The sequence below is a fragment of the Pinus tabuliformis genome, chromosome 6 (assembly GCF_031772625.1).
Source record: "Pinus tabuliformis cultivar Carrire ecotype Pingquan chromosome 6, CPIR1, whole genome shotgun sequence".
Taxonomy (NCBI): domain Eukaryota; kingdom Viridiplantae; phylum Streptophyta; class Pinopsida; order Pinales; family Pinaceae; genus Pinus; species Pinus tabuliformis.
This window is the reverse complement of record NC_142292.1, coordinates 2,097,669,904-2,097,814,082: the sequence shown is the minus strand read 5'-3', so window position 1 is coordinate 2,097,814,082 and position 144,179 is coordinate 2,097,669,904.

Here is a 144,179-nt window from a genome sequence, read left to right as displayed (position 1 = left end):
ACTTAATAGTTTGTATGATGTGATAGAAATGATGACTAAGACTCGTGACAATGTCAATCAATGGTGCATGGCCAAGCCCGTTTCTAACTACATTTTTCTAGGGATAACGAGGATTAAAGGAATTTTCAATGGCTATGGTGCTCCGACGGTAGGATGGAACGCTCATTTGGGGTCCTGCATTCGACGACATGCTCTATTGTTTTGCCGAAAAGATTCCTTTGTCTCTTCTCCATCTGGATTAGCAAAAGATAGAGAAGAGCCCAAGGGATACAAGAAGGTGTAGGTTACCAGATCGGTTGCATTTTGTTTGAAGGCTGTAGAGACAAAGGTTCTTGGATCAAGCAATGCATATAAATCATGGACTGATCATTGCGAAGTGGTGGCAGTCATGAATTTGAAATGCAATAAGTTTTTTTTGTTTTTGTTTTGTTTTTTGTTTTTCTTAATTGTTGAAATTGGAGAAATCCAATGTTGTGAATGTGTCAACGTCCATTGATGGTCGGAGCACTGCTATATCCATCAAATAGACTCTAGATAAATAAAAAAAGAACTATGAACTCGATATACCTAAAAGCATTGTAATGTATTACAATGATGTAATATGATAGAATATATGTTTGCAATATTATAGGTTCTGAGGTGTTATCATTATTAAATTGAGGAGCCTTGTGACAGTGAAATCTAATAATCACAAGGGTTGTGAAGAGGTTTGGTAAGAGCATTTAGTTATAAGAGCAGACTTGAGATAGTGAGATAGCGGTCTCACAAGGTGAAATATAGTGTTTTGAAAGCAACGATTCAAGTTGTGTTAAAGAAATTTGTTAAGTGTGGAAAAATGAGAGAATAGTGATTTAAGGCTAGGATAGCAACAAAAGAAAAAAAATGTATTTTATTTTTTACATGTAAATGGGCATACGATTGTAAGCCCTGATAAGGCATGTGTACCTTTGTAAATAATCACTAGTAAAGACTGGATATAAGCCTACGTGATAGAGGGGAGCATATGGAAGCATGTTGAGCTAGGACAACATGTGAAATTCTTAAATATCCTGACGTTGAATTGGTAGGGCTAGAGGTGAGTGGTGGAGGTTGGTTCACTTGCCTAATTTGGCTAGGTTTGGCCAAGGAAAACCCAAAGTAAAGTTTAAAGGGGGGATTGTTAGATAAACTTGACCTGGTGGTGGAGTTGAGGTTGTGTCAACAGTTATGGTTAACAGTTGTGGTTTTGGGCACCTAGTATTGGTGAGTCATGGTATTGAGCTCATGGTATTTGATCCAGGTTCGGGTGTGAAAAATGACCCTTCCAAGACCTTTTACTTTCGTGATGTGTTAAAATTGCTTTTAAAAGAACATTAATGAATACATCTGCATGCGGAAAAGAAGAGGAACATAACAATCATCAACATATGAAAACAAAAGCCGTTGATAACGGAGTTCGTCCAGGAGGGACTACGTCTTCGGGCCCCGGTGTCAAGATGGTGTAGGCCGATGCATTAGGTGCTGTCAATAAAGATGATGTACAGAAGAGATGATGTCTTGATCATACAAGGAAAAATGCCCTCACATAGGAGTGGCTCTAAGAGATATTCCACAACCGGAATTCTCAATCAAAAGACTCCTATCAGTATGACACAGAAATATGCATGATGAACATCCCGCCAACATGGCACAAAAGGGATGTCAAAACAAACATGCATGATGACAACAAGAGCATCCCAACAACATACAACAAGGGATCTAAAAGCATAACATGATGAGTTAAGACAATAAGTACATCACATAAAATATTCCGCATAACATGAAGCAAGGAATCATGACAACATATAATAAACAAGATCTTGCATCAATATCAATCAAGGATCTGTGCAACATAATGCAAAAAGAAGAAGCACATGAACACATCATATACCTCACAACCAAGGGCCATCTAAAGAAGTGGATGTCACACTACTGAAGCTGCTTGGACCATTGCTCTCAAGGCATCGATCACATGAAGATGGCTGCTCGCACATGAATGTGGACATCTGCATTGGCACTTAGAAAAGTGACTAGAAGAAGAAATGAGAGAATAAGAAATCTGAAGACACCATCAGATTTGTGGCGTCGAGTAGTGCTGAATCAACTGTCCAAAATCCGAATTCTGAGAAGTTGAGAATTCTGGGCTCAAGGAATCTTCTAGATTCCCCCGAGATTCCTTAAAGATTCTGTTCCATGAATGGACTATAAATCTGCAACTCAAATGGTGAATCTAATCTCGCCCTTGCGATCCTTGCGGAAAACCATGAAAAACAAGTATAAACTTGACTATATTCTGAAATGTCAAAATTTTACCTCCTTGGGAAAATTTCATGGCTCATGGTTTCGCTTCCTATTTTTACTGAAATCATGGTTCCACGTGCATTTTGGAAATGACTAGAAAATGTAGACCTCTGATGAAGAAATGAACAACACCATTGTGTTCGTGGCGATGAGAGGTGTAAAAACCATATAAAACTTGTCAAATTCTGACAAAGTGAGAATTTTGCCCTCTTGCAAAATTCATGGTTCCTGCATTAAAATATTAATTAATCTGCCTTCAACCTCGAAATCTGTGCCTACAATCTCTCTCCTCCTCGAACTATGTGCAGAGGCAAAAATACTGAGTTTAAATAAAAACTCATCGGCAGATTTACCAATGTAAGTAGTTGGCGCATTGGCTAAAAGAGGCTTATGGTTAAGGAGAGGTCGGGGGATCAAATCCCGCCTTCTCTGCATATATAAGTTTTATAACCATAATATGCATTTGAAATAGGGTGACTTGCCCCTTAAACCCCACATTATGTCCTTATCAGCGCATATATCAATACATATATCGGCACGCATTAATTGCAATCAGCGGTCGGCAGGGATCGACTCGAATTAAATTAGTGCGATATCAGGGGTTCTGCTGATATCATTATCGGCGATGTATCAAAATCGGCAATCGGATTGGGCGGTGTATCTATCGCGATCATCGATTGGCAGTTGCGGAGGTATCAGCGCCTTTATCTAGGGTTACGTATATGTCGGTGATTTGTGATCGCGCATTAAAATAGGTCGGGGTGATAAGATGTGGGCCGGGTCCACTGCCGGTGGCCCGTGCCCACCCCAATAATACAATGTAATATGGTTATGGTTGACATATATGCGGGATATGTGGAGGAGGGTTTGGCGGGGGTTATTGCCGCTGATCCCAATCCCATATATATATATATATATATATATATATATCTGTGTGTGTGTGTGTGTGTGTTTATTGTTGCGCCTTTTATTGCAATAAGGTGGTTTTAAAGGTTCGGCAGGGGTTGTTGCCACTGATCCTGAAACCTTGTGTTTTGATGGTTTTGTTGTTTTATATAGTTATTTTAATAACTATATTGAAACATTTCGTTATATGGTTATTTATTAACCATTTAAAAATGATTTTGTCTCTTATGCAGGTTTAGGAGACAAATGAGAAAACGCCAAGTGTCAATGGCTGCCATGTGGGTCCCACCTGCTTATTGGGATGCCATGTGGCACATTGTGGGCCCCACTTTCTCTTGTCATGTCAAACTTTGAATAGCTCCATCTTTCGCATACAAGCTTGGTTTGACGAATCGTTCACACCACCACGATCAAGACGACGAGATCTCCGTTCTGGTCCTGGTTCGAGCACAATCCAAACACTTTGATTTTTGAGCCATCTTTGTCCTGTGTGTCTCTCTGGAGCCACCTAGATCAATCCTCCCCACTGAGGAGCTTTTGGTCCTCCAAAAGCATGAAAAATAATTTGCATCTCTATCTGTACCCTGTCTACATCACAAGTGTCCTAAAAAGGTCTCGCTTCCATCTCCTTCACCTTTGTTCTTTAGAGCCTTAAGCGACAAACCGACACCTGCTACTTCTGCAACCTATAGTACATTGTTTGCAAATTACATGTTTTGAATGACGTGACCAACTAAAGACCCAAACATCCCATACTTGCCACGAGTTTATAACACATACTCGGTGGTCAAGTTTACAACAAGATGGACGTAATACCCCAACTATGACAACAAGGCCAACCTATCATGGTTGCTTCAAAAAGTGATGGAAAGCACATCATCACTGCAACACATGATTTACACACGTAAGGCCAAACACTATTGTGTGGACAAGTGATGGAAACATAACATCACTTTCAGAGTTTCAATATGCGACTCAAAACATGACCAAACATCATTGTTGCTGACTACATGATGGAAACACATCATCACATTTACATTTTAAAATGCAGCAAGTGATTTACAAAAGAATGACCATGAAACGACAACATGTCTAGAAACCATTTCTCACTTATCTTTGTGAGTGGGTCACCTCCTTAAGGTGGTTTTTCTTGTCGAACAATTGCTTTACCTGGTTCACGTCCTGACGCTTTGTCTTTAAGGTGCTGCTCTGGATGGAGCTTCCAACAAGTGGCTCTTTGATGGCCATTTTTGTCACAATGACTGCAGTAGGTTTTCTTCCTCCATATCTGCTTAACATGTTCCTTTTCATGTTGTTGAGAGGGTTTTTCACACCTCATGAGTGCTGTCATTCTTTTCCAACACTTGAAAGAGGTATGGTTAGGTAAACCACAAAAGGTACATGTTTTCCAATGCATTGATCTTTGTTCAACATTAAAAACATGATCATAATCAAAATGAACATTCGAATATCGAAAATGGTTATACCTTCCTTTGTTGTTTTTGCTGTCAGTATAGCAATGAGAGCTTGCCTCAACTCTCTCCCTGAAATGGAAACTTCCATGGGATGATGGGGATGTTTTCCCATCATTCTCTTTCCTTGACGATGTCTCGGACGAATCTAACACCTTTGAGCACTCTCCTTTAGTGTATCTCGAGCCTGCACATGGATGTTCATGCACAACCTTCAAAGGTTGAGTGATGCCTTGGTTATTAGTACCAAGTTCTTCTTCCTCATGCCTTGTCTTTGTAAGGAGCCTCATGTCGTCCCTATAGTTGGGATCTCCAAATCTCCAATAGATATCATACTATGAGAGGATGAAATCGAAAGGAAATCAACATCTTTTACCTTCTCTTTCGATTTGGAAAGAACTGATGAGGGCTGCTCATCATCTGTTGTTGGTGGTTTTCTAACTGTCTCAATGCCTTCCCCAAATTATTTCCTGACATACCCAAGTCCTGCTCGACACGGTAATTCCTCTACTTGGATGGGATTGACAATGCCTTGCTCGTTAACGCCCAAGCCTTTTCCTTCATACCCCATTCTCTTCAACAGTTTTGAGCCAATTCCTGTGGTGTGATTTTCAAGCACAACGAAATCATCATCATGAAACATACATGAAGATGGAGAACTACTTTTTACCTCACATGGGTCTCGTTGCAGCTTTTCCAAGGCCTCGTCCTTTGCTTGCAGCTATCGTAGAAAACTTTGTTTTTCCTCTTTTTCTTCATGTAAGCGCATCTTCAATTCATCATTCTTTGTTTGAAGATCATGTTTGTTTTGCTTCAGTTCTTCCATGGCCTCTTCTGTGGCTTTCAACTAAAGTTGTAATTACTCCTTTTCCTCTGCCTCTTTCTATAGAGTTTCATACATAATTTCCACTTTCTTGGAAACATTAAGCATGGTCTTGTATATTGCTTTTTCATCCTCTTTCATTGTTCACGCTGCAATTCACATCAATGCAAAGATCGCTCTGATACCACTTGATCCAGGTCTGAGTGTGAAGAAGGACCCTTCCAAGACTTTTTACTTTCGTGATGTGTTAAAATTACTTTTAAAAGAACATTAATGAATACATCTACATGCGGAAAATAAGAGGAACATAACAATCATCAACATATGAAAACAAAAGCTGTTGATAACAGAGTTCGTCCAGGAGGGACTACATCTCTGGGCACCGACGTCAAGATGGTGTAGGCCACTGCATTAGGTGCTATCAATAAAGATGATTTATAGAAGAGATGATGTCTCGATCATACAAGGAAAAATTCCCTCACATAGGAGTGGCTCTAAGAGATATTCCACAACCGGAATTCTCAATCAAGAGACTCCTATCAGTGTAACACAAAAACATGCATGATGAACATCACGCCAACATGTCACAAAAGGGACGTCAAAACAAAAATTCATGATGACAACAAGAGTATCCCAACAACATACAACAAGGGATCTCAAAGCATAACATGATGAGTTATGACAATAAGTACATCACATAAAATATTCCGCATAACATGAAGCAAGGAATCATGACAACATATAATAAATAAGATCTTGCATCAACATCAATCAAGGATCTATGCAACATAATGCAGAAATAATAAGTACATGAACACATCATATACCTCACAACCAAGGGCCATCTGAAGAAGTGGATGTCACACTGCTGAAGTTGCTCGGACCACTGCTCTCAAGGCATCGATTGCATGAAGATGGTTGCTCGCACATGAATGTGGACATCTGCATTGGCACTTAGAAAAGTGACTAGAAGAAGAAATGAGAGAATAATAAACCTAAAGACACCATCAGATTTTTGGCATCGAGTAGTGTTGAATTAACTGTCCAAAATCCGAATTCTGAGAAGTTGAGAATTCTGGGCTCAAGGAATCTTCTAGATTCCCCCGGGATTCCTCAAAGATTCTATTCCATGGATGGACTGTAAATCTGCAACTCAAATGGCGAATCTGATATCACCATTGCAATCCCTACAAAAAAACATGAAAAACAAGTATAAAGTTGACTATATTCTGAAATGTCAAAATTTTACCTCCTTGGGAAAATTTCATGGCTCATGGTTTCGCTCCCTGTTTTTACTGAAATCATGGTTCCATGCGAATTCTGGAAATGACTGGAAAATGCAGACCTCTGATGAAGAAACGAACAACACCACTGTGTTCGTAGCGATGAGAGGTGTAAAAACCATATAAAACTTGTCAAACTATGACAAAGAGAGAATTCTTCCCTCTTGCAAAATTCATGGTCCCCGCATTAAAATATTAATTAATCTACCTTTTGCCTCGAAATTTGCGCCTGCAGTCTCTCTCCTCTCGAATTGTGTGCAAAGGCAAAAATATCGAGTTTAAATACAAACTCATCGACGGATTTACCAATGGAAGTAGTTGGTGCATTGGTTAAAAGAGGCTTATGGTTAAGGAGAGGTCGAGGGATCAAATCCTGCCTTCTCTGCATATATAAATTTTATAACCATAATATGCATTTGAAATAGGGTGGCCTGCCCCTTAAACCCTGCATTATTGCCTTATCGGCGCATATATTAATACATATATCGGCGCACATTAATCGCAATCGGCGGTCGGCAGGGATCGAACCATATAAAACTTGTCAAATTCTGACAAAGTGAGAATTTTGCCCTCCTGCGGGGGTTATTGCCACTGATCCCGATCCCATATATATATATATATGTTTATTTTTGCGCTTTTTATTGCGATAGGGTGGTTTTAAAGGGTTCGGCAGGGGTTGTTGCCGCCGATCTCGAAACCTTGTGTTTTGATGGTTTTGTTGTGTTATATAGTTGTTTTAATAACTATATTGAAACAGTTCATTATATGGTTATTTATTAACAATTTAAACATGATTTTGTCTCTTATGCAGATTTAGGAGAGAAATGAGAAAACGCCAAGTGTCAATGGTTGCCATGTGGGTCCCACCTGCTTACTGGGATGCCATGTGGCACACCATGGGCCCCACTTTCTCTTGTAATGTCAAACTTTGAAGAGCTCCATCTTTTGCATACGAGCTCGGTTTGACGAATCGTTCGCACCACCACGATTAAGATGACAAGGTCTTTGATCTGGTCCTAGTTCAAGCACAATCCAAACACTTTGATTTTTGAGCCATCCTTGTCCTGTGTGTCTCTCTGGAGCCACCTGGATCAGTGTTACATGCAGTTGGCGTTGTTAAAAGGCTTGAGGGTTCTCCATTGTATGAAAACTTGGTTGAGGAGAGAAAGATCAAGTTGTTGGCCGACTTGGCTATGTTTTAGCCAAGGTCAATAATAGATCTATTATTGGTTGGTTTTTCCATAGTGTGGTTTTCTAGATAAATCATGGTGTATATGATTTGAATGTGTTGTTGTTATGTGTAATATTTAATTCTCTTGAGCCCTGACAATTTTTGGAGGGAAACAACCCATAGTTTCCCTCAAAATCACTTCAAAACCAAAAAATCGTCTTTTGTGTTGTCTGCGACTGACCTAGAAATAACTGGCTGGTTTATGAAAGAATTGGTCGGTTTATGGCCGGTTAGAACCAAAAACCGCCTTTTAGCAGCAATAAAGGACCCATTTTTTTACCAGTTTGAAGGCTTGGGCTAATGAGCCAACCCGTTTGATTGGTCTATGGTTTGAACCAACGGATTATGAAGACTATGATGAAGACTAAACTGTGAACAAAGCAATTGATCTACACCTCATGTGCGATAAAAGTGATGGAATTAACTATAAATAAAGAATAATGGTCCAACAATGAATAATTAATTAATAATCATTTACATTATGTAAAGGATTATTGATAGACATCAATCCATAGTAAGCGTTGATACGCTTATTTCATATTATACATCTCACATTGATAGGATTAAAAAAAAATTTGTAAAAATTAAGTACATCATAAATTTATTTTAAATTATAGCTATAAAAATAATTAATATATGAGTTAAACATATATATATTTAAAAAAATAACAAAAAAATCACAGTAAAATAGCAATAAGCAATAAGCCCCCGTGGAAACTAAATTGGGGATTGTCTGGATTGTTGTGTTATGAAGTGTGATGTAAAATCATGGGATTCGATGTTTAATTCCCATATGGGTCAAGTCAACAAAAAAAAAAAATTATAATAAGCAATAAGAGTTCAATGACATTTGTAGACATATTATATTTTAATTAAATTGAAAAGCAAAAAATACATAACTTGATATGAATATAGACCCTCTATCTTCACTAATACTAAAACTATTCCATGGAGGTTAAATCCCTACCATCCACCTAATAATTATTGATATTTAAATTAAAATTTTGGAAGGAGAGGCGTCATAATTAATTAGAAAATGAGAAATGAAATAGCTATAAAATAGCAACAAAATTATTGATAAATTTAAAATGAAATGATGAGGAAAGGGTGTGAAGTGTTGAGAAATTTAAGAACAAAATTCAGGAACCCTTAAATATGAAATATTGATTTTTTTTTCAATGTTATTTATATTAACAAATATTACAATACGTGGATAATTGCATTGAGATGAGTGAAATGTATTTTGAAATTCAATAAAAGGGAGATGTGTAACATAGATAATATTTGTAAATAATGATGTTTATTTTTTTTTAGTAAGATAAGAAAAAAATGGACTTGAATTTCCACAATATAAAAAATATATAAATTAATAATAAAAACATTATAATACATATAATTGTATATATAAAAACAGAGAGGCTGTTATGAAACCAACTCACAAAAATATATAAAAGATAGATCAATGCCTTAGAATTCAACCTCTTTGAGGGGGAAACCTCCTTTACATTACACAAATGAACAATACTTGGATGATACAAATGACAAGGCCTCCTTTCTATATATAGGAGTCTAAGGGGTCATAATATAATCAGATCCGACATAACAATAATAATGTAAGGGCACAATAATAACAATAATGGGCTTCTATGGGGCACAATAATAAAAATATGGGGACTACATGGGCACACAAATATAATAAGGGGGTTGCACTAATAACAATAAGGGGTTACATTAGTCGTATAGGGACCTAACATGCCCCTCTCCTTCAAAAAGTGTTGTCCTCAATGCTTGAGTAGTTCTTGATGCTTCTGTATAAAATTCTTGTCCTCCCATGTGGAATATTCAGCGGGTAAGTTCTTCTACTTGATGAGATACACTGAAATTGATCGATTTTGTAGCTGTCAGGTTCTTGTTTCTGTGACTGCTCCAGGTTCCAATATGATTTTTCTTCCTCGTCAAGTTCTGGCAATATTGTTTGAATTGGAATCTTCTGCAACTTTTGAATGAGTGGCCACACTTCTTCATCCTTCTTCCATTCATCCCTTGCTTCGTTTATCCAATCTGGTTTGATAATAGAAATAGCTCAAAACAATGCTTCCACATCCTCATCCTTTCTTGAGAGTGCATATGCAACAACATTTTTCTTCCCTTTTTTGTAGATGATTTCAAAGTCATAACCCAACATATTTGTAACCCATTTTTTCTGTTCTTCTAAAAAGTATTTAAGACTATAATGATTCATTTTTACCTTGAAGTGTCTTCCCATTAGGTCAGGTCGCCCTTTCTTAAGTGCATGTAGTATTGCCAACATTTCCTTCTCATAAATAGCTTGCTTGAGATGTAGCCGTAAAAATACCCAATCGCCTACATCAAAAATTCTTTCATTGCGATGTTGATTTGCCTGTTGTTTCATTCGATTTTGCACCAAAGTGGTGTTATCCTTTAAAAGTCGGAGAACTTGTTGTTAATGCTCGATGTGATCTTTCACTTCTTGAATTTTTTTTTTCTTGATATGTCCTTCTATTTTGAGAGTTTGAGGAGTGGTAATTTCTTCCAATGCATTACAAGATATGATCGGATTCATTTCTTGATGCTCGATGTGATATTTCACTTCTTGAACATTTTTCTTCTTGATAAGTCCTTCTATCTTGATAGTTTGAGGAGTGGTAATTCTAACCAATGCATTACAAGATATGGTCAGATTCATTTCCTCTTTCTCAATGTGATCTTTCACTTCTTGAACCTTTTTCTTCTTGAAATGTCCTTCTATCTTGAGAGTTTGAGGAGTGGTAATTCTTGCCAATGCTTTACAAGATATGGTCAAATTCATTTCTTCTTTATCTCGGGTTGGTTCCTGGTGTATATCCCCTTCTTTTGATTTTTCTTGATCCTTTTCTTCCTCCTCTTCACAATCAATGTAAAATAATTTATTCTCGGCACACTTATGACCTTTAATGTATTTGTTATCAGAATTGTAACAAAGTCTTTTTTCTCTTTTTTCTTCCAATTGTTGTGGTGTCACCCCTGTAGCTTGTGGAAGGCTAGGAGAAAACACTTCCATCTTTATAGTTGTGAGGGGTAGAATTCCTTGCTGCCATAATTTTGCTTTCCACTTTTCTTGCCAACCTGAATGCCTTCTCCAATGAATCAGGTTCCCAAAGATGAACCTCATGTTGAATGTTATCCTTTAAAGTCCTTATGGAGACATCAATCCTCTGCTTCTCTGGAATATCATTTTCCCTTATATTCAATTTTTGAAAGTCCTCAATGTGCTCTTCCATTGAACACTTTTGTTTGAGATCTATCAATTTGCTAAAGAAGGTGTTTCTCTTTGTATCCTCATAATATGCTATCATTTCTTCTGTGAAAATTGACCAAGTAAAAAGTGGTTTACGAGAACAAAGCCTCTTATACCATAAAAATTGATCCAGTTCTAAATATGAAGATGCAATACGTACCTTTTGTAACAGTTGCACCTCATGTAGATCAAAATATTTCTCCATCTGTAGTATCCAATTTACCAGATCCTTGCCATCAAACTTCCTCATATTGCCTTTTCTTGATTTTAGGATCTCGATCTTGAAACACTTGTAACTATGTAATTTCGGATCTTCTAGTTCTAAAATCATGACCTGCCATAACCCTCTGTGTCCTCTTTCCAATGCCACTAGTCTGATCGTTGGATTCTCCAAGAAAGAGTTATGCACAATCTCCCAAGATGACTTGATTATATACCTTTTCAGAAGAGCGAACTTGTATGAAGTGCCACGTGTCACAATTTTTCCCTTCGGATCTGAAAAATATACACAGAAAACTACAATCCGTCCTCTTTCTATAACTTCTTACGAAATTTCAATCTGATTCTCAGAGAGAAAGTTATGATGATTTTCCCAAGGTCACCTGCTTAAGATGGAATCCAGGAGTCTGCAAAAACCCTAACTCCTCAGATTATATCCGAAAATGTAGTGAGAAAGGATCTGAAATTTGGAGCCAAGGTTCATACCAATTTCCTCTAAAATGAGTTTTTTTTAGCTTCTGAAACTTCGTAGTGAAAGAGTTATAGTGAAAATTCCACAATGATCTGTTTTAGATGAAATTCTGAAGCTTGCCAAAACCCTGACTTCCTCAGATCATATCTCCGAAAATATAGCGAGACAACATATGAAATTTGGACCCAAGGTTCAGCGAGATTTCTTCTCAAATAGGTTTTTTTTTTTTCGCTTCTGAAATGTCATAGAAAAAAGTTATAGCGAAAATGCCACAATGACCTGTTTAGAGCAGCGAAACCCTAGAATCCAAAGTTCTGATACCAAATGTTATGAAACCAGCTCACAAAAGATATAAAATATAGATCAAAGCCTTAGAATTCAACCTCTTCGAGAGGGCAACCTCCTTTACGTTACACAAATGAACAATTCTTGGATGATACAAATGACAAGACCTCCTTTCTATATATAGGAGTCTAAGGGGTCATAATATAATTAGAGCCGACATAAAAATAATAATGTAAGGGCACAATAATAACAATAGTGGGCTTTTATGGGGCACAGTAATAAAAATATGGGGACTACATGGGCAAAACAATATAATAAGGAGGTTGTACTAATAACAATAAGGGGTTACACTAGTAGTATATGCACCTAACAGAGTCCAGTGGGTTAGTTCAATTGGTTCAGAGAGATTATTTCAATTGAAAGTTCAACATGAAGTCTTCATCATTGTAAGGTTAAAAGTCCTAATGGATTAGTATGTTTCACACAATGTATGAAATGAAGAACTATTAAAATAAACTTCACGGAGAAGCTCCCACCAAGTAAAAAATCTACAAAAAAATATGATTCAATAAATTCAACATCACTTAACAGAAGGGCTTTCCAATAGATCTTTTAAAACAAAATATAACATTGAGTATTCCACTATTCCACAAAAAGTGCTAGTGTTCTTGAACATATTTGTACCACCACAATATGTAAAAAATAGAGCTAATGAAGTTTAAAGAAAAAAATAATAATAAGATAAGAAAAAAATGGATTTTCAATACCATATAAAAAATATATAGATTAATAATAAAAACATTATAATACGAAAGACTAAATTAGATAGAAAGAGCTTTGGAATCCTTTGTGGTGGCTAGAGTGGGTGAAACCATTCAATCTTCGCTCTGTTTGCATGGATCTTCTATAGGTCGTCCTATGGTGAATCTTTTTGATATGACGAATAAATCTATTTCTTTTGCAGGTATGGTTTCCGGTTAAGCTAACTCTTCTTTGATTTTGTACAACTCTATGTTGAAGTTTGGTTATGGTCTTCTGGTGGTACAATAAATTCCTTCCCTTAATTTTCTAATGGATGAGGAAGTTTTTTGCAGTGATTTTTTTTTCGGAGAATGGATTGGTTTGCGGGTTTAATGGGTATTTTTCGCGGCTGGTCAATCTACATAAATGGATCTCTGAGACATGAAATCCCCTTTTGACAGATAGGTTGAATATTTATCCTATAGAAAGAGGTTTCTTCATTGTGGTTTTTGACAAGATTGAGGATGAGAAGGTTATCAATGAAGCTGGATCGTGGTTTTGGGGGAGTGTTGGCCTCTTCATGTAGCCCTAGAATTCCAATTTTGACCCGGTAATGACATCAATCTCCAGTTTGGGTAAGGATTTTGAACCTTCCCTTTCATTTCTGGAATCACATATCGCTTTCCTCCATTTAGAATGCGCTCGGAAAATTCTATCGTAACTGCCCTAAAACATGAAAACAAAATAATTCAAGACTACTTATGTCTTCATTTGTGTGGAGATGGACTTCAACAAGGGTTTTCCCACAAATATTAATTTGATGGCTCCAAACTATGTTTGGATCTAGTATCTTGACTTTGAGAATATCTCATTTTGATGTAGAGCATGCTATGAAACGAGACATGTAGTTAAAAATTGCCCCAAGCGTTCTCAGAATAGAAAAGTCCGGAAAAAACCCCGAAGGCCCAAATGGTGGGAAGGTCCACAAGGTGCTCAATGTATGGTATTCAAAGAAGAAGAGATTTAGGAAAAGAAAGAAACAGAAGACAACAAGGAAGCAGATCAATCAAAGAAACCACAGTTGCTGCAACAAAATATAAACAAGAAGAATCGTTGGCCAATGTGGATCCTATGGTCATTAGTAAAGATTCCTCGGATGCATCATTAGTAGGAAAGCAACAAACCCTTGTGGAAAATAGTTTTCCTAAAAAGAAAACAGATTTCCTCCAAAAACCACAAGGAATGTCGTTGAATATGAAACTTCTTGGGTAGATCAGGGGGATGAGTCAGATTTCAAGAATAATATCGTGCAGTTGCTAAAGAATGATCCACTAGAATTTTCAGAAAATGCAGGTTAGGTTCAAGTTGGGAATAAAGGAAAAAGTTTTTATCTAGAAAAACAAGAAGTCAAACTAGATTAAAATAAAATTATAGTGAAAAATGGAATGTAAATGTGTTTGTATTTTAGGGATTTTTGGAAAATATTTAGGTGAAAAGAGAATGAAAATTTTGTGACATGGGGAACTTGTTTGAGAGTTTGGATTAAGCCTTTGTGTGCCTTGTAATCTAGATTTTTTTAATAATATAAAATTCTACCTGTTTTGTTAAAAATAAATAAATAAATAAAAATATTATAATATAATATATAATCACATATACAAAAGGAGAGAGTCCATTGGGTTAGATCAATTGGTTTAGAGGGGCTATTTCAAAATAAAATTCACCATGAAGTCTTTATTGCAGTAAGGTTTAAAAATCCTAAAGGGTTAGCATGCATCACAAAATGTATCAAATGAATAACCATTAAAATAAACTTTACCAAGAAGCTCCCATCGAGTAAACAAATCTACCAAAAAAATGGTCCAATAAATTCAACCTCACCTAAAGGAAGAAATTTTCAATAAATCGTTTAAAAGAAAATAGAACATTGAGTATTCCACAAAAAGTCCTAGCATTCTTGAACATATTTGTTCCATATTTGTTGCTTGACAAGTCCAGCAGAGAAAGATGCCTCAACATCATGGACAACCACTCAGGAATACTTCCCTTTATGCTGCGGCGAGCAAGAGACAGCACATGCAATCCAGGGATCTTCAATAGCACTGTGGGTATGCTCACCAACTTGAAATCATTGAATGAAATATCCAACATTTGCAATCCAGAATTCTCTAATAATTCCGGTAGAAGGCTCCTTGAGAGACTTTTTTGAGAGAGATAGAGAGCCAACAGATTAGAAATCTTTCCTACATACTTGGGAATCGAACCTAATAACATGTTATTGTTAATGTAGAGCTCTTGGAGGCTCGTCAGCTTACCCCAAGAAGCAGGAATGAGGCCAACGATCATGTTATTTCCTATGATGATGGCAGGACTCCACTCAATTCATTTTCATGAAGACGAAGAAAACCCAAAGAATTGATATTCCCTATGGAAGGCAGGAAGCTACTACTGAGTTTGTTTGTATTGAGGTAAAGGACGGAGAGATTCAATAAAATACCAGATGAATCTGGTAGCTTCCCCATGAGCCTATTGCTAGACATATCCAATGTCTATAGAGAATGTAATCCTCCTAGAGACATTTGGATGGAGCCACTGAGAAAGTTGCCATGAAGATCTAGAGTGGTGAGCTTGCGGAGATCGCCTATCATGGTAGGAAGAGGACCCGCCAACCTATTGGTGTAGAGATTCAAAACTTGCAAATTCATGATACCTCCAAAAGTAATGGCCTTGCCTCTTGTTAGTCCTTACAATTTCCTAGGCTGAAAAGGAAATCAAGAAGGGTAACCTCAAACCACTTCAGCTAAGTAACTAGCCCTATTGAGCATGAGAGGGATCTCTCTAAGTCTCTTATCAGTGATATGAATTTAAAGAAAATGAATTTTAGGCTAGATATGTGTATTTGTTTGTTTGTTTGTGAAAATTTGGGTTTTAGGGTTTGCTAAACTTAGGGTTTGGAGCCACAAGTAGGTCTAGGCTGTGGGAGTGCAGGAGAAAATATGAGAAGGAGCTAGATATCAGAAGCCATGGTGTATTTTGAGTATTGTTAGTGTAGTATAGAGGATATAGTGTGGAAGAAACTAATGAGCATAAATAAACATGATTTCATTAGCTTAGGAAGACATACACATAACTATGAAAACCAGATAACAGAGCTTGAAAAACAAGAATTCTGTGTATTTTATTGTAAGGCATTCATAGAAAGAAGAGATATAATGTAGATAAAGATGTTTAGACCATTAGAAAACAAAAATAATGAAGTACAAGCACCATGAACTCACTGGGCTAGAGTTTGTTGAAAATAGCTGCAACCTGTCTCCTTCACAAAAAGTTCAACCTTCTTCTCCTTAAGCAAACTGATACATATAGACTCTCCTAGACCATTTACCCACCTTCAGGAGTCGAATTCTTTAGTGGAGGAACTGACTCCAAGATTGTCTCAACCAACAGGTGAGAGTGAGAAGATGAAACTCAAACACTTCATGGAGAGTTTGTTTAGGAGTTTGCTTCTTTTATGAGGCCTAATAAACATCAAAAACAACCTATGATATACATTTATTCATGCCTACATCACCTAGCCTCGAAAATAGTGCCATTACATAGAGAATCTTGACTTTGACTAAGTCAAACTAGAAACTAGAAATTTACACAGTGTAATTTACAATTTGAAACACAGAAAAGTGCAGAAGCGCAGCGCCAATTTTGAGTTGATTTTCAGGTGCCTTCTAGGGGTCAAAATGCAAAACAGAGAGAACGATCAACTAGCCCGGCAAGTCTAGTTTCTAGAAAAGTTTGAATTTTGGAATTTGGACCATGGAAAGGCCTTCAAAAATCCATTATCCCAAGGTTGCTCCAGAAGCACAGCGCCTGTCAGAAAATGGTCCAGAATGCTAGTTTTTTGCCACTTTTTTTCCTTTTTCTTCAAAATTGAGCCACCTCTGCAAAATCTGAGCAAATGGGTTTTTATAGGATGGCAAGAGATTTCCAAAAATGTAGACCTTTCCTCAAATGGAGGCTTGAGGAAAAATCACAGCGCAGAGCAGCTGAATTTCTGAATTTGGACCAAAATTTCTCAAAAAACTCAAAATGATCAGAATTTTCTCAAAATTGGAGGGAAAGTGTAAAAACATGTTTTTATAGCTTCATTGATGCTTCAACAAGAATCTCTAAGTTCCCCTCATTCTTTGGGTCTTTTTTGGCCTCCCTGAGCTTATTTTCAAGTTGCTTTACTTTGACATTGGCGATCATGTTTTGAGCTTGGTAGTGGTGTGCCATGTGTCTGAGCCACTGATTATCCCTGATTTCCTTCTCAAGGAGCTTCTCCAAGTGTTCATTTACCGTATTTAGCCAATATTCCTTGTCTTGATGAACCTCTAGGGAAATCTTATCTTCTAGGTCAAGGTCCTCGTTCAACAGAATTTGTTCTTGCTCTTCTTGCAAAGCTTTCTTGAGGCCTCTTGTTCTAGGTCTTTTCCTTTTTCCTCTCCCCTTTGATGCTTCAGGCTCACTTGATTCCATGATCTCCTTACCTTTGCCAACTTGTTGCAATAACTTGGCTTTTTCCTTTTCTAGGATCAACTCCTTTGCTTTGAGTTGATTGTTTTCCTGTTCAAGGAATGATATGACATATTTTGCTCTTTCCAAATTGATTGCTAGCTCCTTGATTTGATAGTCCTTATCCCTGATTGTCTGTTGCATGTTTGAAGTCTGATCCTCAGTCTCTGGATCAATTAGTTCAAACTCATGCTCAACTGTGTCTTTCTCTTTTGATGTCAGTTCCTGCTTTGTTGATGAAGAAGGCTTGACCCCTTTCTCTTTGTCAGAAGAAAACACAAGCCTCTGCCCCTTATTATACACTTTAGGCACCTCAGGTTTGGGTAGCTGAGTCTTCTTCATTGTTTTTCTAGATGACCCCAACTTTGTTTGTTGTTTTGGTGCACCAGGAGACTGAGATGCTGCATTTTTCTCATGCCATTTCAAGGTTGCTTTCAAAAAGGCTTCCCAAGCCATACCTTTCTCCTTCAGTTGGTGAAGGACAATGGTTTTGACGAGACTATGATTGAACAAGCTTGGGGAGTGCTCTTTGTCTTTTAATTGTATTTTTTCAGACATTTTGGAAATGCTCATGAATAGATAATTACACATGTTGAGTGGCTTTTGAGAGGTGAAATGCATAAGGAGGCGAATATGATAGGCATACAACCTGGGGAATCTACCTTCACAAGTGAAGAACCTCATGACAGTTTTCATCAAAGGGGTGTATTTCTCCAATAAATATCTGAAAGGCATGAGGTAAGTGTGTGTTTCTCTATATGGCATCTTCAAGAAAGGCTTGTAGTATTCAAGATCTAGGCTCATTCCTTTTGAACAGATATTCGCCATTTTCTGGTAACCCAGTTGCAATTGAGACGGAGGCCACTGAAAAATTGAACACAACACCAGCAATGACAACAGTTTCTCCTTTTAGTTGAGTTGCCACCCAATCTGTTAGTTTCTCATGAAATCCCACCTTGCTCACCCTTTTGCAAAATTCTAGGCAGTGGACATCCTCAAAACATTGTTTGATGAAAGGGTATGAGTTGATTGTATTGCAGTCTGATGGTTCATATCGGAGGATCTTCCCTCCTTTATGTTGTCTTTTTCTTTCTAGCGAAGATTCTGCCTCCATGATGACATAAAGCCCTAGCAACAGGCAACGAAAATAAAATGTGAGGTGTGAATGGAAATGAAGTGATATGAAGGTGATTTTTTGACAAAATGATGGGAGGGGTCTTGGGAAAGGTGAAAGGACTTTGAAAGCTGATGAAAATGAGTGGAGAAACAGTGGAAAGATGATTTTCTTGTAGGTGGAAAAAACAGGGTTTATGATGAAACTTGCCCAAAAACCTCTAGGAATGAGTTAGGGTTTTGCTTTTTGAGTGTTTAAACTTTGTTTTGAGGTGGGTAAAATGGTTAAAATGGCTCATTAAACATGTATGCAGGTGTAGGATATCATTTTACATGTTTTAGAAATAAAAAATAATGATGGCCATTTTCACCCTATCATTTCCCATGCAAATTTTGCTACAGACCCTAACTTGAAGAATCATTGAAATGAGATGAAATTGGAAAAGCAAAAGAGGGATGATGACGGTGTACTTACTTGTTCCTTAGCTTAGAAGTAAATAAAATCAAGCTTGCAAGTGAAAAAATTAAGTTTGGGAGAGTTTTGAAGGATTTCGGGGCACTCTATCCTACACGCAACGCAGTGTTCCTAAGCATAGCACCAAAGCGCAGTGCAGTTATTTTGAGCATAGCGTCGGCCTCCTAAGTGCAGCGCAATGCTTCTAAGTGCAACACCTGATTTTTTTTTTTCCAATTTCACCTAGGAAAACGACTTTTTTGCTTTCTTGGATGGGATATCTTGATAACAAAGAGTGAATAGGATGTGAATGAAGGAGTTTGGGGACTTTTGAGTTAATATAGGGAAAGTTTCTTCACTTTTTCAAAAAGAAAAGGGATCCACCTTCCTTTAGAAATTGATTTTCACTTTATGAAAATAGAGTTACCTTTACCATTTCAAACCTGAGATGTCCTTTACTTTCCTGAGTGTTGGAGCTTCTTTTTCTGGAACTTTTTGAACATGAGAGTATGAGGAGTGTGTGAAAGATCAAAATCAACTCCCAAAATTTCGTTGTCATGTTTTACTCACTGCTAGTTTTATTCATGAAAATGATGGACCTTGGAAACCCTAGCGACCTAATGGATGACCTGAGACCAAATGGAATGATTATGATGACTGACCCATTTTTATAGTGACACCTTCATAAAATGTGATAGGTGACCAGAATGAGTGAATTTCTAAAGAATGACTTCATCTTTAGATTGACCAAACAATGACCGAATTTTGCTGTGTAAACCTAATAACAAAAAAAATTGATTTTGAAAGTTTGAAAAAAACATAGTAAAAGCATATTTGATCCAGGTGATAGGCTTACAACACTAACACTAACACCTCTGACTTGGAAATTTAATTTCTACTTGTCTCAGTTGTGATTCTTTCTATGTAAAGGATTCTGTTCCTATTCCTTAAGAGTTGTTAAGATCTAAATGTTTCCTAGATTGGTGTGTGGTTGAGATATTCTCTCAACCAACCGATTGTGTGTCCAAGTTAGTTTACCTATCTTGAAACAACACTTCATGTATATATGTAATATTATTTTATCAATGAATCATATGTGTGTATTATCAAATTTTGCCTTTGGCATCAAAGCCTGTAGAGCCCTGGGGCATTGGTCCCTTTGGGCAGAGGGAAATAAAAAATATATTTTGTTTTAAATTTTTAGTTTTTCCATCGAGCAGGGTTCTGAGATTCAAGGGAGTGTGATTTGTGCATGGAGCATTGATTCTTCCTATTGATTAGTTAGATTTTGGAGCGGCAGTGATGTTTGGATCTTGGAGCGACGGTGGTGTTTGATCTTGGATCTTCCCACCGCTACAGTGGTGCTTGTTTTTCCTTTGGGATCTGTACGTGGGTGGTGGTCTGGTGAGTTGCGTTTGGAGCAGTATGTGGAGCGGCTCTCTGCGCTTTTGGGCATTGGGAATTTCTATTTTGTGTGATTGGTTTTTCAATTTTGTGTGAGCGTCTGCACGATAGCTTGAGAGTCACCATAGAGTCCGACCTGAGAGTAGAGACCAGTGCTGGTGAGGTGGGCATTATGCAAATACTCATGGCTTGGATTTTTGACAACAATTTTGTTGTAAGCTACTGTGCTTGATCGGTTGTTGTACGACGAGGGGGTGGATGAGGCCACTGAGAAGGGTCAAGTCATCGAAGGCTGGCTGCGATTTTCTGTCAGCGGAGGTATTGGAGCGCCAGTAGTGCTGCGTTTGGAAAGCCACGGTGGCACCGTTATGTCACCAACCCCAAACCAATTTGATCCTACCATCTCCTGGTGAGAATCCGTATCGGATCAGACTGACCTGCCAAGTTGTTTCAATACAAAATGAAGACCCTTTGCAGACTTTGTTGTGTACGATCTATGTCATATGCCGAGCTGTCGATCTATCGTCGAGTGGAGTGAGTTAATCTGCTCTAATGGTGGAGTGAGTTGATCTGTCAAACAAATTCGGAGCTGCTGCATGGCTCGAGCCCTGAAGCTACGAAAATGTAAAAGATCCGTGCAATCGATTTGGAGTGATGGTGGCATGGTCTATTGTGAAGATCTGATCTCCGATTGATTAGCCGACCTGTACGTTGTTGTGTGCTACAAGAGAAGGTATATACATGCCCCACCTATATGAGGCCCAACAGAGATCGATGAATGATAGACTAAATTTATCTGAAATCAAGCTTAACGGCCGAATCATTTGCTGCCAAACCATGCCAGAACTAGAGTTAGAGTGGAGCCAGCGTGAAGCACAGTGTCTTGTGGGCTCTACCACTTCGCAGATTTTTTCGTTTGTTGCGTTAAATATGATTTGGACTTTGTGAACATTTATGATTTTAATATAGCGCAAGCTGTGTAAGTAGCTAGAGCATGCTAAATTAGAGTTGTTGAAGGGCTATTGTGCTAGTGTCCTTTGAATTCAAATTTGATTAATTGTCATGTCATTAATGTAAATATATTTAATTTTTTTTTTTTTTAAATGGATGTTTGTTCTTGTGACAATGTCTAGCCAACTATTGTCACGAGTTTGATTCTTTGTTGGAATTGGCCATTCCAACAATAGACAACTTTATTTGTAGGAATTATTGACTACCAAATGTATTAAAGATACGACAAAAGATGATGGACAAATTAGTTAAATTTTGTGTGAGTTTGTGGAATAGACTCATGATGATGGTGTATTATGTGTCACATACATTTATTAGTAAGCAAGTCTAGGATGTTTTGTAGTGGTCTTTGTAAAGTATGTACCTGGTAACTCCAAGAGTTGGAGTGTGTAATGTAAGCCTGATGAGGCATGTGTACCCCCATGAAGTTCGTGGTAATCTTAAAACCACTTTGTGATTGTAATTTTGTGGTCAACCAAAAACCACTTTGGAAGTGCAGGTTTGTGGTAAGCCAAAAACCACTTGTGATAGTGTATGTAAGTGCAAGTTTGTGTAAGCCATAAACCACTTTGCGATGTAGGTTTTTGGTTAGCCAGAAACCACATGTGAGAGTGAAGTAGACAGGGATTCCTGTAGGCATGGTTTAGGGTCAACCAACAAAACTCTGGGCATGGTTTAGAGTGAGCCGAGAAAACCCTAGGCATGGTTGAGGCTAAGCTGATAAAACCCAAAGCATGGTTATGGGTACTCTGAGAAAACCCACAATGATGATGATGGAGGGGATTTTTAGGTACAGGTACATGTATGCAGTTATAATCGTTGACAAAACCATGTATGCCAAGGGCATCATAGTAGACTAGCAGTTGCAGCGGTTGGGCTCCCATGCATTCCAGTGGATGGTTGTTCCTTTATATGGACGTTGACATATTCTTTTGTCATGTTTGACCGCAACTAGACTTTTCATATTGAGATTGAGACAAGTATTCATTAAGGGGGAAACTTGGAAATTTAATTCCTATTTATCTCAATTGTGACTCTTTCTATGTAAAGGACTCTGTTCCTATTTCTTAGGAGTTCTTAAGATCTAGATGTTTCCTAGATTTGTGTGTTGTTGAGATATTCTCTCAACCAAGTGATTACGTGTCCAATTTAGTTTACCTATCTTAAGACAACACTTCATGTATATATGTAATATTATTCGATCAATGAATTATTTGTGTGTATTATCAAAGTTTATCTCTCTGCTAAGCCCGTTCTTTGACAGATCCAACTCCTGAAGATCATGGAGGTTTCCTAGAGAGAGAGGATGTTAATTAATATTTCGGAATTATTATGGTACAATATGTAATTAGTTTCATATTTCGTTTTTACAGTTAATAAGTTACCGAGACACAACTGTCTCATACATGCACATGTATAAATAAGTGATTTAATCATTAATATGATGCTCTTTCATTGTGTAGTTTATTTAGGTTTGTACATTGGTATTAGAGGCCCAGTTAGGTTGCTTATAAACTCCATGTCTACTGAGTTTGTTTATTAAGGAGAAGTTGGTTTGAATTTTATGGAGAGAAGAATGTACAAGTTTCATAAAATGCATTTTGAGGAGCACATTGCTTGCAAAGGCATGAGATAAAGATTGTGGGAGCACTGGAAACAAAGTTTAAAGAAACCAAGGTAAAAGTGATTACCCACCAGTAACTCTTATTGTTGGCACAATCTACCATGAATAAATAACAGAGAAGCTTTGAAACATTTTTTTTAGAAGTGAATTATTAATTATTTTTAGTGGAATATTTTTTTTTCCATATTTGGCATTTGAATTTAATCCACATATTACTGGAAAGTAGAGAATGCTTCAAGGTTCATGAAAGTGAAAGTAAAAAAAGATTTACAAAATTTTTTGACAAGGATTTGTAAAAAATAAATGAATATGGAGATATTTTCTAGAATATGAGACCACAAGTAAGGTGAATACATTTCCTATATATTTTATATTACTTCCAGAAACAACATCTATGTGTGGAAGTAGGCAGAGCCGGAGAGGTCAAAATGATCAGAGAAAGAGGCATAGCCAGAAAGGTCAAAGTGAGCAAAGAAAGAAGCAACGCCGAAAGGGTGAAAGTGAACAGAGAAATAATTAGAGAAGCATGAAAGAAAATAAGAGAAAAATTTGGTGAGTATCAAGTGAATGGAAACTATATCAATTGAACTTAGTTATCTATTGGACTATTTTTGAAGCCTACCATCAAATCACTAAGCTAATTTTTATTTAAAACAAAAGGAGAAAGAGATTTTTATTTTCTTTTAGAGTACTACTTCAGATATTTGAAAATTTGAAAAGGATTTGTTTGAAGAATTTATTTGGATGCAAAAAATGATGACTTTAATAGTTTCCATAGTTGGAGTTGTCCTTAGTGGAAAGGAGAATTATCAAGAGTGGTTTAGAAAGCTTAAAAGTGCCCTTGTTTTTAACGATTTGTGGGAAGTTTGACAAGGCAGAACAAATAAAGATGGAAAGAAATTGCACCGGAGCCGCCTGATAATGAGAAGTAGTGTGCCATTTGGGAGACAAAATATAACAAGGCATATGCAGTAATAACTGCATCAGTGATAGAAGAGGTAGGACGATATATTGTTTCTTGTGATACTGCATTCGAAGTAATGAAAAAATTGAAAGAGTTGTACAATTCACACTCAGAACTTGAAATTATTCAATTGTTGTTGAAGTTGTTCAATTTGGAGATGAAAGATAATGATCCATTGAAGAGTGCCTTTGAAATAAAAGTCATTTTTCATGATATAAAAGCCACTGGAATTGAAGTCGATTTACAACTTACAACTTTTATAAAATTCCTTCAACCTATCTATTCACACTATTTCAAATCTCTCCAAGCTAGTGGGCAGTTAAAAGACATTACATTTGATAAAATTGTAAACAAAATAGCTGAGAGAAAAAAGGCCTTTGGGAAGAAAGAGGCTCCACCTATCTCTAATGTAGAAACATTGTTCCTTGCACAAAAGGATCAAAAGTCCCATGCTGAAACTTCTAGAGGTGATAAAAGTAGTTGAGGCCGTGGTAGGAGAAAGTATTCAGGCAGGGGGGCAAAAATAAACAGGGAGACAAACAACAAAATGATAGACAACAAAGGAATTTTAATGATAAACCAACTATAAAATGTTTTAGATGTGGTAAAATTGGTCATACTACTGCGAATTGTAAAATCCCTTGTGAAAAAGTCAATGAGAGGAGAGAATAGTTGAAAGATCAGCCACCCCCAAATAAAGGAAAATCATCACAGTGTGCACATTACATTGTTTCTCACTATAATTTTAATATTAATGATGTTTTCAATGCTGCATTTTGTTCATGGCGAGATAGTTGGATTTTGGATTCAGGAGCCACTTGTCATATGACATTTAGGCAAGATTTTTTTTGAAACTTTCAGTGATAATATTGATGGTGTTGTCTACTTTCCTAACAAGTCTCAGATTAAACCATCTAGCATTGGGTCTATTCATTTGAAGATACTGAATCTTGCAGATTATGTTTTACAGGATGTACTTTATATTCCACAATTTCAGCGAAATTTGATGTCTCTTATCCATATTCGGCAACAGGGGCAGTCTATTCATATATTTGATGGCATCATCAAGACACAAAGAGCATCCGATCATACAATTATTATGACTGGTGTAGAAGAAGGTAAGCTTTTAAAATTGAATGGTACTTCATCTACTAATTCTCATGAAAGTTATTCTCTTTTGGTGCAACAAAGTGATATCCTATCTCCTAGCTTGTTGTGGAATGCTTGATTTGGTCACATCATTTATGGCAACATTAGAATTATGAAAAAGCAAGGTATTAAAGGTATTCCTATAGTTCCAAGAAAGATTACACCTTATGATGCTTGAATTTTTGGAAAATATTGTAAACAACCTTTTCATAGTTCTTCTTTTAGAGCTTCACGAAATTAGGTCTTATACATTCAGATTTATGTGGACCTATGCCTATTGTAACTTCCAATGGAAATAAATAAGTGCTAACATTTATTGATGATTACACGAGAATGCGTTGGGTGTATTTGTTGAAGGATAAGTCACAAGTGTTTGAAGTTCTAAAACTTTTTATTTGATGATTAAAAATGAATCTCAAAAAAATATAGTCATTCTCAGAACTGATAATGGTGGCGAGTATACTTCTTATGCATTTGAACAATATTCGAAGGACAATGGAATCAAACATCAAACTATCATACCTTATAATCCACAACATAATGGCATTGCTTAATATGATTAATATGATTAGATATATGATGTTTTTTAAGAATGTGAAATTGATGTTTTGGGGCGAAGAAATTCTTTGTGCAACTTATATTAGAAATCGTTTTCCTTCTTCTATTATTAACAAGAAGACTCCTTATGAACTTTGGTATGATCGACAACCAATTGTTCAACATTTCAGAGTTTTTGCATCAAAATGCTATGCTTTGATTCCTAAGCAACAACGAAATAAATTAGGAGCAAGAAGTCGAAAATGTATATTTTTGGGTTATTCTAATACTTCCAAAGCATATAGGTTGTATGATGAAGAAAATAAGAATTTCATTCTTTCCAGAGATGTTATTTTTCTTGAATCAGATAAAGATAATTCCATTGTTGATAGGCAATTGGCTCATTTGGATAAATTTGCATCTCAAAAGTTATATTTTGAATATGATAATGATGTTCCACATACTAAAGGGGGGGTTCCCATTCTGGATCAGTCTGTGGCTTTTCCATCTTTGACTCATGAGAATGATGAGGATGTTACTGTTCAAGAAAATTTGGAGGATAGTGTCGTTTCTATAAGGTCATAAAGTGTTCCTGAAGAACTCGTACTTCAGGATGAGAAAACATCACAGCTACTTCAACAACCTCTACGAAGATCCACACATGATCGAGAAGTTCCAAGAAAATATGATGATTTTGAGATTGGAAGTTCTTCTAAAGATGATTTAGGTAATGTTTCTCATGACTGTGAGTTTAATCATTCTACAATTAGTGAACCCGGTTGTTTTGAAGAAGTTGTTAATTGTGATGAATGGAAGGATGCAATGAAAAAGGAATATGTTGCACTTATTAAGAATGAAACTTAGAGGTTTGTGGATCCTCCTATAGGTATCAAAGTTATTGGTTGAAAATGGATGTATAAGATCAAATACAAATCATATGGTTCACTTGATAAATACAAGGCAATGCTTGTAACAAAAGGCTACGGTCAGAAGGAAGGTGTTGACTACACAGAGACATTTGCTCCTACAACAAAATGGGGCACAATTAGAACTTTGTTTTCTCTTGCAGCTCAGAATAGTTGGAAGATACACCATATGGATGTTAAAACAACTTTTTTGAATGGCGATTTGAAGGAGGATGTTTATATGTTTCAGCCTGAAGGTTTTGCTATCAAAGGAAAAGAGAAAAATGTATGTAAATTGGTTAAGGCTTTGTATGGACTAAAACAAGAATCTCGTGCATGGTATGAAAATTAACTCAACACCTTCTCAAGTGTAGGTTTTAACCTTGTACATAAATTACTTGCAAACGAATTCTTAAAAAAATAGAAAATAAACAATGATGAGAATATAAAACAAATACATAGAGATTTCCCTTGGATCCCAAAACTGGGACTATTAGATTGATTTTTCATTATGTTCCTTTCAATGTTACAGTACACATATATACATGCTGAAGCATTCATAAACCCCAATCCATTAACCGTCGATTAGAACATAACCATAGTTCCCTTGACCGGATCTACAAAATAACATGGGCATAAAACCATCATACCCAAAACCATGTGTGAAACCCATGCACAAAACCATAGGTAGGTCTTCCCACCTAATATAGGGTCCAAAAAAAAAATTATTCCCAGGGGACCCCATGCAGGGGGGCTACCACCCCCTTGAAAACCCCCGACGAGGGGGGGGGGACTGCCCCTGACACAACAAACAAGGGGTGCTATCGCCCTCGCATGACCCCCCCACGCGTACGACTTGTTGTGGAAAGAATATAACATACACCCAACATCAAGTTGAATTATAAGTTATTTGATATGGATGATGCAACTCTTTTTGTTAAGAAGATTGGAAAGTCAGTTGTATATTTGGTCGTGTATGTAAATGATTTGATGATCACATGAAACAATGATGACTATATAACATCTATTAAAAGAGAATTATTGAAAGTTTTTAACGTGAAAAATTTGGGTTTATTGCATTATTATGTAGGAATTGAAGTTGATCAGAAACCTAAATATATTTTTATTTCTTATAAGAATTATATTTGACAGCTATTGGACAGATTTGGGATACATGAACGTAATCATGTCGCTACTCCAAAGGAGCAAAATTTGAAGCTTACTTCCACTGAAGGAAGTAGGTTTGATGATCTAACAAAGTACATGAAACTTGTTGGAAGTTTGAATTTTATAACTACTACTTGACCTATTATAGATTTTGTTGTAGGGATGCTTTCCAGGTTTATGCATCATCCATGTGAAGGTCATTGGAATGCAGAAAAGTGAGTGCTCAAGTATTTGAAAGTGATGCAGGAGCATCCAGACTTAGCCAGCAATGTGATTGTATGTTCACATGTTGTGGCTAACAAGAGATGAATTTCATTGACCTGAGTGGTCAAAATCAGTTTTAGTAGAGAGGGTTGGATCTCTCGAATTAATATTTATCTCAATTATTGTAATAATTAGATCATTGTATTATTTTTAGACTAAGAGATAAGTTGTTAGTATAGGTGTGTCTTAGAGCTTGGAAATAGGGATTTGATTGTTAGACTGATAAAAATAGGGATTGAGTTGTCAATGCAGTTAGGATAGGATTTGATTCATAAAAGGAAAAAGAATGTAATGATAGAGAGATTAGATGATAGAGATAGAGTGAGTAAGTGAGAGTTTTGAGTGAGAGATAGGGTTTGAGATTGAAACAGAGGTCAGACAAACTGTTGTAATCAAGCCGAGAGGGCCAAGACTCTGTAATTTCCATTTTGTTGAATAATTGATTGAAGTGTGGTGTGGATGCACTGTTCTGGTGCAGAAATTCATTTGTATCTGTGTATCAGCATTTCGGACCCTAATCGGGTATTTTTCTTTGTTTAAACACTTTATTCATAAAGCACAGTCAATTGGTGTTAAGGGTTAATATTGAGCTTAAGCACTAAACCTTTCCTTAAAAGCTTTTCCTTAAAATATGAATTAAAGCACGTGGGTTGTATTTGATAAGTGGGAAGCGGTATCTCACGCATCCAAAAGGAGGTTATTGGTATTTGGAAAATTCACGCAATCAACCTTAGTGGTCAACACGTAGCACGAGAAAACCACTTTTCTCACGTGCTTTCAACCTGATATCGTTCGTGCAAGAATCCGGACGAGATTACGCGATAGTCGTTCAATTGGACGGATCATATCGATGGTGGAGATCGTCCGAGTAAGTTGGTGAGCGGGCGACTCGATATTCGTTGGATCTGGAGAGGTGAGATCAATGGCGCGGATTGAAGTGCTTGATAAAAGGAGAAGTCAATGAGGGACCGACATTGATTGGTCAGAAAAGCAGGACCCTCAGGGGGAAAATACACGTACAAAACCTATTTGTGCACAATTGATTGGCTCTAAAGCTAAACAGTAGTCGAATTATAAACTACCACCTCATTTTCATCAACCTCCTGCGTCATTTTGGTATCAGAGCCCAAAGATTAAGTTTTGCTACAATAAACATGCCACCGAGGAGAGGAGCTGGCATAGGTCGGGGGAGACCTATAGCAAATGCAGTTCTGCTAGATGAGATCTAGAGTCTTCATACAAGGATGGAGACAATGGAGACTGCTCAAAGGAGAGCACCTGATGAAAGAGATGCCAGTGCTGCAGAAGAATCTTCTGAGGAAGAAGAAGAGGATGAAAGTGAAGCTGCTAAAGTTATCAAGATATTGGCCAAAGCAAGTGGAAGACCAAAGTTGGAAATACCTTTGTATGATGGGAATCTCAATGTAGAAGAGTTGATGCATTGGATAAGTATTTTGACTATGAGGAGGTTGATGATAAAAAGAAGGTGAAATTTGCAGTTACCATATTGAAGGGTCACACAGCTATCTGGTGGGATGAATTACAAACATCTAGAGCAAGAAAAGGGAAGTCCAAGATCAAAAAATGGGATAGAATGGTGAGTAGATTGAAATCCAAATTCATGCCAAAAGATTATTAGTTAAATCTTTTCAGGCAATTGCAAAATTTGAGACAAAAAGGTATGACTGTCAAAGAATACATAGAAGAGTTTTATAAGCTAAGCATTAGAGCAGGACATGCAGAAGATTATGTAGAAAAGGTAGCTAGGTACATCAATGGCTTGAGATAGGACATACAGGATGAAATCAACTTGTTGAGTCTGAAGACAATTGAAGATGCTTATCAAGCAGCTTTGAAGGTAGAAGAGAAGATGTTGAGGAAGAAAAATCAGAGGAATAGAGGAAAAAGTTCAACAAGAGGTAGAGGAACTACCAGATCAAGTTTCAGCACCCTAAGGGTGAAGCAGGAAGTTCAAGTAGTAGACCACCACAGAGAGGAAAATTTAGTAGAGGAAGATTTGCACCCAAAGGAAGAGGCCGAGGAAGAAAAATTCGATGTTATACATGTGGAGAATGGGACATGGATCATGGGAATTTCCTCATAATAAAGCAACAAATTTGAGGAATGCGAATGTGACTGAGGCAAGGGAAGAAAAACCTCAAATTGAAAACAAGGAAGAATCACCTGAAGAAGGAGAATCCTGTTGTTGAAAATGGTATTGCCTAAGGCAGAGAAAGAGACAGGAGAACTAGCTAAGAGAAAGAGTTTATTCAGAACTACATGCAAGTCCAAAGGAAAATGTTGTAAAGTGATAATTGACAATGGAAGCACTGATAACCTTGTTTCTACAGAAATGGTGGACAAGCTAGGACTAGTGAAAATAGTACACCCTACTCCTTACAAAGTGTCATGGCTGCAAAAAGGACATCAAGTTATTGTGATAGAACAATGCAAGGTAGAGATACAGATTGGTACTTATAAGGATGTGATATTGTGTGATGTAATGCCAATGGATGTATGCCATATATTGCTGGGAAGACCTTAGAAATTTTAGCAGAAAGCTATTCATGATGGGAGAAGAAATACTTACACTCTGGAGAAGGATGAAAATAAGCACAGACTACTGCCATTGAAGGATGAAGCAGGAAAAGAAGCGCCTGGAAACAATATTATGCTGATGAGTGGGAAAGAATTGTTGCAAGAAGTCAAGAAGGATGAACAGATGCATTTTGCTGTCATAGGGAGACCTAAGGTAATTTTAACTTCCACAAACTTAGTTGATTTATCTAAAGAAATCAAAACTCTGTTGAATGATTTTGTTGATATTATTGTGGATGAGATACCAAATGCATTACCACCCATCAGGAGTATTAGTCATCATATTGATCTAATACCTGGAGCAAGTTATCCAAACAAAGCAGCATGCAGGTTAACTCCTCAAGAAAATGAAGAAGTTGGAAGACAAGTACAGGAACTGATGGATAAGAGATTAATCAGAGAGGGTCTTAGTCCATGTCCTATACCAATAGTACTGAGTCCAAAGAAAGGTGGTGAATGGCATATGTGTACAGATTCCAGAGCCATAAACAAAATCACAATCAGGTATGGATTTCGTTTACCACACATGGATGATTTGATGGATTGTTTAAGCGGGTCAAAGTATTTTTCTAAAATAGATCTGAAGAGTTGATATCATCAAATAAGGATTAGGGAGGGAGATGAATGGAAGACTGCATTTAAAACAAATAGTGGGTTGTATGAGTGGTTAGTGATGCCTTTTGGACTCACTAATGCACCTAACACATTCATGAGATTGATGAATGAAGTATTGAAGGAATATGCAGGCAAGTTTGTCATTGTTTATCTTGATGATATTTTAGTTTTTAGTAAAAGCAAAGAAGAACATCTAGAGCATCTTAAGTTGGTTTTAAGAACTCTGCAGAAAGAGAAACTGCTGATAAATTTGAAGAAATGTAGTTTCATGAAAGAATAATTAGTCTATTTGGGATTTGTAGTTTCTAAGGAAGGTTTGAAAATGGATCCAGAGAAAGTCCAATCAATTTGGAACTGGCCTATTCCAAGAAACATATTTGAGGTAAGAAGCTTTCATGGTCTTGCAAATTTTTATAGAAAATTTATCAGAAGTTTTAGTCAGTTTTGTGCACCAATTATTGAAACAATCAAAGAGACTAATCAACCATTCAAGTGGATAGAAGTAGCAGACTGAAATTTTAGGTTGTTGAAGAATAAAATTACAGAGAAACAAGTTTTAGCTTTACTTGATTTTGGGAAAGGTTTCCAAGTTGAAATTGATGCTAGTGGAGTTGCAATTGGAGTAGTTTTGAGTCAGGAACAGAGACCAATAGCCTACTTTAGTGAGAAACTAAATGAAGCTAAGAAGAAGTATTCTTCTTATGATAAATAATTTTATGCGATTGTGCAAGCTTTAAAAAAATGGAGACATTATTTGCTACCAAAGGAGTTTGTATTGTATTCTGAAAATCATGCATTGCAGTTCATAAACAACCAACCAAAATTGAACCACAAACATGCCAAGTGGGTAGAGTTTTTACAGAATTTCACTTTTGTGATAAAACACACAAGTGGTAAGTTGAACAAATTTGTTGATGCTTTGAGCACGGTAAATTTCATTGTGCAAGAACTAAAAGTTGGTGTTGTAGGATTTGAAGAAATGGTTGATATGTATAAAGATGATGCATAATTCAAAGATATTTATGCAGTTGTACAAAATCCAGTAGTTCATAATAGAAGCCAGTGGTTGGATTATCTTATCCAAGGAGGTTTACTATTTAAAGGTAATAAACTGTGTATTCCCAAATGTTCTATGAGGGAAAACATAATCAAGGAGAAACACAGTGGAGGATTCTCTGGTCACTTTGGACAAGACAAAACCTTTACTCAGGTAAATGCTTTTAACTATTGGCCAAAGATGCAAACTGATGTTAAGAGATTTGTTGAGAAGCGCAGGATATGTCAGTATGCTAAAGGGAGAAGCCAAAATATAGGATTGTACCAGACATTTCCAATACCAGACCGACCATGGGATGTAATTAGTATCGATTTTGTTTTGGGGTTACCTAGAACTCAAAGAGGGAATGATTCTATTTATCTTGCTGTAGATAGATTTTCCAAAATGGCACATTTTATTGCATGTAAAAATACAAGTGATGCAACACATATTTCTAATCTGTTTTTTTAGAATTTGTAAGGTTACATGGATTGCTTATAAGTATTGTGTCTAATATTTGGGAATTTCTGGAGAATTATTTGGAAGAAACTAGGTGCCAACCTTAGTTTCAGTTCAGCATATCACCCTCAAACAGATGGACAGACCGAAGTGGTAAACAGAAGCTTGGGAAACATATTGAGAAGTTTAGTGTATAACAATCCTAAGCAGTGGGATTTAGCACTTGCTCAAGCTGAGTTTTCTTATAATGACACTCCAAACCGAAGTACTAGAATGAGTCCATTTTAGATTGTTTTTGGAATGAATCCAAGAGGTGTGTATGAACTCAGAAATTTGGGTAAACAGGAGACAAGAAGTGAAAAAGCTAAAGAGTTTGCAGAGCAGATGCAAAGACTACAAGAAGATGTCAAAGACAGATTGCAGGAAAGCAGTGGCAAATACAAACAAAGAGCTTATATGAGGAGGAGAGAAAAATAATTCCAAGTGGGAGATCTAGTGATGGTATACTTGAGAAAAGAAAGATTTCTTGTTGGGACTTACAATAAACTAAAGATGAAAAAGATAGGACCATGCAGAATTGTGAGGAAGTTTTCAACTAATGCTTATGAAATTGAATTGCCAGAAGGGATTGGAATATCACCTATCTTCAATGTTGTAGATTTGTATCCATACAAGGAGATAGAGTCAGAGTTATAGAAGGAACCTGCAGGAGATGAAGTTCAAAATTTAAATTGGGAAGAACAAATGCCAAAGACAGTCAAGAAAGAGGTGGAAGTTGTTTTGGAGAAAAGAGTATCCAAAAGAACCAGAGGACAGGTTTATTTTCAATATTTAGTCAAATGGAAGGGACAACCAGTGGAGGATGCTAGTTGGATAACAACAACATAATTACAAAAGTATGGAGTAAATCCTGAAAGTTTGATGAAGAATTCTTTTCTTCCCTAGGAGTCTGATGCAGGAGCATCTGGACTTAGCCAGCAATGTGATTGTATGTTCACATGTTGTGGCTAACAAGACATGAATTACATTGACTTGAGTCATCAAAATCAGTTTTAGTAGAGAGGGTTGGATCTCTCGAATTAATCTTTATCTCAATTATTGTAATAGTTAGATCACTGTATTATTTTTAGAATAAGAGATAAGTTGTTAGTATAGGTGTGTCTCAGAGCTTGGAAATAGGGATTTGATTGTTAAACTGATAAAAATAGGGATGAGTTGTCAATGTAGTTATGATGGGATTTGATTCATAAAAGGAAAAAGAATGTAATGACAGAGAGATTAGATGATCGAGATAGAGTGAGTAAGCGAGAGTTTTGAGTGAGAGATAGGGTTTGAGATTGAAACAGAGGTCAGACAAACTATTTTAATCGAGCGGAGAGGGCTAAGACTCTGTAATTTCCATTTTGTTGAATAATTGATTGAAGTGTGGTGTGGATGCACTGTTCTTGTACAAAAATTCATTTGTATCTGTGTATTGGCGTTCCAGACCCTAATTGGGTATTTTTCTATGTTTAAATAATTTATTCATAAAGCACAGTCAATTGGTGTTAAGGGTTAATATTGAGCTTAAGTGCTAAACCTTTCCTAAAGCGCTTTTCCTTAAAGTATGAATTAAATCACTTGGGTTGTATTTGATAAGTGGGAAGCGATATCTCGCACACCCAAAAGGAGGTAAATGGTATTTGGAAAATTCACGCGATCAACCTTAGAGGTTCGACATGTAGCACGAGAAAACCACTTTTCTCGCGTGCTCTCGACCTGATATCGTTCGTGCAAGAATCTGCGCGATATTGTGCGACAACAGTTCTATTGGACGGATCATATCGACGATGGAGATCGTCCAGGTAATTTGGTGAGCGGACGACACGATATCTGTTGGATCTGGAGAGGTGAGATCAATGGCATGGATTGAAGCGCTTGATAAAAGGAGAAGTCAACGAGGGACCAACAGTGATTGGTCAGAAAAGCGGGACCCTCAGGGGGGAAATACATGTATAGAACCTATTTGTGCATAGCTGATTGACTCTAAAGCTAAACAGTAGTTGAATTATAGACTACCACCTCATTTTTGTCAACCTTCTGCATCAGAAAGGCACTCGAACATATGACATCAAATATTCCAAAGCTGCAGATTTCCATCTCACCGGCTATTCAAATTCTGATTTTGATGGAGATAAGGAGAATGTGGTCTCTACTTCTAGTTATTTTATGAGCCTTGGATCAACAACCATCAGTTGGAGATCATGCAAGAAATTTGTTCCTGTTGATTCTACCACCAAAGCCGAATATGTTGCAGTAGCTCAAGCTACAAAAGAAATCATTTGGCTTTGCAAAATACTTGAATACTTGCAAGAGAAACAAAAGGCTTCAAATCCACTACTCATTGACAACTGTTCTGCAATTCAGCTGGCCAAGAATCCTAAGTTTCATGATCGAAGCAAGTATATTGACACGAAGTATCACTTGATTCGACACTATGTAGAGGCCAAAGTTATTCATCTGACACATTGTCCTACTTCAAAGCAGATCACTGACATATTTACAAAGGCACTTGGACGTGAAAAGTTTGAAAAGTTCAGAATGTTACTTGGCATGTCAAATGTCCCTTCGTATTAAAGGGGGAATGTTAACTAATCCTTTGGGATTGTTATTGTACAATATGTAATTAATTTCATATTTCGTTTTTACAGTTAATAAGTTACTAAGACACAATTGTATCATACCTAGATTGCACATGTATAAATAAGTGATTTTATCATTAATATGTTGCTCTTTCATTGTGGATTTTATTCGAGCTTGTACAGAGGGATCAAACCGATGAGCTTATTAGAGTTGACATAGAGCTTCTTCAGCCTCGTTAGCTTCCAAAGTGATGATGGAATGGCGTCGGTGATTTGTTTCAAGCCCCACAGGTACAAAACTTCCAAGAATTGCAAATTTCCCAAGGAGTGTGAGATTGTGCCCTTCATTTGGGTATCTGATATGAATTTGTCACTGGATATGAGCCCCGACAGCAGAAGCCCCACAACGTAGCTAGTTTGATTATTGCAGGATACTCCTTCCCACTGGCAGCAATTGAAGTCATTCCATGATTTTAAACGCCCAAAGGTGTCATGATAATCCTGGCCTTGAAGCCCAACAATCCCCTAAGCTCTCCTCCTCGACATTGTGGTGGACAATCCACTACAATTGAGAGAGAGTGTGGCCTATAGGATGACAATGATGATAGGAAACAAATTACACTGGGGCCATAACGCGCCCAACATTTTTTCCTAACTGAAAAATTGAATTTTGGCGAGATAAAAGTTTTGGTAAGACATGTTTATCATTGGCATTGCGGCCTTGTGGAGCGACCCATCATACGAGAATTATACCACCAAGGGATGGAATGCACCTAAGCCATCATTGGAGGTATTTTGGGTACATGCAATTCCTAGACATTTGCGGTCAAACAAAATTCCTTAGCTATGAACACAAGCCAAATCCAATCCCCACCGAATAACATCAGATATAATACCTCAATTGGAACATGATAAATCAACATTTCCTCCAAGAAGACAAAGATCTGTCAGAGCAATATTTTGGCTTCTCCTTCTTAAAATTACAATCTATATGGTAGATCATTGGTTATAAAGTTTTCCAATTAGACGGCCTTATACTTATCAAAAATTTCTTAATGGTACCATCTTATTATAATGGATGTTTTTCACGTTAAATGGAGCCACCTTTCCGGAAACTCATTTTTCTTATTAGTTGAGTAGGAGGGAGAAGCCTTTGCATGAGATGGGGCAAACACTATTTCATGGCTCATTATTTATAAAATAATAGTGTATGTCTAAACTTAGTATTATGATTTTCTAGCAGCTAGGGGCGTTTATGGTGATAAGACTATCTTTGCTTAGTATATTGAAGCATATTTCTGGTTGCGACAAAGTACCCCTCCTAATGCTAAGGCAATGTCATGGTGGGACTATCAACTCATAGCCATGGGACTAATTTTTTTTTTGAAACTTGATTTCTAAGAGGAAGTCTTTACAACATCTCATTGGATGGTGAGAGTCTAAAAGGATAAGCGACCAAATCTCTACTAGATAGATCGACGAGCGATTTCGAGGTTCATTATAGGGTATCTCTATCCTCAAACCCTTGTTCATCATGGTTATGGGTCAACTAGACAAAACCCTTTGCCAATGAAGTCCATTTTCTTGGCCACACAATGTCCACCTCACAATGGGCCCACTAGCATTATAGGATATCTCTATCATAGACTCTTCGTTCATCATGGTTATGGGTCAACCACGCAAAACCATTTTCATTGAAATCCATTTGCTTGGCCACACATTGTCAATATCACAATGGGATGACAAGCGCTACAGGGTATCTCTGTCCTCGGATCTTCATGCTTCATGGTTACGGATCATCAACAAACCCTCGATTATGGGTCAACCACGCAAAACCATTGTCTTCAACAACACTTGGTCCTCCACAACTCATCTTCAGCAAAAAGGCTTCTCCGGAGGGAACTTCACGCAATGGGCACCATTGCTTCATAACGAGGGAGGAATGATGAGAATGGAAATTCACCCATGGTATTTAACCATGGTAATGTAACTAAAGGCTATAAATAACTCACCCATGGAATTATCCACCCATGGTATTTTCTGTTACACGGTATTTTTTCACACCTCCTCTTCACTTCCTATTCCACATCCCGAAGTGCCAAAATGTTGACAACTGTGAACTGTATTCATCATGAAACACATGTTGAAGCATCCCTGAAGAATGGAAGGAGAAATGCCCTGAGTAAATTTTGGAGAAGGTTAACTGAAACCCTAAATTTTAGGACCAACGCTCTTTGGTCCATTGATTGCCCATGCTGACGGAAGGTTGCAGTTCTTTGACATAGCCCTACCAACATGGGTTTTGATATGAAAATTTGTGTTGAACCTCTTATGGCAGCTTTTCTCAAAATGGAGGAGAAGCTTCATATGCTATAAGATTCGAGAAACAATGAGTTGGACGTTGTTGGGTAGAGATATGGTCGAGCTATCCCATTTAGATCTCTTTATCCTACCTTTAAGGGCCTCCCCCTTGAGATGTGGACCTTCCTCCCTCTTTAGTGGATCCCTAACTCCCTTTCCCTTCCTATAAATTTAATCCATTCCATCCCGAAAAGGTTGGTGATTGATTGCCTGCATTCCTATGTTGAGATTGTGCCTAAATGTTGCCCATCTAACTTGGAGAAGGAGTGCTTGAAGAGTCTTGGCTTGGACTTGGACATCCACCAAAAGGAGGTCTCCAACATCAAGGCATTGGTTGTATGCTTCCCTTTTTAGTTTATTAATATATACATCTGATGTTCACTTTCCATAAATGTGTAAATGTTTATGCATTTAGCTTAATACTCCTTGATCTATTAAGTAGTTTATGTTTGATATATGCCATGTATGCTCTTGTATCTTGTATTACCTTTTGATCTCTCTTGTAGGTACTCATACATAAAGAACAAGAAAGGAGCAAGCCTGGAAGTGAAGAGATCGAAATCACCTTCAAAGGATTGATTGATTGGCATCAGAAAGAGGTAGGTTTCTCCTTCTCTCTGTATTTTTAAACACAAGCTAGGAAAGTTTGCATTAGTATGTTCCGTTTGTTGCTAGACCCACTCATTGGGCTAGGGAGATCGCTTATGTCCGCAGAGGGGATTTATCTTCACAACATTTTCCCACCTATGGTAATGTAACTAAAAAAAAATGCTATAAATATCAGGCCTCATTTTGTAAGAGGATAGGTTGTCCTGCACAATGTAGTTGCAATCATCATTCTGATCTAGTAAAAATTAGTTTTTTGATTTATTTTCAGAGTTGGTTTATTGTGTGGGTTTCTTCTTTCACTTCCCGGTGTGGGAATCACCTAGATATTCATCGCCCCCGCCCCTGCCCAACCCCCCCCCCCAACACAAAAGATCCGGATCATCTTTATACCACCATAATGTCAACAAGAGTTTTCTTTTAGACTCATTTTTTATGATGACTCCTTACAATAAAGGCCTCGGTAAATCAATAACTAGGAAAACTCTCTCACTTTGAAAAAAACGTTTAATAGCCTATATGGTCCCTAAATAGTCTATCTATCCAAATTTTCTCTAAAAAATATAATTCTACATAGAAATTGATACAATTGATTTGGTATATAAATCTGAATTGGTTTTCCATAAGTCCAGAGGCAATCATCCTATATAGGATATGCATGTGAATGTTAATCTTATTACTTCTTCAAAATGAATCATATACTAAAGTTCTTGAATGAAAATTGAACCAATACAAATTCTCTAGAAACATTTCACTGAGTCTTCCATGTACAGGTTCACCCATCCCATGGATCTCTCTATATAAATTTCTATTTATAAGAAATATTTTTAGGAAGATCCATGTCAATATGAGAAATGGTAGAATGGTGTATTTTCTAGATCCAAATAAAATGGCAAGCAAGGTGAAACCTCTCATAACACCATCTTAGTCCCATGTAAGAGTTGAAACCACCTTTCATGATTTCTAAATATTTTGAAGTATAGAAGAACAATCAATATTGTAATCTCTCAAAGCAATAATCAAATCACTAAGTGACAAAGTCCCCTAGATTTTGGATAAATGTCTTCTCTTGATGATCATGTAGTTGATCAATATTTTCTCAGGTTCCTCCCAACAACTAATTTCATAATTCATCTCTCCAACAAGATGGATACTTGAAGTATGATATGAATTAAACTGAAGCTTTTTCATTGTTTGAGGAAGGTATAAATTCTCCACGGTACCATAGGCAAAGCTTAGTTACCTGAACTTTCAACTAAAAAAAAAATTGTAAGCAATGTTTCCATCAAATTAGGTACTAGAAGGAAAACAACAACAGACATAATAAATGTGGGTTGTCTAAAGGACTTTGTCGATGAAAATTATTTTACCAAGAAAATGCATATCCATGAATAACCAATGGTTATTTTTTTGTAATTTCTAAAGGCACCAATCTCACATTGAAGAGAGGAATACATTTATACTCAAAGGAATTCCTAAGTATATAATTATATCACCACCCCTTATGTACTATTGGGGATGATTCAACTAATCGAGTTTGTCCTTTACTTCGATCAATCAATCATTAGATTTGAAGTTAACTATCATATATCCTAACTTCATATCATCAATTTGGTCTAACCTAGGTTGTTTTGCAAAGAAGAGTTATCCTCCCCACCCAAGTTCAACTCCACAAATGACATGTCTAGTTCTTAATGAGTATGTTGTTGGAACTTCCTTGAGCCCTATGTTGATAAAGCCTTGAGATTTTGCAAAACTCTAGTTGAACCTAGGTGTCATCTTTGAAATGAGGGGAAGTGATTGATGAGTTTCCCCAGGATTCAAATTTCACAAAACTAATAATTATTTATGTTTGTCTTTGTGTGTGCATGTGCATGTATTCTAACTCCATCATCCTATGAGAGGGAAATATTAAGAATAAAGTCCTCTTAAAAATGGTTATTGAGCACCTTACCACCTCTTCGCAGGGTAATTCCTATTTTTTACCTCGATTTATGGTAGCCTCTAGAAAATAACCAATTACATCATCAACAATGACATAAAAGAAGGATTCCAAATAGAAACATTACCTCACAATGTTTTACAAGATAATCTTATCAAATGAGACACAATAACTAGACACTTACCAACCACAAAAATAGATATATTGTAAAAAGGGACTTCTACCATTGAAAGAAACCATTCTCCAAAACCTAAGGACGAAAGCATGCCCAACATGGAGGACCAATTTATTATATCATAATCCTTGTTAATGTAACTATTTAATAGAAATGTCACTTTCTATCCAAATTCCTTTGTCCATTCAACACTTTCATATGGTGTTAACACTGTGAGAGGAATGAAACTACCTTGAATGAATATGCATGATTGATAATATGTGACAATTCATGAGGAAATATGTTTCATTTCAAAGCTAAACCTATATCTAAGACCTTATAGAACATGTTTATATGGGCTAATAGTGTCTTTGGTACCATTCTTAGGAATCAACTATATCAAACCTTGAATTTAGAATTTGTTGAGCTTACTTGTGTAAAACACATCCCATGTCATGCATAACATATCATGATAAACTACATTTCACATCTTCTTGAAGTTCCAAATAACATGAAAAATGATAAATTCCAGAGATTAGATGTCCTTCCAAGTGAATGACAAAAAGACAACAACAAAATTAATCTAAGAAAAGAAATAATCCAACAATTTTTCATGGTGATAACACCTTTGAAGCGAAAAAATCTTACAAATACTTTGGTATCAACTTTAATTTCCATATATATTGAACCACAACATTGAGAAGAGAATCATTAGTAGTTAGAAAGCTTATCGTGGTCTTGAGAACTGATGCAAAAGATTGAACTTTAGCATTGCGACAATAACTATTTCTTTTTAACACTTTAGTTATTTTATCTCTTAAAATGATACAAAATTACATAAGTATTGTGTGTATTCAGTTGAATTCATGGGATTCAATTTGACTTCAAAAACAAATGCTTCAAACAAGTTGACAAAAAAATATTGTTTCAACCTCCGACCTTTACCATATTCTTCAATATTACAATACCAAACTTTGAAGTTTTAAACTTCATTTTGTATGATGTTTCGATATATGTATATATGAACTGCTAAAAAAGTAGAAGACTAATAAAGAGTAATTTATGCTTGTTGTAAATGGTTGAGAATGAAATTGAAATTGTCTATGTAAGGCCTACAATAGAATTCAAGGTAAATGTCATCTCAAGCCTCTGAAATCTGCCATTGATTTTGTTCAAGTGCTAAGTCATATTTCAAGAAGCGGTCCACTTCAATGTTCCTTTCCCTGGAGATATGTGAACAAGTGAAACTGCCAAATGTAAGTTTTATCTTCATTGTTTCCTCCCAAAATATAACAAGTAATAAGTTTCTACATTGTTGTGCATCGTTGATCCATTTTTCGCAAGAATAGAATCAACAAAAACTTGCAAATGTTCACATCCTTTCTCTTTTACAAAAAGCATAAAAAATTTGATAGGCATGAGTTCTACATGATTGTTTGTCCCTCTACCAAAGCCCATATTTACATGAAAAGAGTGATTCGATGCAAGGTGGAGAATGAATCCACCCCCACATGCTTGATTATTTTCTTGAGAGGCCTCGTCAAAGTAAGCTCATGGAACGGACATGTTAGGATCTTCAGCAATGACACAATGTGACAAAGGAGTGTCCTTACATTGAGGGAAGTGAAATAAAATAGCAAGACCTTCCACAACGACATGAGTGGGAAAGGAAGCCACATCTTGAAATGTTGATTTTTTTCAGGCCAACTAGATCCCCCAACAAATAATAAGCGACAAAGATCTAAAATATTTGACAAAATAAGAAGAAATCCAAATTTTCCAAGAGTCTTCAACATTGTTTCCAATCCAAATTCAGGCATGAGCCAAAGCCAAAAGACAAGTATTTTAGACCTGAATAGTGAATGGATATGGATGAAAAGATGAGGTATACTTTCCTTGTTTGATTTGCATAAAGTACACGAGCCTAGGCCTTTCTAGAATCTTTTTTGCATTACATCCCAAGTAGGGGCTTTGTTCTCTAGGAGACACTCCGATAAATATTCAAGATTTAGTTAGGCATTTTGGTCGTCATAAAGTATTCCACCATTGTTTAGGAATTTCAATTAACCAAGTTGTATTCAAATGAATATAACCTAGTTTAGGAGTGTAGATTCTAAGAGGGGAAGAAGTCCATTGTAATTTATCATTTTTATCCGACAATTTGATGTGTCAATTTTTAAGGCTTCTAAATAGATGGCCTAGAATTCATTGAAATCAATCTCTAACCTTAGATCCTCTGTTGATTTCCACCCCTACGACCATAGGGTAGAGGCTTCTTCTTATTCAAATGAGAAAGTTTTGAGATCCCATTATCTCAGAGGAAATCAATGAGGAGTTGAGGGAGAATGTGACTTTGTCCACTACCTGACCAAGGGTCAATTCCTATCATCACCCCATTCCCATTTCCAACATGCCATGATAAATTTGAGCTTATAAGTTCAAAGGCATTCATAATCGATCTCTAGATGACTAAGATGTGTGATTGGGACTTGTTCTATCATCTAATCTGTTCCTCAAGAGAACTAGGAGAAATGTATTTTTGAATCACAACCATGGTCCAGAGACTTTGTGTAGACTGGAGTCTCTAACCAAAATTTGTTGCCTGATATTTTAAGAAGGAAAATATATTTTTGAGACTTAACCTCCTAGGATATTTGGAACTTCAATGTGTTCCCACCTGACCCATGGGAGGACCTTTTTTTCTTTATTGCCAACCCATAAAAACATTAAAAATTCTTCTTCCCATTTCTAGAATGCACTTCGGAATATAATCCAATGACATCTAGTAGAATGTTATTGCTTCTATAACATATTTTACTAAGACCAGTCTACCTACCCTAGACAGTCATCGATGACTCCAACTTTTTTGTCATTTTTCCAGTTTTTCTATGAGCCAGTTCTAATCCTCCTTGTTGTAGTTATTTGGCTTGAGACGAAACACAAGGTAATTCAATCCTTCTTAAAGAATTTTAATTTTGTAGGGAAAAATATTTCTAATATATTGGATTTCCATTTCTTCCATATTGTAAAAGGAAATGGAGGATTTCCTGTCATTGATTAGGATTCCATTAGCTTTACCAAAAATAGATAATAAATCAACAAGAATAGTAACATCTCTTTTAGAACCATTACAAAAAATAAGGACATCATCAAGAAAGTGAAGATGTGTGATATCTAAGGCTTGTGTTATGATGGTACCTTAGAGCTCACCTCTACGCTTAACATCTATCAACATTCTACTAAGACCTTCTATGACTAGCAGGAAAAGTATAGGGGAAAGAGGACAACCTTTACAGAGGCCCCTCTAGGCATGGAAAAAAGGAGAGGTCTATCCCTTGATAAGTACAACGAAGGACATTGTTTGAAGGCAACTCATAATCTAGACAATGACTTCCAAGTTGAACCTAATGTGACTTAAGAAGATAACTTTAAGTGGTGAGTTATTTTAATGGTTAAACTTATTTTGTTTAGAGGTTTACGAAATATTTGAAATTTGATTTGAAGTCAATTTTTTGACCTCACTTCTTTTTATCAAATTTCAATATATTCAATGAGACATTCTAAATTTAATTTATTGTCTACTCAGCATGTTTGGTAGTAAAACATTACCATGTGTAAAGAAATATTTTGTTCAATGCCTCTAAGCTACCATTTCAGAGTTGTATCTCCCCTAATGGGGACATATGCTTTGTGTCCAGGAGTGTGTTAGAACAGAAATATACCATTTGGGAAGACTCTTTTCAAAGTTGCAAAGAAAAATTAAATTAGGGTATGCCATTACACCCATTTTGGATTTTCTTCTTTAATGGGAGGGAGAACTGGTAAATTTTGAAAGATCCATTGTCACTATTATACTAGACACAATTATTCACCAAACCACTCAAGCTAAACTAAGATCCATTGAAATTTCACCCATTCTGAATTAAAATGAATTAGAGATGCTCTATTTCATTTACCAGTGTTTAAATCATGTTGTTGGTTGCTCGCGATTTTAAAGATACCTAAAACGTATGATCATCATATTCATTTTGAAATGTGTTTGTTGTTGTTGCAGCTTTCAAGTAATTTTTAGGTACTGCTATTGACAATTTTTGAAACCTCCTATGTATCCTTCATGAACAATTTAAAAATTTTACTTGAATTAAATGAAAAACCTACTACAAAACACATTAGATGTTTATTATACAATTTAAAGCATCTGTAGTTTAAAGGATTATGATATTTTTTCGAAGTTTGTTATGGTGAAATTTAAGGGTCATAGAGCCATTAAAGTTGGCCAAAGAACACATTGTTCAGCTCCATGCTCTTGTTATTTACATGAGTTGTTTACTCAAAATATACTAAGGACCAAAAGACTCATGTTTTCTCTGATTCAAACTCTATATGAGGCAATCAAATCTTCTTTTATTTGACATTGTAAGTTTCAAGACATCTTCTGAAGAAAATTTGTATCCTTTATTGTCACTATCATAGCATTCGGAGACAAAGACAATTAACACTTGTTTTGCTTCCTTTAGTATGGTTTTATAGTCAAAACATGAAACACATTACTTGTATTCATTGTGTAGCTATGCCATTACATGCCCTGCCTCTGTCACTTTAATGATGATAAGTAACGCTTAAATGAAAATGGGTGTCTCCAATTTCTTACATGGTGTTTGCACAAAATGGATCAATAAACTCTCTTATGATTTGAGATAGAGTTTATGATTTGAGATTTGTTCTATCAGTTAGGCCTCATAGAGGCCTAAAGAAACACCTTGATGAGGACATTGATAAATTTTCACATCCCAAAACATCATGGAGAGAGTTGTAAGCATGATGAATTATATTATGATGATAAAGTGATTCCTTAACGTTGGATGGAAGAACGATCTGCCCACTAGTGGGATGCTATCACCAAGAGAAGTTCAATCAAGCTTGGATGCCCCTTGGGATAGTTTAATTCCCCAAAAGGTGGCTCTTGTCCTCAACCCCTCCTCATGAGACTTAAAGTAGTGACTTGGTGAAGACCATTAGTTTTCAAAAGTGGAACCAATAATAATGGGATTGGTCAGATCTCAATGAACCGGTCTTTGAAAAAAATATATGAAATAATTATTTTTTAACAAAAAAACTATTTTTAAGGTTTAAAACCATGATTCCAAACCAATAGAGACAAAATATGCAAAGTTTGGTCATTTATATACCATGTAAAGGTGAATATATCAAAATGGCACTAAGTGCAATACATATCAACAACACAATACATAATCAATGAGGCTCTAAGTAGCTTCTAGAGTCCAAAAACATTTCTGCAAGCTATGGGGCCACTAGCCTACTACAAGTGTACATGTCAGTGATCAACATTATCACTTTTCATCATGATCAATCTCAGTTGTTTGAGTCTCGAATCTCAAACTTTTCAACTACTTGAGTCAAAAACTTCTCTGTTGATTGAGTGACATGAGTCTCAAACTTATGAAGGTATTCTTCCCTAACATGCCCTATTACTTCATTTGGTGCTCTATGTGGCTTTACATGGCCTCCTATCCCAACCAAGTGTTGTTTGAACCTATAAATACCCCCTCCTTTAATAGATTTTTGGTAATATTTGGAGATCATTTTATCGTTAACATATCACAATGAGTCCATGTAGTATCCTTGACTTTTGGAGGCATGGTGGCTACTACTCAACCCAAACTCCCTGTTGTTCCACTACAACAAAAACTTAGCACTCTCCAAGCTCCCAATGAAGCTCACAAAAAATCCAAATGATATGTTTTAGGTAAATGAAAGGGGAGACATCCTTTTAAAATCTTCGGGGGGCTATTTTTGGAGGGAAACAACCCCTAGTTTCCCTCAAAACCACTTCAAAACCAAAACATCAATTTTCATGGGGTCCACAGCCAAACTAGGAATAACTGGCTAGTTTATAGCGGAATCGGTCGGTTTATGGGAAAGTTGGTTGGTTTATGGCCAGTTGGACCCAAAAACTGCCTTCCGGTAGTAATATATGACCTATTTTTCTACTAGTTTGAAGGTTGGGGCTAATGAATTGGCCAGTTTTATTGGTTTACAGTTCGAACCAGTGGATTATGAATACTATAGTGAAGACTAAATTGTAGACAAACCAATTGATCTACACCTCATGGGCGATTAAAGTGATGGAATTAACTATAAATAAAGAATAATGGTCCAACGATGAATACATAATCAATAATCATTTACATTATGTGAAGGATTAATGATAGGCATCAATCCATAGTAAGCATTGATACACTTATTTCATATTACACATCTCACATTTCTAGGATATATATATATATATATATATATATATATATATATATATATATACTACATTACAAATTTATTTTAAATCATAATTATAAAAATAATTAATATATGAGTTAAACATATATACATTTAAAAAAAAAAGGTAACAAAAAAAACATAGTAAAATAACAATAAGTAGTAAAGCTAAGGGGAAACTCAATTGGGGATTGTATGGATTGTCGTGTTATGAAGTATGACGAAAAAGCATGGGTTTCAAGTTTCAATTCCCATGTGGGTAAAGCCAACAAAAAAAAAACAACAATAAGCAATAAGAGTTCAATGACATTTGTAGACATGTTATATTTAATTAAATTGAAAAGCGAAAAATACATACCTTTGAGACAAATATAAACCTTCTATCTTGACAAATACTAAAAGTATTACATGGAGGTTAAATCCCTACCATCCACCTAATAACTATTGATATTTAAACTAAAATTTTGGAAGTAGAGAGGCAACATAATTAATTAGAAAATGAGAAATGAAATAACTATAAAATGGCAACAAAATTTTTGACAAATTTAAAAATGGAATGATGAGGAAAGGATGTGAAGTGATGAGAAATTTAGGAACAAAAATTCACGAAACATTCAAGATGAAATATTGATTAAATTATTTTTGTTTTTTCAATGTTATTTATATTAACAAATATTATAATACATGGATAATTGCATTGAGATAAGTGAGATGTGTTTTTCAATTCAATAAAAAGGAGATGTGTAACATAAATAATATTTGCAAATAATGAAGTTCAAAAAAATAAAAAATAGTAAGATAAGAAAAATATGGACTTTGAATTTCCACAATATAACAAGTATATAGATTAATAATAAAAACATTATAATACATATAATTGCACATATAAAAATAGAGAGTCCATTGGGTTAGCTCAATTGGTTCAGAGGGACTATTTCAAACGGAAGTTCATCATGAAGTCACCATTGTTGTAAGGCTAAAAGTCCTAGTGGATTGGTATGCATCACACAATGTATGAAATGAAGAACCATTAAAATGAACTTCACCAAAAAGCTCCCACCAAGTAAACAAAACTACAAAAAGTATGCTCCAATAAATTCAACTTCACCTAAAAGAAGAGCTTTGTAATAGATGTTTTAAAAGAAAATATAACATTGATTATTCCACTATTACACAGAAAGTCCTAGTGTTATTGAACATATTTGTACCACCACAATATGTAAACAATAGAGCTAATGAAGTTTAAAGAAAAAGAAAAAAAATGGATTTTGAATTTCTACAATATAAAAAATATATAGATTAATAATAGAAACATTATAATATAAAAAACCAAATTAGATGGAAAGAGCTATGGAATCCCTTGTGGCGTCTAGGGTGGGTGAATGAAACTGCTCAATCTTTGCTACATTTGCATGGATCTTCTGCAAATCATTTTATGGTGAATCCTTATGATATGGCGAATAAATCTATCTCTCTTGCAAGTATGGTTTTCGATCAAGCTAGCTCTTCTTCAGTTTCATACTGCTCTGTGTTGAATTTTAGTTATGGTCTTCTGGAGGTATAAGAAATTCCTTCTCATAATGTTCTGATGGATGAGGAAGTTTTCTGTTGTGAAATTTGTTTTCCGGAGAATAGATTGGTTTGCAAATTTAATGGGTATTGGTCGCGGTTGGCAAATATACATAAATGGATCTCTAAGACATGGAAGCCCCTTTTGAAGGAAGAGTTGAATATTTATCTTATGGAACGAGCTTTATTCACTGTGGTTTTTGACAAAATTGAGGACAAGAAGGTTATCTTTGAAGTTGGACCATGGTTTTGGGGGAGTGCTGGCCTCTTCATGTAGCCCTGGACTTCCACTTTTGACTAGATAATGACATCAATATCTAAAGCTCCAGTTTTGGTAGGTTTCTGAACCTTTCCTTGCATTTCTGAAATCACACATCGCTTTCCTCCATTGGGAATGTGCTTGGAAAATTCCACTGTAGCTTCCCTAAAAAAAATAGAAAATAAAATCAAGACTACTTATGCTCACATTTGTGTGGAGATGGACTTCAAAAGGGTTTTCCCATGGAGATTAATTTGGTGGCTCTAAATTTAGGCATAGAAGCTTTAATATGAGAATATCTTATTTCGGTGTAGAGCATGCTATGAAACATAACATGTAGTTAAAAACTACCCCAAGCATTCTCAGAATAGCAAAGATTGGAAAAAACCTTGAAGGCCCAAATGGAAGGAAGGTGCACAAGGTTCTCATTTTACGATATTTAAAGAAGAAGAGCTGCAGGACAAGAAAGAACCAAAAGACAAGAAGGAAGCATATTTAATCAAAGAAACCAAAATCGTGGTAACAAAATCTAAGCAGGAAGAATCATTGGCCAATATGGATCCTCTAGTCGCTAGTAAGGATTCCCCAGATGCATCGTTAGTAGAAAAGCAAAAAAAAAAATTTTGTTTCAACCTTTGACCTTTACCATATTATGTAATATTACAATACCAAAAATTGAAGTTTTAAACTTCATTTTGTATGTTGTTTTAATATATGTATATATGAACTGCTAAAAAAGTAGAAGAGTAATAGAGAGTAATTTATGCTTGTTGTCAATGGTTGATAAATAAGTTGAAACCATCTAAGTAAGGCTTGTGATAGAATTCAAAGTAAATGTCATCTCAAGCCTCTAAAATCTGCCATTGATTTTGGTCAAGTGATAAGTCGTCTTTTAAGAGGCGGTTTGCTTCAATATTCCATTCCCTGTAGATATGTGAACAAGTGAAATGGTCAAATGTAAGTTTTATATTTATTATTTCCTCCCAAACTAGAACAAATAATAAGTTTCTACACTATTGTGCACCATTGATCCAATTTATCTCAAGAAGAGAATCACCAAAAACTTGCAAATGTTCACATCCTTTCTCTTTTACAAAAATCATAAAAAAAATTGACAACCAAGAGTTCTACATGATTGTTTTCCCCTCTACCAAAGACCATATTTAAATGAAAAGAGTGATTCGATCCAAGGTGGAGAATGAAACCACCCTCACATGCTTTGATTATTTTCTTGAGATGCCCCATCAAAGTAAGCTCACAGAATGGATGTGCCATGATCTTCAACAATGACACAATGTGACAAATGAGTGTCCTTACATTGAGGGAAGTGAAATAAAATGGCAAGACCTTCCACAACGACACAAGTGGGAAAGGAAGCCACACCTTGAAAGTTTGATTTGTTTCGGGCCAACCAAATCCACCAACAAACAATAAGCGACATAACTCTAAAATATTTGATAGAAGAAGAAGAAAGCCAAATTTTCCAAGAGTCTTCAACATTGTTTCCAATCCCAACAAGAAAGGGATTCACATATACCCTGATCTAGAACCTTTGGAATGTATTGCATGAAACACTTCTCTCTATTGTTGTTGCTACTGCAACATTATCAGCTAAGAAGCTTCCAAAAAAAAACTAAATCATGTATGTAACTGTCTACTGGGAAACTGTGTGTTGTTGTTGACTCTGCTATTAAGACTCCTGCTCTGTTGTCAACACTGCTCTTTAATTATCAGTATCTGACTGACATTGATTCCTATGCCACTGAATATTGTGGGACCCCCGTAGCAAGGTAATGATTCATGAGGAAAACACACCTCAATGGACCCTGCCTAAATTTCTACAACTCTTGGACTAAGGATTTACATCTCTCCACCTTACTCCTAGAGGTATAGCTGCATGTGCTCCCTCTGTCCACTTGGATCGAACTCTCTCCCTGCTGGATGTATTTTCTTGAGTGGATGTCTCCACTCGGCCTCCTCTCTTCTTCTCCATTTGTGGTTGCTCCACAACTTCTTGAGGCTTCTTCTGAGGCTGCATGTTGAGAGGTATAACGTGTTCCCTTTCAATCACCAAATCTCTAGTCTCTTCCTTTCTCCTCAAGGATTTACATGCATCTTCTACCTCAAGTGCATATAGATTCTCGACTTCAAACCTAATCTGCTTCACTTGTCTCATGGGGATGTATCTCAAGAAAGCCTTTCTTTTGTTGAATATCACATCATAGCCACGATCTTCCAACACCATTGCGGACACAAGATTATTCTTTATGCCCGAAACAAACATCACATCCTTGAGTCTAAAAGGGGAGCCAAACTCCCTCTAAAAAGTGACAGTATCTATCTCAGTCACACTGTACCTTTCGTCATCTCCAAACTCAATGTTCATCTAGAGATATTTCTCCTCCAAGTCACTGAAAAAATTCTTTGTTCCCTGTCATGTGGAATGAGGCACTACTGTTGAGATACCACATGCTTCCCATCACTATGATTGACATGCATGTGATGAGAGTGAAATCAAGCTAAAACTGTGAAGCCAAAGTTTCACCTGCTATGGTTACTGTTATCACTCAGGTTGTCCCTGAAGGTTAAGAAAGGGATACGGCTGAGGTAACCACAAACCAACTTTGGACTGCAGGTTCCAGCCAACCTGCAATCAGAGAGGGCTCTCTCTTTTAGATTTAGCTTTGTTTGAAAGGATTTTAGGCTAGGTCTTGGGTCCAGAGGGTTTTTTGTTTTGTTTTGGTGGGAAAATTGATACTTTCAGGTAGAGAGGCAGAGTATAGTCTGAATGTTTCAAACCATTGGGCGTGGAGTCGAGGAGGGGAACTGCAGGTGCGTCTCCTTAATAACAGTGAGGGAACATGGAGCAAGATAGCTGAGGTTGAAGCAATCTTCAGGTTTAAAGGATGAAATGAATGCTAAAGAAAGAGAGGCAGTTAAGAATCTCTCCAACAGATTAGCAGAGAAAGTAATAGGGCGCTACCTAAGGGCAGTTAAGAATCCATAGATAATTGGCCAACACAGGTGAATTGGAGTAAACATGAGCCAGAAGGAATTCAATATTCATAACCAATTCATTCAGAGGAAAACATCAAAAAATAGCAGAAATCGAGCATAGAGAGTATTTAAACTAATTCTAGGCTATTCTTTTTTTTTTTCTGCTATTTAGATAATGGCAAACACATAAACAGAGATAAGAGGCACTTATTGTTTCAGGTCGCAACACAAGAATTCCATCTTCAGTCTCCAAAGCATTTATCAACAACAGACAGTTTGTTCTCCCAGCTTTCGGCAATCTTTGATTACAGAAAAATTCAGGTATACACAGCGAGTCTCTAGTGAAGAATTCTCAATTTACCAACCCTTAAAACTATACAGAGGGTGGTATATATAGGGAAAAACTTTCTATCTACTGTTTTTATTACATCTTGACCTAATCAGGTCATAATTAACTGACCTAACTCTACCAGAAATAAATGCATGAAATAACTCGGGCTGCGCTGAGGGCGGTCGTAAACAGAAATGAATAAATGATGTAGTCCTAGGTGCCTTGGGGCAGGGTCTTCTGAAATAAATATGCATGGGTTCCTGCTTCCTTACTGTCCTGGTGCTTTGAATGCCTTAATGGTGATTTGAAGGCAAGGATGGGCTGATGCTTATTGATTTGACTTTCTGGGGGCTTCATCAATGTTCAGGTGCTTCGAGCCCCTAAACAAATCTTTGCTGATACTCTTTGGCGTCTTTTCTTCCACTGATACTCTTTGACAAAATTTGGACTGCTGATCTGATGTGCTGCGGGTCTAATCACCAGTAAATGGCTGCTGTTCGGCCTCTGTATCAACTGGAATTGTCTTCTGCTCCTTTTGGTATGATCTGTGAAGAAAACGGGTCATTTTTGCGCCTTTTCGGGCTTCCTGGGGCTGCCTGATGAGAAGATTCCCTGAAGATTCCCTAAAGATTCTCCATTTTGGCCTAAACAATCCTGCGATGAGCGATTTTTTGCCCTTCGCGCCAAAAAAGTGTTGATGACGTCAGCATGATGTGACATTGTACGGCAGATGACGTCAGCAGGACGACGTGGTGGGATGACGTCAGCATGACGTCATCATGTATGGATGATGACGTGGCAGGTACGGTGGCAGGGACACGTGGCAGTGTCGTGGCAGGAGGCCACGCAGGCAGGTGACTCGACATGGTGACTGGGAAAAGGGGGTGACGTAAGCAGTGACAGGGCAGAGGGTGACGTGGGGTATGACGTCACAGGTGGTAAGCGGTTTTGTGGCGCACCGCTTATGGACAAAGGCAGTCTCGGGGGAGGGGGCTCCGCCACACCCCAGAGCTTGACGCGTGGCGGGAGTACGACGGCAAAACCGCCGAACTCCCGGACGCTAAAGCTCGGGCGGTTCGGGGATGGGGTGGCCCGCCAGTCGTAGATCTGCGGGGCTGTGGATCGGACGGCTGTCGACAAAGGTAACGCGGCGGGGAGATACAGCGGGGGAATATTCAAAGAATATTCCTTTTTTAATATATCGCGGCGGTGGGTTAAAACATAGGGAATGGGGTTTTTATGTGAAAAAACGGCGCGGGTTAATATTTTATGCACAGAACGTAGGAAAAAGGTGCAAAAAATGGGTTTTTGAAGGTTTTTTAGGGGTTTTGGGCTTGGGAAGAGGTTATTAGCTGACCAGATGTCAGACTAGCTCCTTAATGACTCGGATGGGCTAAAAACAGCCCCAGATGGACTACGATTTCCCGGACTTATAGGGAATATGGCTATATTGCCAGGGAGGGGTATTTACATAGGGGAGTTTTATATACATGATTTTAATAGGGGGAGGGGAAAATTGTTAGGGAGTTATATAATAAAGTTAATAGTTAATATGGAGATGAAAAGAGGGCGCTAAGGTATGAGACCTTAGGCTTTGTTTGGGGAAAAGAAGGCTCACAGATGATGAGTGAGCAGTCCTTGAGTGAAGCAGATCCTCACCAAGGTGAATGTCATGGAAATGATGAAACCGAGAGGCTCAAGCAGATCTTGACCTCTTGGGGGATGTTAGTAAGTGACTTGGGGGAAATGAGGAGAAGGGGAGGTTAGTGAATTCTAGCTTGAGTACCTCCTCTGAATGCAAAACTGCCTGATAACTGTGATCTGAAAAGATAAGACATTGTGAGATACAAAATTGATCATCAATCATCACTCTGCCACCGAACAGCTACCTACCCAGCCTACTGTCCTAACATTTTTTCTTCTTTTTGTTTTGGGTGCACTTAGACTTGCAGACCCAAATTCACAATTTTTCTTTTGAATTTTCCTATCTAGATCTGCACTTATTTCTGCCAGGGCCCAGATTAAACAGTTGGGTCCCTTTGATTCTCTACCTATCTACAAATCTGCCAAGATTAAACTGTTTGGACAGATGCATTCTCTATATTCTAAAACTGGAAATTGAAACCTAGGGAGACCAAGATTAGACTGTTTGGACCTCCCTTAAATGAAAACTCTCCAAAACTGGGACAACTCAACAAAATGGAATCTCAGCAGTGGCATTTGGACTAGCACACTCTCATGGTATCTTCTAGAAATATGGAACATTGCAGCTTGCCAAGTATGACATATTTGGCATGTAAAAATGTCAATCATGAAAAATGAAACCCTGTTGCAACAGGAGGCTAACAGTGGCTCCACTTGGGGATGGCTTTTCTTGGTTTAAAGTCAAGAATAGCAGGTCAGATTGCCTTGATATTCTATAGCTGCTGTAGACTGAAAACTTTTTTGTTCTGGCCTTTAAAGTATGAAACTCTGAAACTTATGACCAACTCCTCCTCAACTGAGCTTTTCTGTGAACTGTACAGCACCGCTTGCTTTCTTCTGCGTGCTTGATTTTTATGTACAATGCTTGAGCAACTATGCTGATACAAACTGAAAGTTATTGCTCTGTTTTGATGCTTTTGAGATTTGAAGAATTTGTATCGGCTGCGTCCTTTCCAAATTTACCGCTATTCCTTAACAATCGGCCTGTTTACAAAAATTTAAACTAAGTGGTGATATATACAAATAATATTGTACAAAAGGTATTTACAAAACTTGCATTGTTTCAGCAACAAGGATCGTGATAATGTTTCAACATCCTTCCATTCACAGGGCCTTCTTCACCAGTGCCGTCCTCCATAGATCTGAGAAAATAGGTGTTGTTTCCTTGAACAGCAGAAATTACAAATGGACCTTTCCATAGAAAGTCGAACTTGGCATGTTTGCCCTTGTCTTCTCTTCGTGAATCCCACTTTAAAACTTTGTCACCGATACTGAAATCTTCAGCTTTAGCCCTCTTATCAAACATCTTTTTGAGCTTTTCTTGTAAGATTTGAGCTCTATCATAAACTTGTTCTCTGGTTTGCTGAAGGTGAATTGTCTGATTAATTCTTCTTTGAATGGCATTTGGTTCAGCCTGAATCTCTTGAAACAGCTTGATAGTAGGAATGCCCAGGGATGAAGGAAATCTAGCCTCCATGCCATATACCAGCTCATAAGGGCTCATCCCAATGGATCTTTTGTTTGAAAGTCTGTCTGCCCATAGGGCATTTACTAGATTTTTGTGCCAGTTCTTCTTGTTTTCTTCTAGTACCTTCTTTATGATGTTGATGAGGCTCTTGTTAGATGATTCGGCCAATCCATTACCTTGAGGGTAATACTCTGTGGAGTGGCCCAGTGTAATATGGAATCTGTGGCAGAAATTGATCAGCTTTTTGGACTTAAAGGCAGTGGCATTGTCAGTGATGATTTTCTCAGGGCAGCCAAATCTGGAAAGGATGTTGCATTCAAGGAATTGGATAATGATGGTATCATTGGCTTGTCTACAGGGAATGGCTTCAACCCACTTGGTAAAATAATCGGTGGCTATTAGGATCCATTTGTGCTGGCCTGAGGAAGAGGGATGGATTTCTCGAATGAATTCAAGGCCCCATCGTTGAAAAGGTTTTTCGGTGGAGATTGGTTTAAGGGGCAGGGGCAACAATTTTCTCTTGCCCTCAAAAATTTGGCATTTGTGACATGACGTGGAAAACTTTTTTACATCTGCAAAAAGGGTGGGCCAGTAGAAACCAGCCCTCAGGATTTTGTCTATTGTGGACTTCCAGTAGAGATGTCCTCCACAATCACCTGCATGGAATTCTTTCATGACATTGTTAGTTTCATTCATAGTTAAGCAATTCAACAATATACCTTCATGATTTCTCCAAAATAATGCACCATCTATAACGCAAAACTTTAAAGCCTTCATCTTCAAAAATCTTTTCTTCGTTCTGGAAAATCCTGGGGGAGCACACAGGTTTAACAATATAAAGCATATATCAGCGTACCATGGGGATTGTAAAAAGATTTCACTGATCTGTGGAGCCGCCAGCTCCGGTTCATTGTCCAGCTGGTTAATGTCTAAGGCTTGAAAATTTGTTTCGGACATCAGTTTAGCTAAACCTTGTCCCTTTATCAGCTTGGTTGGTTTTATTTCAATGTCATATTCGAGGATACTTGCAATCCACTTACCTCTTTTTCCTTCTAATCCATCTTGAGTCAGTATGTCTTTTACAGCAGCGTGTGGGACGTAGGCAATCACGTGTGAATACAGTATGTACACTCTAAAATCCTTGATGGCCTTGACAAGTGCGTAGGCCTGTTTTTCCATTATCGGGTACTTCAATGGGGCGTCTCTTAAGGCTCGGCTGAAAAAAGCAATTGGCTTTTCAGCTCCCTGTTCATCCTTCTGCAGCAGGACAGCAGCTATTGTATGCTCGGATGCAAACGAAAATATGATGAAATCTTTATCGAACTGTGGACTAGTTAGGACAGGGGTTTGAGTTAAGGCAGATTTGATACTCTCAAATGCTTGCTTAGCTTCCAGGGACCATCTTACCTTGGCATCCTTCTTTAACATGTTGCTTAACAGTCTTATTAATTCAGCCAGATTTGGAATGAATCTTCTCAAAAAGTTGATTTTTCCAAGGAATGCTTGTAGCTCTTTTATGTTTCTGGGGTATGGAATTTGGAGGATGGCCTGTATTCTTTCAGGATCAATTCTGATCCCATCCTTTGATATAATGTGGCCAAGTAATTTTCCTTCTTCAAGGCCAAATAAGGACTTCTTAGGATTCAAGGAAATTCCATATTTTCTGCATGTCATGAAAATTTGCCTGAGGTGCTTGAGATGTTCTTCATCAGATTTGGAAAATGGGGTTAAATCATCAAGGTACACAACCAGGAAGTCATGTATTTCTTTGGCTAAAGCAATATCCATTGCTCGTTGAAAAGTAGCACCAGCGTTTTTAAGTCCAAATGGCATCTTTAGATACTTAAATGTTCCCCAGGGTGTGGTAAAAGCTGTTTTGTCTTGGTCATCTGGGTGAACAAGTATTTGGTTGAACCCTGAAAATCCATCTAGTAAAGAGATTCTAGATGATCCCACTACTCTCTGCAATATGTGGTCCATTTTGGGCAAAGGATAGTGGTATTTTAAGGAGACTTGGTTTAGGTTTCTGAGATCTACACAAAGCCTGATTTCACCTGTCTTTTTTCTTGTAGGCACTAGGTTGGACACCCACTCAGAGAATCTGATAGGGGCTATAATGCCTGCTTCCCACATCCTTTTTACTTCCTTCTCAATCGGGGGAAGAAGCAGGGGGTTGATTCTTCTAAGTTTCTGCTTGAAGGGTTTCTGGTTTGGTTTTAAAGGAATGGTGTGCTGAATCACCGATGTGTCGTAGGATTTCAAGTCCTCATAGCTCCAAGCAAATACGTCTTGGAATTCTCTGAATAAATCAATATACTTGGGCTTTTGATCAGGTGGTAAATTTTTGGACAGTTTGATCATTTTTGGGTTCTCTGGTGTCCCGATGTTGTGTTCTTCTATTTCGGTGTTTATTGGTTGCAGTTTTGGTTTTCTGGGAACGTCATTAGAGTCAAACATGTCTTCTAGCGGGGTTAGACCAGCAGGAAAAAAATTATCTTTCAGGTCAATGATTTCTTCCTCTGTTTTGTCTATTTCTTCTACCTGCGTTTGTTTCAGTTGTTCTATGTTTTCGTTGTCAAAAACAGTTGGTTTCAGGATCTGTTTGGCTGTTGCAACATTTAGAGTTTGCTGATTTTCTTGCTGATTTTCAGCTGTTTGCTGTTGTGGATCTGTCATAGCATCCATATCAATGTTGATGTTTGAAAATTCATGCGCAAGGGTAAGGAAATTATTAATCTGGGCATCGTTCTCGAACACTTGCCAATCTCTAACATTATTTGGGACAGTGGGCCTATGTTTTATTTCAGTCGTGAAGTGGTGGCTGGGGTCAAAAGGAAGCTTGCATGTACTAGCAAAGGTGGCTAGGCTGTGTGCATGAATGTTGTGATCTCTAGAAATCTTGTCAAGCTTGAATTCAGTGAATGATTGGAGTATGTCAGTAGCAGCAGTTCTGTAGGCTCTCATTCTATTGTCATTGGTAACAAAATTACCTTTCATCTGTTGTATAACTAGATCAGAGTCACCCAAGATAGATATTTTAACAGCTCCTAGAGTTTTTAACAGTTTAAGGCCTAAAAGCAGAGCCTCATACTCTGCCATGTTATTTGTGCATTTAAAGTTCAGTCTGTAGGCATGTCCTTCTGCATGGTTATTGTGTGTGTTATGAATCCAGACACCTGCCCCTGCTCCTAACTTGTTGACAGAACCATCAAACTCTAAGAACCATGTGATTTCTTGCTTGTTGACAACGCTAGGAGTTTGAGCTGTTTCAGGACGGGGCAGATCTAAAATTTCTGTTTGGGGAGGTTCTTGTAACCTGCTGGTTGTATTTGCTGTTGTGACATTTTCGTTCATGTTGGTAACCGATTCCTCATTGATAGGTGTGTCTGTTTCTAAAACCAGCGGTTTGTCATCAGTGGGCAGATTTATTTCATCATTAAATAAAATGAAGGAATCCATATCGGAATGAATTGAATAAATGGGAAAATTTTCAGGCTTGCTTTCACTACTTACTACATATTATCAGCGTCTCTCTGTACAGTCTCTTTGGTTGCCCAAAGACTGAAATAGTAGCGTAGGAAAGGTCTAATTGAAGGGATCCTTGGAGCTTTGCTCCCCATGATCTCGAGAGGAGCATGCCGTACTTTGGTGGGATGTCAGCCACCACTACATCTATGAGGATGATTTTGTTAGGATATTGGACTAAGGAAACACACAAGTCTTTTATGAGGCCTAGGCATTTCACTTGACTTGAGTCAAATGAGTATAAATCTTTGTAAGGTATTGTAATGTCGAGATTCAGTTTTTCCATAACTGCTTTGGGCATAAGATTGTGCGATGCCCCTGAGTCAAACATAGCATTGTGTAAAACTTTGTCATGTATATGAAAATTGACATAAAAAGGTGGGACAGGTCCATGTGTTGATTTTCCGTTAACTTCTGGACCAAATAGCAGCTCTGGGGTGTCATCCAAAACATTTACGTCATCCTTGTTTTCTGGAATTTGAAGTGACCTTTGAATTTGATGCCTATATACATCGTGTTTGGCCAATTCTGAGAGGGGGATGGATATTTTTAACATAGCTATTTCTGTCTCTAAGTTAAATGGCTTTTCCAGTGGAGTTTTGGTGTTGATAATAGCAGTTTTTTTTGTTTCATTTGCATTCTTGGCAATCTGCTCTCGCTTATCAGTGTTACTGGAAATATTTGCTTGCGGTTTCGCAACTTCAGGAGTACTTTTTGGGACGCTGTTTGAATTTTGTTTTGAGAGAGGAGGTGGCTGAGGCTGTGTGTCTGTTATGTCCTCTACAGTCACTTGATTTGAGTTAGAGGCAGTTGTATTAGCTGGTTGGGTTACAACAACTGTGTTTCTAATCTTGTTGGGCTGTTTGCTTTCCTTTGTCTTGCTAGGCTCAGAGATGTCAACGGTCCTAGTTATGAGCTTATACTGTTTGTGTACTTCATACACAGCAGTATCATAACCCTGCTTGAAATCAAAAGACTCACCAGTTTTAGTCTGGAATTGACTGCAATCATGTTCGTTTTGGTCTTCTTGTGTCAGGAAAGTTTGATGCTCACCCTTTAGATCTATTAAATTCATGTGATCGACTTCTATGGGTTGACTAGAAGTAGATCCTTCTACATAGTTATCTTGAAAAGGGGGTCTAATGTTTTGGTCTTGGTTAGGCCTACCAGCATTTATGTTCTGTGTTTTCCTAAAATTCGGGTTTCTTATGGTGTTGGACTGCTATCCTTCCCATGATGCTTTTCTCTCAACATTTTCTACTCTTTCTCCTAGTCTTTGCAGGCCATTAATGATAGCATCAAGCTTCTGGTCAAGGTTGAGGGTTCTTCCTTAAAGGTGGTTCTCTTTTCTATTCGGGCTCTATTTCTTTTGGCAATTAAGTTGGCTTCTACCGTGACAACAACCTTTTGCGCGTCTTCAAGGGTTTCAGGAGCTCTTTCTTTCAACTGATATGCCATATCAGGGTCAAAACCATCAGGAAATTTGTACAAGGCCAGATCAGGTGGAGGTCTTAAGTTCTGTGGTATTGCGTTATATACATTATTGAATCTTGCACAGTACTCCAAAACAGTCTCTTGAGGACCTTGTTTAATTGTATCATATTCAGCTAGTATGTGCAAGGGATCTTTCTTTTTCTCCCATCTGTTGGTAAAGGATAGGTGAAGCTCATCAGGAGTGGTTATGGAATTTGCAGCGAGTGATCTGAACCAAGTTCTCACATCACCTGTTAGACTCTGAACAAAAATTCTCATTCTCACACTGTCATCATCTATTTCGTAGTTCTCAAAATAGTCTTGCATCTTTTTGGCATGCTGAATGGCTGTGAAGGGACCAGTGGAATCAAAATATGAAATTTTCAATTGGTAATCTTAGGGTAAAGCCGCAGCGTTAGCAGGAAATTGCAAGGGTGCATATCTATTAGCCATATTGGTGGGGATAACAGGAACAACAGGGGTTACAGGGACAATAGGAGTAACTGGAATAATGGAAACAACAGTAGTGTTAGCAGGCGCAGTGGATGAAGGTGTGGAAGGAGTATCAGGGGATGTAGATGATGAACTAATGGAAATAGGGGTGGAACGGAACAAAACCTTGACAGGAGTCGGTATACAGCTAGGGTAAGATGTTTCAGGGTTCAAATCAGCGAAAATTTCCTGTCTTTCTTGTTTCCTAAGGATTTTTGGGATTATGTTAGGGTTTTCAAAAACGGCTGGGGGTTGGGATCTGGATTGGATCTTGTATATCGTGGATTCTTCTTGGGAGCCAGCTTCCGAATTGTTTTTATTTTTATTTTTTGGAATATTTTTTGTATTTACAAGGGCCAGATAATATTTTGGAATGGCTGTGTATATCTTAAAACTAGCATGAAGATTGACTGAAGCAGCTTTTATCTAAACCTGTTAATGTAAAACAAGAACAGTTTCAAAGGCTTCCTGGCTGACATTCAGGCTTCATCTGTAGTTTTAGGAAATATACAGCAATTAGAAAATAGATTTCTACAGGGGATTTTTAACCTTCTTTGTGAAACTTTGTAAAATTAACTGAGGAAAGTCCCCAGTGGAGTCGCCATTAATGTTATCACTCAGGTTGTCCCTGAAGGTTAAGAAAGGGATACAGCCGAGGTAACCACAAACCAACTTTGGACTGTAGGTTCCAGCCAACCTGCAATCAGAGAGGGCTCTCTCTTTTAGATTTAGCTTTGTTTGAAAGGATTTTAGGCTAGGTATTGGGTCCAGAGGGTTTTTTGTTTTGTTTTGGTGGGAAAATTGATACTTTCAGGTAGAGAGGCAGAGTATAGTCTGAATGTTTCAAACCATTGGGTGTGGAGTCGAGGAGGGGAACTGCAGGTGCGTCTCCTTAATAATAGTGAGGGAACATGGAGCAAGATAGCTAAGGTTGAAGCAATCTTTAGGTTTAAAGGATGAAATGAATGCTAAAGAAAGAAAGGCAGTTAAGAAGCTCTCCAACAGATTAGCAGAGAAAGTAACAGGGCGCTACCTAAGGGCAGTTAAGAATCCCTAAATAATTGGCCAACATAGGTGAATTGGGGTAAACATGAGCCAGAAGGAATTCAATATTCATAACCAATTCATTCAGAGGAAAACATCAAAAAACAACAGAAATTGAGCATAGAGAGTATTTAAACTAATTCTAGGCTATTCTTTTTTTTCTGCTATTTAGATAATGGCAAACACATAAACAGAGATAAGAGGCACTTATTGTTTCAGGCCGCAGCACAAGAATTCCATCTTCAGTCTCCAAAGCATTTATCAACAACAGACAGTTTGTTCTCCCAGCTTTCAGCAATCTTTGATTACATAAAAATTCAGGTATACACAGCGAGTCTCTAGTGAAGAATTCTCAATTTACCAACCCTTAAAACTATACAAAGGGTGGTATATATAGGGCAAAACTTTCTATCTACTGTTTTTATTACATCTTGGCCTAATCAGGTCATAATTAACTAACCTAACTCTACCAGAAATAAATGCATGAAATAACTCGGGCTGCGCTGAGGGCGGCCGTAAACAGAAATGAATAAATGATGTAGTCCTGGGTGCCTTGGGGCAGGGTCTTCTGAAATAAATATGCATGGGTTCCTGCTTCCTTACTGTCCTGGTGCTTTGAATGCCTTAATGGTGATTTGAAGGCAAGGATGGGCTGATGCTTATTGATTTGACTTTTTGGGGGCTTCATCAATGTTCAGGTGCTTCGAGCTGTTGAAATTTGGTACCGGAGGACAGGTGGTTCCCTTAGGCTTTGATCTTTGGCCTAGGGAAAAGTGTCCAAAAGAATTTAATTTTTCTCCTAAACTGACTTTATAATTTTATAAAGTTAAATCTAATTTAAAAGTGACTTGAAGTGATAAAGTTACTAAGTCTAATTTTAAAGTAACTTTTATAAAGTAAATGAAAAATTAGAAAGGAAAAGTGACTTTGGAAATAAATGACTAAGTGGGTCTTTATTAAAGTGGGGTGAATTAAAAAATAGAAAGTGAGATTTAAATGAGCATTTAATCTCAGCCATTAATCTAAATCTATTTCAGCCATTGGATTTAGAGATCACCCAAAAGTCACTTGGATCACCCAAAAGTCACTTGGAGTTATATTAAAGGAGGAAAACGAGGAAAAGGTCATTCATTATTTCATGAGCAGATTGGGAGAGGAGAGCAAGAGAGCAAGAGAGATTTTTGAGCAGGGAGGAGAAGGAGACAGCAACTTGGCACACATTCCAAGGCAGCAGTTGAGCAGATTTGTACAGCTGATTCAGCACATAGTGAAAGGCAGATTTTTGCACAAAAATCGAGGAGTAGTTTGCTGATTTTTCTGCACACAAAACGGAGGCCGTACAGCATTTATTGCTGTCCTGTTTGCTGTAATTTCCAGATTGTTGTAATTTCCAGATTGCTGTGAGGCACAGGAAAGGAGATAAGTTGTAAATTTGCTTGCTGATTTTTTGCTGAATAATTCTCATTGTAAAAAGGCAATTTTCAGAAATAAAGAAGAGCTCTCAAACTGGTTTTCCCCAAGAGTTGTAGGGGGTTTTTCTAGGGTCAAGTTGACAAAAAATATCAGTGTTTTAATGTGTTTTAATGGCTGTTTTTGATTGCTGATTTTTAATTCTGCAATTTCCAGCATTCTGAAAAATTTCCAGAATTTGTGTTTTCAGCAATATTTATTTTTTTCAGTCTGTTAAATGTATGGTTATGGGAATGGGCATTTAACTACATGGGAGAAATAAGGAGAAACTGAAAACCGGGGTGGGAAAACAGAAATTTCTACATGGTATCAGAGCTTGAGTGCTGAAGGGCAGTTTGGGACAACAAAAGGAAAAATTACAGTTGCTGATTTTTCACTCAGAAAATTCCAGCAAGCTGATTTTTTCATAAACAACAGTTTTATCTTTACTACAGCAGTGTTATTCTTCCAGTTTTAGGACAACAGGATGTCATTGGGATTGAGGGTGGAGGATAGGCTGGATGGGCATATAAATTACAGCGTTTGGAAGGAGAGAATGCAGAGTATCTTTGAGGAGGCAGAAGTCTGGGATATCATGGTGCATACCGCACAAAACCCTGTTGTTGTGCCCACTGACGTTACTCAGTTGGCTGAGTATAAAAAGAAGAACAATAAGGGTAAGAGGCTGATTCTAGACGGAATCAAAGACCATTACATTCCTCATGTGAGAGGAAAGAGCAATGCCCATGAGATGTGGACAACATTGTCCAGTCTCTACCAGAGTACCAATGAGAACCGGAAGATGGTCCTGAAGGAGAAGCAGAAGAAGAAGAAGAAGGGGAAGAACCAGGACGTGGCAGCTTCAGCAGAGATTGAGGACTTTGCTGGTCGTTTTGACTGAGAGTTTGCGTTCACTACGTGTGAGTCCTCTAGTGCAGGATCACCTGCCACACAGGTTTAGAGGGAGCATGCTTTTCCCTCGATTAGCGAAGCATCTTCAGGTATCTGGTATGTGGACAGTGGGGCTTCACGTCATATGACAGGAGTCCGTGAGTACTTCTCAGAGCTTTCAGAGAGTGGCACTGATATTGAGGTAGTACTCGGTGATGACAGAGTTGTTAGAGTAGTCGGGGTGGGGACAGTGACATTTCAGAGGGAGTCCAAACCTCCCTTGAAGGTGTCAGAGGTTCTTTATGTGCCAGGGATGAGGAAGAACCTCATATCTGTCTCAGCTTTGGAGGACAGAGGATATGAGGTACTGTTCAGGGGAGGATAGGTGTTGACGTATCCCAGGGGCACTCCAGCTGATTCAGCTAGAGTGATAGGTGTACGCCATGCAAAGGTGTACAAGTTTGCATTCCAACCCCTTTTGGCATTGAGCAGTAGTACCGACAGCAGAGCTAGTAGTTCTGAGCTGTGTGAGATTTGGCACCGTAGGATGGGACATATGTATCATGGAGCCTTGAGGACATTGCGGGAGATCACTACAGGTGTGCCAGATTTCAGTACTGATCACTTTGATACTTGCAGAGGTTGTGCGATGGGCAAGTTTGCCAAATCCCCTTTTCCCAGCAGTGACAGCAGAGCGACGGGGATACTTGATTTGATTCATTCCGATGTGAGCGGTCGGATGTCTCATGTTTCCTTGAGTGGATATGAGTACTATGTGTTATTCATTGATGATCACTCCAGGAGGACCTGGATTTATTTTTTGAAGACCAAGAGTGAGGTCTTCAAGCGGTTTCAGGAGTTCAGAGCTCTTGTGGAGACTCAGACAGGTCGAAAGATCAAGTCCTTGAGGTCGGACAATGGAGGAGAGTACACCCTTGGAGAGTTTGTTGACTATTGTGCGGAGGCAGGCATTAGGAGGGAGTTCACTGTTCCTTACAACCCCCAGCAGAACGAAGTTGCAGAGAGGAAGAACAGATCCATCATAGGGGCTGCCAAAGCCATGTTACATGATCAGGGGTTGCCATTGTTCTTGTGGGCAGAAGCCTGCAACACAGCTGTTTACTTGCAGAACAGGAGTCTGCATCGTGCCTTGGGGCACATGACTCCGGAGGAGGCTTTCTCTGGGAAGAAGCTTGATATTGGTCATCTTCATATCTTTGGATGCATAACATACTCCTATATACCCAAGGAGAAGAGGACCAAACTAGAGCCCACCGCAGAGAAGGGTATCTTTGTGGGCTACAGTGAGACCTCAAAGGCCTTTCGGATTTACATTCCTGCACAGAGGAGAGTTGTTGTCAGACGGGATGTGAAGTTCGAGGAGGACACGGCCTTTAGGAGGTCACAGGAGTTAGAGTATCTGGATCAGCCAGACCCTCAGCAGCAGTTGAGTCAGTCGCAGGGATCCAGTGGGCAGGGATCAGGAGGATCTGGAGGTACATCTATGAGGATGTCAGGTCCGTCCGTGAGCAGTGGCTCGCCGAGCCAGAGGGGTGGTGCTCCGGGCAGCATGCAGAGCAATTCACTAGGGAGTCCACTGATGGACAGTTCACACGGTACCTCAGCTTCTATAGGTTCAGGTGCAGGCAGGAGGACAGCAGACAGACAGTCAGGAGTTCAGGCTACTGATGATGATGAGGAGGAGGAGTTTCATTCTCCGGTGGGAGAAGTGTGCTCAGGGAAGAGGAAGCCCAAGTGGCTTCAGGACACCTTGAGAGATGCCACATCTGTTGCTGAGCCGAAGAGGCCGGTCAGAGAGAGTAGACCACCTGAAAGGTTTTGTAGCTATATGGCAATGGTTACCAACATCCTTGACTCTGAGCCTTCTAGCTATGAGGAGGCAGCTAGCCAGTAGGTCTGGAGAGAGGCCATGCAGGAGGAGTATTCTTCTATCATGAAGAATGATGTTTGGGAGGTGGTGCCGAGGCCTGAGGGAAAATCCGTGGTTACTTCCAGATGGCTTTACAAGGTAAAGCATGCTGCAAATGGCAGCATTGAGAAATTCAAAGCGAGGTTTGTGGCTAGAGGGTTCTCCCAGGTAGAGGGAGTTGATTATGAGGAGACCTTCGCTCCCGTGGCTCGATATACTTCGATCCGCTCCATTATATCGATAGCAGCAGAGATGGGTTGGAAGATCCACCAGCTGGATGTGAAGACCACATTTCTCAATGGCTTCATACAGGAGGAGGTGTACATTGAGCAGCCACAGGGCTTTGAGGTGCATGGGAAGGAGTCCCATGTGTGCAGATTGAAGAAGGCCCTTTATGGCCTGAAGCAAGCTCCCAGAGCTTGGTACTCCAGGATAGATGCATACTTGCAGGGGATGGGTTTCACAAAGAGTGAGGCAGATCCGAACCTTTACTTTATTGTGATTGGTGAGGAACCTCTCATTCTGGTGCTGTATGTGGATGACTTGATCATTACAGGTGTAGAGAGACTCATAGAGCATTGCAAGAGAGATCTTGCGGCGGATTTTGAGATGAAGGACATCAGCTTGATGCATTACTTTTTGGGTTTGGAGGTGTGGGAGGAGGAGGGGCATTTCTTCCTGGGGCAGGGGAAGTATATTGTGGACATACTTAAGCAGATTCCACATGGAGGATTGTAGACCCATGTCGACACCGATGATCACCAACTGGAAGAAGCTTCATGCTTCGGATTCCAAGTTGGTGGATCCCACATTGTACAGGCAGCTGATTGGTTCCTTGATGTATTTGGTTAACACTAGACCAGATATCTGTTTTGCAGTCAACACGATGAGTCAGTTTATGTGTGAGCCTAGGAAGGTTCACTAGGTGGCTGCAAAACACATTTTGCGGTACTTGCAGGGGACAGTGGGTTATGGTCTGGACTACAGGCAGGGAGATGGAGTGAGATTGACAGGATACACTGATTCTGATTGGGCAGGTTGTGCTTCTGATAGGAAGAGCACTTCAGGGTGTTGTTTTGGGTTGGGTTCAACAGTAGTGTCATGGTTCAGCCGGAAGTAGCAGTCAGTAGCACTGAGTTCAGCGGAAGCAGAGTATATGGCAGACAGTCTAGCTAGTTGTGAGGCCATCTGGCTTCGCAAGATGTTGTTTGGCTTATTTGGTCAGCCGTTGAGACCTTCAGTGATTTACTGTGATAATCAGAGTTGCATTAAACTCACGGAGAATCCAGTATTTCATGACAAGTCAAAGCATATCGGGATCAGATATTATTTCATCAGAGACTATGTTCAGAAGGGAGTTGTGAAACTTGAGTATATTTCCACCGATGAGCAGGTTGCAGATATTCTTACCAAAGCCTTACCACGGGGCAAGCATGTCTACTTCAGAGACAAGATGGGTGTGGTGAGGAACACCTTCCTCGGTAAGAGGGAGTGTTGAAATTTGGTACCGGAGGACAGGTGGTTCCCTTAGGCTTTGATCTTTGGCCTACGGAAAAGTGTCCAAAAGAATTTAATTTTTCTCCTAAAGTGACTTTATAATTTTATAAAGTTAAATCTAATTTAAAAGTGACTTTAAGTGATAAAGTTACTAAGTCTAATTTTAAAGTAACTTTTATAAAGTAAATGAAAAATTAGAAAGGAAAAGTGACTTTGGAAATAAATGACTAAGTGGGTCTTTATTAAAGTGGGGTGAAATAAAAAATAGAAAGTGAGATTTAAATGAGCATTTAATCTCAGCCATTGATCTAAATCTATTTCAGCCATTGGATTTAGAGATCACCCAAAAGTCACTTGGATCACCCAAAAGTCACTTGGAGTTATATTAAAGGAGGAAAACGAGGAAAAGGTCATTCATTCTTTCATGAGCAGATTGGGAGAAGGAGAGCAAGAGAGCAAGAGAGATATCTGAGCAGGGAGGAGAAGGAGACAACAGCTTGGCACACATTCCAAGGCAGCAGTTGAGAAGATTTGTACAGTTGATTCAGCACATAGTGAAAGGCAAATTTTTGCACAAAAATCGAGGAGCAGTTTGCTGATTTTTCTGCACACAAAACGGAGGCCGTACAACATTTATTGCTGTCCTGTTTGCTGTAATTTCCAGATTGCTGTGAGGCACGAGAAAGGAGATAAGTTGTAAATTTGCTTGCTGATTTTTTGCTGAATAATTCTCACTGTAAAAAGGCAATTTTCAGAAATAAAGAAGAGCTCTCAAACTGGTTTTCCCCAAGAGTTGTAGGGGGTTTTTCCAGGGTCAAGTTGACCAAAAATATCAGTGTTTTAATGTGTTTTAATGGCTGTTTTTGATTGCTGATTTTTAATTCTGCAATTTCCAGCATTCTGAAAAATTTCCAGAATTTGTGTTTTTAGCAATATTTATTTTTTTCAGTCTGTTAAATGTATGGTTATGGGAATGGGCATTTAACTACATGGGAGAAATAAGGAGAAACTGAAAACCGGGGTGGGAAAACAGAAATTTTTACACGAGCCCCTAAACAAATCTTTGTTGATACTCTTTGGCGTCTTTTCTTCCACTGATACTTTTTAACAAAATCTGGACTGCTGATCTGATGTGCTGCGGGTCTAATCACCAGTAAATGGCTGTTGTTCAGCCTCTGTATCAACTGGAATTGTCTTCTGCTCCTTTTGGTATACTCTGTGAAGAAAACGGGTCATTTTTGCGCCTTTTCGGGCTTCCTGGGGCTGCCTGATGAGAAGATTCCCTAAAGATTCTCCATTTTAGCCTAAAAAATCATGTGATGAGCAAATCGCTCATCAAAAACTGCCTCAGAATTGGATTCCGGGGCTCCGAAGTGCGATTTTTTGCCCTTTGCGCCAAAAAAGTGCTGATGATGTCAGCATGACATCAGCATGATGTGACATTGTACGGCGGATGACATCAGCAGGACGACGTGGTGGGATGACATCAGCATGACGTCATCATGTACGGACGATGACGTGGCAGGTACGGTGGCAGGGACACGTGGCAGTGTCATTGCAGGAGGCCACACAGGCAGGTGACTCAACATGGTGACTGGGCAAAGGGGGTGACGTAAGCAGTGACAGGGCAGAGGGTGACGTGGGGTATGATGTCACGAGTGGTAAGCGGTTTTGTGGCGCACCGCTTATGGACAAAGGCGGTCTCGGGGGAGGGGGCTCCGCCACACCCCAGAGCTTGACGCGTGGCGGGAGTACGACGACAAAACCGCCGAACTCCCGGACGCTAAAGCTCGGGCGGTTCGGGGATGGGGCGGCCCGCCAATCGTAGATCTGCGGGGCTGTGGATCGGACGACTGGCGGCAAAGGTAACGCAGTGGGGAGATACAGTGGGGGAATATTCAAAGAATATTCCTTTTTTAATATATCGCGGCGGTGGGTTAAAACATAGGGAATGGGGTTTTTATGTGAAAAAACGGCGCGGGTTAATATTTTATGCACAGAACGTAGGAAAAAGGTGCAAAAAATGGGTTTTTGAAGGTTTTTTAGGGGTTTTGGGCTATGGAAGAGGTTACTAGCTGACCAGATGTCAGACTAGCTCCTTAATGACTCGGATGGGCTAAAAACAGCCCCAGATGGACTACGATTTCCTGGACTTATAGGGAATATGGCTATATTGCCAGGGAGGGGTATTTACATAGGGGAGTTTTATACACATGATTTTAATAGGGGGAGGGGAAAATTGTTAGGGAGTTATATAATAAAGTTAATAGTTAATATGGAGATGAAAAGAGGGCGCTAAGATATGAGACCTTAGGCTTTGTTTGGGGAAGAGAAGGCTCACAGATGATGAGTGAGCAGTCCTTGAGTGAAGCAGATCCTCACCAAGGTGAATGTCATGGAAATGATGAAACCGAGAGGCTCAAGCAGATCTTGACCTCTTGGGGGATGTTAGTAAGTGACTTGGGGGAAATGAGGAGAAGGGGAGGTTAGTGAATTCCAGCTTGAGTACCTCCTCTGAATGCAAAACTGCCTGATAACTGTGATCTGAAAAGATAATACATTGTGAGATACAAAATTGATCATCAATCATCACTCTACCACCGAATAGCTACCTACCCAGCCTACTGTCCTAACATTTTTTCTTCTTTTTGTTTTGGGTGCACTTAGACTTGCAGACCTAGATTCATTCCTATCTAGATCTGCACTTATTTCTGCCAGGGCCGAGATTAAACAGTTGGGTCCCTTTGATTCTCTACCTATCTACAAATCTGCCAAGATTAAACTGTTTGGACAGATGCATTCTCTATATTCTAAAACTGGAAATTGAAACCTAGGGAGACCAAGATTAGACTGTTTGGACCTCCCTTAAATGAAAACTCTCCAAAACTGGGACAACTCAACAAAATGGAATCTCAGCAGTGGCATTTGGACTAGCACACTCTCATAGTATCTTCTGGAAATATGGAACACTGCAGCTTGCCAAGTATGACATATTTGGCATGTAAAAATGTCAATCATGAAAAATGAAACCCTGTTGCAACAGGAGGCTAACAATTACCATTGGCTCCTTCTTTCTTACCTTCTTCTGTGGGAATTTTGTGGCATAGTGCTCGAATTCATGACATTGAAAGAAATTGAGTTTGGACAAGTATTTTTACTTGCCCTATTGGCTGGAAATAGCCTCACCTTAAAAGCCCTCTTCCTCTTCCTTGAATGAGGTCCCATCTCTTGTGTTCCACCTTATCTCCTCTTGTACCAAATCGGACCACAATCACTCCCAATTTGGTAGCTTCTCCCTCCCATTTACTGAATCCTGGTAGTTTTTCTGACTCTTGGGAAGGCTTAGAAGTGCTAGGCTTACCATATAATCTTCTACAACCGTAATACGAACACTACCAAGTTCATCCTGACATTGGGTGAACCTACTCAAGTACTGTGGTATTATGTCATCCTTCTCCATCTTGATCTTTTGAAGCTTGTCCTTCAGTGCTAGCTTCCTGTGGTCACTATTGTTCTGAAACAAGTCTATCAAGGATTTCCACACTTCATATGGGGTATCCTTCCCATGGAGATTTGAGACAATATGATCTCTAACTCCTTCAAGTTTGATCCTCCTCACCTTTGCCACACATTTCTTTCACTCTGCCAGAACTTGAGCATCAGTTGTTGGAGGCTCAGGAATATCATTGTCTATGAATTCCTTCAGCTTGTTATCTTCCAACACTACCTCCATTATGTCCTTCCAAGAAATATAATTCGAGATACCCTCAAGGGCATACTCGAGTCTCAATCCATAGAACGACATTTTTCTGGCTCTGAAGAATGATATTGCAAATTCGATTCACCTACAAAGATAAAGACGGATTCTTCTCTTCTATTGTGATTCCTACTCTGATACCATGTAGAAATTCCTTGTAGATTCAAATTGCTTATGAAATATGCTAAAACAAAATACTTGAATCTACTCTACTCATCAGCGGAAAAAATTAAACAACCGAGAAATCACAACATAAACATGAGACAATATTTAATCACATATGCTCAGATGTTTATCTAAGGGGAAAGAAACTGCCCAAAACCGCTTCCTATTTGTATTGCATTAGTCAAAAAATAGAGAAGAAATACAATCCTTTCTCAAGACTAAGCAACCTCTGCACTAGTATAATCTATCTTACTACCTCATAGACTGACTCAAGCCAATACTTAGCCAATTTTGTAGCCTTCCAAGCTCCTACTTCCTTGCATTGTTCATCAAGGAATGATCCCCCTATTAATTAGGGAAATTCCCAATTAGAATTGCACAAACCCTGTGGGGCTTTCTCTCACTACATGCATCACCTGTACAAGTTGGAATTATCTACAACTGATAGTACACTGCCCTTGAACTCTAATCTCAGCTGGGTAACTCGAGTTATCTACATGCATCAATTATTTTGGGCTGATTTATGAGTTAATTTAAATATCAGTTGAAGTTACACCCCACTACTGGACCCTCCACTAGTTTTTAATTGGTTAGAACTAGTTAAACTCATAATAAGTCGAATTAATTGAACGTGATTGCTAGAAATTAGCAATCAAACATAACTAAACATAACTCAAGTGTCTCCAACTCGAATTAATTGAGTGAACTGAGTTACAAGGCAATGTCACCTCAGTTAACTACCTCTAATTATTTTACTGAAATTGAAATTGAAATTTTCTCTTAATTAATTTTGGAAAAAATTAAATTAAGAATTTCTTGCTGCATTTTCAACAGGGAGAATGTGACTTTGTCCACTACCTAGCCAAGGGTCAGTTCCTATGCTCACTCCATTCCCCTTTCCAACATGCCAAGCTAAATTTGAGCTTATAAGGTCAAAGGAATTCATAATCTCTCTCCAAATGACTGAGATGTTTGATCATGACTTGTTTTATATTATAATTCGTTTCTCAAGAGAACTAGGAGAAATGTATTTTTGAATCACAACCATGGCCCAGATACTTTGTGTAGACAAGAGTCTCCAACCATAATATGATGCCAAATATTGTTAGAAGAGAAATATATTTTTGAGACCCAACCTTAGAGGAGCTTTGAAACTACAATGAGTTCCCACCTTACCCATGGGAGGACTTGTTGATGGTGTTGGACCCACCACCATTTAGGGGATCTCCCTGATATGAATTTCCAATTAGACCTCACACCATTTGGTGTAGGAGCCCCATCTTATATAAGGCTTGGTTTCTAAATCCTTACTGATTTTCCTTGGCTCTAGCCGCCAGCACAAGAAAGTGATGCAATGGTGTCTTCGAAAAGTAAGGGGAGTGTGCCTGGTGAGTGTGTAGTGCAATTGTGTTGAGGTTCTTCTACTGCAAAGGGGAGATAAAAGTGATCCTCTAAGTGAGAGGTAATAGTACCACCTAGGAAGAGACACACATGAACTAGAAGGGCCCACCTAACATCCAGCAAAATAGTCCACAACGGATGTGACAGTCGTTACAACCAACAAACAAGGAAATATTTGTCTAGTATCCCACGGAATATTCCATAAGGAGGGGACAAAAATAACAACCATTACACCACATTCTCAATAAGATAAGCACTTAAATAACAAAATTAGTTCAACTATCTTAGTACATATGAAAGCAAACATGAAATACAAATGTCCACAGAATAGTCTTACAAATATTCATAGTCCATGCATGAAGAACATGTTGGCCTTAAAAGGTTTATGTTATTAAGAAAAATTTCTAAGACACATTTTTACAATGTATGTCATTAGCCCCGGTAGTAGGACATTGGAGCCACTCCTTGCTCCTCAAAGAACTAGCTCATCCCTCTAATGCCTTGCAGGAGGAGCCAAGGTGAAAAGTCCATTTCTCATACAATGAGGGGGTATATATAACCAAGGGATGATGGTTCCCCCTTATGACTCTTTGACTACCCTCATAACTGTTCAACTTCCTATGGATTTTCAACTTACATGACTCTTCATATTCATGTGTTTCCTTTTGACTTCCACTTTACAATATATTTGATTACAATGTACATGGTCCACAAGAGTGATGTGGCATATGACAAATCATGACATGACTTGATATGACATTGTTGGCATGTACTAGCTTGATGATGTGGAAATGTCAAGACATTTTTGTTGTTTAGTGCTATATGTCTTCTTGGATATGCTTTCTCTTCTCCTCCACATAGCTTGGTGATGTGGGGTCTTCAATGATCTTAAGTCTTAGATGGTCATTGCAAACTTGTGTCCCTTTGCTTCCTCTTGATATATCCACTTGTAAGCTTAGCTACAAGAGAGTCTTTAGGAATGCTTCCCTCCTCCTCCTCCTTAATCATCTTGCAATGAGTTGATAATGTACCTGTTCCTACAATTCACTCATGACGTGATGACATCAATCCAAAAACTCCCTAGTTTGATATGATGCATTATTATCCATGAACTGAGCATGGGACAAGTCACAGACTGGGAGAAAGGGCCCAGTGACTACATATTGCGCAGTTCCAATAAACAAGGAGAGAGATTGATCATTGAGACTGCACAGAGCTCAGCTCAGTCTAGACTGATGGGATTTTGTGCGCAGTCCCCACTGAGGGAAAAAATTGTGTAGTGCCCACTGAGGGAAAAAATTGCACAGTTCAATTAGTTAGTGGTTGTTGTAGGATGAGTCCCTCGGAGATCAAACTGCGTAGTTTCAGGAGGCAAGGGGGATTGGGAAGCAAAGAGGCCTGAAGGGTAGATCTGCACAGTTTCTATAGGCAGTGAGCTCCAACTGAGGGAAGGCAATGGAGGAAGAATTTTCGTAGTTTTGGAGACCAAGGGAGGTTGGGATCTCTGCACATTGCGTAGTTCCAGTAGGCAAGGGAAATGCTTGAGGGTTGAAGGTGCAAAGTTCGCAGTTCGAGGTGGACTGAGAGGCACAACTATGCAATTTTGGAGGTCAAGGGAGGTTGTTCGACTCTGAAATTATGCAAAATAGAAGCCCTAGAGGATAATGACTACACAATGCACAGTTTGAGGAAGCAAGGTCACATACAAGAGGGTTGAGACTATGCAGTGCACAACTCAGTCAAGGCCCGGTGAAGCTAAGTTGCGTGGTCGAGAAGATTTTCTGAAAATGGCTAAGTGCAGGAAGGGAGATGGACTCTTGATGAACTTGAACTGTGATCACACACTTATCATACTTTTATGACACAAAAACATAGATCATCAGAACAAAAAAAAACAAAGCATTCCCCTCTGTGGGACTGCCTCATGACAAGATGCAACAAGTGTGACACTTAAGATAGACTTTGGGACGACCATGATGACACTTGTGCGAAAATGCTTAAGAATTTGTCTATGAATGTGCCGGATGTTTACATGGTTGGGACAACTCATATACATAAAGAACGATCTTTGAAACCACCAGAAAAGGCTCTCAAACATTATACAATAGTCAAACATGTAAAAAGACGATAGTTAATCCAACAAGAAAAAGGGGCCAAAGAACTTCAAGAAAGCTCATGGAATGAGCTTGAGTGTTTGCAAAAATCAAGGAAAAGACCAAGGAAGGCTCTGAAATTTGAGTGCAAGACAAAATTTTGGAGGGCGTTGTAGTAGCTACAACACTTGGTGACACATTGGTTGAACTACAGGTTCTCTGTCTTGGTTAGTTTCTTCTGTGCAGCGCCTTGGTTCCTCAGGGAGTATTGATTCATCGTGCAGATCACTTTGGTCTTCCCACTTACCCCATTGGAAGAAATTGTCCCCCCTATACCTTCTCAGTTGAACACAACATAAGATTCAACATAATCACAATGTTTCTAGTTGGGAAGAGTAGTTTGGTTTGTGAGCTTAATATTTTCAGAGGATAGTTTTATATCTCTGGTGTTGTTCCACTACCAGCAGACCTGGATAGTACCCTGACAGATTCATGCAGGAACACAAACATTGCTCTACTTCCAACGAGCCTGGAAAGTACCCCGTCGAAGTTGCTTGATTCATCTCTCTGCACAGTAAGCCTTTCTCTTCTTTCGCCCTTATTTATTTATTTAAAGAAGATTATGCATCGACACTTATTTATTTTAGGGTGGAAGAGGGATCCTGACTTATTGAGAGCATAAGAGGTTGTTCCTTCAGAAAAGCATAATAGACCTCTGATTTAGGTTTGCTCGTTTAAATTTTTACCCTTATTCATTTCTACTAGTTGGATAAGCTTGAGAACACCAAAGCAAAAACTGAGTATAGGCATGAGGTTTCTGGACTAGCCATGGGTTCATGTTTGGACCAAAACTCTCCTAATGGATGGATAGTATTTTTCGCTGAAACTTCATCGACCAAAAGATGTAACCAACACAAGGAAGATGGAGAGAAGGATATCCAAATGTCGCAGTGTCACAAGAATCTTTAGACTTCAGCCACACACACACTTAGAAGCCACAACACAATCAGGAAAAACACTATTCACATGAGAAAACCAAAACGAAACTCAAGCAAAGAAAAAAATAGAAAACAATAAAAGACTATGTACATAGTGCGGGGCACAACCCCTAGATCGTCATTGAAAATAATGGTTTAAGTATTTTTCATTAACAGGGAGAGAGTCAATCTTCTTGTTAAGTGATTGAATATGATATGTGTGCTGGCTAAGCTTCTCGTGTATCGTGTATGGTCCAATCCATGGGGACTAAAACTTAGTGTGTTTACATTTGTCCTCGTGGGCTTTATCCCACTTTAAGGCTAAGTCACCCACACTAAAGTTGGTTTTTCCCTGCAGGGTTCCTGTCTAACCACGTCTTGATATGACTCTGGTGAAGAAAAAATATTTCTTTAGATTTCAACCTTTCTTCCTGTAGCTTGTGCAAAGTGTCCATCCTACGCTGAACTAACAGATAAAGCTTGCCTTGGGACTCTTGTGAGAGTTGGAGAGCGGGCAAGTAAATATCCAGTGGTAGGATGGCTTCTTTTCTGTACACCAGCAAGTAAGGGGAGGTGTTCATAGAATGTTTAGGCGTGATGCAGTCAGCCCATAAGGCATTTACCAAAGCAAACTACTAGTTTCGTTGTTCAGAGAATATGGTCTTTTTGATAATGTAGATAAATTTCTTATTCGTGGATTCAACAAGACCATTCCCCTGCGGATAGTAATTAGTTGAATGCTTCAATATAATACCATTTTCCAATGCAAAATCATAAATTCTTAACGATGAAAAATATGTTTCATTGTAAAAAAACAAGTGAGGTAGGAACGTTGAACTTGGAAACGATATTCTATTGTAGAAAGTTGATGACTTCCTGATCGTTCACTTGTTTTAGAGGAACTTCCTTTGTCCATTGCATGAATTAGTCTATAGAGGTTAGGATTTAGTGGTGCTGCTTTAGCAAGTGCGGGAAAATTTCCCCAATAATATCCAAGACCCACTATTGAAAAGGTTCTTCCACTGCTGCAGCGGGGCTACTGACTTCTGATTTTTGCCGACACACCTTTGATAGGTCGGACAATTGTGGGTATAGGCATGAGCATCTTTGAATAATGTAGGGCAATAAAAGTAGGTCCGCATAACCTTATTTGTTGTAGTCTTTCTTGTAAAGTGTCCCCCGGTTGGTCCGTCGTGGAGATCACACAATACCTTTTCTGAATTGTGTGCCTCCAAACACCTGATCAATACTCCATTGTGGTGCTTTTTGAATAGAACCCCATGCACCAACTAATATGATAATGCTTTAAGTCGAAGTTCCATATTCTGTTGTGTGGAAAATTGAGAGGGAGATTTGTATTGGCACAAATTCATGTACCAAGAGTTTATGTCTGTAGTGGGGGAGGCTCGCTCAATGTTATACATTTCAATCTCTTTATCCCATCCTGCGAGCTCTTCTTTTTACTCTTTCACGTTTACTGCTCCTGCTACTAATTGGAAAATACCATGACCCTTGTTTGAGTGAAATGGATTGATGTCTAGATCATGCTCTTGTAACCTAGTCATCCAGTTTTCCTTCCTTTCACCCAACTCTTGTTCAACAAGAAGTGACTTGATTGTTGGGTGTGGAACAAAGATAACACAACAGTTCTTTAACATAGAGGGTTTGAAGTGCTTTACCGCCTTGTACGCTACATAAGCATGTTTGTCCATGGTGAGATAATTAAGCTTTGGTCCTTGTAGACTTGTGCTCATGAAGGATATAGGTTGTTCATTGTTCAACTCATCCTTCTAACTAAGTATAATAGCAAGGGAGGTATCGTAAGAAAAAGTGTAGAGCAAGAAGTCTTTACCGAAGTCTGGTTGTACAACATAGGTGCTTCTGATATAACTTGTTTGATATTAGTGAGTGTGTCATTTTCCCTTTTATCCCATTTGTAAATTGCATCCTTCTTCACCATCTCCAGTATTAGTTTAATAATTTGGGCATAGTTGGAGATGAACTTGCGAAGGAAGTTTATCTTCCCCAAGAAATACTGCATGGCTTTCTTATTCACTGGGAAGGGAATATGCGTGATATTCATGACCCTGTCCAGGTCTACCTTGATCCCACTTTTAACAATGATGTGTCACAAGATATTATCCTTGGATACTACAAAGATACTCTTCTTGGGATTCAAGGATATTTCGTACTTGTGGCATCGTTAAAAAGTCTTCTTCAAATGGTGCAGGTGGTTTCACCTTTGTTTGGATAATACTGTTACATCATCAAGATATACCACTACGCTCTGGCCAATGAGCCCATGAAAGGTGATGTCCATTTCACGTTGGAATGTTACACCAACATTTATTAGCCCAAACGAGATTCAACAAAATGCTAACATGCCCCACTTCGTTCTAAATGTAGTTTTAAGTTTTTCAAGCTCTTCCACTAGAACCTAGTTATATCCTGAATATACATCTAGAAAAGAAAAAATTTCAAACCCTGGTATTGTTTGCAATATTTTCTCCATGGATGGCACGGGGTAGTTATCCTTTTTTGAGGCACGGTTGAGATTCTGAAAATCCACACACAGGTGGATCTCCCTGGACTTCTTCCTTACAGGAACCAAATTTTAAGCGCACATCGAGTGTCGCACTCTGTATATAATCTATGCATCCAACAAGTTTCTCAACTCCTTTTGTATGAGAGGCTCAAGCATTGGATGAACTTTCCTTAATTTCTGTTGAAATGGCTTGGCCCCTTCCTTGATTGGTATTACATGATGGATGATTCGCGTGTCATATGTTTTGAGTTCATCGTACATCCACATGAAGACGTCACGATACTAATTGAATAAGTGGATGAAGTCTTTTCACTCTTGTGGTGTGAATCAAGTACTGAGATTGACATATTTTAGATCCTTCTCAGTTCCCAAGTTGATATGCTTATGCAACAGAGTTGAACTATGGGGTCTTGGCAATAACGGGTCCCCGAAAGCGGTTATTCAGATCATACAACTTCTCCAATTATACCACACCCTTGGGAATGAGGTTCCCTTTACGTGCATTGGATGCATCTTGCAGTGCCTTTTCATGCTCATCCTCATCGATCATTGCATCTTTGATCATGTCATCATTTGCCATAAAATACAGTATCTGTTGGTCGTCATAAAAAATGGGTAAATTAATGATATTATCCGGGATGAAAGGTTTATACATAATTTCAATAGAAAGTCATCCCTTAATGGTGACATCCTAGCAACAGCATTTTCCAAGGCATCCGCATCTGCATTACACATTCTTAGAACGGAAATAATTTTAAATCTTGGAAATGTGACATGAGTTGCCATACCTCTTGCTGATAACTTTTAATATGAGGTGACGCACAATGTATGGTGTTACGTACATGTCGCACCATAATTTTTGAGTCACCTACCACTTTCATAATGGAAACGTTGAGGTTGATGGCCTTCTGTAACCATAAGATGAGTGCTTCTTACTCTTCAGTGTTATTCGTGCACTCAAATTCCAAGTGGCTAGAGATCAAATGTTTTCTATGCAATGGGTCTCCTAAAATTCAACCAACTCTAGAACCCTCCCGCGTTTTGGAACCATCAAAATACATAGGTCAAACATTGTATGTACAAAGACTGCGAACTGCAATAGTAATAATACTACTACTACTACTACTACTAATTGTACAGATTTCATCATCACCAATTGGACAAGGAAGGAGATCCAACTGTGTTTCTAGTGGAACTGGGGATGGCTCTGCAAGGTAACACCCTGACTGAGTTTCTAGAAAATAATTTCCAAATAAAAATTTGGAAAATCCATTAGCTTGTTGTGTTCGTTCAAGGGAGTAATCGTGTCCTTCATGTATCTTTCTAATTCTACTTGAATCTAATCATTTATGCCCCTGTACAGAAGCCATAAGTGTGACCAGTCTATGGCAAAGTACCCTTGAAGCTTGCTTGACCAGTCTTTTCTCAATAACACTTTGTATGCTTCGAGAATGTCCATAATCAGTATGTTGATACATTAGCGGACTCATCTGTCAGATGATAAATGGATGATGACATCTTTGAGTTCACTAATTACCTGGAAATGAGTTATGTCCAGTTGAATAATATGTGCATCTACCTTTTCCCATTTAGCACTGATTTTCTTGGCAATAGATAGTGGCATGACATTCACCGATGCACCCAAATCAACCAAGAAATTGTGTACATCGAAATTGAAAATTTTGAACGTTAACAAGAATGACAAGCATAGTGTGTTTGCGTCCATCGTGAGTGTATTAAGTATGGATGCAATATTATCAAGAGACTTAATAGATCCCTTGTCCGAAGAGGAAGCATTACCCAAATAGGTTTTCCCAAATTCCCATAGCAGGATGTCCTGATGGCTCGTGATCTTTGTGAGTTTGAACATGGAGATGTTTTCACGAACCTTACTCATATCATCCACAATGTTATAATCCACAGAAGGAAGACTGACTAAGGTGTCCAGGAATGGAACATCGTTTGTGGTTTATGGAGAGATGGTTTTGTCCTAACTACTGTCGAAAACATTTTACATTGAGATTGCTTTCCCAACCTTGCTCTGAGTATTCTATGTTGAGTTAGTCGGTGGATTGATTTTCCTTAACATATTTTCTTTGAATTTTTTCTTCGGAAACTCAATTATAGTGGTCGACCCTTAGTTTCTTAGATTGTATCGGTTCTTCTTCTTCTAGGTTGGACTGTCACTCAGAGGTCACTTATCAGTAGTACTCTTTTGTGATGTGAGAATGCTGTTAAACATGTTCACTGCATGCCCAACACTTGGAGCTTCATCAATTGTAGTATCTTCTTCCTTCCCTTCATCAAGCTCAGTCTGCTCCTCAACCATGATTGAACCAACAAGTTGTGCAACCATCCTACTCATGAGTTGGTTCCACTATGGGCACGTTTTTCATGAAACATGCAATATGAATCCATGCCAATTTTCTCATTCATGACAACATTGGAACTCTGCGCAAACTTTGATGGTTGGTTACTGCTACTGCTAGAAGTTGTGCTCCTTTTGAACAAGTACTTGGGGGGGTGATCTGATAATCACCCTATGGGTGACCTCAGTTGAAGATTTATTAAACAAAAGGTATTACAGACCCATGTGCTGGTGTGTGTGTTCTATGTTATTGAAACAACGGATTGATCAGATTGCCAATACACAGAAAATAAATGGAAAGACAACAGAGAAATACAGTAAGAAACACAAAGACACAAGCAATTTTTAATAAGGAGTTCACCCTATTCTCTAGGGCTACGTCTCCGGTCCAGCTTCAGTGGTGGCCTTATTTTATTGTGTCTTTCAGCAGAGAAATTACAATGCAGGGACTCAATATGAGTTCTCCTATAGCAGATTTTGCTTGGCAGGGTGGTTCTTGGATTCCCCAAGCCACTCGGAGTACACAGACTCGTGCTCTTCCTACCAGCTCTGTGACCCTCGGTCTACAGTGGAAAGAGCCAACTATGATGCTCAATCCAGACAGATTCCTCTATAGGAAGGCTTGATTCTTCAAGCTCTCTAGTGCTCGATGTTGCCTGTGGTCAGCTCAGCCCTCTGTCTCCTCTACTTGGCTTTACTGCTCTCTGTGCTTAGTCCTCCTCTCAGGGTTCATTGTTCACTGTCTCTCTTGGTCGCTTGGACTCTTCTCTATTCCTCCTCTCTCTATATCTGTTCAACTATCTCTGTTCACGGCTTTAGCCATTCGGTCTCCATGCCTGTTCAGTTCCTCTCCTGCCTGCGTCGATTCTCCTTCCGCCTGTGTGCTGGGAGTTCCCTGTTCGGCATCAACATGAACGCTCGGGAAGTAGCCACGTGTCTCCATCGGAATAGCGCCAGCCTGTTCGTCGATTCATTTCTTTGGTTATTTCGTGGATACGTTCTTTCTCCATCATGGCGGTCAACGGATTCCAAATCCCCTTAAATCACAGCTTAATTCCCTGTCGATTCCGCTTCTGTCTATCGGGTGCAATCTCAGTCGTCCGATCTGGGCTCTTCCAAATCCAACATCTTACGCATGTCGAGCACGGTTGACTTGCTCGATCGATAACGTGCGATCACGATGGTTTTTCTCTCACCTCCAGTGCCACGTGTCGATTACTGAGTGGGATTGCTCCACTCTCCTCCAAAACCTCTTACCATTCAAGGGTGCCCTGATCAATACCGTCGGTTTCCAGGTTGTGGGTCCCACCTTCGTACGTTGGCACTTTTCATTTCTCTACCCGTGGTTCTTCGACTCCCAACGTGACCAAAGGCTTAAAGCCCCTCCATTTCGGCCTTGTTTGCCCAGCGCCTTGCGCGATTCGCGCATCGAAAACCAGCTCCTTTTCCCATTCTGGGGTTACCAGGGGCTGCATCGACCTCCTGTGCAGTCTCCATGGGCCTCGGCCAGCGCGCTTTGACCGAGGTCCTCATCGTTCTGCGCTGGCTACCATGGCCACTGGTTCAGGGTGTTTCCAATTGTTGTTTTGGATTCTTCAAGGATTTGTTTCGTCCCGATACAGTCAGGGTTCTTTGACAGTTGTTTATGGATCCAATTTGGATCATGGCCTCCCTACTGAAAAGCTTTTGGACCACCAAAAGTTGGTTTTCTTCAAGCATCGACTAAGTGAGGAAACTACTGTCTCACTTGTCCAATCTCAATCTTCTTCGCACCGCTCGGCTTTGAACCTTTAAGCCCAATCCTGAGGTATTCCACCTGTCCACTGCGCGTTGTCCTTACCTTCCTGTCCATCACTGTATCTTCCTACAACTCATTAAGATATTCAGGTAGTAGGTCATCAACAGAAGGCAATTGACTCTGCTCTTCAAGGTCCTCAATCATTGAAGGTTCAAACAACCTCAAGCAATCTGCATTCACGACTGAGTAGATGTGCATGTAAGCTCGCAGATCAAGGCAAAAAGCATTTTCACCAATCTTCTCAAGTATCTTGAAGGGTCCATACCTGATAGGTTTTAGCTTCTTACCTTCACCTTGCATCCTGTCTTTGTTGATATACAACCAGACTTGGTATCCAACTTGAAAACTATGCTCCATCCAATGCTTATCATGCCTAGCCTTGTACTTGGCCTGGCTCTTTTCCAGCTGTTCCTGTACTGCCTGGTGGATCTCCTGGATCTGTTCAATGAACCTAGTTGCTCTGTCCACATCACTGTGTCTATCAACCATGGTATCTTTACCAAAGACAAAATCCAAAGGAGACCTTGGTATGAAACCAAAGCAGGTCTCAAAAGGAGATCTCTAGGTAGAAGAGTGTTTGGATCTATTGTAAGCATGTTGCACATAACATAAGTGTTCATCCCAAAGGTTAGGGTGTTTGCTGCAATATCCTCTCAGTAACTGGATCACTGTCCTATTAACTACTTCTGTCTGGCCATCTGTTTGTGGATGAAAAGTTGTGCTTTTCTTTAATTTGGTGTCCATTAGTTCCCACAGACTAGACCAAAACTTTCCCACAAATTGGGTGTCTCGATCAGATATAATAGAAGTGGGTAATCCAAAATGAACCCATACATGTTCAAAGAATAATTTTGCAGTTTGTTCAGCAGTAATCTGTTTACTGCAGGGTATCAAAATACACATTTTGTTGAACCTATCCACAACAACATATAGATAATCATGACCTTTCCTAGATTTAGGCAGTCCTCCAACAAAATCCATGGAAATGCTTTCCCAAGGGTGAAAAGGAACTGGAAATGGAGTGTAAAAGCCTATTTTTCTGTTGCTGGACTTGCTTTTAGCACTCATAGCACACCCCTTTACATATCTAGAAATTGTCTCACTCATTCTTGGCCAATAGCATAACCTTTGCAGCTGTGCAACTGTTTTACTTACCCCAAAGTGACCTGATATCAGAGAAGTGTGTGCTTCCCTAATTATCTTTGCTCTCTCAGTTTGTGGAATGCAGAGTTTCCCACAATGATATAAGAGTCAGTCCTTCACATGATAGTCCAATTCTTCTACTCTTTTGCCTTGACTCAAAGTTGCATATACATCTTTAAAGTCCATGTCCTGAGCATACTGTTCTATGTAGCTTTCATGCAGCACAGAATTATGCTTAAGTATGGTATATGCATTTATAATGGGTCTAGATAACATGTCTGCAACCTTGTTATGTATGCCCTTCTTATATCTGATGACTAAATGAAACTGTTGTAGAAAACCCATCCATCTGTAATGTCTTGATTGTTGCAACTTAGTTTGGGAGTGTAGGTATTGAAGTGGCGATCAGTATGTATTACTGTTTCTTTGCCCATTAAGTAATGTTTCCACTTTTTCACACTCTGAACTAATGCATACAATTCCTTATCATATGTAGGATAGTTGACTACCGCAGGATTAAAAGTCTCAGAATGATAACATATGGGTTTACCGTGCTATGTCAACACTACTCCCATGGCATAGCCAGTGGCATCAGTTTGGATATCAAATGGTCTTTGTAGATCTGGCAGTGCTAGTACAGGTGCTGTACTAATTTTTTATTTCAAGGTGTTGAAGGCTTTCTGCTGTTTGCCTCCCCACTGAAACACCTTGCTCAATCCTGTCAAAGCATGTAAGGGAACTGCAATTGAGGAAAAATTTGAAATGAACTTCCTCCAATACTATGCTGCTCCTAAGAAGCTTCTCACTTCTATAGCAGACTTGGGTTTAGGCCAGTTTACAATGACTGCCACTTTAGAGGGATCTATTTTCAATTCACCTCCCCCTACTATATGACCCAAATAATTTAGAGAGGTTTTGCCAAATTCACATTTGGAGAGTTTAACATAAAGTTTTTCTCTTTTCAAAACATCTAATGTCTGCTTAACATGCTTTAAATGTTCTTCCCATGTTTTACTAAAAATCAGAATGTCATCCAGATACACAATAACAAAATCATCAAGAAAAGGTCTGAGTACATCATTTATTAATCTCATGAAAGTAGTACGGGCATTGGTCAAGCCAAAAGGCATAACCAGCCATTCATACAATCCCTGCTTTGTTTTGAAAGCAGTCTTCCATGCATCTTGCTCTGCAACTCTGACCTGATGGTATCCACTTTGCAAATCCAGCTTGGTGAAATAAATAGCTTCCTTCAATTGATCTAAAAGATCATCTATACGAGGAAGGGGATAATGATTTTTGATGGTTATCTTATTCAGTGCTCGATAATCAATGCACATTCTCCACGAGCCATCTTTCTTTCTCACCAAAACGATTGGTGACCCACATAGTGATGTGTTAGGCCCGATGAACACTTTCTCGAGCAACTCCTGCACCTGTTTCTTGATTTCAGCATTCTCTAAAGCAGATAACCTTTTATACCTGTGGCTGCAATGATTGTTTCATCTCCCGAGTCTGACCCCAAATCTTTTTGAATAGATGCAGCAATCTTCTTCTTCTTGCCCTCGGGCTTCTTAGGTCTCAGCTCTAGATGCAGAATCCAACAATGCTCATCATCATGCCCCTCCTTTTTACAGTGAGTGAATGAAGCTTTGCCTTTCTGTGCAGTGTTAGCCTTCCTTGCTTTCCACTTCTGCTTTCTTTTCTCCTTGCTCTTACTTACAGTGGGTTGGGATGGTCCCCCAACTTCTGGATTTCCATTCATTCCTCTAGCTTCTAGATGAGTAGCTTGTACAAATACCTCATCTATACTAGTGGGATTAAATTATATACATTCCGGTAAAGCAATTAACATAGAGTTAGGATCTAAAACAAATAATATAAATTTCGAATAGCATAGATTTACACACATTTATTAAAAATAAATAAATAAATAAATAAAATAAAAATAAATAAATAAGTAAACATCAATATTAAGGAGAAAAAACAAAATTAATTAATTAATTAAAATTGATAAACATAACCTATCATAGCTAACTCCCTATCTAATCCTTTAAATAATAATTTAATCACATAATAAATTAGTTAACATAAATTTTCAAAACTAATCTTTAAAATTATATACATTCCTTTAAAACAATTAACATATAGTTAGGATCTTAAACAAATAATATAAATTAAAAAAAATTAAAAAATTAAAAAAAAAAATAAATAAAAATAAATTAATTAATAAATTAATAATAATAATAATAATAATAATAAATAAATAAATAAATATATAAATAATTAAATAATATATATATATATATATATATATATATATATATATATATATATATATATATATATATAAACAATAATATAATAAAATTCAAACTAAATAAATAAATAATAATAATAAATAATAAATAAAATAAATACTTATCTAAATAAAGAAATTAAATAATTATTAATGAATTTATCATTTATAAGCCGACTGCAAATGAAGACATCAGAAATATTTTTCAAAATAACTATTAATAAGCTCCGTTATTCACACTCTCTCTTCTCAAATACAAATCTCATTGCCCTGATGATGGACTCACTAAGCTAGTCCGAAACGTTGGTTTCAAAACTGTTCACAGGTTTTTCCACAAAATTAAAAATTCTAACAACCTGTATGGACTCCCTCTTTAACACCATTAAGTCCCACCATGGAAGGGACATAATGAACAATGCTTTAAATTTTGAGAAGATGAGAATCTCTAGAGCTAGAAGTATTTCAAATCTCATATTTCTAAAAGAATGTAGGGATAAAAACCTCATTCCAAATTTCGCCAAATGTAACCATCCCCTTAAACGAGGTCGGAACATTTCTGTCTTCAATAATCTCAGTAAAACCCTCATCAAACATGAAATCAAATTTACCAGAGTCCAATTAATTAAAATTTCTGAAAAACTTCTAAGATTGCATCTCGTGCTAGCATCAGCTCTTCGTTTTGATCTCTGGCAAAACTTGGATGCCTTCACCTTCGCCAAAGCTGAAAGGATTTTTAATTATAACTTAGCAAAGAAATCCAGAAAGCTTAAAAACCTGGGAAACGCTGACTTCAACTTTAAATCTTCATCTCAGACGCAGAAAATAGGCCATGAATACAACTACACTTACCAGCACAATGTTAACCAGCATTATGATGCCACCATCATGCAGTTGGACAATTTGAAAGACCCTCTGACAGCGCAGTCTGATTTTAACATCGTAGAAAAAGGCAGCGACTTTAACACTCCCATCTCACAAGGTGTTCTTTCCAGCATTATAAACAACACGCATACCAACATAATGAACAGCCTGAAAGACACCCTGACAGTGCAATCTGATGTTAATATCGTAGGAGAAGGCAGCCCCATCACGCAAGGCGTTCTGTCCAGCAATGAAAACAACACGCAGAAAGAATGCATTAAGCGTACCTTCTCGCAATTGGACAGCCAGACAACGCAGATTAGAGTCGATGAAGATTCACTCAAGCAATTAAATAGCCAGACAGCGCAAGGGATAACTAAAGTTGCAGAAGACAATACACAGATTTATAAGCAGATAGATGGCAAATCGCAGGTTGAAGATACTCTCACGCAAGTAAACAGCCAGACAGCGCAAGGGATAACTAATACGCAAAAAGAAACAGTTATCAACCTCTCAAATCTGGCATTAGATGACAATTTGAAAACGCTGCTAGAAAAAGGCCTTAATTTTGCTTTATCTCCAGCAAAAATACCTGTGCATGATATCATTAGTAACATTGAGGTCATCATCAGAAACACAGATCAAAATGTTGCAGAAGAAATAAGACAAGACGTGGCTAGAATTCTCAGAAATGCCAGACCTCCTCCCAGCAACATCTCCAAAGAAGAATCCATAGCTTTAAAAAACATCAAGAAGAACAAGGACATCATAATTTTAAAAGCAGACAAAGGAAATGCCACTGTTATTATGGATAGGACAGATTATGATAATAAGATGGAAGAACACCTTAACAAAAGTGGCTGCTATAGAATTCTTAACAAGGACCCTAGCAACAAAATTCTCCGCTTAGTTAGTAACAAAATCAAAAACTCCTCTCTTGATTCTACTATTAAGAACAGGTTAATACCCAATAGTGCCATCATCCCTAGAATTTATGGGGTACCCAAAATCCATAAATCTGGAATTCCTCTGAGACCCATTGTGAACACCATAGGATCACCCACTTACTGGTTAGCAAAATACCTTGCAAACAAGCTTAGACCTTTATCAGGTAACACTCCCTCTTATATCAAAGATTCTGCTTCTTTCATAGAATGGATTAAAAACCTGGAAATTAGTGACAATGATCTCCTAGTTAGCTTTGACGTAGTGTCTCTCTACACTATGATTCCAGTAGATAAAGCCATAGAAGTTTTGAAGAATATTACAGACCATGAAACTGTAGAACTAGTAGACATTTGCCTTAAATCTTCATACTTCAGTTTCAAAGGTAAAATCTATGAGCAAACTCATGGAGTTGCCATGGGTTCTCCTTTATCTCCTCTGATTGCCAATTTATATATGGAACATTTTGAACAAATGGCCCTTAAATCTTTCCCCTTTACCCCTGATGAATGGAAAAGATATGTAGATGATATTTTCGCTAAATGGAGACATGGTTTAGATAAACTTAATGAATTCTTATCCCACTTAAACAACCTCTCAGAACACATTAAATTCACTATTGAGATTGAAAAAGAGAACTAGCTCCCCTTCTTAGATGTCCTCCTTACCAAGAAAAATGGCAAACTAAGCCACCAGGTCTTCAGAAAACAAACTCACATCGACAAATATCTTCACTCTAATTCCCACCACCATCCGAAGCAAAAAGTAGGTGTCATCAAAACCCTAGCTACCAGAGCTTCAAGAATCTCTGACCCTGAACATTTAGAAGAAGAACTTAACCATCTCTACAAGGTCTTCATCAACAATGGCTATCAGAAAAACATTATCCAAAAGATATTTAAAGAATCCACAACCAATACCCAAAAAAGAAAAACTCTGGAAAACCCTAGAATCTCCTTACCCTATATTAAAGGAACCACTGACAAAATCGCTAGAATTCTCACCAAGCATAACATTATGGTTGCCTTCACACCCCCTAACACCATCAAAAACATGCTAGATTCTGCCAAGGACCTAATAGACCCAAAAAATCACAAAGGAGTATACTCGGTTCCTTGCTCATGTGGCAAAATATATATAGGTGAAACAGGGAGATCCTTTGGCATTAGGCTAAAAGAGCATATTAATGACATTTCAAGAAATAGGTCAGAAAAATCTGGTCTAGCTGAGCATGCTTGTTCCTCCTCACACTATATTTGCATGGAACAAGCAAAATTAATTCACAAGGAAGACCATTATTTAAAAAGAAGGGTAAAAGAAGCAATTGAAATCGAAAAATCCTCCAATAATATGAATAGAGACGACGGACTAAAGTTAAGTGACACCTGGAAACCCCTATTAAATAAAATAAAAAAGCAATAAACATAGATTTACACACATTAAAAATAAATAAATAAATAAATAGAATAAAAATAAATAAATAAATAAATATCAATATTAAGAGAATAAAACAAAATTATTTAATTAATTAAAATTGATAAATATAACCTATCATAGCTAACTCCCTATCTAATCCTTTAAATAATAATTTAATCACATAATAAATTAGTTAACATAAAATTTCAAAACTAATCTTTAAAATTATATACATGCATGTAAAACAATTAACATATAGTTAGGATCTTAAACTAATAATATAAATTTCAAATAAACATAGATTTACACACATTCATTAATAATAAATAAATAAATAAATAAGTAAATATCAATATTAAGGGAAAAAAAAAACAAAATTATTTAATTAATTAAAGTTGATAAATATAACCTATCATAACTAACTCCTTTTCTAATCCTTTAAATAATAATTTAATCACATAATAAATTAGCTAACATAAATTTTCAAAACTAATCTTTAAAATTATATACATTCCTGTAAAACAATTAACATATAATTAGGATCCTAAACAAATAATATAAATTTCAAATAAACATAGATTTACACACATTCATTAAAAATAAATAAATAAAATAAAAATAAATAAATAAGTAAATATCAATATTAAGAGAAAAAACAAAATTATTTAATTAATTAAAATTGATAAATATAACCTATCATAGCTAACTCCCTATCTAATCCTTTAAATAATAATTTAATCACATAATAAATTAGTTAACATAAATTTTCAAAACTAATCTTTTAAATTATATACATTCTGGTAAAACAATTAACACAGAGTTAGGATCTAAAACAAATAATATAAATTTCAAATAACATAGATTTACACACATTTATTAAAAATAAATAAATAAATAAATAAAATAAAAATAAATAAATAAGTAAACATCAATATTAAGGAGAAAAAACAAAATTATTTAATTAATTAAAATTGATAAACAGCTAACTCCCTATCTAATCCTTTAAATAATAATTTAATCACATAATAAATTAGTTAACATAAATTTTCAAAACTAATCTTTAAAATTATATACATTCCTGTAAAACAATTAACATATAGTTAGGATCTTAAACAAATAATATAAATTTCAAAAAAATTAAAAATAAAAAATAAATAAAAATAAATAATTAATTAATTAATTAAATAATAATAATAATAATATATATATATATATATATATAAACAATAATATAATAAAATTAAAACTAAATAAATAAATAATAATAATAAATAATAAATAAAATAAATACTTATCTAAATAAAGAAATTAAATAATTATTAATGAATTTATCATTTATAAGCCGACTACAAATGAAGACATTAGAAATATTTTTCAAAATAACTATTAATAAGCTCCGTTATTTCACGCTCTCTCTTCTCAAATACAAATCTCATTGCCCTGATGATGGACTCACTAAGCTAGTCCGAAACGTTGGTTTCAAAACTGTTCACAGGTTTTTCCACAAAATTAAAAATGAGGATGGTATGCCTCATGTAGCTATGTAGACCACCAATGTACTTCAAAAGAGTTTTTGGTGAATCTAATGAAATACCCAACATCAATGCTCTCTTTCTGAACTCTTGAGTATACCCTTGTACACTTTGCCCTTTCAACTGCCGAAGAGTTTGCCAACTCATCATGGCTTGTTGCATGTAGGCCAATGGATAGAACTGATTTTTTATTGCAATAACAAATTCACTCCAGACAGAGATGGTCTTACCATGCTTCCTCATATCAACTTGGGTTCTGCCTTCCCACCAAACCAAGGCAGTGCCCCCTAGGCGAAGGCTTGCCAGTTGAATCTTGCTCTTATCTGAGTCTATATTTTGTACTCTGCAATACACATCAATTTGTCTAATCCAATTGTCCAACTTTTCAACATTTAGCTCTCCATCATATATATGCAAATCAAAATTAACATCTAACTTAATCAAAGATGTTTTCTTATTATGCACAGGGCTACTAGGAGGTGTAGGGAAGCTTTTTCTTTTCCCTTTCCTTTAGAGTGGTCATGGGAATGAGATTCATATTCTTCTTTATCTTGCTTAGAGCCTGATGAATCTTCACCCTTATGCTTTCTAAATTCCCAATACATTTCTTCTACCATAGACTTTATAGCTAGGAAAATTTCTATGAATTGAGGGTTTGGCCCCATAGAACCTTCTTCTGACATTGTCTTCTAAGAATAGACTCTCCCAATTTCAGGATTAGTTTCCACCAACTCTTCTTCTCCTAATTTGAGCTTTGATCTAGTGAGTATTCACAGCTAAACCAACACAAGCTTGTCTAACCTTACAGCCTAAAGCTCTGATACCACTTGATCTGATAATCACCCTATGAGTGACCTCAGTTGAAGATTTATTAAACAAAAGGTATTACAGACCCATGTGCTGGTGTGTGTGTTCTGTGTTATTGAAACAACAGATCGATCAAATTGCCAATACACAAAAAATAAATGGAAATACAATAGAGAAATACAGTAAGCAACACAAAGACACAAGCAGTTTTTAATAAGGAGTTCATCCTATTCTCCAGGGCTACGTCTCTGGTCTAGCTTCAGTGGTGGCCTTATTTTATTGTGTCTTTCAACAGAGAAATTACAATGCAGGGACTCAATATGAGTTCTCCTGTAGCATATTTTGCTTGGCAGGGTGGTTCTTGGATTCCCCAAGCCACTTGGAGTACACAGACTCTTGCTCTTCCTACTAGCTCTGTGACCTTCAGTCTACAGTGGAAAGAGCCAACTATGATGCTCAATCCGGACATATTCCTCTATGGGAAGGCTTGATTCTTCAAGCTCTCTGGTGCCTGATGCTGCCTGTGGTCAACTCGGCCCTCTGTCTCCTCTGCTTGGCTTTACTCATCTCTATGCTCGGTCCTCCTCTCAGGGTTCACTGTTCACTGTCTCTCTTGGTCGCTTGGACTCTTCTCTATTCCTCCTCTCTCTATATCTGTTCAACTGTCTCTGTTCACGGCTTTAGCCATTCGGTCTCCATGCCCGTTTGGTTCCTCTCCTGCCTGTGTCGATTCTCCTTCCGCTTGTGTGCTGGGATTTCCCTTTTCAGTGTCAGCATGAACGCTTGGGAAGTAGCCACGTGTCTCCATCGGAATAGCGCCATCCTGTTCGTCGATTCGTTTATTCGGTTATGTCATGGATACGTTCTTTCTCCACCTTGGCAGTCAACGGATTCCAAATCCCTTAAATCGCGGCTTAATTCCCTGTTGATTCCACTTCTGTCTATCAGACGCAATCTCAGCCGTCCGATTTGGGCTCCTCCAGATCCAACGTCATATGCACGTCAAACGCAGTTGACTTGCTCGACTGATAACGCGCGATCATGGCTATTTTTCTCTCACCTCCGCTGCCACGCGTCGATCGTTGAGTGGGATCACTCCGCTCTCCTCCAAAACCTCTTACCATTCAAGGGCACCCCGATCAATACCATCGATTTCCAGGTTCTGGGTCCCACCTTCGTACAATAGCGCTTTCATTTCTTCGCCCGCGGTTCTCCGGCTCCCAATGTGACCAAAGGCTTAAGGCCCCTCCATTTCGGCCCTGTTTGCCCAGGGATGTGCGATCGTGCATCGAAAAACAACTCCTTTTCTCGTTCTGGGGTTCCCAGGGGCTGCATCGACCTCTTGCGCAGTCTCCATGGGCCTCGGTCAACGTGCTTTGACCAAGGTCCTCGTCGTTCCACGCCGGCTGCCATGGCCACTGGTTCAAGGTGTTTCTGATTGCTGTTTTGGATTCTTCAAGGATTTGTTTCATCTCGATATAGTCAGGGTTCTTTGACAGTCATTTATGGATCCGATTTGGATCAGGAGGCCTATTTCTCACAGTATTCTCGCTTGTCCTTTTTTTGCTTTCTACTATTTCAGTGGTGAAGGACTTGATGAGATGAGTCAAGCTTTCAATATCATTTGGTTCTTTCTCCTTAGCCTTTCTCATGAAGACCTGAGACCTCTTACCTGTGTCCTTGGATCTTTTGTTGATTCATTATTGGAGATGACTCCAATAGCACGCAAGTCCTTATCAATGGCAATAACCTCTTCATAATTTTCAGTCAATGTTTATTTCGCAGTTCGTTTTACAAACTATGTAATACTTGCTGGCAAGACAGAAGTGTAGTAATCTATGGTGATGGAGTTGTGAGATTTTGTAGTCGGAAAATTTGTTCAAGATGCGATTGAACCTCTGATTGAAATCTTTCACTTTTTCCTTTTGCTCCATCTTAAGATTACCCAACTCCTTTAATAACATGGCAGGGGTCTTATCTTCAACATATTTTTCAAGAAATATATTTTTGAACCCCCTCCAAATTTGGATGGAGTTTGGAGGAAGGTTGTGATACCATACAACTACTCTACCATCCAAGGTACATGGAAAAATTATGCATGCAACATCATCGTAGCATACCTCAAGTGTTTACATATGTAGGTAAAATTTGTCCAAGTGGTCTTTAGCCCTCATTGCCTTATCAAGGTCATACTTCATCAAGATATTTTCTGAATTCCTCAACATCTTGTGTAGCACACCCAGAAGTGCAAGTGGGCCCTGAGTCATCCTGTCCAAATTTTGATCTACCATGTCTTCTTCTTTGTTGTCCTCTTCTTTATCAGTATTTGATGGATCCTTCTCCTCTTCTTCTTCTTCTCCACCTATCTTGCCAAAAGTTGAGCCCGAGAGTAAGATGTTGCCTTTGCTACCTCCGTGAAATAGTGGAGGCCCTTCTTCCCTTTCCACAGAGTCTGCTAATTCTTCAAGAGTGGCAAGAACCACTTCTTCAATGGGCGAGACTATTATCCCTGTGGGGGTGGTCTTGTTCTTGTTTGGATAATATCGAATACTAATTAGTCCCATAATCAATCCAACAACTTTTGTAAATTGACGGGTTATGGGTGAATGGCCCGGAGCTAATCATATGGGATTTCACATTCAGGCCTGGGCTGGGAAGAGTTACCAACTTTAGAATCACGATTAGGGGAGGTGGATTGAACGTTGATGACTTTAAAAGGAGATGGAATAGTGGGGTCAGTGGGTCTATCATCCATAAAATACAAGCATCCCTCCTAGCACCAAAAATGTTGACGGTGATGGACCCGCCAACATTCAGGGGATCTCCCCGAAATGTAGTCCCAATCATACCTCACATCGTTTGGTGTAGGATTCCCATACAGTATAAAGGCCGGGTTTCCAAATCCTTAAATAATTTCCTTAGATCTAGCTGTTAGCATAAGAGAGTGATGCAATGGTGTCTTCGAAAAGTAAGGGGAGTGTGCTTGGTAAGTGTGTAGTGCAATTTTGTCGAGGTTCTTCTAATGAAAAGGGGGGAGATAAAAGTGATTCTTTAAGTGAGAGGTAATAGTATCACTGAGGAAGAGACACACATGAACTAGAAGGACCCATCTAACATCCGACAGAATAGTCCACAACGGATGTGATGGTTGTTACAATCAACAAACAAGGAAAGATTTGTCTAGTATCCCACGGAATAGTCCACAAGGACGGGACTACAATAACATCCATTAAAGAACATTCTCAATAAGATAAGCACTAAAATAACCAAAATAGTTCAACTATCTTAGTACATGTGAAAGCAAACATAAAATACAAACGTCCACAAAATAGTCATACAAACATTCATAGTCCATGCATGAAGAATGTGTTGGCCTTAAAAGGCTTTTGTTATTAAGAAGAAATTCCAAGACACATGTTTACGATCTACATCACTAGCCCTAGTAGTGGGACATCAGAGCCACTCCTTGCTCCTCAAAGAACTATCTGATCTCTCTAATGCCTTGCGGGAGGATTCGAGGTGAAAAGTCCTTTGCTCATAAAATGAGGGAGTATATATAACCAAGGGGTGATGCTTCCCCCTTGTGACTCTTTGACTACCCTCATGATTTTTCAACTTCCTATGACTTTTCAACTTACATGAATCTTCATATTCATGTGTGTTCTTTGGACTTCCACTTTACAATACATTTGATTACAATATACATGGTCCACAATACTGATGTGGCATATGAAAACTCATGACATGACTTGACATAACACTGCTAACATGGATTGTCTTGATGATGTGGAAATTTCAAGTCATTGTTGCTACTAAGTGCTAGATGTCTTCTTGGATATGCTTTCTCTTCTCCTCACATGGCTTGGTGATGTGGGGTCTTCAATGATATTAAGTCTTGGATGGTTGTTGCAAACTTGTGTCCCTTTGCTACCTCTTGATAGATCCACTTGTAGGTTCAACTGCAAGAGAGTCTTTAGGAATGCTTCCTTTCTCCTTATCCTTCTTCATCATATCATCATGACTTGATAGTGTACCTATTCCTGCAATTCACTCATGACGGGACGACATCAATCTGAAAACTCCCTAGTATAAGATGATACATTATTATCCATGAACTGAGCCTGGGACAAGTCACATACTGGGAGAAAGGGCCAAATGACTGTGCATTGTGTAATTCCAGTAGACAGGGAGAGATCTTGATCACTGAGACTGTGCAGAGCACAGCTCAGGCTAGACTGAGGGGATTTTTTGCGTAGTCCTCACTGAGGGGAAAAATTGTGTAGTGCACACTGAGGGACATAATTGTGTAGTTCAAGCAGGTAGTGATTATTGCGGGATGAGGCCTTGGGAGGAAAAACTACGCAATTTTAGGAGGAAAGGGGTACTGGGCAACAAAGAGGCCTGAATGTAAAATTTGCGTAGTTTCTGAAGGCAATGAGCTCCGGCTGAGGGAAGGGCACTAGAGGAAGCATCTGTATCCAAGGGAGGCTAGGCTCTCTGTGCATTGGGTAGTTACAACAAGAAAGGGGAAATCTTGAGGTTTGAAGGTGTGAAGTGCGCAGTTCAAGGGAGACTAGGATGCACAACTACCCAATTCTAGAGGTCAAGGGAGGTTGCAGAACAACAACCCTAGAGGATAGTGACTAGCATTGCACAGTTCCAAATAGTAGGGTCACATCCAAGAGGGTTTAGATTGTGTATGCGCAGCTTAGTTAGGGCCGGGTGAAGCTAAGTTGCAAGGTCAAGAGTATTTTTTGAGAATGGTTGTGCGGGAAGGGAGATGGACTCATGATGAACTTGAAATGTGATCACACACTTAGCATAATTTGATGACATTACAACATAGATCATCACAAAAAAAAATAAAAAAAAATAAATAAATAAATAAATAAAAAATCATTCCCCTCTGTGTGGCTGCCTCATGACATGATGCGACAAGTGCGACACTTATGATAGACTTTGGGACAATCGTGATCACACTTGTGCGACAACGTTAATGAATTTGTATATGAATGTGACAAAAGTTTACATTTTGGGAAAAATCATATACACAAAGACCGGTCTTCAAAACCACTAGAAAAGGCTTGCAAACATTATACAATAGTCAAACATGCCAAAAGACGACAGTTAATCCAACAAGAAAAAGGGGCCAAAGAACTTCAAGAAAGCTCATGGAATGAGCTTGAGTGTTTGAAACAATCAAGGAAAACACCAACGAAGGTTATGAAATTAGAGTGTAAGAAAAAATTTTGGAGGTTGTTGTAGCAGTTGATGAGCACCAATATTGCAGAAAGAATGTTGTAACTCCTGGGGCTACCAACTTTACTTTATCAAAAGGGGTTCGTACAAACTTGGAGGTGACAGTGTTGTATACACAAGTAGATGTGATGGGTCCACTCTTTGTCACTTCTGAGCTGGTGATAGACCACTATGGTTTCTCAAACCATCCTCCTATTGATTCAAAAGGAGTTTGATTACCAATGAAGAAAAAGGAATTTTGCACTAATTGGGAGAATTGAAATATTGTCTACTGCATTAAGGAAATACTGAAATCAATGCATTAAACACACCACTCATCTAACTAATTTCTAAGAGATATTGCTTCAGAAGAATTCTAAGCTAACATGTGTGTAATCCTAACTGTCTTAGGAATGCAATCTGAAATAACCAAACATTGTATTGCTATGCATATGAATGAACACAATAACTCTTTTTTTCCCTTTTTGTCCTTTTTTGTGAAAATGTGAATGCTAAATCTTCTTGGTGATGTGGCAGGTGGGTTAGATATGGTGATGGAAGTTCAGATGGCTTAGGAGGCAAGTAGGGGTCTTCTCCTATCTTCCTGGATTCGTTCTCCACAAATCGGCCTCAAAACAGGCCACTATAGGTTTTCCTACAGGATGTCCTAATGCTTCCTATAGGATGTCCTAATGCTCCTACAGAATCTGTTGTATTCCTACAGGATCCAATGGATATAAATAGGGGTGACTTGGAAGGTGGTATAGGGCTTAGGGAAGGTGAATGATGGAAGCAACAAGGCAAGGGGGTGGCTAAGGCTTTCTTAGAGCTCAAACCTGAAAAGTTGTTCTTATGGAATGATTAATTGGTTGAGGGACTTGGTGGCTTTTGGTGATCATGGATGGATGAGGTTAGGCTGGGGTTGCTGGCATGAGATCTTCCTACACTATTGAAACTCCTACAATACATACATTACTGTCATTTATCCATGAATCATATCAAATAAGGAAGATTTCTAATCAACTTAAGAAAACAAAATTTCATTATTTAGTTGCCTAATTCATGCATGGAAATACTTGCAGAATATTGTGAAACACCATGAGATCTAATACAAAGCTAAAGATATCAAAAATGACAATTGAAACCTATTCTTGAAAACTGAAAAGATGCTGGCCTAAGTAGCAGAAAACCCTAAATTCCATAAGAAATAAGAATTCTGTCTTTTTGGAGCTGAATAGTAATTTTTCCTCAAGCCATGGTCTCTGAAGGGAGGAGTAAGGCCAAATCCACCTGCTATTAGCCTTTTTGGTATTCCTTTATCTCTCTAAAGCTACTGCTAAAGCAATGCACAAATGGAAGCAAACTAATCAAATTCACCACTACTTGCAATGAAACAATGCTAAAACCAATTCAACACTTAATCTATGAAATAACCTACACATACAAGTACAAGAAGAGGATCCTTTGCTGCTAGGGTTGGGCCCTAACCCAAGAGCTTTAGCCCTCTGAGTCAACTCAGTGCTGGATCAAGGAAATGCTCATTCGCATTATCATATCAGAAAAATTACATCACAATGTTTTTCCACAAAGCTTGAAATCGAAAATGCTTAGTGCTCTTACATAAAAAATCCAAAATCTAATGAGGCTCTAGGCCTCCTTATTTATACAACTGAAGTATCCAAAAACTTCATTATATATAGGGAGGCTTGGCTCCCAAACTCAATATGAACTGGCTCTTAACTATCACTAGCTCGGCTGCCCATGATCTCCATGACTCGTTGCTTGCAACTCCGAGCTAGTGTGACTTGATTGAGGAATATTCAAATGAGTGAGGATTTGATGAGGAGGATCTATCTCTTATAATCTCTCCTCCTTGTCTCAATCAAGTTTTCGCCCTTAATTAGCCAAAATTTCCATGATTTTCTCTCAAAAACCTGCAATCAATACACATTAGACCACTAGACATACATCTTACTTTTACTCATCTCATTAAGAAAAATATAATTAAAACATGTAAGGAGTTATGAGAAGAGTTGATTTTAATAAGCTTGGAGGTGTCTTAAGGTCCATATAGTTACCCATTGATGCGGCTCATCATCACCCCCTTATTGAAAGTGTTTCTCATCCTCTGAGCAACTTAATCTATACCCATGTCTTTCATTGCTATAGTGACCTCCCTGGCATCCCATGCTTCTGATGTATTTTCTTCTTCTTGTGAATAAAATCTTGCCTTGCTCTCTATCTCTTCCCACTGCTTTCTTTCTTCTTCTTCTTTCCTTCCTTCCAACATTCCTAAAAGCAGTGGTGGACTGAGTCTCAAGCCAATCCAATTGACTTTGAGTCTTTGTAGAGATTTCTTGTACATGGGTGTTCTATTTAGTGCTCCTCTCATTCTATGAGGAGAATGGTATTCTCTTATTTTTAGGCTGGAAGGCAAGGTGTTCCATCTCCTTTGGCAAGCTTTCATGTTGTCATATCCTAGCAACCTGAACATGTCTTCAAAGTGTGTGACTGCTTGCTCTTGTGCAACAAGGTACCTAGGTGCAAGCTTAGGATCATTTGTAATCTAGTTTCGGATGCTAGTGACAGCCATTTGATTGGATTTTTCAGCTCTGATCATAAGTGTTTCTGTCTCTTCTCTTACCATTACCTTTTTCATCTCTATAGCTCTCGCCTCCTCACGATTCATCCATGATGCTAAGACCATCAATTGCAAGTCTCCTAGCTTTGAATTTCGGTCCCACACATTCAAATCTGTCAAGGCCAAGTTGTGTAGGTAAAACTCAGACATTGTTGCTCTATCTTCCAAGATGCTTTGATCATAGAGGTCAATGAAGTGTCTATAGTCTTGGAAGGGCATAGTGCCTCACTGTGCTAAAGTCTTAATTTGGAATTGTAGGATGGAATCTTGCATTGGATTACCTCTAAGGATAAACTAGCCATAGATGCCAACTGGCTTTCCCTTTCTTGTAACTATCCCCTTAGCCATGCATTCTCTTCTTCTAACTGAGCTTTCATCATTTCCTCTTTGTCCCTTATGCTGCTCAGTTCTCTGCCCATCTCCTTCAATTTTTCCTCCAGTGGCCTACATCCTCCACTCCTTTTGATTTGGAAATTTGCATTCCACCTATGTGTCCTTGCCCTTTCTTTCTCAAGTTCAAATAATAAGGGGATGGAAAAATTCTATTGGATAACCCTACCCCCTTCAATGAACCTGTAGTAAGAGTTGAGGTTGGGTTGTGGACTAGGATCTCTGAGATCTAGGTCTTCCTTCTTTGTTTCTTACTAAGTGATACCTTCTTGGTCCATTTTCGGAGTTTCTCATAGGTTTAACAAAGTTTCTTGTAAGATGGCCTCTGCTTCCTATAGGTCTTTCTGTGTCTCCTGTAGGAGACCTTTTCCCTTTGATGAGGAAGCCATGGTGACATGCCTCCTAACATATGTGATGGGATATTTGTGAGAGGCTTGTCCTGATGATCCTTCTCCTTGAGTTTTCTCAAGAGGAGCTATCTTTTCTTGCTGCTTTGGTGAGTATTAAATAACAATAGGAGTTTTGGTGGGTGTTTGAGGTCTTCCTTTCCTAATCCTTGTGTTCTTTCTTGTCCTAAAGTACAGTGGGGTTTGTCTTTGTCTTTTTCCTTTTGACTTGATAGGTGTACTTAGGGCAATAAGAGCAGCTGCTGCCTCCTATATGGGTTCTGGAGATACCCTTGGTGATTATTCCCCTTCTTTGCCTTGAACTATAGACCTATGTTCTTCCTTTTGTTCTATCTCCTCTTTTCCATTCTCCTCCTCATCCTTGTCTCTCTATTTCTCTTCTTCCTCTAGTTCCTCACTCTACTCATCTGTCTCTTCTTCATTTTCCTCTTCCTTTTCTTCATCTTTTTCCTCCTCTATTTCCTCTTCATTTTCTCCCTCTATTTCTTCATCCCTCTCACTAGTAGTGGGGCTTTTTTCATATTCAAGAGCTTGAATTTCTCCCTCTGCTTGCATGTCTCTGAAAGTTGTCCATGTAATAGAAAGTCTTAGGTTTTGTAGAGCATCTTATAGGATAAGTTTGATCAACCCATGATGGACTAGTTGTTGATGTTTTCCCTCCTGCACTTTGATGCTCATATCTAACAGTGATTGAAGAAGAAAGTAGGGTATACTTAACCCATTTTGAGGAATTGTGTCTGCTCCAAATCTCAGTTCTTGGAGGAGTCTGAAATGGTATCCATACACCACACTGTATCTCCTTTCAGATGATATATATTTAATGAGGTGGTAACTAACTTCATTCTAAGGGTATGGAAGGATTTCTCTTCTAACCCCATTTTTGTCCTCCATTACCTCCTCCCCTTCAAAAAATAATTTCTTCTTTGCAAGGGTGTTGTTACCCTTATCTTCTTTTCTCCAAGGTAACCCTAAAGGAAGTGTGGTGATTCTACTTATAACTTCAGGGGTGATTTATACTGATAGGCCTTTCACCACAACAGTGGCATGGGTCCTTGTGAGGGGTATGAGTGAGAGAGAAAAGTTTTTGGCCACCGCATCATCGTATCCTCTCATTCTTTCAAAGAAACCCATCCAATTGTTCCTTGTGAAAATTTCTACTACAGGAGGGTGCTGATGAATTCTTATTGTGTTTATGGGTTCCCTCTTGTTAAAACCCCTATCATTTTTCCCTTGGTAATTGTGAAGGCTTGTATGGATATAATTCAAGAATTCTAGTGGGTGAGAGTTTTAAATGATAACTCTACAATGTAATTCTCCTAGACTGCAAATTCCTTAACCAAATGGAGGATTTTTCTTCTTTTTTTTAACTGGAAAATATGGGAAGGTATATCTCCTACCTCACTGGTTACTCTGTGATGAGGACAACCTTTGATCTCTCCTCCCTTAATGCCCATTGATAATCCTATAGATGACTACTCTGTATCCTGTAGGTCTTCTTGTAGGATCTTGTAGGTGCATCTGTGCTACAAAATTCCCACTGTATCCTATAGGTATTGCTTCAAGAAGGCCGAGGAAATCCTCTTTCGATGAATTCTCGAGATTTCTAATGCTCTTTTAGCATGGGAATTAGTGTTTTATTTCCTTATATGGGTGATCGTTTGGGATGGTGTGCTAGCTATCTAAGTACGAGCACCTCATTTTTTACCATTGGTCACACTATCAGTCCATCATTTCACTCACCTTGTAATCATCTCCCACTTCATTCCTCCGTAACTTAACCATTTTTGGCATTATCTCCTTTTTCTCCTGATTTGACTACTGCCATGTGTTGATTGGTCTAACTATTTTCTCCTCGTTGACTGGCTGAAGGTGGCCAAGTTAACTGGCCACCTTTTCTTATAAAACCAACTCTTACATAATCCTACATTTTTTATCATATCATGATAATGAGAGAGCATGAGTAAGATGACATACCTGTGGGTAAGATGCCTTGATGATTATGCTCATTGGAGAATGATGTCCTTGTGCTGTGTATTTGCTGCATGTTTTTTTATTATTGACCTCTTTGGATGCTTGTTTCCTTGGATGTGCAGGTACTGGAGAGTGATGCTGATGATCTTGTTGTTTCTGCTGATCTCTGGAGGATCTTCCTTAACCTTGGAATATTTATGCTAAAGATGGCTGCAACCCTGTGAAATTTCCTTTGTGGGATAGGCTACTATAGGATTTCCTACAGGAAACCTACAGGATGTCCTGTAACCGCCTCTCCCCTAAACTTTCATACATATTTTCAATTTTGGAGCATGAGGATTATTGACAAGAGTAGAGAAGGGTTCCTGTGAATGGTAGGTGAGAGGTATAGCCCTCAGGTATTGTCCCTCTGTCCTCTATTCTCACCCTCTTCTATTTGTTTTTTTCTTCTTTGAAAACTATATATATATATATATATATATATATATATATATATATATATATATATATATATATATATATATATATATTTGAATTGACTTATTGGATGGATGCAGGGGTAACAAGGTGATGAAAGGCATGGTGATGATGTGGTGGAGTGATTTTTTTTTTGACACAGGCTGGTCATCCCCTTGCTCTAGGGTCACTTTTCTTGGGATTCCAAAGCCACTATAATTCCTACAGGAAACTCCTGTAGGTTTTCAAGGAATCCTGTAGAAAACACAGAGCCTGTGTAAACTGAGCTGGAGGAGTTCATAAATGGAAGGATTGATGGAATAATGAAGAATATGAGATGGAGGAATGAAAATATGGATTGTGTAGGTCCTTCTGTTCCTCTCAAGTTGTGTTGATCCTCCTCTTGCTAACCTACAAACAACATTTTCAAACTTTTTCTTTTCTCTATTTTTTTATTTATTATTTTCTCTTCTTTTGAAAACAACAAGTCTGCCTCCAAGAGGTTTTCATCCTAGCTGCTTTCCCTCGGTGCCTCAAAAGAGGTTTTCACCTAGAGATCTTTTTATTTTTTCTTTTCTTTTCAACACCATTTGATCGCCTCAAGAGGTTTTCAACCCAACAACAGGACTCAGGTGCCTCATGGAGGTTTTCACTTGAGTCTCTTTATTTTTTTTCTTTTTTCTTTTTTTAGGGACTTGATGGGGTAGAAGCTGAGACTTGCTCCACCACCATCACTGTCTTGCTGATGCCATTGATGAATTCTTGCTTTGACAAGGGCTTCTTGTAGACCTTCAATCTATACCCATTGACAAGTAAAGGGATAGCCTCTGCATCAATGGTTCTTATCTATATTGAACCATTATCATGACATTTTTCTATGACATAAGGCCCTAACCATCTAGTCCTTAATTTGCCTTTAAAATCCTTGTATCTGGAATCATACAACAAAGCCCAATCACCTTCTTGAAACTGTTTTTCCTTTATGTTCTTTTCATGCCAAATATTCCTTTGAACTTGAGTCACCTTTGTGTGTAGGAGGTCCTGCATCCTAAATTCATCTAACCCATTCAGTTGGAGCAATCTTTCTTGTTGTGCCTTGGTGAGATCTAGATCCATTTGTGCTACTGTTCTTAAGGTGTTGTATTCAAATTCAATGGACAACAGGGCCTTCTTCCCAGAGACCATCTCATAAGGAGTGAATCTAGTGGTGGTCTCCCAGGTGGTATTGTAGGCCCAAGTGGCCTCAACTAATCTATCTACTCAATCCTTTCTGTTGCTACTAATCACTTTGGTCAGAACGCCTTCTAACACTTTTTTTGTTACCTCCACTTGCCCATTAGCTTGTGGGTGGTAAGGAGTGGATGTTCTATGCTTGATCTAGTGCTGGCTCAACAAATTTTCAATCATGTGAGATGTAAATTGACTTCCTTAATCAATGACTAGTTCTCTAGGGTCCCCAAACTTAAATACATTTTCCCTTAAGAACTCAGCCACTTTCTCTTCTATTGTTGCTTTGATGGCCTTGGCTTCAACCCACTTGGTTAAATATTCAGTGCACACAATGATGTACTACTTTTTCCTGGATGGAGGGTCAATGGGTCCAATGAAATCCATGCCCCACTTGTCAAATGGATGGAAAGTCACTTGAGGTTGCAGAGGCATTTCATCTCTTGGGGTAGGTTTCCCCATCCATTGGCACCGATCACACTGACTAGTATACCTCCTCACATCGCGATGAAGAGTGGGCCAGTAATAACTAGCTTGTAGCACCTTGAATGCTATCCTTTTGGCTGCAAAGTTACCTCCACAAGGCTCATCATGGCAAGTCATAAGGATGTCAAAGAATTCCTCCTCCCTGACACATCTTCTCAGAATTTGATCCGGGCCTAGTTTGAAGAGGTTGGCCCCAATCCAAGTGAATGGGGCACTCTTCCTCACAATCTTGCTCTTTTCCTTGGAGGAAAAATTTGGTGGAAACTGTGCAGACACCAAGTAATTTGCTATGTCAGCAAACCATGGAATGAGAACTGAAATGGCGAATAAGTGTTCATCTGGTAACTGATCATCAACCATTCCTTCCTCCCTCGCAGGAAAATTCAATCTGGATAAAAAATCTTCAACAACATTATCCTTTCCGGGATTATCAATAATAGTTAAATCAAACGGTTGCAATAAAAGTAACCATCTAATAATCTGGGCATTTACATCAGGGTTAATCATCAAGTATTTAATTGCGGCATGGTCAGTATGTCCAAATGTTTAGTAACTTGTAATGTAATGCCTAAATTTGTTCAATGAATGCACAAAAACTACAAGCTCCTTTTTAGTCACGGTGTAGTTCAGTTCAACTTTTGACAGATTCTTACTGATGAAGTAAATGGCATAAGGTAGCTTGTCATCTATCTAGACTAGAGCCACTCCTATGGCTTTGTGAGAGGCATCACATGTATGTGGAAGGGAAGAGCCCAATTTGGGCCTTGGAGAATAGGTGCAGTAGTCAACTTGTCCTTTAGGGTGTCCAAGGCCTCTTGACATCTTTTGACCATAACAATTCAGAGTCTTTGGCCAATAACCCAAATAAAGGAGAAGCTAAATTGCTTAAGTCTTTTATAAATCTCCTATAGTATCCAGCTAAGCCTAGAAAACTTTTGAGATCCCTCTGTTTTTGCGGAGGTGGGACCCTTTGGATGATGGCTATCTTATTCAGGTCCACCTGCAGTGCTTTTTGGGATATTGAATGACCTAGAAGAGTCCTTGCAGTCATCAAGAACTCACATTTTTCAGGGCTAAGGGAAAAGTTCATTTCAATGCATTTGCTTAGCACCTTACCCAAGTTGGAGAGAGCCTCCTAGAAATCACACCCATAGGGTGTGAAATCATCCATGTAAATTTCCACTGCATCATGGACTAGCTTGACAAAGATACTCAGGACTGCCCTCTGGAAAGTGGCAGGGGAAATTCATAGGCAAAAAGGAAGGACCCTATAAGAAAAAGTACCCCAAGGACAGGTGAAGGTGGTTTTATCCTGGTCCTCTGGGCTAATCTGGATTTTATTGTACATGTTGAACCCATCTAAGAAAGAGAAAAACTTTTTCCCTGCCAGGCCATCTAACACTTGGTCAATGAAGGGTAGGGGGAAATGGTCCTTCTTTGTTACTTTTTTTAACTCTCTGTAATCAACACAAATCCCCCACTTCCCATTTTTCTTTGGAACCAACACCAAAGGAGAAACCCACTCATTGTCCGAGATAGGGTAAATAAATCCCGCATCCAGCAACTTTTGAAGTTTTTCTTTGACTATATCCTTGAGAGCTGGATTCATTCTCCTTTGGGGTTGTCGGAGTGGTTTACAACCTTCTTTGATATAAATGTGGTGGGTGCACACCGAGGGGTGCACTCCCTTCATTTCTTTGTAACTCCAAGCAAAGGCATCCAGATGTTCCCTTAGCATGTTGCACAACTCTTCTTCTTGGTGTACAAAAAGAGGGGTTGATTTTCAAAGTTCTTTCAGGGCTAAACTCTATTATCTTGACACGAGTAGGGTTTGGATCAGCTAAGCATAGATCAATATGATGGTTGCTCTTGGTTTCCTTTACTACTTCCTCTAAGGACAAGGTGCTGGGAGTTGGATTTTGGAGTATGTGTTCAATCAAATCATCGTCATTCGACTGTCCTCCTCCCATGGTAGCTTCTAGGGTATAGAGTTGGGCTGAGTAGACTTCATCCTCCTCATCCTCTTCTAGCCATAAAGGTAAATCATGTTCTAGAGATGGCTGAGCAGGAGGGTAGAATACCAACTGCTTAGATAGATGCCCATTTTTGATAGCCAAATTTCCATCCCTGCAGCTGATGTAGGCATTGGCAGTGGCTAACCAAGCCCTCTCAAGTATGAGAGGATAACCATTAAACTTGGACTTAGGCTGGAGAACTAAGAAGTTTGCAGGGTATTCCCAGGAGTCAATGGAGACCATCACATCCTCAACAATCCCCTTAGGGTCTATTGTGGAATGGTCTGCAAGTTGTAAGAATGTTGTGGTCTTCCTTAATGAACCCTGGAGATTTATCTTGAGCATGGTGTCCTTAGTCATCACATTAATGGCAGCACCAAGATCAATCAAGGTGTGTGGGACATTGGTGCTATTGATGTGCACATCTACTACAGGGATTCCAGGGTCTAAATACTTTGGGCAAATTACATGCCCCAACATTAAGTTGGACAGCTATCCAATGACATTAATGGCAGGGGTGTCTCTTTTTCGCCTCCTTGGATGTTTGAAACACTTCTCTTTAATTAGTTTTTTGTAAATAGGTACATCCTTAACGGCATGGAGAAGTGGAATTTTGACACATAGATTTTTCAATTCACCCAGAAGTTCATTCTCTTCTGGGGTAGGCAGGATTGGATGAGTTAATCTTTCAGGAAAGGGTGGTGGATTCACTCTAGGCATACTTTCCTCTCTTTCCTCTTCACTATCCCTAGGTGGATATGGAGGTTGGTTTTCCGGGAGTACTCTCCCAGACCTTAGGTCAATTTACTGAATTTCCACAGCATAAGCAAGGTAGAATATCTCTCCACTATATACCTGTTGTGCCTATCTATTTTTCGGGTTTAGATTTGGCTGGACAGGCATCTTAGGTTGTTTAGGTGGAGCAGGGTGTAAAAGTTGTGGTTGAGTAGGAGGTGAAGGCAATAAAGTTGGAGCATTGTTGTATGGGCGCCTCCACCCCTGGGGTGGTGCATTCCACTGAGGTTGTGGAGGAGTATATGGCTGAAATGATTGGTTGGTCGGTTGGGAATGGTATTGAGGTGCAAAAGACCAAGGAGAAGGTGTAGACCAGGAGGGATGAGAAGGGAGCCCCTAGGAGGGAATGGATTTGTTTTGGTTAGGGTTGTAATATACATAGGATGACCCTTACATGCCCTGCTGGTATGGTCGAGGCCCATGAGGTATCCTTTGATTTATGTAGAAGAGTTGTTCAGTCACCCCTTCAGTTCCCTGATACACAACTTTTAGTCTAGGTAGAGAAGGGCACTTGTATGTGGAGTGGTTTTCTTCACAGACCGAGCATATTTTTATAAGGTTTAATGGACATTTGTTCCTAAGGTGTCTCCTTGTGCATCTAGGGCAGAAGATGACTAATTCTCTCTATGTTTCCTCTTGCTTTCTCTTGATGTGCATAGTGTCCATCTGTAGGGCAAGGATTTGCAACTTTTCACTCTTGAAGTCTTCCAGCATATTTCCAATTTCACCTTTTATGGATGTGTTGGAAGAGGATGAGCTGGCCATTGGTTGAATACCCTTATCCTTTTTCCTAACTTCCCTAGAATGGTTCGTAAATACAGTCTTGATATCATCATAGGGTAGCTGGTGGATGGCCCCTCCTGCTAGCAGGTTTAAGGTATCCAGAAGATCTTCCCTTACCCCCCTGAGCAAGACTAGCTTCAATGACTCAGGATCAAGTGTGCACCTGGCCCTTTTGTAGCTAAGCAGGAATCTTTCCTCGTAATCCTACAAGGATTAATCGTGCCTCAAGGTCATTCTAAAAATTTCCTCTTTAGTGTCTTTGGACTTGCAGTAGTCCCGATACTTATTGTTTAAGGCTTGCTGCATCTGAGCCCAGGTTGTGATGTTATCCCTAGGTAAACCCATGAACCAGCGTAAAGCTCCATCCTTGAGAGTGGATGGGAATAATTTCAACTTCTGATAATCAATGGTGTAATAATAAGTTCTGCATATGACAGTGAACTCAAAGAAGAAAGTATCTGGATCTTCTAAGGTGAAGCCATGGAAATCAAGAAGAGCAAAGGGGCTTATGTTTTTCATCATGGCATCCCCATTGGTTTCTCTGATGGGAAAATCACCCTCAATTCTTTCTCTATCTCCTTTTTCATTTCTATTTTCAACCATTAGGTTAGTTGGAATGGGTTCTCCTTCTTATTATCCCCCTGCAGGCTCTTCAAAAATCTTTGGTTGTTCACCTAAGGGGTCCTCCAATTCACAGCCATCGAAGAAGAGGGAAGGTTGGATGTTTGAAGTGGTGGGGGTATTTGGCAGAAATTTTCCTAAGTTATCCCTATTCCTACGAGGCATGAAAGAAGTGTTTTTGTTTTGTTTTGTGTTTTTCTTCAAGCTTTGAGACTAATTGCATAATTAAAATAACAAATTGAATGGATACTCACTATTAAATGAAATATCACTTGCAGAATGGAAAAGAAAGCAAACCAAATTACAATTACTCTTGCAGAAATGAAGCTAATAGCATAATGAAAGAGATAAGAAATGGAAGAAAAAAAGCAGAAATCACATCTTACTCAAACACCTTCCCGCAACGGCGCCAACAAGTGATGAGCACCAGTATTGCAGCAAGAATGTTGCAACTCCTGGGGCTGCCAACTTTACTTTATCAACCCAGGGTTCGTACAAACTTGGAGGTGACAGTGTTGTATACAAAAGTAGATGCGATGGGTCCACTCTTTGTCCCTGCTAAGCTGGTGATAGACCACTATGGTTTCTCAAACCAACCTCCTATTGATTCAGAAGGAGTTTGATTACCAATGAAGAAAAGGGAATTTTGCACTAATTGGGAGAATTGAAATATTGTCTACTGCAGTAAGGAAATACTGAAATCAATGCTTTAAACACACCACTCATCTAACTAATTGCTAAGAGATCTTGCTTCAGAAGAATTCTAAGATAACATGTGTGTAATCCTAATTGTCCTAGGCATGCAATCTGAAATAACCAAACATTCTACTGCTGTGCATATGAATGAACACAATAACTCTTTTTTCCCTTTTTGTCCTTTTTTGTGAAAATGTGAATGCTAAATCTTCTTGGTGATGTGGCAGGTGGGTTAGAGATGGTGATGGAAGGTCAGATGGCTTAGGAGGAAAGTATGGGTCTTCTCCTATCTTCTTGGATTCTTTTTCCACAAATCGGCCTCAAAACAGGCCACTACAGGTTGTCCTACAGGATGTTCTAATGCTTCCTACAGGATTTCCAAATGCTCCTATAGGATTCCCTGTATTCCTACAACATCCAGCCGAGAGAAATAGGGGTGACTTGGAAGGTGGTATAGGGCTTAGGGAAGGTGATGATGGAAGAAACAATGAAAGGGGGTGGCTAGAACTTCCTCAGAGCTCAAACATGAAAAGTTGTTCTTATGGAATGATGAATTGGTTGAGGGACTTGATGGCTTTTGGTGATCATGGATGGATGAGGTTAGGCTAGGGTTGTTGGCATGAGATCTTCCTGCACTATTGAAACTCCTGCAATACATACATTACTAGCATTTATCCATGAATCATATCAAACAATGAAGATTTCTAAATAACTTAAGAAAACAAAATTTCATTATTTAGTTGCCTAATTTATGCATGGAAATACTTGCAGAATATTGTGAAACACCTTGAGATCTAATACAAAGCTGAATATATCAGAAATGACAATTAAAACCTATTCTTGAAAACTGAAAAGATGCTAGCATAAGTAGCAAAAAACCCTAAATTCCATAAGAAATCAGAATTCTGTCTTTTTGGGGCTGAATAGGAGTTTTTCCTCAAACCATGGTCCCTGAAGGGAGGAGTGAGGCCAAATACACATGCTATCATCCTTTTTGGCATTCCTTTGTCTCTCTAAAGCTACTGCTAAAGCAATGCATAAATGGAGGCAAATTAATCAAATTCACCACTACTTGCAATGAAACAATGCTAAAACCAATTCAACACTTAATATATGAAATAACCTACACATACAAGTACAAGAAGAGGAGCCTTTGCTGCTAGGGTTGGGCCCTAACCTAAGAGCTTCAACCCTTTGAGTCAACTCAGTGCTGGATCAAGGAAATGCTCATTCTCATTATCATATCAGAAAAATTACATAACAATGTTTTGCCACAAAGCTTGAACTCAAAAATGCTTAGTGCTCTTACATAAAAAATCCGAAATCTAATGAGGCTCTAGGCCTCCTTATTTATACAACTGAAGTCTCCAACAAATTCCTTAAAACTAGGGAGGCTTGGCTCCCAAAATCAAGATGAACTAACTCTTAACTGTCATTGGCTCAGCTACCCATGATCTCCATGACTCGGTTGCTTCCAACTTCGAGCTAGCGTGATTTGATTGAGGAATATTCAAAAGAGTGAGGATTTAATGAGGAGGACCTATCTCCTATAACCTCTCCTCCTTGTCTCATTCGAGTTTTTGCCTTTAATTAGCCAAAATTGCCACGATTTGCTCTCAAAAACCTGCAATCAATGCACATTAGACCACTAGACATACATCTTACTTTTACTCATCTCATTAAGCAAAATATAATTAAAACATGTAAGGAATAATGAGATTATTTGATTTTAATAAGCATGGAGGTGTATTAAGATCCATATAGTTACCCAATGATGAGGCTCATCAACAGCTACAACAAGACCTTTTTCTCTTTATTGCCAACCCATAAAAACCTGAAACAAATTCTTTTGGCCTTTTCCATAATGCACTTTGGAATCTAAGCCAACGACATCTAGTAGGTTGTTATTGCTTCTATAACATATTTTACTAATACTAGTCTGCCTACCCTAGACAACCATCAATGGCTCCAATGTTTTAGTCTTGTTTCCAGTTTGTCTATGAGCTAGTTCCAATATTCCTTGTTGTAGTTATTTGGCTCGAGATGAAAGCCAAGGTACTTCAATCCTTCTTCGAGAATTTTGATTTCATAGGGAAAAATATTTCTAATATATTGGATTTCCATTTCTTCCATATTGTAAAAGGAAACGATGGATTTCCTGTCATTGATTAGCATTCCAGTAACTTTCCGAAAAATAGATAATAAATCAAGGAGAATAGCAACATCTCTTTTAGAATCATTACAAAAAACAAGGACATCATCCACAAAGTGAAGATGTGTGATAGCTACGGCTTGTGTTATGATGGTACCTTGGAGCTCATCTCTATGCTTAGCCTCTATCAACATTCTACTAATATCTTCTATGACCAACAGGAAAAGTAGAGGGGAAATAGGACAACATTAACAAAGGCCCATGTGGGCATGGAAAAAAGGAGAGGTCAATCCCTTGATAAGTACAATGAACAACATTATTTGAAGGAAACTCATAATCTAGACAATGACTTCCGTGTTTGATCTAATGTGAGTTAAAAGGGTAATTTAAGTGGTCAGCTTTTTTAATGGTTGAACTTATTTTTATTAGAGGTTTTGGATTTTGAAATTTGATTTGAAGTTAATTTTCTGACCTCACATCTTTTTATCAAATTTCAATATATTTACTAGAATCCATTTAAAGATAACTCTTCTTAAATTACCTTATATATTAATATTCACTGATGTTTATCAAATTTCAAAATATTTTAAAATATGCATCCCAAATAAAAATATTTTTTCTTAATTTGTCTATTGATATTATTATAATTTAATATTTAAAATAATATATTACAATATTTGTGCCCCGATCGGGGTGCAAGCTGGAAGATTACCACTTTAATATGGGTTTAATGGTGAGTATTTCAATCGTCCCCCACACGCTCGAGGCGATGGGTGCGGTGGCCCCTTGCATGATGGTAATCATTGCATATGGGAAATGTGGCAATGGGAGGAAGGGATATGTTGGGCTTTGTAATTGTTCCACAGAGAAGGTTGGTGATTATCAGAGCGACTTTGGGCAAGGAGATTGGTGTGGCGGGTTGGTTCTATGGCAATACGAGCATCAACACTTCCTTTGACTGCAAGCGAAGAATTATGAGTATGTTATCAGTTATCTCTCCACTCTCATAATGTTGACCTGCTTTGGGTTTCGTTTGAGGGAGAGGGAAGGAATTATGGGGGAGGACTGTAAAATTAAGGGGCTCTGGTGGCATAAGATGGTGGCGTATGTCTACTTCTTCTTTTGTCTTCAACACCCTCTCCATCTCGCTCTGCTTTGAGATTCTCCTTTCTCGTATGGGAATTTTGATGGCTCTGGGCAGAGGGCTTAGTGTTGAAGCATGTAGGTGTGTCACTGGAAAAGATGGGGGGTTGGGCCATGGGGTTAGTGTCGACCAGTTCACCTACACTTTGCGAGGTAACCTCTGCATTATGTCCATGTGCAGTCGAAGGGGGGTCTGTAGAAACCCGAGAATGAGGGAGAAGGATGAGAACTACTACGAGTAGGAAATCTGGCAGGGAATTGGAATTGGCTATGGAAGGCAGACTAGTGATGGCGGCTTCATGGGACTCAAGGATGGTTGATCTTGGGTTGGGTCCTCCTTTTTCATACTGGGCAGATAGGAAAGGGTATGCTAGCGAGGGTAGGCTGATAGCCTGTAGGCAGCTGAACCTCTCAACTTAGTAATAAGGAGACAAAGCATGTTGGACTGCTGCTAAGAGGGGGTGTCGGTGGCGTAGTGCAGCCTCTAGTGTAGGCCTTGGGATGGTCCTTCCTGGGGAACCCGCCTGCGACCTTGAAGGGCAGGCATTGCAATTGATATGGGGGGTAAGATGTTGGCGGGTTTGAGCAATGAAATCCTACCACCTGTGTGCATGCACCTTGTCGTAATATATCGAAATGTAATTGAACTGTAGTTTGTCACATTATACAGGATTGGGCCAGATAGACCATGGCACGTCCTACAAAAACCTGAGGCCGCTGGAAGAAGCCTCACGTAACTAGGAAAGACATGGAACTGAGACCTTCAGATGGCTGAAGAGGCAGGAATCCTATCGAAAGGTTAATTAGTGAAGCGGCATCTGCCTACCAAGAGGGAACCAATGAATAAATCCACAAGTTGCTAGAAGACTGGGAAGAAGAAGTGAAACAGGAGAGTGAGACAGATACGAAACTGGAGGATTGGAAAGTCCTTGTCCCGGACCCTGGAAATACAAGAGGCCGGATAACTCAATTCAAGAAAACCTTCTACCTTTACCGATTGATGAAAATCCCGCTGGGAAAGGCGATGGAACATATCTCAATTGGCATGGTTGTTACTGTCCAAGGCATGCTGAATTACAAGAAGGAATTCCAGAAGGTGCAGTTTCAATTGCAAAAACAGGACGTTCGACTTGGACAAATTGAGAGGCACTTGCCTTGTATCTTGGTCCAAACAGAGATGACAGGTACGAATGCTAAGGATCTAGCACTAATGGAATCAACATCTGTTGACCAGCATGACTAGTAGGCCTACTTTCAGATGTTTTTGCTTATATATGTAGATAGATTTTAAATTTCTTTATGTAATTAAATATGTGTGTAGATCTTTAGAGTATGGAAGTGGAAAAGAATCTGAAACTTATATAGCTTGGATAGAGAGACTTAAGATTTTTTTCTATTGGATGGCATACAATGTGGATAGGTGGCCAACAGACTTGGTTTCCCATTAGGCAAGTTGAGGCCACCTAGCCAATCCTATGTGGTGTAAATTTTCTCTATAATTAATGAAAAAGGAGGATATACCAAGCTTAAAAAATATATGTATATATATTACAATATTTGTAATGATATATGTTAGACAATCAATTGGAAACCAAATACAATTGTATATTAAAAATTAATCTCAATGAATGATGTACAATGTGTACATATAAATACATGCAGGAAATCGTTGATTCAATTTACGGGTCTTCTTGGACTCTAATAACCACTCAACATAAAACAAACTAACCCAACCTTAATCCTAAGGATTAGCTATCTAACATTACCCCTTTAATCCGAAGGGATGTACCAAAGTCCAAGAATGAGAATTCAAAAATAAAAAAAATTCATCTCAGCTAAGAGCTGAATGTCTCTCGAAAATGGTTTTCAAGGATGAACACAAACCAAAGATGGTGGTTTTTAAGAGAAAAACACAAACAATACCCATGTCTGGAACCTTCATAGTAGTTCTAGAACCAATAAAAAATCTCAACTCTGGCACCATCAATGTAGTTCCTCAAATAATTATGAATCTGGATGTGCTCGTTCACAAATAACTTATTCAGAAAAAGCTGAAGTCTCTCTAGCTACAACTCTGGCTCTAACTGGTACATACTATGGCTCAGACTAACGTGTTGATCATTGACTCAAGCTCTCTTGAAAAATCTTTGAACCTGTAGCAGACCATCAACAATTCCCCCCTTGTCGGATACAGGGTGAGAAGTATTTTTCATCACTACAGGGCTGATCAACACTCTCAAACATATCCTGCAGTATGACTTATAAATCTTCTTGGCTATTTTCGAACAATCCCAAGAAGAAATTCATTCAAAATTTAGTTTCTCTCTTGCAGTAGTCTTATTTCTGGAATATTTGTTTGAATGGTGATTGATATTTCCACAATGCTCACATGGGTGAATATCAAAACATTGATCTTTCACATGTCCAACTCTATTACAATTTTGACATCGATCAATTTGTTCTGGAGCAACACCATCCATAAATCTAGCACTTTGAAATTGTACAAGTTTAGAACAATTAGGAATATGAAAATATATATCCAGGATATATTTCTTATAACCCAAACCAATTATGTGTCTGCTATGTGTAATTTCTTCCCACTGTCTTATAAAAGTTTTGGGAATGACATGATTCTCATCCAAACTTTCAGTTGCATCCAAATTTTCTCTAGAAATAGTTTGATCCATCCCTGACTATAGATTAGATTCAGGCTCAAACAAATTTTTGTTCTGAACAATCACCAGTTTAGAATCATCTGTTGAAGTTTGTCTCACTGTAACTGCAACTCTAGCTCCAAGAATTCAATTTTTCTTTGAACATTTTGCAAACATGTTTGGATGTCAGAGAGTGTGTCTTTGCTGACTTGGATACTATTATTAACAATAGACAACATTAAATTTCTTAATAACTATAACAAATCATCAAGTTTGATCATTTTCTCCAACAATCAACTTTGAAAAAGGGGTGTCAGCTACTACCGAAAATTCACCCAATACAAACAAATTTACAATGATTTAACTAGGTATCGGGTTCGACCGATCATACACCCATTTTACAAAATACAAATCACAACGTGTAATAGGCAACTTCAAAAAAAAATTGGCCATAATCTCAGTGCAGGAGAAGCAAAAATTTACACTAAGTAACAAATTAGTTTACAATCATACTTCAAGCAATCAATCGAAGCTGGGAGGTTCAATGTCTGGCCTTTAAAATAAAGCACCATGCATGTTCTTCCTCTAAAAATTTTGTAATTGGGATTTTGTTGCATCAATAAAAAAGCATAAGTCAAATAATATTAATAATTTTTTTAACTATGACTATATCACCTTCGATGCTCACAGTGTAGGGAATATATGTTCTTATCACTGAAATGCAATGTCAAGGAATTTGTGAACAGCTAGAAGATAATAATACAAATGTGACTCCACCATTATCTTGTTGGTTGTGGAGCCTGATTATCTTCTTTATCCAAAGGTATCACCGCATTGGACCCTAGTTCGTAATGTGGTGGCAACACTGCCTGTAATATTTGCACTGCAAGGGGGGTCCAGCAGGGGGTGGTTGAAATCTTTAGGAGCCCCCCCTTGATGGGGGATCAGGGGCAGCACCCCCGAAGCTAAAAATAGATGTAAAATTTCCCTATAAAATGTTGTAATTTCATAGTCAATCTGGGCCGTTCATTAGGCAGAGATATGACAGTAGAAGTTATGTTTAATTTAGGGGTTTTTTCCCTAGAAGGCAACCCCTCGCTATATATGAGGGAATTGTATTGCGTCTATGTAGATCTGTATTATAAGTGAGCAAGAGAGAGGAGATTGTGTGAGAGCGAAGAAGGAATTACAGTGGATTTGTTGTAGGTTGTATCTCTTGAGTTTGTTGGATAATATAAAAGGAAGGACTGGCTGTTTCACTGTGGACGTAGCCCAAATTGGGTGAACCACATATATCTATGTCTCTCTTGTTTTATGTGTTTATATTTCTGCAATATATTATATGTGTTCCATTGTTACGTAATATATAATTTTCTAACAACTGGTATCAGATCCGAAGATCTATTTGTCTGATAAACTCGCAGGAGGGAAGGGTCCCTGGTTCGAGTGGGAGCAATGGCGAGAGATGGTAGGTTTAGGGTTGAAAAAATTAATGGCCAAAACTACCAGCTATGGAAGATTATTTGTACCAGAAAGATCTGTACCAACCATTGAGTGGAAAGATAAAGAAGTTGACGATTATGACAGACACAAAATGGGATATTCTCGATAGAAAGGCACTTGGAACAATATGACTGTCCCTAGTGGCGTCGGTAGTCTTTAATATTTCAAAGGAAACGACAACAGAAAGTTTAATGTCAGCATTGGCCAAACTATATGAAAAACCCTCAGCCTCGAATAAGGTATTTCTTATGAAGCGTTTATTTAATATGAAGATGTCAGAAGGTGGATCTGTTGCTAATCATTTAAATGAATTTAATACAATTACCAATCAGTTAAGTTCTGTAGGGGTAAAGTTTGATGATGAAGTTAGGTCTTTGTTATTTTTGTGCTCATTGCCAGAAAGTTGGAATGGTTTATTTATGGCCATTAGTAACTCTATCTCTGGATCTAGTACTTTAAAGTTTGATGATGTTGTCAGTGCAATCCTTAGCGAGGAAATGCAATGGAAAAGCTCTGATGAGACATCAGGTAATGCTTTGATTGCAGAGACTAGGGGAAGAAAAATGGAAAGAGGAAAGAGCCCAGGATATCGCAGTAAGTCAAGGAAAGGCAGATCCAAGTCTAGATTTGGGATAGTGTGCTGGAAATGTAGGAAGAAAGGACACCTAAAGAAAGACTGCAAGTCTCAGATGTAGGAATTTACAGGGTAAGTTCCTCAGACAAAACACCAAAGGAAATCGCTCACAAACAGATCACAGATCAATACACCAGTATTGTTGATGTGGTTAAAACCCTCAAAGAGGGAAATAGTCCACAGCCTGAGCCAACGCGACCACTTCAGGAAATTTATTAATAAAAGAATGAAAATTGACATAAGCTTCTCTCATGAATGGTTAACCTACAAATGACCCTCCATGCTATTTACATAGAGATCACGGACCAATCGTGTGTTAAGCCACGGATCAAGTGTCGGTAATACCGAGGAGAGAATGAACTATCGGATCACTTCATGTCTAGAACATATCATGACCGTCGGATTGTAAGTTACAAAATTACATAGTAAAGAAACACACTTTACCTAACTCTACACTAGACCAAGTTATACTTAACTATTTCCTATGTGTCAGAATATCCTAACATCCCCCCCTAAGAAAAACTTGGGATAGGATTGAAGGATGTACAAATATGACACAATAGGAGAAGGAAGGAGACACTAGAGCCTATCCCCCCTTAGTGACAACTTCCTGAACTCCAACCATAAATCGAAGTTTAGTAAACTTTGCCTTTGTTAGAGCCTTTGTAAAGATGTCTGCAACTTGATCATCTGTTGAACAATATTGCACTTCAAGAACATGGTCATGAATGAGCTTTCTGATGAAGTGCATGTGCAGTTCAATGTGTTTGTTGCGCTGATTTTGGACTGGATCTTTGCATAGTTGAATGGCACTTTGATTACCACACCAAAGTGTAGTCGAATGTTGCTGCTGAAAGCCAAACTCTGACAGGATCTGACGAAGTCATAGGGCCTCCTTACTAGCTTCTACAGCACTAAGATATTCTACTTCTGTTGAAGAAAGAGAAATGGCACTTTGTTTCTTGCAAGCCCATGTAATAGGTCCTGAACCAAGAGTGAACACATAACCTGCAGTAGACTTCCAATCATCAGGGTCACTAGCCCAATCGGAATCAGTGAAACCAACCAATAGTGGAGATGCTTCTGCACTGTAATGAATCCCAAACTGAACTGTACCTAGAACATAATGAAGTATTCTTTTAGCTACTTTCTAATGAATTTCATGTGGGTTTTGCATAAACCGAGCAATAAGATCAACAACAAAGGAAAGGTCAGGATGAGTATGGGTCAGATACAAAAGTTTCCCTACAAGTTGACGGTATAAGGTAGCATCAACTTTAGGGAAAGTACAAGTGACTGAAAGTTTGGCTCCAAACCGAAAGGGAGAAGGGGTTGGCTTACAATGTTCCATGTGAAAATGGCGTAGAAGATCACAAGCATACTTGGACTAGGAAAGGGAAATACCTTCCTTGGATTGCAAGACTTGAAGACCAAGAAAATAATGCAAGTGTCCTAAGTCTGTCATTTCAAAATTCTTTTTAAGGCTGGACTTCACATGGTTTATAAGGTTGGGATCACTACCAATAAGGATAAGATTATCAACATAAAGAATAAGAATGATAAGAGACTTGCCCACTTTCTTGGTGTAGACAGTATTGTCAAAATGACACCTAGAAAATCCAGTTTCTAAAAGAAAGTTATCCATTTTGGCATACCAAGCTCGAGGGGCTTGCTTGAGACCATAAAGGGATTTCTTAAGCCGACATACAAGGCTGGAGTTTGTTTGTATAACGCCAGTAGGTTGTTCCATATAAATTTCTTCATGCAAGTCTCCATGCAAGAAGGCAGATTTAACATCCATCTGATGGACTTCCTATTTGAAAGAGGCAGCAAGGGAAAGAACAAGGTGAATAGAGTTCATTTTGGCAATAGGGGAGAAGGTTTCAGTATAGTCAATGCCTTCAACTTGTGAAAAACCCTTAGCAACAAGACGAGCTTTATGTTTATCAACTTTTCCATTTGGGCCATACTTGGTTCTGTAAACCCATTTTCATATAACAAGTTTTCATCCCTTTGGAAGAGGAATAAGATCCCATGTATCATTTTCCAATAATGAATGATATTCTTCATTCATAGCTGCTTCCCAATCTGGATGGCCTGAAGCTTTTGCAAAGGTGTAAGGATCATAATTCGTTGAAGCTTAAGCTAGTAAAGAAGAAGCTCTATCGAACTGAGAACATGTGCGATGCTGATCTGTAGGATCACTGGCAAGAGCACCTACTGCATCCCGAGTAGCATGGACCCATTTTGGAAGCTGAGGAGCTGAAGGAGGATACTGAGAAGGTGGGGGAGGATTATCATCCTCGCTATCATCATCTGAAGAAGAAATAGAAATAGAAGGGATAGCGATAGGTGGCACATCCACCGAACTAGGCTCGTAGGCCGATATATTTTCAACAAACTTTACATCTCTTCTAATGATAACATTTTTGGACTTAAGTGGAATAAGTCTGTATCCTTTGACATCTTCAGAATATCCAACAAAAATAATTTTTTCACTCTTAGGTTCTAAAGCTTTATGTTTCTCATCTGGAATATGGGCCCATGCTTCACTTCCAAAAACACGAAAGTGACTTACATCTGGTTTAATTGAGATTCATGCTTCTTCTGGAGTGATATTCTTTAAAACCTTAGTAGAAGTGTGATTTATAATGTAATTTGCACAGTTAATTGCTTCTGCCCAAAAATTAAGACTAAGTCCTTTAGATTGAAGCATACAATTAGCCACTTCCTTTAAGGTGTGATTCTTCCTTTCAGCTACACCATTTTGTTGTGGAGTATATGGAACAATATGTCGCATTTGAATTCCATTCTCAGTGCAAAAGTTGATGAATTTGTTGTTAACATATTCTCCACCATTATCAGATCTTAGCTTAAGAATTTGATGTCCAGATTGTTTTTCAACAAAGGCCTTAAAGGCCAAGAACATGTTAAATACTTCACTCTTGAGTTTTAAGAAGTATACGCAAGTGCGTTTGGAGAAATCATCAATGAAAGTTAAAAAATACTTGTAGCCAGAGAATGAAACAACTGGAAGTGGACCACATAAATCACTATGCACAAGTTGTAAAGGGGTTGAGGCGTGCCAAGAGGCTTGTTTTTCAAAACTATCCCGATGATGTTTTCCGAGTACACATTCAGAAAAAAACACCATCTCTACAAGATACCATTGGAAGACCTGTCACCATATTTTATTTACATAGATTCTGAAGGGAGCGATAGTTTAAGTGACCAAATCGCTCATGCCAAAGTTTGCTCACTTCATCATTATGAGCAACAAATACGGAGGGAAGATTTGATGACCCAAAGTTGTTAAAATTATACAACCTTGTAGAATCATCAGCAATGCCAGTAACTAAAATCTATCTAGGATCTCTTAGGTCATTAATTACAACATCGTGAGGTGAAAATTCAATGATTTTACCTTCACTTGAATGAGTTATATTTAGTGCATAGCCAGATTGTGATGCTTGACAACCACATGTAGAAAGTGCTATTCCTGAAGATGAAATTGAAGTTGAAGAGTGCTCCAAATGGATGTTATGCTTCTTCATTGCTGCTTCTAAGGCTTCCATCTTCTTAAAGAATTTGGATTCTAAGTGGCCATCTCGATTACAAAAGTGGCATTGTCTATCAATCTTCTTCCCTTTGTTTTTATTTGCCTTATTATTTTGTTGAAATGATTTTTCATTTTGAGATTGAAATTGCTTAGAACCCTTGTTTGGTTTAGGACCACTCTTTTTAGGATACGACTTCTTAGGATTCTTTGAATTTGGTTGTTGTTGAGCGGCTAAGGATTTCTTAGAAGAGTTTCCAAGATTAAGAAGACCAAGATGTAAGAGTTTTCTTGTTCTCTAATTAAAGAATCACAAAAGGAATCAAAGGAAGGGTACTTGTAGTCTTGTCCTTGAGAAATGAAGGCTTCTCTTGTAGAATGGAAGGTGGAAACAAACACAGAGTAGGCTGGTCCCAACTTAGTAAGAATGGAATAGATAAGGTTACCATCTTATTTCTTAACCTTAACACCTTCCAAGAGAAGTCTAAGGGTCTTGAACTTGGACAAAAGATCTTCAATGGAAGAAAAATTATTGGGGTCCAATGTAAGCAATTTTTGAGTTGATGGGCTCTAAGTTCATTTTTAATTCCAAAAACTTTAGTGATATGTTTCATTGCTTCATTAGGAGTATCAAGTTATGCGATATGGAATCTAAGGTCTGGAAAAATAGACATCCCTATCAACCCACCTGCTTGATATTGCCTATTTTCCCATTTGGCTGCCTTATCTTCATCTTTCGGTTTGGTTTCTTGGCCTGAGGCTATTCTGTAAAGACCTTTACTTCTAAGTAAATCCACAATGTAGGACCACCATTGGAAGTAGTTGGTGCTGTCAAGAATAACTTGGCATGGAATTTCCATTTTAACAGAAACTGAATCTATAGATGTTGAAACTAAGTGTTCCAATGGAAAGATCTCAAAAAATTAGGCCGATTAAAAAAAAACGATTCTAAAAACGGCTTGGATGAAGAAGTTATGGCTTTTTAAAGAAAAGTTGTTGAAGATGTCGACAAAGTGTAGGAATGTGCGGAAATGAATGATAATGTTATATTTAAAAAAAATATGCCCCCTTTCCAAACTTAATCTAATTAGCTCAACAAAAATAAAGACTTGAACTCAAGACCTCTACTCTCATAAAGTAGCTTTGGACTGAGTGAGCTAGATTAAAAGGTTAGTAATTTTTGGAAAAGAGGAAGGGTTGTTGTTGTTGTTTTTTTTTTTTTGTAAGTCACTGAAGCTTTGGGGTGCGTGCCTACTTGAGAAAGCTCTCTTTTTCCTACAAAACAAAAAACACAAAACCCAAAAAAAAAAAAAGCAAACAAACACTTACGGCTTGAAGTTAGCTTTAGCCGAAAACTAAATATTTTCCTCAATGTTTCTGATTTTCTGAGATCACATTAAGGCACGGAGGAAAAGTGCATATGCATGAGAAAAATCCTTCCTTTCTGTTTCTGGTTTACCCAGATCGCACAGAGTCATGGGGCAAAGAGCATATGCAAAAATGAAAGGTATAGATCCAGTAATAAAAAAAAACAAAGAGCTAAATAAACCGAAATAAACAGAGAGAAAATAATTAAAAATTGCAAATAAACACTGTATACCTCCAGATCTTAAAAATGATGTATCTAGGGCTACCGAAAACCTTTTCGCGTCAAATGAAAGGGGTTCCTCACTGGAATAGATGCTCCTAACACAATAGAGCATTCCTCTCGGTCCGAAAGTAGTCAGTAACAGTAGATCTAGGAAACGACAGTTTGATGCAGTTCTACCGACTTCATATTTGGATCACCAACGGATGCAGCCCTCAAATAGCTCTGATACCATGTAGGAATTTACAGGGTAAGTTCCTCAAATAGAACGCTAAAGGACACTGCTCACAAATAGATCACAAGATCAAAACACCAGTATTGTTGACATGGTTAAAACCCTCAAAGAGGGAAACAGTCCACGGCTTGAGCCAACGTGACCACTTCAGGCAATTTATTAATAAAAGAATGAAAATTTACATAAGCTTCTCTCATGAACGGTTAACCTACAAATGACCCTCCATGATCTTTAAATAGAGATCATGGACCAATCGGGTGTTAAGCCATGGATCAAGTGTCGGTAATACCGAGGAGAGAATGAACCGTCAAATCACTTCATGTCTAGAACATATCGTGACAGTTGGATTGTAAGTTACAAAAGTACATGGTAAAGAAACACACCTTACCTAAATCTACACTAGAACAAATTATACTTAACTATTTCCTATGTGTCGGATTATCCTAACATCAGAAGGGAAAACAAGGAGACTGATCCAGGCGGATATTGGTGGCCACCCGCTAATTCCACTTGGATCCCCTCTAGTGCTTCTTACAGTTTGTTTCAGTTTCCTTAATTATAGCACAGTTTACTATTTTTAGCATTTTTTCGGGTCCTAAACTTCCGGAGCCGTTTTGAGGCCCTAAATGACGTTTTTTGGGAAATATTCCGCTAGCGATTTTTCTGATAAAAATCGTCTTTTCCATCGTAGTCCTCGGAGAGATCTTTCCAACGGGCTATCGTGCACGTCAAACGGAGATAGTACGACCAATTCGCGACCCCGGGAAGTTGATGTACCAACTTACCCAAAAACGAGGCCCACAATTTGGCGTTTCATCTTCTAGGGTTAGGTTTTGGAATGTGAAGGGTTTTCCATTGTTTCTCAACAATAAATAGGCCTCCGAGCCTCATTGTAAGACAGTTCAGAGGCATGTAGCCAGCACATCTCTTCTCAGAGATAAGCTACCATCGCCCTAGCTGGTTTATTTCCATTTCTGTTTGTAAGCATATTTCAGTATTTTACAGTAATGAATTGAGGTATTATTTCCGCTGCATATCTGTCTTTATGGTTATCTTTGTATTTTATTGCGTTCCTGTTTAAATCCGGATCAGAGACGTGCATCAAGAAAACAATCATGAAGCGAATGTGACAGGTGATTTGTTGCAAGATGCTTTGATTCTTTCATTAGAAAATATTATTGATGCATGAGTGGTAGATTCAGGGGCCTCATTCCATGCCACACCTGATAGGAAACATTTTCATGATTATGTTCAAGGATATTTTGAACAGGTTCGATTGGGTAATGATAAACCCTATAAAATCATTGGAATGGGTAAAGTTTTCATAAAAAAATGGAATGGAAATCAATGGCTATTGAAGGAGGTAAGGCATGTTCCAGATCTGAAGAAAAATCTAATTTCAACAAGGCAGTTGGGAGGTGAAGGTTGTGTAACTACTTTTACAGATAAAACTTGGAAGGTCACTAAAGGAGCCCTGGTAATAACAAAAGGAGAAAAGGTTGGTACATTGTATTTATGCAATGGTATTTCTAATTCTGTTAATGCTTTGACCTCTATAGGAGTAGATACGACATTATGGCATCATAGGCTTGGGCGCATGAGTGAGAAGGGGATGCATATTCTTCACTCAAGAAATTTGTTTCCAGGTTTGAAGCATGTTGATTTAAAATTCTGTGAGAATTGTATTTATGGAAAACAGAAGAGAGTCAGATTCCTTAGAGTTGGTAACTAAAAGAAGAGAGAAAAATTGGAACTTGTGCATACACATGTATGAGGACCTGCTCAGGTATCATCTCTCGGTGGCTCTCGTTATTATGTTACTTTTATTGATGATGCAACCATAAAGACTTGGATTTATTGTATTTGAAATAAACCTGATGTATTTGATACTTTCAAGAAATGGAAAGATTTGGTTGAAAATGAGACAAGAAAAAGGTTGAAGTGTCTTAGATCAGACAATGGAGGTGAATATTGCAGCAAAGAGTTTGATAGGTACTGTTCAAAGAATGGAATTCGCAGAGAGAAGACAGTTCCAGGAACACCACAAGAAAATGGTGTGTCAGAAAGGATGAATAGGACAATCATGGAGCGTGCAAGGTGCATGAGATTGCATGTAGGATTGCCTTTACAATTTTGGGTAGATGTTGTAGATACTGTTGTTTATCCAATAAACATAGGGCCTGAAAGTTCCTTGGATGGTGGTATTCCAGAGGAGGCATGGACAGGTAAAAAGGTAAACTACTCATGTTTAAAGACTTTTGGTTGTGAAGCCTTTGTCCACATTAATAAATAAAATAGAACAAAGCTTGAGGCAAAATCAAAGAAATGTACCTTTATTGGATATGATGATAATGATTTTGGTTATTGATTTTATGATTATGAAAAACACAAAATCATTAGGAGCAGAGATGTCAAATTCAATGAAAATGTTTTGTATAAGGATCAGCTGCAAGAAAAGAAACAGGAAAAAGAAAACAGAGAATACACAGTGCTTGATGAGATCACAGAAAAAGTGATGGTGCCTAAAAATCATAATGATCAACAACCACAACAACAAGAAGCACCTCAAACACCTGAAAGTGGTGTTAGAAGATCTACCAGGATAAGTAGACCCCCTGAACAATACTCTCCTTCATTATATTATGTATTGTTGACTAATTCTGGTGAACCAGAATGTTATGAAGAAGCAGTGCAGGTAGAAACCAGGAAGAAGTGGGAGCAAGCCATGAAAGAAGAGATGGACTCCTTAGCACATAACCAGACTTGGGACTTAGTAAGGTTTCCTGCAGGTAAAACATAATTGCAGAATAAATGGGTTTACAGGTTGAAGGAAGAATATGAAGGTAGAAAAATGTATAAAGCTAGACTTGTGGTGAAGGGGTTTGCCCAAAAAAAGGGTATAGACTTTGATGCTATATTTTCTCATGTTGTTAAAATGACTTCTATCATAACTATTTTAAGTCTAGTAGCAGTTGAAGATTTGCATCTTGAGTAGTTAGATATAAAGACAACCTTTCTCCATGGGGATTTGAAGAAAGAGATATATATGCAGCAGCCACAAGGATATGAGGTAAAATGGAAGGAGAAACTAGTGTGCAGGTTGAAGAAAAGCTTGTATGGCTTAAAATAGGCTCCAAGGCAGTGGTATATAAAATTTGATAGATTTATGTCTAAACAAGGTTATACTAGATGTCACTTTGATCATTGTGTTTATCTCAAAAGGAAAAACGATGGCAGCTATATTATATTGTTATTGTATGTAGATGACATGCTTATTGCAGGTTATAACACGTAGGAAATAAATGTGCTCAAAAGAAAATTGGCAATACTGCAAAACAAATCTTTGGTACGAGAATAACTAGAGAGGAAAAATCGAAAATTGACATTGTCTTAGAGTGAGTACATAGAAAAGGTGTTGAAAAGATTTAATATGCAAAATGCAAAACCAGTTAGTATACCTTTGGCTAACCATTTCAAACTAAGTAAGGAGGTGTGTCCCAAGACTCAGGAAGAAATGGCTTATATGTCTAAAGTTCCATATGCATCAATAGTTGGAAGCCTAATGTATGTAATGGTTTTCACAAGGCTTGATATTGCATGCAGTGGGAGTTGTAAGTAGGTACATAAACAATCTAGAAAAAGAACATTGGATGGAGTGAAGTGGATTCTCAAGTATTTGAGAGGTACCACAAATAAAGCATTATGCTTTGGTTGTTCAAACATTGCTCTACAGGGATATGTTGATGCAGATATGGTGGGTGATAGAGATAACAGGAAGAGTTCCGCAGGGTATGTGTTTACTGTAGGTGGAATAGCTGCCAGTTGGGTTTCAAAACTTCAAAGTGTTGTTGCACTCTCAACAACAGAAGCAGAGTATGTTGCTGCTACAAAGGCTAGTAAAGTAATGATTTGGTTACAAAGGTTTCTGGATGAATTGGGTAAGAAGCAGGGGTTGGGCAGGTTATACAGTGACAGCCAGAGTACCATACATCTTGCAAAGAACTCTACATTTCATTCCAAGACAAAACATATATAGCTCAAGTATCATTTCATATAGTCATTGTTGGAAGATGGACAGTTGAAGATGGAAAAGATACACACTAGCCAGAATCCTACAGATATGTTAACAAAAGTTGTGAGCAGGGAGAAACTGAGATTTTGTTCGGTTTCAGTTGGTCCTCAAGTATCATGAAGAAGATAAGAAACAACCAGGAGCAAAGTGGAGTCATTGTCTACAAAATGAAGCAGTGGTGGAGTTGCTATAATCAGTCTCCAAGTGGGAGATTATTGAGCTTGATTATCTTCTTTATCCAAAGGTATCACTACATTGGACCCCAGTTCGTAATGTGGCAGCAACGCCGACCGTAATATTTGCGCTACAAGGGGGGTCCAGGGGGGGGCGGCTGCGATATTTGGGAGCCCCCTTGGCGAGGGATCGGGGGTAGCGCCCCCGAAGCTAAAAATAGATGTAAAATTGCCTTGTAAAATGTTGTAATTTTGTAGTTAATATGGGCTATTCATTAGGCAGAGATCTGACGGTAGAAGTTATGTTTAATTTAGCGTTTTTTTCCCTAGAAGGCAACCCGTCGCTATATATGAGGGAATTGTATTGCGTCTATGTAGATCTGTATTCTGAGTGAGCAAGAGAGAGGAGATTGTGTGAGAGTGAAGAGCGAATTACAATGGATTTGCTGTAGGTTGTATCTCTTGAGTTTGCTGGATAATATAAAAGGAAGGACTGGCTATTTCTTCGTTGTTGTAGCCCAAATTGGGTGAGCCACGTAAATATGTGTCTCTCTTGTTTTATATTTTTTTTGTGTTTATATTTCTGAAATATATTTTATGTGTTCCATTGCTTTGTAATATATAATTTTATAACATATATTATCTTGGAATTTTCAATCTTCCAAGAATCGATCCCTGACAAGTTTGTCCACTCGCAATGTTATTCACATCGCAAAAAAAAATGCTTCAAAAATTTATGGAATTAAACCCATAAAATCCAAATATTTATCAAAGTTGAAGTGCACAACTAAATACAAAGTGGCTCAAGGTTGCGAACATAATGCCAAGGATTGCAAATAAAGGCCAACTTACACCTTCACTTACATCAATGGTAGGCATACCCTTTAACAACACCAAATATCAAGTAGGTTCAAGAAAAATGTAGCACGTATCAGTCGTTCAACGTGATATACTCATCGCTACTACTTGCAAAGCTTCAACAAAATTAATTTCACATTTCTCAATACTGCCTAGGCTTCAAGGCATAGTTCAAGAACTAGAGATGCGACCATCACCAACGAGAACTCTGTATAGTCTCCATACGAATAAAATGTCTATCAGATAAGGAATATTTGTTATTGGTTGGTTTATGACTAAAAGAAAAGTCGCCCCAATACAATGAGACACAAATATTTTGAATTTACATTACTGAAATATTATTTGGATATTTTTCTACCACATATCTGTTGACACCTAATCATTGGGATTGGGTGAATATATGTAAAATAATGTAAATAATAAATAAGGAGAATAGGAATACGAAGAGACATTTGGAGGTGAAGCCCAAGAGTCTCGTCCTCCATATATATATCCATGAGCAATCTTAATGCAAAATACAATTCACATTGTGGAGTTACCTCCTAGCTTGACATGGTATCAGAGCACATGTCCCAGCCTCTATTTTTGGCTCTCTTCCTACCCTTGTAACTCCCTCTCTGCCTTTGTCTTGCCTATATTTTGTAGACTGACACCTTTGTTCTGCCATTCAAATCTCTCTGCTCCCCTCTCCACAGTCGATTTTTAATAACAATCAATTTTAAATGCCCCTCCATAAAACACTCCCCTCTCTCTACTTTTTGCGCCACTGTGTTATTCTTGTAGCATAAGGAGAAGATTCATCTATGTCCTGGCATGGTGTGGTTGGTACAATGAAGACCAAGAGGTGAGATGGTGCGTTGAGGCTAGAGAGGTGAGATGGTGCATCTGCCGAGAGTGTTGTGACTGTGACCTTGGCATCGTTGTGACTGTGGCACAAATGGTATGTATGTCATTGGTATCAAAGCACCATATGTTGAATATTGTGATTGTGTTATTTTTTTTTTAAACCCCGAGTTTTTTACCACCGGTGTCACTTCCACTCTGTCAAGCTTGTGGTATGCAGTGGTATATTGGTGTTGAGAGTGGGATATCTCTCGTGAACCCAACGTTGCGTTGACTGTGTTGTTGGGGTATGTATTGGTGATACACCTCCTTGCTGACAGTTATAATACCACAAAATCATTTGCCATAGCGGTTATACTCCGCTTATCCCAGGTTGGTCGTATTACTTGCAACAATGTATATATTAATCAGTATTCTCCATACGCAGTTTCTTTGTCTTGGTTTCCATCGTGGCCCCGTTATGCAATATTATGTTGCATCATCGAACTAATAATCTCGCACTCATATAACTCCACGTAGGACTGAACTACAGGCATTTGGTATAATATAACTCTGCCATCATTGCATACACCTTGAACGTTGTCATATGGTTAACTCCTCCTCCCCATATCATAGTTGGTTAACGCCACCTCCCATACCATATCTTAACAATACCACTCCATACCACCAGTCCTCCTTTGACATACGAACCTGCCTACCACTATTCGGTATTGTCCTTATACCCTTATATAATTCCCCCAAATAATACCTCCCCCATATACCACCTCCCCTAAATAATACCTTTGTTGTATATATACATCATAATTGTATTTTTTTTTACAAAATTACCACCAGAAATGCATTTTGTTTGCCAACAAAAGTACATTTTTTACACAGTACACAAAGTTTAAAATGCATTCATTGATATCTATTGTTGGAGTAGTTCTCTCTGGAAAAGAGAACTATCTTGAATGATTAAGGAAGATAAAACATACTCTCATTTTCAACGAATTGTGGAAAGGAGTTTGTGTAGGAGAAGGAGATAATGAACCTACAAAGCCCACCTCAGATAAGAAGATTTTTATTTGGGAATATAAGAGCAGCAAGGCCTATGCCTTGATTGCAGCATCTATAAATGAAGAGGTGAGTTTCCATATTTCACCATTTTCAAATGCTTTTGAAGCCTTACAGAAGCTGAAGGAACTCTATGACTCACACTTTGAACTTGAAGTTGTTCAATTGATGATTAAATTGTTCAGTCTTGAATTGAAAAATGATGATCATCTTGCTTTAGCATCAGAAGTAAGATCTATTACGCATGATATCAAAACCATCGATGTTCAACTAGACATTCCTCTCATAGATTTTGTCAAGGCACTATATCCCACTTATTCAAATTATCTTGAGTCATTGCAAGAAAGTGGAAACCTCAAGGAGATTACCTTTGACTCCCTTGTGAAGAAGTTTGTTAAGAGAGAAGGATTTTGGGAAGAAGACAACTCCTCAATCTTCTGAAGACGTTGTGTGTCTTGAACATAGAGAAAATAATCCTACTCAAGATTATTCTAGAGGAAGAGGTGGTCAAAGAGGAAGAGGAAGAAGAAATTTCAAAGGTGGGGGGGGCAACACTCTCAAGGAGAAAAGTCTGATCTTCATTGGATACGTTGCAATAGAGATAGACATGATGCATCTACATGTAAGTTGCCTTGGGATAGAATTGAGCAGGAAAGAAATCAAGCCAAAGGTAAAACCAATGACAAAGAGAAAGGTAAAGCACCTGAATCCACTCATTATGTTGTGGCACATTGTAATATTGGAGTAACTAAAGACTTGTTCAATGCTTCACATGCTTCTTGGAAAAATGATTGGTTGCTTGATTTAGGGGAAACTTACCACATGAATTTTAGAAGAGATGTTTTTGAATAATTTACTGAAAATGTTGATGGAGCAGTATACTTTGCAAACAAATCAAAAATCAATCCATCAGGGCTTGGCACAATCTGGCTCAAACTGCCTGGTCTTCTAGAGTTTCTTCTACATGATGTTTTATATCTCCTGGAGTTGAGGAGAAACTTGTTTTCCCTAGTCCACATCTGCCAGCAAGGACACTCCATTCATATGTTTGATGGCAAGTTTGAGGTCAGAAAAGAATCATATCACTCACTTGTCATGACATGGATAGAAGAAGAAAAACTTTTGAATCTGCAAGGTACCTCTATTCGTGCACAAAAATTCTCATACAGTTCTCATTATTATGAAGGTACATTTCCATCAAGTCTTTTATGGCATGCTAGATTTGGACACTTGAACTATGAAAACCTTCGCTTGTTGAAGAAAAATGGTGTTATTGGTTTGCCTATAATTCCTAGGAAACTTAAGCAATGTGATGCTTGTATTCTAGGAAAGCATAGAAAATAGTCTTTTCATCATTTAGATTCCAGAGCACATAGAAAATTTGAACTCATTCATTCAAATTTATGTGGTCCAGTGCCTGTACCTTCTGCAAATGGAAATAAATATATGATGAAATTTATTGATGAATATAACAGAATGTGTTGGGTTTATTTATTGAAGAAAAAATATGATGCTTTGCAAACATTCAAGAGCTTTCATACATGGATAAAAAATGATTCACAATCTCATATTGTCTCTATTCACATTGATAATGGAAAAGAATACACTTCAAATAAATTTGAAAACTATCTTCACCAGCATGGGATCAAACATCAAACAACTATGCCTTATAATTCCCAACAGAACCGAGTAGCTGAAAGAATGAATAGGACAATCTTCAATATGATATGTTCCATGATGTTTTTCAAGAATGTAAAATTGATGTTTTGGGCTAATGCAGTTCTATATGTTGTGTATGTAAAGAATAGATGTCCATCTAACACTATTAGAAACAAGACTCCTTATGAAATGTGGTATGGCCACATTCCTTTAGTAAAGCATCTCAGGGTCTTTGGTTACACCTGTTATGCCTTGATACCAAAGGAACAAAGAAACAAACTTGGTGCAAGGAATCATAAGTGCATCTTCTTGGGGTATTCAAATACCTCCAAAGCATACCGTCTCTATGTTGAATTTAATAAGAAGTTTGTTGTATCTAGAGATGTAATCTTTCTTGAATCTTCCAACACTGACAATGTTGTTGAGTGACAACTTGATTGCTTGGATATATTCGGACATGCAAAATCATTTCAAGAATTTGATAATTAGATTCCACATCTTGAAGGGGAGATTCCTATATTGGATCAATTTGTGGAATATTCTTCTGAAGCACTCTCTCCCCGCTCCAGCCATTGATGATACTTTGAGTGATGTGATTGACAGAATTGGGAGACTCAATCTTGACTGAGCCCCAACTCTGTCAACTGAGCAGCCTAGGCCATCTCAGAAAGGTCCTCCAAAATGGTTGACAAAGGCACTTGAAAGTGTTCATCCTGAAGAGGTTGGAAAGACAGGAACAAGAAATTCAACAAGGCAAAAGGGAAGTGATGTAGATGATTCTGATTCACCGGTTGATATGGATGTTTCTTGTGATTGTGAACTGAATTTGTCTACAGATTTTAAACCAACTTCTTTCAAAGAAATCGTTTCTCATGATGAATGGAAAGAAGTGATGCAAAAGGAGTATGATGCTTTGATAAAAATCTCGTAGATCTCCCACTGAACAGGGTCTACCACTAGCCCGAGCGAAACCCCTCAGTAACAAAGGCGTCCCCTTGAAGCCAAAACAACTCTGATACCAAATGTAGGTTTTAACCCCGTATAGAGATTACTTGTATACGAATTCTAAAACACAATAAACAATAACGAGAGCATAACACATAAAACAAATATACATAGAGATTTTTCCCTGGATCCCAAACCAGGACTACCAGATTTCATTTTGTTCATTTCAATGTTACAATACATATATATACATGCTGAAGCATCCAATACCATGGACTGAAAACCATCGCGCCCAAAACCATGTGTGAAAACCATGCACAAAACCATAGGTAGGTTCGCCCACCTAATATATGGTCAAAAAAAAATTCATGGGGGCGCTAACTGCCCCCCTCAAACCCCCTGTGACCCCCGCATTGCGCAATCGGTGCAATGAATGGGGGGCTCCGCCCCCCCTCTAACCCCCTGGTTGACTAGGGCAGCTAGTCGTGGAGTCGTGGAAAGAATATAACACAATCCAACAAGGTGATGTAGAGGATTCTGATTCACCTATTGATATGGATGTTTCTTGTGGTTGTGAACTGAATTTGTCTACAGATTTTGAACCAACTTCTTTCAAAAAATTCATTTCTCATGACGAATGGAAAGAAGTGAAGCAAAAGGAGTATGATGCCTTGATAAAGAATGGCACTTGGAAGATGGTTGGTCCTCCATTGGGAACCAAACCAATTGGTTGCAAGTGGGTCTACAAGAACAAGTATAAAGTTGATGGCTCACTTGAAAAGAACAAAGCTAGGCTTGTGGCAAAAGGTTTTGCATATAAGGAAGGGGTCGATTATGAGGAGACTTCCCCCCCGACAGCAAAATGGGCTACCATCTGGATACTCTTTTCCTTGGAAACTCAGAACGGTTGGAAATTCCATCAAATGGATGTAAAAACTTCTTTCTTGAGTGGAGATCTGAAAGAGAATGTTTTAATGTCCCAGCCAGAGGGATTTGCTGTGAAGAGCCAAAAACACAAAGTATGCAAGCTTGTGAAATCCTTGTATGGCCTCAAGCAAGCACCGTGAGCCTAGTATGAAAAGTTAACTGAGAATCTTCTGAAACTCAACTTCAAACATTATGATATTGATGATGTAACTTTGTTTTTCAAGAAAGCTGGAAAAATAGTTGTATATCATGTGGTGTATGTAGATGATATTTTGATGGCAAGGAATAATGAGAGCTACATTGCATCCCTAAAGAAGGAATTGAGGAAAGGTTTTGAAATGAATGACTTGGGCTATGTTCACTACTATCTTGGTATTGAAGTAACTAAACATCCAAAGTTTATATTCCTCTCTCAGAAGAAGTATATTGGAGATATGTTGAACAAGTTTGGCATGGCTAAGTGCAATCCTTTGACTACTCCAATGGAAAAAATTTGAATCTCACATCCATTGAAGGAAATGAATTTGAGGGTGCAACAAACTATAAACAACTTGTAGGAAGTCTCAACTACCTGACTACTACTAGACAAAACATTTCATTTGTTGTCAGAATCCTCTCTAGGTTTAAGCAAAAGACTTGCGAGGGACATTGATTTGATGCAAAAAGAGTTCTAAAGTTCTTGAAGGGAACTCAAGACTTTGGAATCAAGTATACACAGATGGGAAACTTCAACTTAATTGGATACTCTGATTCAGACTTCGATGAAGATAAAGAAACTGGGGTATCTACTTCAGGTTATGCTATGAGTTTTGGATGAGGAGCTATCTCCTAGAGGTCACGCAAACAATCAGTGCCAATAGATTCCACAATAGAGGCATAATATGTGGTAGAAGCTGAATCAACAAAGGAAATTGTGTGGCTCGAAAATTCTGGAAGATTTGCAGGTGAAACAAGTGCATTCAACTCCACTCATGATTAACAACACTTCTACAATAAAGTTGGCCAAGAACCCAAAGTTCCATGATCGAACAAAACACATCAATACAAAATATCATTTGATTCGACATCATGTTGAGGCCAAGACAATCCATCTAAGTCATTGTTCCACAAATGAGCAAATTGCAGACATCTTCACCAAAGCGCTTGGAAGAGAAAAGTTCGAAAGATTTAGAATGATGCTTGGACTCACCAACATTCCTTCAGATTAAGGAGGGGGGGAATGTTGTCACCTAATCATTAGGATTGGGTGAATATATGTAAAATAATGTAAATAATAAATAAGAAGAATAGGAATATGAAGAGACATTGGGAGGTGAAGCCCAAGAGACTCTCCCTCCATGTATATATCCATGAGAATTAATATGAATGCAAAATACAATTGACATTGTGGAGTTACCTCCTGGTCTGACTTATCGATACATCTAATCTTACAAAATTTTGTTCAATCTTTGCAGAACATTACCAAAGTCCCAATTTTCTACACCGAGTCGTTTATATAGATTCTCTCACCTCTAATCACCTCTAAGCAACTATATAGAGAAATACAGGTTATGTACCTTCTCTTCTCTGATTAAGGATTTCCCTATGCAGTTCTTTTAAGACAGTGCTATGCTCCTGTAGAAACTCATTTTCCTTGATGAAATTTTGAATTCACCGAATAACAGCAACAGTACACCATATATGTGGCTCGACCTCAACACATATCGCTTGCCTGACCATGGAGACGATGGATAGTTTCATTGCTCACTGTTTCTAATTTCACATGTCCAAGAAAATGAAAAGAGGGATATATCTTCATGTATAATAACTCATCATCAAGGTATGTAGCAAAAGTAATGACATCCATACAATGAATAACAATTTACTATTCCATTGTGTAAAGAAGTAATAGTAAAATAATAGTTTTATTAATTTATCGATGTAATATCACCTTCACAGATACCAATGCTATTGACTGTCCCCGATGCACCTACACCACAACAATGTCATCTCGACAACACAAATTGTACGAAACTTATAAAAAAAAGAGTTCCCCTAGAAGAAGTTTAGTTAAAAAATTTCCCCCGGAGATCTACGACATAGATTTCTGACGACATCACTTATTCCTTATGTCAAAAACTGCTCAAATGCTCTCGTGGAGTTGTTTATGGTTTCAAGGACAATGTGTGTTGTGGTCAACATGCACATGGAGATTAGCATTAACAAACTAAAGGCATTTGACCATTTCATTACATGACATACATTTTCAACACACTGACAGTACCAAGAAATTCACGCTGCTAACAACACCAATCAATGGTAATACACTCTTTGCATCACAGAACTGAAATGTCGTACCAATTCATGAATGTAAAGTTGTATTTAAATAATATAGCTCCCCAAAAATTTCGACCAATGATTAGCGACCAAATCAAATAGCATGTCACTGATATGAGATTTATTGAAATTTACACATACCTATTTTTGTTAAAAATCCTCAAACATGTGCATCACGATTCACCCCACCAAGTTACCAAGCAAATAAACTGAATGTTCTTAAAACAATCCATCTTCAATTCCACAACTGATCTCCAGAGGCTTTGGCGCAGAACCTTCTCTCACATTTAAACAATGTTGTGAATAAACTCTAATAACACGCTCGAATAAACTCACGCCAAGAAACATCTCAAAATTGTTGTTGCGTCCAAGGTTCAAAAAGTAATCAACTAGCTTCCACCACGCTCGGCTTATACAACAACAAGCCTTTCATAACTACACCAAACCTCAACACTTGATGTCATGGATGAACAACTAAAAATGGTCACAAAACTAGTGGCACAATTCAATCAATAGAACGGATAAACAACCTGCTCTGACATCACTGTTAGAGAATCAATTAGAAACCAAATACAATTGGTTCTAAAAAATGATCTCAATGAATGATGTACAATGTGTACATTTAAATACATGCAAGAAACAATTGATTCAATTTCCGAGTCTTTTTGGACTCTAATAACCACTCAACATAACACAAATTAACCCAACCTTAATCATGAAAATTAGCTATCTAACAATAACACTCACTATATTAATGTAATTTAATATTTATAATGAGAATCATTCCACTTTAGAATAATCTTATCAAATTGATTTTAAAATATTATCATATAACTGCACTTTAACTTTATATCATTAGCATTCTAAAACTCTGATGTGGATAGTATATAAAAATAAAAATAAAAATTTCATTTATTGAATCTAAGCTTATGTGATCCATATCAAAAAACAAATATTAAGCCTAATCGGAGAAGTGTTTAAAACCATCCCATAGTTCCAAACACGTTGAGAAATAAATTATAATATGATTATTCCAAAAGCTTGTTTCAAAATTTCATTTATCTTTAATCAAATTGAAATCTTCAGGAAGCTTCCATAGACACAATAACGCGACCCACAATCCACGCCACCTGTTCTAACATCCGGAGCCTAAATCGATCCATAATCCACGCCATCTACTATCTTCAAAATTGTTAAATAACTCCAACCCATAATCCACGCCACCTGCTGAAACATCCTGAGACTAACTCACCCTGATCCACCGCCATCTCTGCTATAACACCTAGAGTCTTCAAAAGTCTTAAAAAAAGAATAACAATGGCAGAAAGTCAATCTCCAACCTGTGGTCCCTGTAAATTCAATCCACTCGAGACGCTGAGTGGAGTGTGTGATCGATTGCAGTGGCCACCTCATCGGAGTCATGAATCCATCACCTTTTGTCAAAAAGGCGAAGGATTAGGGAGACCTTTCATTCCAATCCATTCCTCCCGCGTGTTGACGGATAATTTGCAATTGGGTGCAGTTGCAGCTCAGTGCGCCGATAGTGCGCTAACATGCCGACACGACATTATATGGCAGAGCAGTAAATGGGATCAGCGCACGCGCGCTCTGCATTAACTCGAGAGCCACAGCGTTTCTTCTTGCTCATACCCAGCTGTTACGATACCCGACTCTGGCTGCCAAAATGTGGAAATTGGTAATTATAGCGTTTGCAATATTTTCTGCGGCTGTTGTTTCTGCGGCCCATACAGAGGAAGAGAAATTTTTTGCAGAAATGGCGTCCAAATTCGGAGCGGGCGCAGGAGGAGGAGGAGGGGGAAGCTCCGGCTCAGGCGGGCCTTCTTCTGCTTCGGGTTCAGATCATGGAGCAGGACCGCAAGGAAGCTGGGGTTATAAGTGGGGTTATGGTTCTGCTCCCGGTTCGGGCTGGGGATTCGGCTCCGGCTCCGGCAGATCTACTTCCGGCGACGGTAGTGCCTTTGGATTCGGCTACGGCTCCGGGTCTGGTTCCGGTTCAGGATCGGGTTCCGGTTCTGGTTCAGGATTCGGCTCAGGGTCTTCTGGAACTCCGGCTGGAGATCGTTACGCCTGCAACCGCTTGGAAAACCGTGGACGCCATGGCTGTCCCAAGTAAAACAGACAGAACGAGAATAAATATAGTAATAATAATATATTACGTGTGATTATAATATATATAGTGCGAGTGAGGTAAAGATATGTGTGCACAAGAATAATTCAGAGCACTGCTATGACAGAGCTTCTCCAGTATGTAATTTTGTTTATGTATATCTCGTTGTTGTTATGATATTATGATTCTGGCGTCCCGTGGCCATCTAGTTCTGACCCTTTTTTTCATTTAACTAAAATTCAAAATTACATGTAAAACGGTCTGTCTTTTAAGAAACTAAAATTCAAAATTACACGTAAAACGCTGTATTTTAAGAAAAGTTTTTCCTTATACGAAAAGGTTTTTTTGGTATGGAAAAGTTTGGTGTCAGCGGACGTTAACTATCATTATTATTATAAGAGAATTTGTTTGGTCAACACGTTTAACACGAATCAACAAGTGTGATTCATCATCAAGATCAGATAATAAAACAATCAACTATTCATCATCAAGATCAGATAATAAAACAATCAACGATTCATTATCAATTCATCATCAAAATCAGATAATAAAACAATCCACGAGTGTAATTCATCATCAAAATGAGATAATAAAACACTTTCGCCAAAAACTTATTATATAATTTTTACCGCAAAAATTCTCAATTCATTTAGATCACATAAACCTAAATTATTCGGACTGAATTCAAAGACGTTCTGTCCTATGCAAAAACTACAATATACTTTGATAATTATATTTGGTATTCAAAAAGGGTCTGTGCTGTGAAAAAACTACAATATACTTTGATAATTGTATTTGGTATATCTCTTGTTTATGTTTTCAGCTCGTTGAGACCATTGTTGCATGGAATGGTATTCAATTTCCACATTCATGTTGGTTTCATGTGGACGAAGGTGTTGTTAAACCGAAGTCTCTTGGTTCTTTGGGACTAAATACAAATTATAATATGCTTGTTGTTTTAATGTTGATGATGATTTTATTAAAGTGAAAGTTTATTTTAGTATGCATTGTTATTTAAATTAGTTTATTTTTATTATTAAACCTGGTATGTTATTTAAAATGATTTATTAGTGATTTATACGAAAATAAATTTATATATTTTAAAAATATTTTTAGATTAAATATTATTTTAATTTTATTTAATAAAGATAAATACTTTATTAGAATTAAGAGAGATTTTTTCGGATCTAGGTGATCTAATGACTTCAAGTAAAGTTCTGAAGGCTCGCAGCCATGAGCCTTTGCTTACCTCGCCTCCCTCACCAAGTGGCAGCCCTGGCAATTACTCCTCCCACGCTCCAGCTATCAACGTACGGGGTTCCTCTACTCTCGTGCCGCTGCAATAAACCTTTGATCCTTGTGCTCATTCCATTCTCCAGGCGCTTTTCCTGGCTTCAATGTCGTGACTCTACTCTACGGCCTTCTAACCATGAATCGTGACAAAGGGAGGGATCAACGCCCTGATAGAGGAAGAGGTAAGGGACATTATCCCACCACCTTCGACAATGCCACCATTGTTGTGATGTTTGATCATGGAATTCTTGAGTCCATTTGCAGGGAGGTCTTCGCAATAGAGGAGGTAGAAATTTGTAGGAGTCGCCCGACGCTCTAGGCGCTGATGAACCTCCTTGCGTGTCAGTTAAAAGGAAGGGCCCAAGAGAGGATACGAGCCTTCGGTTGGATTGCAGATCTCTCTACTCACCAAAGTCACTATGTCTCCTCGCTCAGGAGGCTCACCAAAGTCACTATTTCTCCTCGCTCAGGAGGCTTTCCAAAGTCCTCCTCCTTCTCCCCTGCTCCATCCTCTTCCTATTCTCTGTCGGTTAGCTCCTCCTCCCCGCCCGTTCCTTGCACCCCTGTTGGCCATCCCCCTCCCTCCCACGCTCCCATCCCCTTGGTGGTTAATGCGCCCTCGTCTCCTCCTCGTCCCAGTCCTTATGGATGCTACATTTTGGAGGATATTTTGACAGACACACGAAGTATGCAGGCTCAAGGTAGTGTCCAAGTGAAATGTGGTACTAGTGTGGCAACAATGCAATTTCAATGTGGCAGAATTTAGCTACTGGGCGACATGATGACTCTCAAGTCAGTTTTTTCCCTTTAATTTGACGTCCTAGTAGGCCACCTCAATTCTCTTCTTTTTGAAGGTTGGTAGTCTAGTGTCTTGAAGCCTTATGGCTCGATATGCATCAATTTTGTCTCTTCATGCACCAATTGTGTAATGCTAGTTCTTAGAAGCATGATTTTTTTTAATTGTCATCTAGTTATGCAAATTATTAGATCGCAAGGCTCTAGTTTCTCCTTCATGGGGCAGAGCCCTTTAGCTTTTCATCTCTGGTTTCCCTTTCAGAGGTAAAGAATGCACTCTTGGATGTAAATGTATGTAATTTCCTACTTGTTAATATAATGTAGATATATTTGCTTACCAAAAAAAAATTAAGAGAGGTTTGTTGATTGTGTTTCCTAGCATGAGGAGGAGGAAGACACAAGAGGATGGAAAGCTTCATAATACTCTGTCAAACAAGGATATTTGCAACTATTTTTCCAACAAGGAATCCCCCAAAATCTCACATATAGGCGAATATTTGGAATCCAAACAATCCCCCTAAAATTAATATTTATGTTGGACTTTATTGTATCATAATATTTTAACTGTTGAAAATATAAAAAAGAGAGGACTAATTGGGCCTTCTAGGTGCCCTCTTTGTTCTTCTGAGGAAGAGTACATCTCTCATTTATTCATGGAATGTCCCTTCATTCACTTAGTATGGAATTCTTTGTATCTTCTAGAGGATCAATTGATTTGGCCATCCACAATAAGTGAGTACTTCACCTCTTGGGATTGTCACTATTCAGGATCAATGCAAGGTAAAACTTTCATCAATCATCTTTGGGTTGCTTTTCCTGTTGGAAAGTCTAGATAGATAGAAAGTAAAGTATATTTCAAGATAAAAAATTCTCTCCATAGAGTGTAGCTATCAATTTCAAGGAATTTTGGTCTCATAAATCTCAACCACGTCCTTATTCCAACTCATTGGATAAGGGGGAATGTGGATGGTGTGAAGAAAATGTTCTTCATATTTCTCTTCCTCCATCTTCCTTTCATATTCCCTCTCAAAAATCACTATCAAAAGATGAATTTTAAGACTAAATTAACTCAAAATATTCACATATCCTTTGCATTGATGGAACTTCTAAAAATAATCTAGGGGTGACAGGAGCTAGGGTTGTGATCTTTTACCCTAGATGAAACAAAGAATTGGAGTATGCTTGGGGTTCGGGGTCATGCATATAATGTCCTTATTGGTGTTGGGAGACTCTCAATTGATCATTCAATATATTGTTGCTAATTATCTCCCACGAGACAATAAACTATGACTTGTGATCAAGAGAATTAGAATTTTGCAAGCCTATTTCTCCTATTCAAAAAAAAATATTCTCTAATCTAATAATCAAGATGAAAATTCCATGGCCAATAGAACCTTGTTAACCATTGGAGAAATAGTTACTAATAGACATGGCACTTTTGGGCACATCCCATAATCTTTAGTCATGAGATTTTTTATTTCAACATATTGGATAGTAATTGATTTCTGTCACATCCCAACGTCCATTAAAAAAATCAACTTGTTTGCTAGAAGTAGATATGGAGCAATGCTCATGATCATTTGATCCTCTCTTATAAAATTTGAATTGTATGGAGCATACCCTCTGGAATTTTAGTTCAGCGGTTAATTATAATTAGAGTTTAGCAGTTAGTTATAATTGTAGGAAGAAATATCTTGTTGGATGGAAGTTACCATGTGCGTGGTTCACAGACACCTTCGATCAATGGCTACGTTATGTCCACTGGAAAAATCTGGGCTTGACGCCCCTCGACCTACTGCAAGACCCGACCCCAAGAGCTTTCGGGAATTGATCTTGTGACCTCCCATCTAGCGAGGTCCCATCTTGATCGATTGAGCTAACCCTTGGGGCTTAGTTACCATCTTTCTCTTATATGAGTTATACAATAATTTATATAATTATATTTGATGTACTTCTTGTTATCCCACACAAAGTTTTATAATATAAATTATAATTTTATTTAAAAAAAAAAAAAAAAATAAGAATCACATCTCTTTTAATGTTACTAGAAGTGATTATTTCCAAATTTGTGTTACCTTTTCCAATCTTATGAATAGATTTCAATGGTAATAAAAAAGTTTTTTTTTTTTTTTTTTATTTTTTTTTATTAAATTCATGACATCATTGAAGGGTTAGGACTTTTTTTTTGTTAATGTTTAAAGTTTAATTAGTTTTTGTTGGAAAATTTAATTCCTACTTGTCTCGGTTGTAATTCTTTCTATGTAAAGGAGTCTGTTCCTATTTTGTTTCCTAGATTTGTGTGGTTGAGATGGTTGAGATATTCTCTCAACCAACAGATTGTGTGTCCAAGATAGTTTCCCTGTCTTGAAACAACACTTCATATATTTATTTGTAACATTATTTGATTAGTGAAAAGATAGATTTCCTTATGGAAATTTAACAGTTTTATTTTATTTTTTAATTTTTGAAAAATTCATTTAATATAGAACATAAATGGGACTACTGCAAATCTATTCCAAACACCAAAACTCTATAGGCCGGAGTTGGTGATAGGACTTGCTTATGTTTTTCTTGTGAAGTTTATTTAAAAATAATATTAATATTAAAAATGATAGTAAAAAAAAACAAATCTTTTTTTTTCTTTTTTTCTTTTTTTATTTTATTTGAAACAATATTTTTATTATTAAACTTATTAATTTATCAAATATCATCTCATTTTATAATTATCATTTGATCTTTTGAGAATCAACCTACTCTTCTTATTTTCTTTTCTTATCTTCTTTTTCTTTTTCTTTTTTCTTTCTTTCTTTCTTTTTTTTTTTTTGTTTTTTTCCTTCTGAATTCAAGCTAATGAATTGAGAAAAGTCTTTCTGTAAAAATCACATAGCAGAATTTTTTCCGAGGTGTCGGTGTGGTTCTATTTTTACTACGTGATTTCTACCAAAAGACTTTTCTCAATTACTTTTTTTTTTCAAACGACAACGAATTTATTATATTAGATAATATAAAGATAACATTACAAAGCTTAATATAACATCCCAATACCAGCTAATCGCCAATTGATCATCATTAACTTCTAAATCCCCAAAAAAACAAAAAACTAGCAACCCCTTATAAAAAGACAAACTTCTTTAGTATTCCTGACAAGGAATTTATTAGATCATAACACCAACTTTCCAAATTAAAATACAGACAAAAATTTAAAGTTCTGAAGTGAATCACCCTCCCCTTTTTCAAAGTATAATTTTCCTTCCTGTAAATCCAATCCCTATTTGGAAAGAAGATCAATTCCCCTGTTGTATTCCTTATAGATGTGTTGAATTTTCAGCTTCTGAAACTTTGCACTTAACTAACGAATACAGTCCATCCACCATCATAAAGAGATCAATTTCATAGTATTCTTAAAATAGAACCAATCTAATATAACTTTCGAGTCTCACATCAGTTGTAAACTTGAGATCTGCTTGAAATGAGCCAAGAAAAAATACACCATAAGCCAAAATCTCACCTCGTGTATTGGTCCCCTGCCCACAATTCAATTTTAAGTTGTAAATTCCCAAGACTGGACATTTTAGAACAACACCAACACAGCATCTAAATCAATTTTAAGTTGTAAATTCCCAACACTGGACATTTTAGAACAACACTAACACCGCATCTAAATCCCCTTTCCTAAGCTGCACCATCAAAAAAACCGACTATAGTATGACTCTCCAATAACATAGGACGAGCTATTCTCGGAACCAGCTTACTCTTTTCTTTATCAATCTCCCCCATATTCTGCAATATATGATGGAAAACCTTGCCAATAGACAGCTAGTGACCTTCAAAGATAATTAAATTCCAATAACTCCAAACTTCCCAAGTGATGAAGCATGGAATTTCTTTCCAATCACTCATCACCTTAATCCATATTTGAAAACATACAAGAAATTGATCAATCCCCCATACCTCTTGAATCTTAAGAAAAAAAAAATAGATCTCCATACTTCTTTAGTAAAGGAAAAATCAACCATTAAATGGTTAATAGTTTCTTCCTCAACTCCACATAGAATGCATATATTTGGACAACAACCCCTCACTTTGATAAATTTTCCCAGGTCAATACTCTATTCTCAACCAAAATCCAACAAAACAATTGAATTCTCAGAGGAACCTACCACTTCTAGATCTCAATAAGTCAATCTTTAAAACCGTCGATAGAGTCCTCATTGAATTGGACATCATACACCAACTTTGTCAATACCTGCACTCCTTTAACATCCCATGACCAAACTAAAGAATCATCAGAATCTGACAGTGTGAAACAAAA